The following is a 118,405-nucleotide window of genomic DNA, read 5'->3' as shown; positions in this document are numbered from 1 at the left end:
GGGAGGCAGGATTCTGTAATGTCTGGCATTGGCCATACTGAGCCTCTCTGGGCCACAAATGCATCTGCAGGTTTTGTGCCCTTGCCCTGCTGGGGGTCAGGTTTGTTATTTATATGGTACCACATGTGTGTCACCCCACCAGCGCCCTAGCACCGCATACCTGGCAGCAGGGGGACTATACCCAGCCAATCACGATCCTCAGCTTTGGTCTAGAGGCTTCCTGCAAACAAGCTGAGACAACATTATAATACATTTACAAAGTCACTTGCAGGCAGCCAGCCCCTATCCAACTCCACCCCATTGTTGTTATAGTCTAGCAGTGCCTCCACACAGCCTGGATCAGGGCCCCAGCATACAGACAGATGGAGGCACTGGAGAGCTGCCCGTTTTGATACAGGTTTCAGAGTAACAGCCGTGTTAGTCTGTATTCGCAAAAAGAAAAGGAGTACTTGTGGCACCTTAGAGACTAACCAATTTATTTGAGCATGAGCTTTCGTGAGCTACAGCTCACTTCATCGGATGCATACCGTGGAAACTGCAGCAGACTTTATATATACACAGAGAATATGAAACAATACCTCCTCCCACCCCACTGTCCTGCTGGTAATAGCTTATCTAAAGTAATCGTCAGGTTAGGCCATTTCCAGCACAAATCCAGGTTTTCTCACCCTCCACCCCCCCCCACAAATTCACTCTCCTGCTGGTGATAGCCCATCCAAAGTGACAACTCTTTACACAATGTGCATGATAATGAAGTTAGGCCATTTCCTGCACAAATCCAGGTTCTCTCAAGGAATGTTATTTCCATTTGACAGATGGGAAACAGAGGGCTTTAAGATTAAGCCAGTGGCCCAAGGAGTCTTGGGTAGAGCAGGAATTTGAACCAAGGTCTCTATAAGCCCTAGTCTAATGGCTTAGCCACCAGGCCATCCACTCCATCCTCTCTTACTTAGTCTCATCCTCATTTGCTGAATCCTGGCTGCACTCCAGCCCGGACGATCTTCAGGGCAGGGATTTTATCTCTGTTCCAGGGAAGAGCCGTTTCAGTCCTCGGATGTGTGAACAAGGGACTCACAAGATGGAGCAGAGAGGTTATGTCACCTTCGTATGTGGCCCTGGTGTGAGCGCTGCCGGGATCCTGGGCCCAGTTCTGGTGCCCACAGTTCAAGAAGGATGGTGATAAATTGAAGAGGGTCCCACAAAGAGCCACAGGAATGATTACAGGATTAGAAAACCTGCCTTAGAGTGAGAGACTCCAGGAGCTCCATCTCTTTAGCTGAACAAAGAGCAAGGGAAAGGGTGACTTGATCACAGTCTACGAGTATCTACCCAAGGAACAAACATTTAATAACGAGCTCTTCCATCTAGCAGAGGAAGGTCTAACACGATCCAACGACTAGAAGTTGAAGCTAGAGAAATTCAAACTGAAAATAAAGTGTAAATTTTTAACCAAGAGGGTAATTAACCGCTGAAGCACCTTACATCGGATCATGGTGGATCCTCCATCGCTGTCCATTTTTAAATTGAGATTGGATGTTTTTCTAACAGCTCTGCTCTAGGAATTATTGTGGGCAGGTCTCTGGCCTGTGTTCTACAAGAGGTGAGACTGGACGATCACAGTGGTCCATTCTGGCCTTGGAATCTATGACCCTGCCCATCTTTGGGCATCGCACAGAGAGTAAATGAGAGGGGAATTTGCTCTCTGCAGCCCATTCAAGCCTTGTCCTTTCCCAAAGCCACTAACCAGGGCCAATTAGTGACACCTGCCATGGTGGCTTTAGTTGTGTGACCTCCTGTCCCGGCAGAAGCTGGACTAAGACATTTATCTCCCAAAAGCTATCAGATGATCATGACTTTAGGTCCCTGGCTCCAATAGAAGTGGAGGTGAAAAACTATATCCCATTATCACTCTCCTGAGTCATCCAACCCCCCACATCTAAGAACTTAAACCATCAACATGATGATGGCAAATCCCAGGGGACACGGCCTCCTGGGAAACAGAAGACCTCCTGGATAGATTTCTAGCAAGGTGCTGAAGGTAGTCTGGTTCCATTTTCAGTTTATAGCCGTCATTGGCAATCTTGTTGCTCCCCAAAGCTTTTGATGCCCATGTGGTTGCCACCATGTAGCAGCATTCCTTGGTAGCCATGCTTTGGAACTCGTTGGTCTTCCATTCTAACAATACCAAGAAACCCATCAAATCCAAACCAGCGCTGATCACAGCAGGAGCTGGGTTTGGCTTGGAATATCCTCATTTCTGATCTTGTCCTGCCACTTGATATGGAGCAGCTGATGAAGACAAGACTCAAAAACATCAATCCAGGAGTGTTCTTCAGCCTCGCTTGGCACCCAGGCCTCACTTCCGTACAAAAGAGTTGGTATAATCATGGTTCTGTAGAGCCACATCTCCGTGGCAGGCTTGATGTGACAACATCCCCACGGAGGCCACGGACGGTCCCGACACACAGCATCAGCTGCAACTATGCGCACATCCTCATCTTTCGGCATCCTCCAGGTTTGTCTGTGACTCTGCCCAAGGATTTGACAGTGGCCACCTGCTCAGTGTCCCAGCGGACAGGTGAATACTGATCTGGTTGTAATCTGGAGCTGGAGGCTGCTGGATGGGATGGCCAGGGACATAGTTTTATCTGGATTATAGCCAAATCCATGCACATGGCCTCTTGCCTGACCAGATCGCCCGTCAGCTGCTGCGGCTCCCCAAACTGAGCCAACAAGACAACGTCACCGCCGTATTTGAGATATGGAAGCAGAACAGCTCAAAGCCACTGACAACTGCCTCCTCAAGTGCATCCATCAACCAGCCCATGCCAGGGTTGAACGGTGAAGGTGTCAGGACACGGCCTCGACAAGCTCTGGGGGAGACAGGAAACCAGGCTGTGCACCTGCCATGGACTGGAACGCAGCTTTCTGTTCCATTACAGAGCTCTTCCGTCAGCGGCATGACCTTGCAAGAGCTTAGGGAAGGAGACTGAAATGCAGCCTCTGTGTTGCCGTTGGGAGCCTGTAGTGCACTGAGTGATCCCTGGACGCCACACGCTCCCAGGAGTAAATAAAGGTTCCAGGTAAATAATGTATTAGGGAGAGAAGTTAACACAGCTAGGCTGAGGCCATCACCACCAGGCCGGCCCCCACATGCAGGGGTGGGTATAAAGATGCCTTGGAATGCTGACTATGTAGGGAAACATTGTCGTCCTTTTACAACACTCGGCTCAAAACCAGAGAGCAGCGGTTTGTGCACCATGGACATTAACAAAACCAGCGTCAATGCACTCAACGGGAGAAGGAGGCTTTGGCCTGAGACCATGGGCATAAAAAGTTTCATGTCTTTATTTCTGGGAGGCTGAGTTATCTGAGACTGACCCTACACCAGTTATTGCCATCGCCAAAAGGGACCAGCCCCACCTGCTGCCCCCAGGAACACAGAGATACCATTCGTAACTTGGATACAGCCCTGGGGGAGACGCTGTAGAGCCTTTGATAAAAGTGCTGTGGAGTGGAGCAAAATCCCAAGCTCGATTTTGTGCATGGCAATCGAATGGAAACCCTGTCCGGGGTCAGATGAAATAGGGACTGTGCTTGCCAGAGCTACTGCTCAGGATGAGACCCTACAAACCGTGATCCAGGCTATTCACACAGGGTGGCCAGCACAGCATATTCCTAAACTCCATCATCACTCACTCTCAGTACTAGATGGGATTTGTTTAAAGGCACCAGGACGGGGAGTCCTAAGGTGCTGCAGAAAAACCTCACATTTTCCATGGTTCCAGCCCAGGCCACCCAAAGAGTTCAGTCTCCTCCCAGCCCAGTAGAGACCAAGGTCACAGTCCAAACCAAGCACGAAATAAAGGAGTCTTTGCAGGGCTTCACTCTCAACCCCTCTGGCCTTAGCTCACCCCACCTACCAGAGAACCCTCTGGTGCGGCGAGGAGAAGGCCATTGGTAGCACCCAGCGACGAACAAATGGGCCCCTGTGAGGGCCTACCTTCCCACCAGGGAGGCCTAAGCAGGCAGCAGCCCGGCTCAGCTGTAGCCACCCTTCTAGCCTGCCTGTGAACTGCGACTCCGCAGTGCTTCCCAGCCAGCTCCCTGCGGAGCTGGGGGTCCCTTTTAGCCCCTCCCTTCCAGCCCGGCACCCACTGCAAGCGCCATGGGCGGAGCTGACTGGGCTCCCGGCAGCAGCCATGGCCAGGTAGGGTTTGCAAACCTTCCCAAAGGTCCATGAAGGTCATTCAGGGATGGACAAATCGAAGAGACGTTTTCCACTGGCCTCTCCTGAACAGCAATGGTGAGGGTGGGTTAGGGTTTGTTGCATATGCCGGAAATAGAGACCCAGCCAAGTGCAAGAGCCCAGGTTGGTGGCCCAGGGAAAACTTGGAACAATGTGGACATGGATTTGTTCACGTTCTCTAGGGGGAAAAGACCCATGTATCCATTTTAGACTATTGGTCTCACTTCCCTGAGCTAGCCTGGCTAGGAGATACTACAGCTAACCAGGTGATTGTGCATACACCAGCTATGTTTGCAAGACATGGCATCCCTGCTACGGTGATGCTGGACAAAGGGCCATGGATTAGGGCCAGGAGTTTGCAGTGATGTCTGGGTTCAGACATGTAACCGCCAGACCCCATTAGCCCCAACCCAATACGTTGATGGAAAATGCCCAGTGGGACATAGGGACCTAAATGCCTTTGAGGCTCTGTGCCTTTAAGGGTTGAGCTTCCCAGACAGAGAGTCCGGGTGGGGTCTGTGGAGCTCTGTGGTTATGCACAGCCAGCTGGAGTCAGACATGGAATAAAGAGACCATTTGCAAGCTCCTTAAGCAGGACGTGTGAACACCACAAAGGAAGTGAATAAGATCAGAGGCTGAATCCTGGGCTGGTTACCTCACAGAAACCCTGTTGTCATGGGGACTGGAGTTCCCAGAACAAAGTCCTTCCCCCCAAGTGCCCCTCCCTGTTCTGGGGCAGAAGACCCAGTGACGATTCTTCCTTTACAGGGTGAATCTAGCCTGTAGGAAAGCTTGCCCATTTGGGGCAGAGGGAAGCAGCATCTCTTCACTTGCTGGGTCTGAGCTTCTCCCAATAACTTCCCACTCCTCTCCTCCTCCTCGTAGGCATGTCAGCTAGGACCTGTAGTCCAATCAGCTGCTCAGTGTTTCCCCACCTGACTTCACGCCCCCCTGCAGCCCCGACAGTGATCATGGCATCCCAGCTTCCTGGCATGCACTGCCACCCCCATCTCCCTGTTTGCCCCCTCCTGAGCTCTGAGCAAGTGCTTGCCTAGTAGAGACTGGGATGTACCAGAAGCTGTTAAGCTGTAAGCAATTTGCACTGTATGTTTGTACAGCCCCTAGCACAATGGGGACCAACGGGATAGAGGCCTTTAGGCACTACTGCAATAGACGTGTTAAAGAAGAGGAAGATAGCCAGGTAGGTAGGTAGGTAGCAGCTGGGCTGTGGTGACCAGCCCTGTATACATAATAACTGTTCCCAGGAAATAAGGTAACATGCTTCCAAAGTACACGTTGCCCCTGTCCCAGCAGATCGGCTCACAAAGAAGAAAACCTGCCACCGCTGGAGAGTGGCTCATGCAGTTACTTCCTGAGCACCAGGAGTACAGGCCTGTGCTTTGGTGGGCACGCTCTCAGGGTTAAGCCCTGCGGATGAATCAGGCAGTCAAGGTGATCACAGCTTAGGTGTTGAATTAAACGTTTCCGGAGGGCTGTGTCCATTTCTCCTGGTTGAGAGTCAGAGGCCCTGAGATCCCAGATGTGCCAGACCCTTTTTCATTTCTAATTTCCATTGTTTGTGAAACTCCCCTAGCAGCTGCAAAATTGTGCTGGACCCCCGCTAACGATTCTCACTGGTCTTACGTCACCCCCAATATTTCTTCATCTTTCCCAGGCTCTTTGCCAAGCTAGAAATCAGCACAGCTGGGTCGTTCTTCTCCTTGCTTCTGCCTCCCCGAGCCTGATCCCGGAGGGCTGGCTGCAGGGTGGGAAATGCTTTCCAGTGACACCTTATTCACATGGTCATGGCAGACCCATTCTTGTGTGAAGCGAGATCCAGCTTCGCTTGGAAACCTTTGCCCAGCCCAGCTTAATCTGCAGTTACCAGCCATCCGCCACTTGAGGCCACTGCAGGGCTCTGGTTACTGGAGGAGAAATGTGAAGGTCAGAACAGTCTGAGGGTGTTCATCAGACTCTACACACACAGACTCACTTGCATGCAGCTCCCTGGGGGGGCGAGGGGGGGCATGCAGGTAGGCGGCGTGGCGCGTGAGGGAGATATTGTGGTCTGGGTTCCGGGGGAAACTCTGGCTTTTGCAGAAATGCACCAAAGCAACATTTACATCCGAGCAGAGCTGACATGGAGGATCAGTGTCTGAAAGAGAGAGCAAACTGCACAGGGTCGAGCTGCTCCCAATGTGGGATTTGAACCTGTGCGCCTGGTATTTCTAGGCAAGCCCGGCCTGATACTTTAACAGGGAGGTGCAATAACCCAGCTGGAGCCTGAAAGCTGCCCTTTGCCGCCACCCTCATCTCTAAGGGCAGCCCAGGGAGACGGCCAGCCCAGCGAGTGCCAGTCCATCGGAGGAGCAGCCCGTCAGTGCTGGCAACATGTCTCCTTGTGTGTCCAGTGCTCTCAGGCCGTGTGTTAAATAGCAAACAGCGTGAACGGGCCTTCCGGCCACGGACGCTCTGGGCTGCCCCATGCTGCCATCTCCTTCCAGCACAGCTCTCACGCCTCCTTTCAGAGAAAAGGGCGCCCTGGGACACCTGTGCTCCACCGAACGTAGCAATCTGCCTGAAAGTCACCTTGGTTTTATGGTTGCTCAGAGCCTCAGATAGCTTGTGGCAGGGGAGCTTTGTAACTGGGCAAATATCAATTACGGGCAATGATAAGGACCTATGATTTATTATCAAGTTGGAGAATGGGTCTGAAATCAACAAGATGAAATTCAGCAAAGACAAGTGCAAAGTACTGCACTCAGGAAGGAAAAATCAAATGCACAACTACAAAACGGGGACTGACTAGCGAGGTGGCTGCGCTGCAGAAAAGGATCTGGGGGTTTTAGTGGATCCCAAATTGAATACGAGTCAGCGATGTGATGCCATTACAAAAAAAGCGAATACCAGCGGGGTTGTATTAACAGGGTATCGTAGGTAAGAGACAAGAGGTCATTGTGTCGCTCTGCTTGGCACTGGGGAGGCCTCAGCTGAAGTACTGCGTCCAGTTCTGGGCACCGCACTGTAGGAAAGTTGTGGACAAATGGGAGAGAGTCCTCAGGAGGAAGGACAGGACAGGTCGTGCTGGTGGGGGACGAGCACTATATGTGAAAGACAGCATAGAATAAAATGAAGTAAAAATCTTAAATGAAATAACTGTACCATAGAATCTCTATGGATAGTAATTCCATGCTCAGCTAATCAGAATATAGCAGTAGGGATATATTACTGACCACCTGACCAGGATGGTGCTAGTGACTGTGAAATGCTCAGGGAGATTAGAGAGGCTATGAAAATTAAAAACTCCATAACAATGGGAGATTTCAACTATCCCCATACTGACTGGGTATGTGTCACCTCAGGACGGGATGCAGAGATAAAGTTTCTTGACACCTTAAATGACTGCTTCTTGGAGCAGCTGGTCCTGGAACCCACAAGAGAAGAGGCCATTCTTGATTTAGTCCTCAGTGGAGCACAGGATCAGGTCCAAGAAATGACGATAGCTGGACCGCTTGGTAATAGTGACCATAATATAATTAAATGTAGCATCGCTGTGGTGGGGAAAACACCACAGCAGCTCAACACGGTAGCATTTAATTTCAGAAGAGGGAACTACACAAAAATGAGGAGGTTAGTGAAACAGACATTAAAAGGTGATGGGGCCCAAAGTGAAATCCCTGCAAGCTGCATGGACACTTTTTTAACACACCATAATAGAGGCTCAACTTAAATGTATCCCCCAAATGAAAAAACACAGTAAGAGAACCAAAAGAGAGCCACCATGGCCAAACAACAAAGGAAAAGAAACAGTGAGAGGCAAAAAGGCATCCTTTAAAAAGTTGGAAGTCAAATCCGAGTGAGGAAAATAGAGAGGAGCATAAACTCTGGCAAGTCAAGTATAAAAACAGAATGAGGCCGGCCAAAAAAGAATGTGAAGAGCAACTAGCAAAAGACAAAAAACTGACAGCAGGTTTTTTTTAAAGACATCAGAAGCAGGAAGCTGCCAAATAGCCAGTGGGGCCACTGGACGATCGAGGTGCCAAAGGAGCACTCAAGGACGATAAGGCCGTTGCAGAGAAACTAAATGAATTCTTTGCATTGGTCTTCTCTGGCTCACTGCCCGCCCCCCACAAAATGGACCCAGCTGAGGGGTCCTGTTCTCTGCACCTACAAGCTCTGTGTTAGACCATGTTCCTGTCGTCTAATAAACCTTTTGTTTTCCTGGCTGGCTGAGAGTCACGTCTGACTGCGGAGTTGCGGGGCAGGACCCTCTGGCTTCCCCAGGAGCCTGCCTGGGCAGACTCGCTGGGGGAAGTGCACAGAGGGGGCAGAGGATGCTGAATGCTCCGAGGTCAGACCCAGGAAGGTGGAAGCCGGGTGAGCTGTGTGTCCTGCAGACAGGCTGCTCCCAGAGAGGAGACTTCCCCAGAGTCCTGCCTGGCTTCATGGGGAACAGTTCCAGAGCATCGCCCGGGGACCCTGTGACAGGGTCAATAAGCATGTAGACAAGGGTGATCCAGTGGATATAGTGTATTTGGACGTTCAGACAGCCTTTGACAAGGTCTCTGACTACATACTCTTAAGCAAAGTAAGCTGTCATGGCATAAGAGGGGAAGTCCTCTAATGCAGTGGTTCTCAACCAGGGGTTCGGGGCCCCTTGGGGGGGCCCTGAGCAGGTTCCAGGGGCTCCGCCAAGCCAATGTTAGACTTCTTGTGGCCCAGGGCAGAAAGCCCAAGTCCCACTGCATGGGGCTGAAAGCTGGGGTCCTGAGCACCGCCATCTGTGGCTGAAGCAAAAGCCTGAACAACTTAGCTTCGCGGTGTCCTCTGTGGGGTGGGGCCCTGGGCAATTGCCCTGTTTGCTACCCCTTAACGCAGGCCCTGGCTTTTATATGCAGGAAACCAGTTGTTGTGGCATAGGGGGGTTGTGGAGTTTTGAAAGCATGTTTTGGGGGCCTCAGAAAGAAAAAGCTTGAGAACCCCTGCTCTACTGGACTGGTTAAAAGCTAGGAAACAAAGGGTAGGAATAAATGGTCAGTTTTCAGAATGGAGAGAGGTAAATAGTGGTGTCCCCCAGGGGCTGTACTGGGACCAGTCCTATTCAACATATTCATAAATGATCTGGAAAAAGGGGTAAACAGTGAGGTGGCAAAATTTGCAGATGATACAAAACTACTCAAGATAGTTAAGTCCAAAGTAGACTGCGAAGAGCTACAGAAGGATCTCTCAAAACTGGGTGACTGGGCAACAAAATGGCAGATGAAATTCAATGTTGATAAATGCAAAGTAATGCACATTGGAAAACATCATCCCAACTATACGTATACAATGATGGGGTCTAAATTGGCTGTTATCACTCAAGAAAGATCTTGGCATCACTGTGGATAGTTCTCTGAAATCATCCACTCAATGGGCAGCAGCAGTCAAAAAAGTGAACAGAATGTTGGGAACCGTTAGGAAAGGGACAGGACAGAAAATATCCTATTGCCTTGATATAAATCCATGGTACGCCCACACCTTGAATATTGTGCGAAGATGTGGTCGCCCCCATCTCAAAAAAGATATACTGGAACTGGAAAAGGTTCAGAAAAGGTCAACAAAAATTTTAGTCTCTAAGGTGCCACAAGTCCTCCTTTTCTTTTTTTAAAAATGATGAGGGGTCTGGAACAGCTTCTGTATGAGGAGAGATTAATAAGCCTGGGACTTGTTCAGCTTGGAAAAGAGACGAATAAGGGGGGATAAGATAGAGGTCTATAAAATCATGACTGGTGTGGAGAAAGTAAATAAGGAAGTGTTATTTGCCCCTTCACATAACACACAAACCAGGGGTCACCCAGTGAAATTAATATGTAGCGGGTTGAAAATAAAGATAAGGAACAGCGGCAAAGAGTCCCGTGGCACCTTATAGACTAACAGACGTATTGGACCGTAAGCTTTTGTGGGTGAAAACCCACTTCGTCGGATGCATGTAGTGGAAATTTCCAGAGCCAGGTATAATTATGCAAGCAAGAATCAGGCTAGGGATAATGAGGTTAGTTCAATCAGGGAGGATGAGGCCCTTCCTCCATGATTGAACTAACCTCGTTATCCCTAGCCTGATTCTTGCTTGCATTGAACTAACCTCGTTATCCCTAGCCTGATTATTGCTTGCATATTTATACCTGCCTCTGGAAATTTCCACTACACGCATCCAACGAAGTGGGTATTCACCCACGAAAGCTTACGCTCCAATACATCTGTTAGTCTATAAGGTGTCACGGGACTCTTTGCCACTTTTACAGATCCAGACTAACACGGCTACCCCTCTAATACTGGAAAGATAAGGAAGTATTTCTTCACACAGTACACAGTCAACCTGTGGAACTGTCTGTTAGGGGATGTTGTGAAGGCCAAGACTATAACAGGGTTCAAAAAATAACTAGATAAGTTCATGGAGGACAGGTCCATCAGTGGTTATTGGCCAAGATGGTCAAGGACACAAGCCCATGCTCTGGGTGTCTCTAAATCTTTGACTGTCGGAAGCTGGGACTTGACAACAGGGGATGGCTCACTTGATAAATTGTCCTGTTCTCTTCACTCCCTCAAAGGCATCTGGCCCCGGCCACTGTCAGAAGACAGGATACCAGGCTAGGTGGACAATTGGTCTGACCCAGTTTGGCCATTCTTATGTTCTTAATTTTTAGTTCCGTGATCAGTTCCTCCTTATCTTTAGTACAAGCTCTCATGTAGAATTCCCCCATGTTGGTTACAACACTTTTTAAGTTAGAAAATTATCACCTGTAACACTTAGAAATTCCAAGGATGTTTTCGTACTGGCAGCGTGAGACCTCCAGCATGTGTCACTCAAATTGAAGTTCCCCATGAGCACACAGATCAGCTGGTAAGGAAGTGGTCATCCTGTTCCCTAATGTGATTGGGTGGTCTGTAGGAGACACCAATTAGTACCCCCTCTTGTGCTTTATCTGTTAGGACACTGATCCATATGCATTCAAGATCATTTTCTTTCAAGTTATCAGTGACTCAGAAACAGGTAATCCTATTTTTGACATTGAGTGCCACTCCCCCTCCCCTTTGGCCCACTCAGTCCTTCCTAAATAGGTCATAACCATCAACTTTAACACTCCAGTCATGGGACTCAGCCCAGCAGGTGTCAGCAATACCGACTTGGTCACATTTACACTCATCAATGAGCAATTCCAATTTCTCTTGCTCATTACCTGGGCTCCTAGCATTGGTGTAGAGCCAATTCAAGAATTTCCTCTCCTCGTGTCCTTTGGCTCCTTGGTTCATTCTGTTCTCCACATCGTGATTTTGTGTTGAGTGCTCCTATCTTCCCTATTTTTACCATCCCCTTTTGCTGTTAGTTTAACCCCTTCCTGATCACTCCAGCCAGCCTGTTCCTGAGGCGATTGGTCCCCATTCTGCTGAGGTGAAGGCCATCCACCTATAATGTCCCCTCTCCCCATAGAAGGTGGATCAATGCATCACAAAACCAAAGCCCTCCACCCTACAGCACTTATCTGGCCAGTGATTCACGGCCAGAATCTTCTGCCTTCAGTCTTCCTTTGCTCGAGGGATAGGAAGGGTCTCAGAGAAGACGGCTTGGACATTCTTCTTCTTCTGCATGCCTCTGCGTGTCTTAAGGTCATCTACTCTCTGCGAGATATCCTGTGACGCAGTGTTCCTCATGCTGATTTGACGACCACCCATGGAGCCTTGCCTGTCAACTTCAGAAGCTTATCTAATCTTAGTGACATCTTGTATCCTGGCCCCGGGAAACCAGCACACCATCCTATTGTCCACCTGTCCCTTGCAGAATGTTCTTTCGGTTTTTTTGAGCATTGAATCTCCAACAAGGATCGTCTGCCTTCCTTGGACGGTTGCAGAACTTTTTGTGGATAAACTCTGTTTTCGTATAGGTTGGGAAGAGCTGCCATCTGCAGTTGTCCCGTACACCTCTCCGTTTCCTTGGACCTGCTGGATTCTGAGAAGTATATTCCATAGTTCCCATACTGAGGACCTGGTATTGATTGGAAACGTCTAGTGTGAAATTCCTCCTGCTTCTCTTTTCTCTGGGGGCCACAGTCTATCTAGCCTTGTCTGTCTCCACCTGTGTTGAATGCTGCCGTGACCTCCTGCCTCTGGTGGTTACGAACTGCCAGGCCTCCTCTCTGATTCTCTCTCTTATCAATTTCTTTGTGGCCAGCTCCATTCTTCCTCGAACCTGGGGTACTGGTGTTTCCCGAACCTGCGGGTCTAGGAACTCCTCAGCTTCTCTGGTTCTTAGTACAGTATAAGCTTGCCTCTTCAGTCCAAGAATCTTTTCTTCCAGCACAGCTACCAACATGCACTTCATGCACAGAAAATCCCTTCTGGTCTGAGGTAGGAAAGAGAACATGGCATATGTGTTGCAGGTCACCACCGCTGTTCCATTGCTGGCCATCTTGATATCACACTGAGCCCCTCACACTTTCTCCAAAGCTCCCCTGTTTGCAGCTCTCAAGTTCACCTAGCAAGTACTCTATACCAACTCTCCCTTGCTTAGTTCAGCTCAGCTCCGCCCCTCACCCCCATGAAGTGATTAACTACGGTGCTGATCAAAGCTCCCGGGCTCGCTCAGGGGCCTAGGGCCCAGTCACGCAGCCCATACACAGAGAATAACAAACAGTCAAACACACAACCCACAGACATGCACCAGTCCATGAAATCCCGCTATCTCCAAGCTACTCCCTCCAAAACTCTCCAGTTAGGTTTAGAAAACCTGACCTGCAAGGAAAGGTTAAAAAACCTGGGTACGTTTAGTTTTGAAAAATGGGAGGCTGAGGGGGGACCTGATAACAGTCTTCAGATCTGTTAAGGGCTGGGGGTGGGGACCGGCTGTGCTCCGGGGCCACTGAGGTCCGGACAGGAAGCAACAGGCTCAACTTGCAGCAAGGGAGTGTTAGGTCAGAGATTAGGAACAGGCTGGGGAGTTAAGCTCTGGAACTGGCAGCCCAGGGAGGCTGTGGGGTCCCCGTCCCTGGAGGGCTGGAAGAACAGGCTGGACAAACCAGGGCTGGTCTCGGGTTCCTCGGCCCTGCCCCAGCGTGGGACGATGAAGTCCATGGCCTCTCCAGGCCCCTCCAGCCCTGCATTTCTATCACTGTATCCACTGTTTCTCTCACTGCCCCTTTGCAGCAGAGCCTCCCAGCTATCCCAGGGACTGCCCGGCGACCCACCGCCGTGACCCCTTGGTATGGGGTGACCAGGTGTCCGGTTTTGGACATCGCTGCGGCATGTGCCCTGCGGTGAACAGTGGTCTGTCTGTCATCCCATCGCCGGCTCCAGGAGTTGGAGGTGTGTGTATCCCCGTCTCCGAGTGCTGGGAATGGGGCTGCACCCCCATCCCCCCTCACTGCATCCCTCCCTGTTCCCACCCCCTGTCACTGCTTCCCTCCCCGTTCCCACCCCCCTGTACTCCCATCCCCCCTCACTGCATCCCTCCCTGTTCCCATCCCCTGTCACTGCTTCCCTCCCCGTTCCCACCCCCCTGTACCCCATCCCCCCCTCACTGCATCCCTCCCTGTTCCCATCCCCTGCACTCCCATCCCCCATCACTGCATCCCTCCCCGTTCCCACCCCCTGTACCCTCATCCACCCTCACTGCATCCCACCCCATCTCAACGCCCCTGCACTCCCATCCCCCTCACTGCATCCCTCCCCATCTCAACATCCTCACACGCCCATCCACTGTCACTGCATCCCTCCCCGTTCCCACCCCCCCGCACCCCTATTCCCCGTCACTACCTCCCCTCCCCTTTCCCACCCCCCCGCACTCCCATCCCCTGTCAGTGCATCCCTCCCCATTCCCACCCCTCCACCCCCCCATCACTGGATCCCCCCCATCCCATCTCACCCTGCCCCCCACACCTACCCATCCCAGCCCTGTACCTCTTACAGCACTCTCCCACCCATCCTCTCCACCTCCCAGAGCCGCTACCCCCATGTCCCTCACCCCCCACAGCCGTGCACCCCATTCACCTCCGTACACTGCTGCTCTCCCATTACGTCCCTATACATCCCTGTGCCCCCCACATCCTCAGGCACCTGTAGCCTTCTGCAGTGAGGGAGATAGGGTGCAGGGGGGTTGGGACATGGAGGGATGCAGTGAGGGGGATGGGGTGCGGGTGGGTTGGGACGGGGAGGGATGCAGTGTCTGGGGGGGTGGAGGTGTGGGGAGGGAGGGATGCAGTAGGGGGATGGGGTGCGGGGGGTTGGGATGGGGAGGGATGCAATGCCCGGGGGGGTGGAGGTGCGGGGGGGGAGGGATGCAGTGAGGAGGATGGGGGTGGTTGGGACGGGGAGGGATGCAGTGACGGGGATGGGGGTGGTTGGGACGGGGAGGGATGCAGTGAGGAGGATGGGGGTGGTTGGGACAGGGAGGGATGCAGTGACGGGGGATGGAGATGCGGAGGGAGGGATGCAGTGAGGGGGATGGGGTGCGGGGGGGTTGGGACGGGGAGGGATGCAGTAACAGGGGGATGGAGGTGCGGGGGGGGGAGGGATGCAGTGAGGGGGATGGGGTGGTTGGGATGGGGAGGGATGCAGTGTCCGGGGGGGTGGAGGTGCGGGGGGGGGAGGGATGCAGTGAGGGGGATAGGGTGCGGGGGGGTTGGGACGGGGAGGGATGCAGTGCCCGGAGGGGTGGAGGTGCGGGGGGGGGGAGGGATGCAGTGAAGGAGATGGGGGGGGTTGGGACGGGGAGGGATGCAGTGTCCGGGGGGGTGGAGGTGCGGGGGGGAGGGATGCAGTGAGGGGGATGGGGTGGTTGGGACGGGGAGGGATGCAGTGTCCGGGGGGGTGGAGGTGCGGGGGGGGGAGGGATGCAGTGAGGGGGATGGGGGTGGGGGGGGGCGATGGGATGCAGCGAGGGGGGCTGGGCGATAGAACTACATCTCCCAGCTTGCCCCGCCCGGGGAGCCTCGCTGGGGCGCGGCCGGGACTACATATCCCGTGGTGCCGCGGGGCGGGTACGGCGGCCGGCAGGCGGAGCCGGGCGGGGCAGGCTGGCGGGGCGCGGCCGGGACTACATATCCCGTGGTGCCGCGGGGCGGGTACGGCGGCCGGTAGGCGGAGCACGCTGGCGGGGCGCGGCGAGCAGCGGGACGCGGCTCCCGGCGCGGCGGGGCCCGCAGAGCCAGGCATGGGCGAGCGCGGCGCGGGCGGCTCCCGCCGCAGGCGGTCCGGGCCCCGGCGGCCCAGCGCGGGCAGCCCGGCCGAGGGGGAGCCCGAGCGGGAGGCGGAGCCGCCCCGGGGGGGGCCGGAGCCGGCAGCGGAGCCCCCCGCGGAGAGCGACCCCGACAACTGCGGGGACTTCAGGTAAGGGGGGGCCGAGAGCCCGGGCCCCTCCCCCCGCGGGGGGTCACGGGGCCCCTCCCCATGGGGCTCCTGTAGCTCGCCTCCCGCGGGGGGGCTGGGCACTAGGGAGGGGTCGATGGGCCCCCATTGTCTGGTGTCCCCCCCCCCGGTAGCCCGAGCCCCCACGGGGCCCCTCCCCACGGGCCATGGCCTCCGCGACTCCTCTTTGCGTGGGTCCAGGCCCCCCCCGCCCCCCGGTGTGCCTTTGGGCCCCTGTGCCTGGGGTCCCCCCCACATGGTGACCCCTTCCAGCTGGGGTGACGTCTGTCCTCCCTTCCAGCAATAGGACAGACCTCGTGCGGCCCCCACATGCCAGGTCCTGCCCCCCCCCCCGGTCCCTAGCGGCCCCCCGCGCCGGGAGCGCGCTGGTGGTCCTGTGTGGCCTCGTACCCCGAAGTCTGGCTCCCAGCTGCCCAACGCTGGCTCCCGGAGGGGTGTGTGGGACCGGGCGTTCACTCTTGAGCCGAACGATGCCCAAGGCTGGCGGCGCCCTGTCGCCGCTGCCGCTGTGTGTCTGACTCACGCGGTTGTGCCCCCGGAGCAGATAACTGTGCCTGCAGATAAGCCCCGAGCATGGTTCAAGGCCCTTAATTAAAAGTCCCTCTGCACAGAGTAGGTTCGTCCCCGTGCTCTGACTGGGTCAGGGGGTTGGTGTCTGACTGTGCAGTGCGTCTCCCCTCTTTGGCTTCCGCTTTGTTTTATGCCCGGATTTCTAATCTCGGTCTTGCCTTGGCTGCTCCTCTTAGTGTCGTGTCCTGTGTGCGTCCTCTGTACTCCGCTCCCTTCCCAGCCTGCTCCAGCGGGGGAGCACCGAGGCTCCTGCCTGGAAAGTGTGGTGAGAGGCGGGGAAGGGGGTCGGCCTTATAAGGGGTGAAGGATCAGCGTTGTGAGGGAGGCTGGCCCTGACTCGATCAGACCCCTTGGGGCCTCGCCCCAGCTGGACATGTTGCCATTCATCACTTTGTTTACCTTTTTCTGCCAGTTTCAGGCCACATGGCAACACTTGTATCCAGGCTAGCCTGCCTGAACTTCCCTGACATCCTATCCAATGCTGCCCTAAAGCCGGGCTGCTAGCACAGGGCTACTACCTTGCTCTTGCTCACTGCTGGGTTTGATAGCATGTGGGAGGTAATGCCACTTGTCAGGCAGGAGGTCTTTGCTGTAAGGGGTTCCCAGGCCGCCAAGCATGGCCCACATCTTAGTACGGGGCTGGTCTCTTGGGACCACACCCGGAGACCTACGCTCCCATACTGTGATGCTGGCATTTTTAGAGCCTCTTCTGTGTATTTATAACCTCCTCTCGTGCGAATTGGCACTTGTAACCAGGGAGGAGAAATCAGCATTGACTGGCCAGCTTTCCACGGCTCGTCATCAGGGAACCTCTCCAGGGGCTGCACCAACTGAGTGAGATTGTGTCACTGGGTTGCTTGTGATGGTGGGGGACAGGGCTCCGCAACCCTGGGGCTCACTTCCAGTGCATGTCTTCCAATGAAGTATGCATCCGATGAAGTGAGCTGTAGCTCAGGAAAGCTTATGCTCAAATAAATTGGTTAGTCTCTAAGGTGCCACAAGTCCTCCTTTTCTTTTTGCGAATACAGACTAACACAGCTGTTACTCTGAAACCTGTGTATGTCTTATATTCCTAAAGCTCCTGCTTCAGGGCTTCAGCCAGCCATCAGCAGTGGTCAGGAAGGGATTCCCTCGCCGCACCCCCCTGTGTGATGAAGCAGGACTGTTCTTAATGTTTCCTCTGAATATTGTGGGGGTGCCTCAGTTTCCCCTATGCAGTTCTTAAGTATCTAGGGGGTGGGGTAAGGTGTATGATCGTTGCAGAGCCCTAGAGGGCAGGTGTGTGCAGGGATCTGGACACAGAGAATGGCTGACACCCTGTTTCCTGGCAACTGATGGCCTGGGCCCTTCCCCCCTGCAAGGTGAGAGCTGAAGGGTTGGAGAACAAAGGAATCTGGTGACCTCCTGGCCCGGGAAAGGGACAAAGCCCAGAGGAGGAGGGGTGGGAGAGAGTTTCAGTTTGGGGCTGGTTGGGGATGTGTAGGGAAGTGCAGACCTGGTTGTCTGGCTCACTGCCCCCCAAAATGGACCCATCTGAGGGGTCCTGTTCTCTGCACCTGCAAGCTCTGTGTTAGACCATGTTCCTGTTGTCTAATAAACCTCTGATTTACTGGCTGGCTGAGAGTCACATCTGACTGCAGAGTTGGGGGGCAGGATCCTCTGGCTTCCCCAGGACCCCGCCTGAGCAGACTCACTGTGGGAAGCGCACGGAGGGACAGAGGTCAGACCCAGGAAGGTGGAAGCTGTGTGTCCTGCAGACAGTCTGCTCACAGAAAGGAGACTTTCCCAGAGTCCTGCCTGGCTTCGTAGGGAGCAGTTCCAGAGCGTCGCCCGGGGACTCCGTGACACTCCCGCCCTGGTGTATTCTGAGAGTGTATCTGCTTTCTCTGAAGCCTCAGGGAGGGCCATGGCAGGAGATGGGACATTGGGCAGGGTGAGCCAGTGCTCTGAGCTAAAAGAAAAGGAGGACTTGTGGCACCTTAGAGACTAACCAATTTATTTGAGCATGAGCTTTCGTGAGCTACAGCTCACTTCATCGGATGCATCTGAGCTGGCACCAAGTGTCCTCTCTTAGGTTCTTGCCTGGCTGGTTCTTGCTCACATGCCAGGGTCTCCTTGATCTATACGTGGGCATGGGAAGGGGAGTGTCTCTTCTCTGCTCTCCCGCCATGGCCCCCCTGGTCAGACTGGCAGGGAACTCGGGGTGGGGGGTTGCCTTGCCAGAATTAGCTGGGTGTCTCTCACTGAATCCATTCCCTGCCACTGGGGAGCCTCGGGCACCAGTGCCCCTTGGTCCCTGCTGTTCTCTGCCTGTGACACACACCAGTCTAGTCTGCTGTGGGTCTCCTCACCATAGCTGGGTTTAGGGTGCGGGTGGCCTGTGATGTGCAGGTCAGACTAGGTGATCTGGTGGTCCTGTCTGGCCTGACACTCAGCCTCTCAACCCTCCTGACAGTGCTGGGTGCCCATGGTGCTGGTCTCTGGATGTTAAGTGACTTTGTTCTCTTCTCTTGCTGGGTGTGAATTCACTAGTGGTGGGTGGGGGGAGGAGTTCCCAAACTGCTGGCACGAGCCTGTTTAAATGAACGGTTTCTTCCCAGGTCCCCAGACAGCATGGATGATGCCAGTTTTCGCTCTACAAAACGGCATCCTCCACTCAGTGTGACCTCCTAACACAGTGCGTGTGCGGTCATGCGGTGTGGAGCAAACGGGTGTCCTCTGCCCACCAGGGATTGCTGTGGCCCCCTCTGCTGATGGCAGGACCCCCCTTGCCAAATGCTGTAGAGACCCCAGAGCGATGGGCGCTGTAGCTGTGCCTGACGGACCATGACAGTAAGGGCAAGGCTCCCGGCGTGGTCTCAGTTCTGACAACTGGCATGCCTGCCCTCTCCTCTCCGCCTCTCGCTCATTCCTGGCTTTGCTGGGTGATGCAGCAGAACCCTGGGAGGTGTCAACAAGACTTGATTTGTCCCTTGAATTTCTCAAGGATTCCCCGAGCTGGTCTGTCAACGGTGATTTCAGAAGTTCTCTCCGAACTGTACAGATCCAATCTGTGCTGGAAACTGGGGCATCTCTCCTCCACCTTGTGGCCTGGGACAGTGGTACCAATAGGTGGCCTTCCTAGGGTGGGGACCCAACATGTCAGCTACTGTCCATTTACCCTCCATGCTGGTCTTAGTCCTGTCTCCCACCCCGCATGGGAGGAATCATCTACTCCCGCCCACTTTCTGGGAGAGGGGAGTTTGGCTCCTATGCCTTTCTCAGCCAGCAGAGAGGTAGAGGGAGTGAATCTTGCCCTAAAGCAGAAATGCCAGCAGTGATCCAAGGCCCTGTCTCTTCCCAGTTAGTGTCAGGGAGGGAATGTGGGGAGGTGCAGTCTCAGACCCCACGGGCGTTAGAGATTTTACAGAGGGAGCATGAGCCTGTATAGCTGATGTAGGTGAGTTGCCTGCTGGAGGCTGACAATAGAACCCAGCTGTGAGGCTTGCTGCCAAATCTGGAGCGCAGAGAACAAAAGCGCATGACTGTATCTGCTGCTTCATCTTGGGCCCAAGCAGGCCGACTTGTGTGCAGGAGCTGAGCTGAAGGTCTAGGATCGGTCTCGCCGGGAGACCGCCGTGGCATTTCTGTAGCTAATTGCTGGCAGTAGTACCAAGAGGCCGCAGCCCAGATCAGGGCCTCGCTGTCTTAGGCCCTGTGTGAAGGCAGCGCCAGCCAGCCTCTGCTCTGAGCTCAGGCTGGTCTTAGGCCTGGAGAGAACAAGCGAGTCCCTCCTGGAGGGAGGACAAATGACTGCATAGTTACTAGCCATGTGTACAGCTTGCTGCTAGCCTTCTGGAGGATTCCAAAACACGTCTCCCCTGGCCCCCATCACTGCAGTGTCTGAACCTCTCAACCGTTCCTGTCTCTCCTCCTGCCCCCTGTATGTCAGGGTTGGGCGGTTACCCCGGTGTGCAGCTGGAGAGCTGAGGCTTTGAGTAGGGGACTTGCCAAAGATCACCCACGGCCTGTGGTGGAGAGGGAAATTGAACCTGTAGCCCTAGGCTTGTGCCTGCACCACTGGGCCATCCCTTGTCGCTCACTTTAACAGCTGGAAGCCCATATGGTTGAGGTGTTGTGGAATCCATGGATTAGACAGACAGCTGCCAGGAATGGTCTGGTTATTATGTAGTCCTGCCTTGAGTGCAGGGAATGGGACCAGCTGACCTCTCGAGGGCCCTGCCAGCCCTACACTTCTGTGATTCTATGTGGCTTGCTTCATCTGCTGCTGAAATGCAGCCTTCTCTGGGGTGTTGCACGATGGTGTTTAACAGCACAGTGGAACACGCAGTAAAGAATCCTGCGTCCAAATGACACTGCAAGGGTGAGGGGTGGGGGGAGTAACCAGGGTTGGCGTTCCCCTGGGAATTCAGGGAAACACTCCTCCCTACGGATTGCCGTGGGGTCTCTCGAGACTGGTCAGATTGGCCGTTTTCTCATCTGAAAGACGGCAGCGCTAGCCGAGCAGTTCAGAGCACACCCGCTGTGATGCTGGCTGGCAGTCACCCACCTGCACCCCGGCGGCTCTCTATGTTCAATCCGGCACGGACGCAGCCGGCTGCCGCTCAGCACAGGAGCGGATGGAATCGCAGCGCAAGGGGGGACGCTTGCGGGCCACGGCTCATTTAAATGCTAAGGTGTCACAGGGCTTGCAGCAGTGCAAGTGTTAATTGTTGTAAGCCACAGCCTTGGCTGTCTCACCTGCTCCGCAAACACGTGGTCTATAACCTGTTCTCTCCTCATGGCTGGCCGGCCACTTCCTGCTCTGATCAGGTTTGGAGAGCAGCCAGCTTTTAGAGCAGTCTCCGTTGCCGCATCTGGGGGCAAGGTTGAGCGTAATCTAACAGGGCACATATATCCCCCTTGCTGGCGGTGCTGCTCCTGGCCACCTGTGGAGGAAGGTTGCAGGGAGAAGTGTCATTTCCTCCATCACCAGAGCTGAGAACTGACAATTCAGTGTCCCCTGGCTTTGCTGAGGGGGAGCAGTGGCCGGGACTCTGCCCTGAGGACTTTGCCCTCACCCCTGTGCTGTGCAGAGGAGGACCCCAGAGGGGGTGGGAAGCAGCCAAGACTCCAAGTGTCGCAGCCTGGCACTAAATGGTGCTGAGGTTGGTGGTAGAAGGGGAGCTAAATGTCTGCAACAAAGCCCAAGTGACTGAAATATGCCGTGCTGGGGTCTTCTGTCAGCCCCTTGTGCCACAAGCCTGGCTAGAGAGGCAGCCAGTGAGAAGAGCGCAGGGGGCCCTTTGCTTCCGGGGGGATAAGGCCATTTCTTCAGCTGTTCAGTGTCTCTGCCTGTCTGGGACTAGAAATATGGGCATAGGGCAGGAAGGTGGGTGTCTGGGGGGCAGTGAGGCCTAACCTCAGGCTGGCCACTGGAGAAGTAGGCCTAGGCAGGAACAGAGCTAAACGTGTGGGGGTTGGCTAGTGCTGGTGGGCTCAGCTGACAATGCTGCGCAAGGCGAGGCGAATCCAGCATGCTCCATGAGGCCTGGGCGGTGAAAGGCTGATGGGTGGTCAGACTTCACTCCTCTTGGCAGGGCAGGCACTGCCTAAGGGCAACAGGGAACGGGTGTCGGGTACGAAGGAGCCATTCCTGCAGAGCCGCCTTCACAGGAGCCCTGGGGCATCTGCTCTGTGACGCCAGAAGCACCCGACTGCGGCAAGATGCCTGTAGTCCAGCCGGGAGAGACACTTACCTGTGTCATGATCAAAAGAGCATCTGTTGGTTGGGTCAGCGGGTGCAGAGCCTGTACGAGGATTATAGGGAAACTTCCACCCTGGAGAGCGAGTCCCAGCCAGGAAGGACCTAACAGGAGAGGAGTCCAAAACCCTACTGGAAGCTGCGGTGCTGAGGATGGCCACTGACTTTCTAGCCTAGTGTGGGATCCTTAATCGTCTTACCGGGACAGTCCAAAAGAGTCCCAGCCCTGGACTCGGAGGCCTCTCGCTGTAGTTCAGGATTCCTAATCCCATCCCCACCTGATTGTATCTTTCTGGCTCTGAATACTCCTTCGATGGCTCCCTGGGGACATACCCCACGTGCCGCACAGAACACGGGCACAGGTGATTAAAGGTGGCGTGTCTGTGTCCTAGGATGCCTGGGCTCCACTTCAACCCTGGAGACGCACTGACTCAGAGCAAGTTCTGTACCTCTGGCTTTGGCTCTTAAGGAGCAGACACCAGCTCTAGAAATGTCAATTCAGTCTGACTGAATTGTGTCTAAAATAGCAACCTGAGTGCGCACAAGGGGGTTGGTTTGGCCATCTAATAGAAGTATCGTTCTGTACAGTCAGCCAGACACTCCTCTCCCTGGTTGGGTGACTACCCAGACTAGAGGTAAATCTCTTCCTTCCTCCCTGCACTCACTGCAGCCTTTACTGCCCCGGCTCTTGCTCACATGGGTTAGCCTGCCACTGCAGGAGAAAGTTGAGTGTCTAAATTTGGTTCAAACCACATCTAATTTCAATGGAAAAACCTTGTAGGGCTCTAAACTGGCTACCGCTCCTCGCTGCTGTGTCCTAGACCCGCAGTGGTGGCTCTGTGTGGCTGTTATGGAAAGGCAAGTCCTCATCTGGCCTCTACCAGTGCAGAGAGGGGCCTGCTGTCTGCCTTCCCACAGTCCCTGGCTGCGTGCATCTTTCACCGAGCCCTGGATGGTGAGAGAGCAGGCAGCAGCATAGCGTTCAAACGCAGAAGAGTTCCTGAGTGTTGGACCAGGAAAAGGGGTGAGCTGGATCGAACCACACAAATCGGAGTCTGAACTCCCAGCAGCCGGCAGACTCTCACTTGTCCGTCTCCCTCGCTCCTAGTAAGAGGCTCAGCAGGGCCCTTAGCAGTGGAGAAACTCGGTGGGATATCCCTGCCTTAATCCTGGGGATAATCCCAGCTCAAGTACTTTTAGGTAAGGTGATACAGAAGTCAGTTCCCTGCCAATCTGGCTTGGGCAGAGACCTGATGCCAAGTTCTGGCCCCAGCTGATCTTAAAACCCTTGCCCCTGGCCAGGTAGCTGCCATGAGCTGGATTTCCAGCAGACTGGGGTGCCCTGGGCAGGCGCAATCACTGGCCCCAGTCGGATTCCTTGTGCAAGCACAAGAGCCTCTAGCTGCTGCTTCTCGTCTGACCTCTGACTCTCGCTATGCAGGACACTTTGGAAGTCCTGGCTCTGCCGACCAGTCCCATGGCCTATGCTGTGCAGGCCCAGAGTGCCAGCCCCATGGCAGGCACGCCCCTGCCCTGAGGAAAGGGGGCCATTCCCCCACCACAGGCTACAGCTCGGCTAGTGGTTACCCACGTTAAATACTGCACCCCTGTGAAAGCCCTGTCCACACGACTCAAACAAGCCTTGCAACCTCCTGGGGCTGGGAGGCCTTGAATCAGCACGATACCACCTTGGGCATCTTCCAGCTACGTGGACCTGTTTGACGTGCAGCCTGGAGGAGGGGTCTGGCTGCTTCCCTGGAGCCGTGACCGCGGCACGTTGGGACTGGGTACCACCGTACTCCCGTAGGGCCTGTGCTGCGTGTGGCCGTGTATCCTGGTCCCTGCAGCAGCTCCCTTGGGTGGTGCAGACCTGCCCCGGTTTGCCGCCTGGCGCCCGCACTAGCAACAGTGCGTGGGGTTCACTAACACTGTTGGTGAAACTCCTCTCCAGGGCTGGGCTTGCACGTAGAGTGGGGCTCCCAGGGGAGGGAATAGCGAGCTCTGTCTCACCGCCTTGCTGCCCAAGCAGGGCTCCGACAGCTGGCCTGTCCCCAGGACAGGGGATAGGGACAAGCATCCCCGAGCCATCACTGATGTGGATGGGGCTCTCCGTGGTCCGGAGCAGGCTGACAGCCAGTGAGCGGGAAGGGTCTTGCTCCTGCTTCCTATTGGCTAGTGGCACGCTCCCCTCCCCGCTCCAGCCCAGTGAATGGCTCCTGAGGCTGGCCAAGAGGCTTAACCCAGTAGCTTAAGAGGTTGTGATTAATGTTAAAGTAACAGACTCCTTGCTTAATCTCTGGGCGTCGGTGACATTGTACAGGTTACGCAAGGGACCGATTGTGTATGGGGTGGGAGAGAGGTGCTTGGCCATGGGTCGCTGCCCCATTGCAGGGGACTGGCCACCCTGAACCTGCGGGAAACGGCACCCCGCTGTGCTGCTTGCTCAGATCTCTGGCGACTCCTGCAGCGACCGGCACGAGTGCGGCTCTGTGGAGTAGCTGAGCACTTTCCAGCAGTGTACTTAGTGGGGTGACTGATCTGCTGTGTGTGCTCCCGTCTGCTGGGGAGCAGTGCGTGCCGTGCGTGGTCTTGCACAGGTAGAGATTTTGATGTCTCTGCTGCTGTGTATGTCAGCAGAGGTTGGCCCGAGCAGCACCCAGCGCAGAAGGTGGGGAGTTTGGGGTGGAGTTCGTTCTGCTCTCCGGAGATGGCGGCTGTCTGGCTGCCCCAGCGTGGTCCAGATTCCAACCTGTTGGGTTAGCGTGTGGCCTCCAATGTGCAGGTCGCACAAGATACCTGGTGGGTGCTTCAGGCCTCAATCTGACCCGGAAAAGTCTAAACCTCTTGTGACCGTTCCTTTAGCTTTCTGGTCCTCCGCTCCTGGAGCTGCCCATGAAGCTCCCCATGGGTGTGACTAGCTCTGTGGTCCCTGGGGCAGGTTCCAGTGGCCTGCAGGGCTATGTGGTGGCCAGCTCTCGTTACCAGCTGGGCCATGCCAGGAGAGGGCAATAGCTCCCTCACTCTGCACACGAGCGGTAGCTGTCGTGGTCACGGGTTGGCCTGGGGGATTGGGAATGGGAGGGTGATGTCCCAGTAGGACGTAGCTTGCCCGCGTTGGAAGCTGGAGTGCTGTGACACACGCTGAAGGATGCCTGCAGCTGCTGGGGGCTGGAGCCAGCAGTGGGAAGGGGCTCCCTTGGGAAAGGTGGGGTCCTCGCCTGTCACTGGGGCTTGGATAATCTGCTAGGGTCTCTGACTTCTCCCTCCAGGTGTCACAAGGCGCAGGAGTCTCTGCTCAGCTCGTCCAGTGGGTACAGCAACTACCGAGGCATCCTGAACTGGTGTGTGGTCATGCTGGTGAGTGTGAGCCGTATCTGGGCCGTTCGCACTGCGGGGGGTGGGGGACAGCTTCTCCCCACTGTGCCATGGTGTTACTCCTCCAGAGTGCTGAAGGCTGGTGGCTTGGCTTGGCACCTGGGGGCCAGCCTGGCTCTCTGGCACCTGCTCCTCTGGGTGCTAATGCCCAAACATACTGGCTGGCTGTGGCTCCCCTGTCTTGTGCAAGAGCCTGCTTTCACAGAGCAGAGCAGCTGGCCACAAGCCAGCTAGTCGCTGCACCTGTAACAGCCTAGCCCAGCCCTCGGCGCAGGGCAATTCTCGACCAAATTGCACCCAAGTGGGTATCAGCAGCAGTGCAGTGATGGAGCCTGTCTGCACGCAGGGGACTGCTGAGGAGCCGTGCAGCAGCTGAAGGTAATCTCCTGCAGCCCAGACCCACTCCGGCAGGTTTCCGAGCTCGTTCGGGGAGTTGTGTGACTGTCAGGAACAGGTGACAGCTCGCAGCAGGTCCGGCTGAGGCTCTTCAAGTTACTGGCTGTTCCTGGCTGGCCTCATGGGAGATCACAAGCTCTTGCGACTAGAGCGAGGGACTAAATCAGGCCCCACTAGGCTCTAGTCTCCGTTCCACCACTGATTTGCTGGGCGCTGGGAAAGCCCCATCCCCTCTGCCTCCACTTGGTGATCTGGACAATGGGGGTTAATACCCACCCATGCTGAAAGGGTTTGACACACAGCTGCCAGTGCAATCCTGCCTCGGGTCTGTGCGTGGGCCACATCTGAACACTATCTGGAATCTCGCGTTGCTTTGAACGTTCTCTCCCCCGGTCCGTGTAGGGGCTCTACGGCCCCGAACGCCAGCTGCGTGGCATCCCGCACAAGTACAATGCTTAAGTCTGCAACACAGTTCAGCTCGCATGGTCTCCCCTGGGGGTCACATCCCTGGCCGTGCACACGTCGAGTGTTGGGACTGAAGGTGCCCCTGTGACAGAAGCCAAGGGCTGGAGCTGTGCTGAGGCAGCATATGACTATCGGCTCAGCCCCGGGGCTTGGGGATGGGGTGGGAGGACCTGGAGGGGGCCCAGTCAAGGGCTAACCTAGCCAATGAAATGGAGCATCCAGAGGAGCGCTGGACAGGGCTGCTGTCTCCTAGCCCATAGGGGAAAGCTAGCTCCAAGGACCTCTCACCACTACAGTTCAGCTCTGTGAGTGCAGCGTGGGGGCCAGGAGCCAGCAATGTTGGCAAGGAGCCACAGCTTAATCCTTAGACTCTTGCATAACCTGGGTCAGTGGATCCTTGTGCAAGAAGGGCCAAAGGCCAGCAGAGCCGGTGAACACCAGGCTTAGGCCTGTGGGATCCCGGCTTGGCACACTAGCAGGGGCACGGCTGGCCTGGGCAGAGCGGCACAGCTGAGGCAAACAGCATGGCGGGGGAAGTGAGGGCCAGCGCCCCTTCCCCCAGGCTGCAGCTCTGCAGCCAGGACAGGTGCACCAGGGCCCTGGTTAATCCGGAGTCTGGGTTTAATTTGATTTGCCGGGGAAAGGGAGCAGAAGAGACGTGGCTGTCTATTGTCGTAGAATTCACACTTGCTCGTGGCATGGGGCAAACTCCCCGTTGCTGTGTACGGTGGCAGAGCTGTCAGGCCCCAGGGGCAGCCCCGTCCCTGGGAAGGGGACCCTGCCTTGTATGTCCTGCTGGCCCAGTGAACTAGTGAGTACTCCGCATCTGACTCCACCCCGACCTGCTGCCACCCTCCCTGCCCCAGCATCTCCTCCTCCTCCTCCTCCCTGGCGGAACGGCCCTGGGCTCCATAATGGGCTACAACTGTCTACACCTGCTTCAGCACCCGACTGCCCTTCTCCCCCGGCAGCCAATGGCCTCTGACACCTGCATTGGGGCCTCTGGTTTCTCTAGTGGCCTCTGACTCAACCTGGGCCCAGCTGGGATCCAAGGACCATGACTGCACCCAGTGGCCTAGCAGGACTTTGATCCCCGCCACCATGCGCCTGAACCAGCCTGGCAGCTGCATAGACGGGATCTCCTGCTAGCCCCTGAGGAGCTGCTAGAAGAAACACTTGCTGGCTGAAGGCCTCTGAGCCTTTCCGAAGGGGACTGGGGAGTGCGGAGAAGCCGGGATCTGCAGTGATGTTGTGGCCCCTTATCTTGCTCATGACTCACGTCCTGTGTGAGCAGTAGCCCTTGCATCACAGGGCGAGAAGTCAGTACAAGCGTGCCCGTCTAGATTGGGACACCGTGGAACAGGAGGCGGGGAGGAGGGAAGAGGCTCTTGCCAGATCTGGAAATGACCGTGCAGCAGTTACAGAAACGCCTTCCTGACCGCGCAGGGCCAGCAGTGGAGGCTGTTAACCCTCAGTTCCTCAGGCACATGAAGTCTCCTGGCTGTGGGGGACAGAACATGTTCTGTAGCTTCCCACCCCAGACCCGACCAGCCAAGCAGGGCCGGGGCAGACCCCAGAGACCCATGTCCCTGTGCTGGACGAAGCTGACTGGCTTTCTGGCCAGCCCCTTCTACACAAACCCCTGCCTATGCTGGGATTCTCCCCAGCCCCAGTCTGGGGGCTGCACCTAGACCTGACTGACCCCTGCGAGGCTGGGTACAATCACCCAGCCCTGGGGCCTGGAACGTGCCGGGGCAGCCGTATTGATCCCACGACAGGAGTGTGGCCTGTGAGACCCCTGACAGCCCGCTGTTGTGGGGAGGGGAGGTGGAACAGCCTGTGGGGTCTCTCCTGGTGAAGGGGGGTGAGGCTCGAGCTCTTGCAGGGTTTGCCTGTCTCCTTCTTGCCTCACAGGCGCCCTGTGGCAGGAAACTTGGTGCCTAGCCAGTACGTGCTCGCCCACAGCAGGGTGCTTTGTGCCAGGGCTGCTTGTTCCCAGTGGCTCCCCAAGCAGCTGCGGTAACCAGCCCTCAAGCTACTGGCACGGTGCCCGTCCCTGTTGCTTCACTGCCTGGTGACCTTTGGCTGTGTGAGTGCCGAGCTGAAACTTGAGCAGCAGCAGGGTGGGGCTGGAAGGGCGTTGGAGCGGCTGCATTCGTAACCCGACTTGGAGCTGCCAGGTGACTGGCTCCAGCAGGGTAATCCCTGTGCAGCAAGGCACCTTCGTGCGGTTAGGAAACAAGGGAGAGCTCAGAGCCGAGCGACTGAGCCAAGGAAGCCTCTCCAGGCAATGAGCTGCAGTGCAGGCTCCCGGGGCCGGCTGCCAGAAGGGGCTGGGGGGTGGCTCTGAGGTCGGCTGTAGGAAGTGGCTGTCCTCTCCCAAGTCAGAACAAACAGGGAGCAAGTGTGGGAAGGGTCTGAACTCCCAGTTGTGCAGGGGGGGACTCGGTGCCTTTGGGGAGGAACCCGGCCGCATATGACAGTGCCCAGCCACCCTGCCCGAGTGTAGGAAATGCAGAAACATGCGCTTGCTCAAAACTTCCTGAACTCCCGGGGTAGGTACCGTCCTGGAGCAGGCTCTGGCTGAAGTGCCGTGTCTTGGGCACTGGCAAACCGGCCAAGCTGCTGCTCAATATTGGGCAGCCAGGTTCCACAGGGCTCAAATGCCCCAACCTGACTCTGGGGCCACATCTCCCCTTGGGGCTCTGATCTCGCTCAGCTGCCTGCCTGGGAGCCAGCAAACGCTGGGCCTGTCTCCCAAGCCGCTGGAGGGGGCAGGTCCCTGCCCCCCAGAGAACCGTGGATGGCCTGGTTTGCACCCCATGGACCCAGCAAAGGTGCCAGTCACTTCAGTCTGTGACTTGCAGTGTGGGCTCTGCTGCTCTCCATCGAGGGGGCAGGGCAGGATTTGACTCGTATTCTGGCGGGCTCTGCTGGGCACAGCATAGCTGCACCCCAAGCTTGCAGTGAGACCCGCTGAGGCCTGTTGGCTACTTAAACTTGTTGCCCTGTAAGTGGGGATTGTGGAGCTCCCTTGGGCCTGACCCCATGCCCTGCGGAGCAGCCTCTGAGGCTCCACTGAAGGATTCGGGCCTGTTACCAAGGAGCTAGCACCCAGCACTCTACAGCACCGGCGAGGCCTGATTGGCACCAGGGACAGACCCGTGGCCAGACAGCTGAGGTCCTGCCTGGCATCGACTGAGCTTGCAGGGGCAAAGGCCTGTCTCTTCTGGGGGGCAGGATGGGAGAAGAAGGGAGCCCAGCGCAGTCGAGAGCAGCAGGCTGCTCTGGGATGCTTCTCGGGGGTGAATCTCTCTGAAGGGCAGTAACAGGGTCTAACCCCCCACGCCCCTCCCCAGCCTGCCACTGGGAGTCTGGATCCGAGCCTACTGGAGGCCCTGTCTGCTGAGCCGAGCCCTGTGTGGAATCCTCCCCCTTTCCTTCCGGAGCCGTGCGCAGGCTCCGAGTTCCAGTCACTCCCTGAGTAACCCTGGCTCCTTCTCTTCCAGGTCTTGAGCAACGCCCGGCTCTTCCTAGAAAACCTCATCAAGTAAGTGCTGACCCCTCCTGCTCCGCACCAGGGCCAGGCTGCGGGGGGTGCTCTGGCTGGGCAGGGGCTGGCTGCAGACACGCTCCCACAGCAGAGCGTGATGGGACCCGATCACCGATGGGACGAGCAGCAGGGGCTGCTGAGTCAGCTGCTCACAAGTTCTGTCACGAGCTAAAGGTGACCCACAAATCAGTCCCCCTGCCCTGGGTCCTGCCAAACCCCTTCTCCCTGCCCGCCTGAGCCGCACACCAGACGGACCAGTCATGCCATATGGGGCGCGCCACCCCGGACCGGCTCTGGACGCTGTGTGGGAATGAAGCTGGAGCACAGGCTCGGAGCGGGGCCTTGCTCTGGGGTGGCCCGGAGCAGCAGATGGTGCTTGACGGGGTCCTGCCTACTCTAAGGGTGCAGACTCCAGAGCTCCTGGCGAGCTGCTGCAGAGCCGCCCTGAGTGTGTCGTGGCTGGTCCCCCTACACGCTCCACAGGGCTTGGGAGCGAGGTGGAAGGTCCGAGGGGAGTTGGGAGCTCCCTGTACCAAGGCCTAGAGGAGAGGGTCCGTGCTCAGGGTGCATTCCGCACTCGGCAGCGATCTCTGGGTGCTCGAGCGCCCAGACAGCGCTGTGTCCTGTCCAAGCTTTCAGGGCAGGGCCTCGACCAGTGACCCTGCTCAACGGGACCCTTCTCCTGGCCCTGGCTAAGCTCTGCCTCAGGCCAAGGGCCCTGACTCCTGTGCCCGGGAAACGTCTCGGTAAGCACCAAGGCCAGGCAAGGGATTGGCAAGTGTCTACATGCCTCCAGGAGCATGTGCTGGCTTGCCAGCCCTCCTCCGCCCTGGCACCCGGCAGAGGCAAGCGCATGGCTCTACGCTGGCACCTGTTGGTATTGGTGCCCGAGGGGCGACCTGCTCCCTGCAGGCGTGGGGCTGCACAACTAACCCAGCCTGCTGGGTGCTGAGCTTGAGGAGATTTGACCTTCAGCCCCCAGGGCCTGGACCCTGTAGTGCTGGTCATGGGCAGTGAGGTCTGGCCGCGTTCCCCCAGATACCTGGCATGGGCCCAGGGAGTGTCCCCTCCTGCCAATGCCCGTCCGTCTGCTGCCCCAGGGCTTGGGAGCCGGCCCCTGCAGTAGCCGGGGCCACCATGCACATGCTAAGGGCAGGGGTGCCACCACGTGGTACTAACGTGTACTGCAACTTCTGAAAGCCGCTCCCCATTCTCACCTCTCAGAGGGCCAGGCCCCTTGCCCCCTCCCCGGAGTGGGAGCTCTGACAATACATCATGGCGCTTTCCTTACATCTGCAGCTTGGGACGGTCCCAAGCGCCACTCGGGCCTGTAAGTTCTCATCCTGGGTCACTAACAGCCAGCTGCTGCGTGGGCTGGGCCAGTCCCTCGGGCTGAGTGCGGGCTTGGAGTCCCGCTTTGGAACTGGGCCGGGCCTGGCTAGCTAAGGCCACAGCCGCTGGGTGTTGCTGGGCCTGGCAAAGTGCTCCGTGTTCCCATGCCCATCAGGACTGTATGGGAGACCACTGCAGACTAGCTCCGAGATGGGTTCTGGTGGCCTGACACCCAAGAGGAGTCCTGGGAGAAAAGCCAGCCCCTCTGAGCAGGGGGGAGAGCCCCTTTCCCATGCCCAGACTTCTCACTAATCTCTTCCCGAAGGCTCAATGCTTTCCAAAGGCTCCTGAGTGCTAACGAGTAGCTGTGTTAATGGCTGGAGGCCTCCACCTGGAGGGAACAGGTGGCTGCTGAGGGAACGAGCCCTGGGACAGAGGTCCTGGTGGAGGATGTTCTGGGGATGCCGGCAGTGCGTTGCTCCCGCCCGTTGTATGCCAGGCGTGGGGCAGGGCTGAATGGTCCATGTCTGGCTGGTGGGAGGAGTGGAACCGCTCTCCGTACAGGGACCTGCTGCTGACAGATCCCTGGCATAACCGGACGCAGCTCTTCCACATGGGCTCGATCACAGCGGGGACTGAAGCCACCCGGGCACCAGAGCCCCGAGCAGCACGTCAGACCAGTGCTTCCCTCTTGCTCACCTGAGACATGTTTCTCTTACAGATACGGTATATTGGTGGATCCAATCCAAGTGGTCTCCCTGTTCCTGAAGGACCCCTACAGCTGGCCCTCCTTGTGCCTTGTCATTGGTGAGTCTGCAAGAATCCCTGCCCAGTGAGCTGAGATGGGCCCCATGGGAGCTGGCTGCCTCCTCCCTGAGCAGTCTGGAGATGGGACAGGCCCGCGGGACCCCCAGCCCATCCCCAACAGGCCAGGGCAGGATTGGGCCCTTCCGAGGGCTCTGTCCAGCCCCTCAGCATCACCAGTGTTGGGGCTCTTGCTCCCCAGGGGGGTCGCAGCCTGACAAACCCATGAGGAAGGCCCTCCTCCTAGCTGAGCCTGCTCGAGCCCCAGGCCTGCCCTTCATTCACCAGCTGCTGCTCCCACGGAGCAATCGGTGCCCAGATCCTGTCCCCTCCTCTCCTGCCCAGAGCACTAGCGGAGCGGGGGGGGTCCAAAGGATTTGTCCACCTTCCATTGCAAGTGTTCACGCGAGGGCTGGGCCCTCTGCGGTTAACCCACCTGACCTTGCAGACAGTCTCCTCCACCTGCCTCTTGGTGCTGAGCTTGGACAAATGCTGCCAGAAAGCCCCGTCGCTGGGAATGAGATCCTTGGCTCGTGTGGGGCAGCCTGGTGTCTGGGCAAGACGCACCTTTAACCACATCCATCTCGGACCCGCTCCTGGCAGCTGCATTGGCCTTCTCTTCGTTCCCAGTCCGTCGCTAGCTGTCAATCACCTGTCTCGAGCTGGCAGGGCTGGGCTGGGCTGGGCTGGTTGCCGGTGTGCTCTCTGGGGTCCTTCGGGGACACGTGCTGTCACGAGGGAAGGTCCTGAGCCAGAAGGAGCTAATGTTGCCTAGGATGGGTGCAAGAGGTCTCCCTAGAACGGCCTGCAGTAGCGATGCAGGGGGCCAGCTCCTAGCCTCTGCCCTCTCCTTGCTCAACCCCCTTCCTTCTCCGCCCCGAGAGCAGAGCTGAGCGCTCTGACAAGCCACGACCCCTGTTCTAGGGGCGGTGGGACTCCAGGGATGCTGTGAACCCCTCTCTCATGGCATCTCCCAGTGCCTTCCTGCTCCCCCGAGCCTCCTGTCCAGTCTCTACTGCCCTCGTGCCGGGGTCACCCTTCCTGACCCTGTGCACTGGCTTCCTATCTGCTGCCCTGCGCTGATCCTTCAGCCTGCTCTCCGAGGCTCCGCAAGGAGCAAGGCAGCCGAGCTGGATGCAGCGTATCGCCAGCTCTTCACAGCCGAGCTGGGAACTCGAGGCAGTCTCCTCCTGCCCCTGGGCCCGGCTGCTGGCAGCAGGCCCTTGCCTGGCAGTGATCAGAGGTCTCCAGTGCCCTGGGCGACGGGACTGGGTGCGCTAACTGTCTCTTTGCTTACAGTGGCCAATGTGTTTGTGCTGGCTGCTCTGCACACGGAGAGACGCCTGGCAGCGGTGAGCCCCTTCCTCCTGGGCTCTCTTGGCCACGCACGGGTCACACTTATCCTCTGTGGCTGCGGCTGCTGGGCTGCTCTCAAGCCTGTGGCCGGGGAAACGGGAGTCTCCAAGCAAATGCATGGGTGGAAGGGGACTTGAGGATAAGAGCAGGATGATCAAGACTGGTCCTCTGACACCAGGCTGCAGGCGTGGCACTGACAGGCCAGACTAGGGGGGCTCAAACTGGACCCAGTGAGCCCCCTAGGGAATCCCCTGGAGTGCTTGGGAGGGAGGGAGGCTCTGGACTGGCCTTTGCACCAGATGAAGGGGGTGCCCTGCTTTGTCCTCAGTCCTGAAACCAGTAAGTGTCTGTGGAGCACTGACTGGAGCCATGCTCTGCCCTGGCTCCATCTCCTATGGGCATCCAGTGGCAGCCTTATGCTTGTTACTTGTGGGGGTGGGAGAGCAGCCTGGGGAGAAGTGAGTGGGGGTTAAGCTAAACCTGACAGGTGGAACAAGCCCTCAGGCTGCAGCCCCAAAGCCCCCACTCCCTGGCCCGAATCTCACTTGGCTGGCCTGGTCTCCAGCAGCTGCTGTGTCAGCATCTCCCAGCACAGCTGCCCGCAGGCCCGGGGAGCAGTGCGTGGTCTGCGCTGGGCCCTGCTCGGAATACCTCTCCCCAGGGGATCTTTGGGAGCAGAAATCGAACCAGGGCACCTCTCCTTCTCAAAGCCTGAGCCCGGGGCCGCAGCCGCTAGGGGGTCAGCAGCACTGTGGGGCGCACTAAGCTGCAAGCGCGTTCTGGGCCTGGCCTGTCTGAGGGGCCGTGGGGCACGTCCCAGGGAGGGAGCGGCTGCTGCGATTCCTGTTCCCAGGTGGCCGCCCCGGCACCTAGCTCTGGCGGAAGCCACAATGGGGCCTGCAGCAAAGCAACCGGGCGGAGGATGCATGCTGTCTTTTCCGGCTGTGCCGTGCCCCTGGGGCAAGCAGAGGGGAGAGCTGGTCCGTCATGGGGGGGGGGGGGGGCACAGGAGGGGTAGGACAGAGGGCGTGGGGTTGTTGTACTGGCCTCATGGGTCTCCTGGCTCCCCGCAGGGCTCCCTCTCGGAGAAAGTCGGCACGGCCCTCCATGCATTCAACCTCCTGACCATCCTGTGTTTCCCAGCGCTGGTGGTTCTGATGGTCTCCTCCATCACGCCAGGTAGGTGGTGGCCCCTCCTGGGCCCTGGCGGTCAGCGCTGGCTGCCTTCGGACATGGGCTCACACTGCAGGGACCCCTGGGATACTGGGGTCTCTGGGCTCGCCAGGCAGGAGCAGGGTCAGCAGCAGCCTGCTCTGACCTCGACTCTGGTGGACTCTGGGGCTGGGGGCCCCTAGGGACAGGCTGACCCGGGTCTCTCATCTCCACTGTGTTAGACGCTCACTAACCAGGGTGGGGCTGGGCTGGGCAGGGCCGGAGAGTTGCCTGGGGAACGCCGTCCCCGCAGCAATGCCTCCCGGGTCGCTCACGCTCCTGGCCTTGTCTCTCCCCAGTCGGTGCAGTGTTCGCTCTGTCCATCTACACCATCCTCTTCCTCAAGCTTTTCTCCTTCCGGGATGTGAACAAGTGGTGCCGAGCCCGGGGCCGGGCAAAGGCTGGGCGCGTGTGCTCAGGTGAGCTCCGGTAGCGGGAGGCACAGGTGGTGGGCCGGTGGCTGACGCTGTGAGCTATGCTACCCCACGTGACATGCTGCTGTGGCCTCTGCTTTGCCGGGAGGGTTATATTGCACGCTAGTGAAGACCCCCTCTCGGGCTTCACCGCCAGGTCTCTCTGTCTTGATGCACGAGCGCGGGGCTTGCCCGTTCCAGGAAGGGGAACAGACCTGGCCACAAATGGCTCTGCAGAGATTGGCCCGGCGGCTGGCTTTGCCTGAGTGCGACTGCCATCTCAGCATGGGGGTCTCTGCTCCCTCCCATGTGACTGCCCTCCTCAGGGTGTGGGGCTGGTGAGTCTCAACCGCAGCCCTGCTGCCAGCTGCCTGGCCTTCAGGCTAATGGCTCTTCTCTCATCTTCCAGCTTCTGGGCCGAAGAAAGCCAATGGGGAGGTGGTGCAGAGCGGGGTGTACTATCCAGCTAACCTGACCTATAAAGGTAACTGGCCCTGAGCTCCTGGCCTGCAGCGTGGGGACAGTAGGCTGGGAGGTGTTTCTTGCCTAACACACCTGGACTTCTCAATTCTCTCCCAGAGCAAGGGCTTTTTCAGTAAGACCCTGCTGAAATCCCAGGGCGTGCCAGCTGGCCATGGGCACTGATGGCTGTGTGGAACTGGGCCCAGATCTCCGTCTCGGGAGCACAGGAGGCCAATTCAGGCTGGGGAGAACAGGGCTAACGAGTCACCTCCCATCTCTGCCACAGTGGGACAGTGACCCAGTTGACCGGCTGCTCGCCCCTATCCGCAGCCAGCCTTCCCTCACCTGCTGGGAGAGCCCTGCTGAGGGTTTAGTGCCTGGGCGTCCCTGAAGGCAGTGGCCCTGCTCCGTAGGGCTGTCCCAGGAGCTTGCTGACCCCCTGGACCCACCTCACCCGTGGTCGCTCTGGGCAGGCGGTGTCCATGCTGCTTGTTGAGAACCTCAGTGACTCTCTGCAGGGGCGCTGGGCCTGTCCCCGGGGTGACGCTGCTGGTCTGTTTCAGACATGTACTACTTCCTGTTTGCTCCCACGCTCTGCTACGAGTTGAACTTCCCTCGCTCGCCCCGGATACGCAAGCGCTTCCTGCTCCGCCGGCTCTTCGAGATGGTGAGGCAGCCTCGGGCCCAGCTCCGGCCTGGATGGGGGCGCTGCGTCCTGCTCGGAGCGCTGGGCCAGTGACGGTCCCCCTGGCTCAGCAGGCGCAGATCGTGGGGGGCCCAGCCCCGGCTCTCCTTCGGAGAGCAGGACAGAGCTGGCCGATCGGAGGGCTGGCAGCGGCTGACTGCTCCTACAGCACTGACTCCGCTCCGGAGAGTGGGCTGAGGCGGGTTCAAGGCTGATGTCTCAGCAGAGGTCTCTTGACCAGGCCCTGGGGGTGGGCGGGGAATGCCTGTGGCTGTAAACACCCCGTTGTCCTAGCTGGTAGACAGCAGCATGCCCGCTGGGGGGCGGACGGCCTTCGTGCTTTGGGGAAGGACACACCCCTCTAGCTCAGCGGATTCAACAAACCCGGCGTTGCTCCAGGACGCCCATCTCCCAGAGCAGGTTCCTGGCGTGGCCTGTGTGCTGCCATGCTGGGACACAGGCGGCAGGGGCTGGCTCAGACCAGTGTGGCCTGGTGCCCGGCATGCCAGTTCAGTGGGGTGGGCACTGAGGGGCCCATATGCCTCATGGGCCTGTCTGCCAGATCCCTCCAGCATCTGACCGGCCAGGCATCCTGCATGGGCCTGTGCTGTGCAGGGGAGGGGGCCTGGCTGATCTCACCACTGCTGCCTCTTTTTGTCTCTAGCTCTTCTTTATCCAGCTGCTGGTGGGGCTGATACAGCAGGTACGTGGCTGGAAACGGAGGTGAGGTGGTAGCCAGGAGCCCGCAGCCGCCCGCCATTGCCAGGCGGGCGTAGCCTGTGGCTGACGCAGCACGCGGTGCCGAGGGGCTGGTGCAGAGCGGGCTGGAGGCTGCGCTCTCCTGGCTGAATCGAAGCACGCAGACGCTGCACCATGTGACCGTCACAGGGAACGGACTCATTAAGAATTGAGCAGATGCTGGTGTCTGGTGGGGTGGGGTGGACCCCTTAGGAAAGAAGGGCAGACACAAGCTCCCTGATGAGCATCTGTGGCCAGTTTCAGAGTAACGAAGTCGGATATAGGCCCCGGTGGCATGTGGGACTTCAGGTGAGCGTGCCATGGGGCAGGCTGGGATCGGCCAAGCAGCGGGGCTGAACAGGGGCAGGGACAGGGACAGGCGCTGTCTGGTGGGTGACTTACCAAGCAGGTAGTGACCACAGCTGACCGTGCGGGATGTCCCGGATCTTGGGGTGAGGGGCAGGCTTGAGGGCTTGGTGCTCTGGGCGGGAGCAGCCTGACTGTCTAGAGCTAAACTTCTGCTTTCAGTGGATGGTCCCCACGATCCAGAACTCGATGAAACCTTTCCGGGTGAGTGACCTGCCTCCCTTTCACTGTCCAGTCCGGGCTACTGACTCCCTCCCCGCAGCTCCTCGACTCCTGCAAGATCCCTGTTGTGCATCTCTCCTCTCCTGCGGGGCCGTGGGAATGACCCCTCAGTGGGCAGGAGGCGGCTGTCTCCCCCTCTGGGGTTCCTGGCCACAGCCGGGCTCACGTGGGGCCCCACAAGGGGCGGCACCTCAGAGCTCTGTGGAGAAGCTTCATGCTGTACCGCCGGCTGTACGGTGGCCTCAGCTGGCCAGGCTTGAAGGCCCCTCTCCCGGCTGGTGGCCAGTGCACTGGCCGACCTGTGGCATGCCCCACGGAGGGTGCATGCTTCCTTTGCTGTGTGTGCACCGAGGCTTGCGACAGGTCAGCAGGGACCCCATCCCTTCCCACCAGTCTGGTGCCTAAACAGGCCTCGCCCCTGACAGAACCAGGCTGTGGGCGCCTGTATCTGGGAGGGAGCAGGTGGAGTCCTGAAACCAGCCTCTTCTCCGCCCCCTGCCCACTTGTCCTGGCCAGCTGGGACTGATGCGGAGCTCTCCTTTCAGGATATGGACTACTCGCGAATCATAGAGCGCCTCCTGAAGCTGGCTGTGAGTACTGCCGCTAGAATTCGCCTCATACCTCCGGGGCTGGGGACATGGGAGCCTTCCTGAAACCGGCTCCCAGCATGGTCTGGCTCAGCAGAACCTGCTCTTCTGTCCCCTGGCCTCTCATGGGCAGTGGCTGGCAGCAATGCCAAGGGGCGGCTGGCTCAGCTCTCTAGCAGGGAATTCCCTGGAATGCCTCTGGTATGAGCTGATTCTTGGTGTCCGCCAAGGGCATGTGCTTGGTCTGTTCAGTCTGTTCCTTTCTCTGGGCAGGTCCCCAATCATTTGATCTGGCTCATCTTCTTTTACTGGTTCTTCCATTCCTCCCTGAACGTCCTGGCTGAAGTGATGCGGTTTGGCGACCGGGAGTTCTACAGGGACTGGTGGTGAGCAGTGACCCATTCGGGGGGCTCATGATGGGGGAGCTGTTGCTTTGCTCCAGACAGCTGGCCCAAGGCCCGTATCCCCTGCAAGGGGGGTGGGAAATCTCCTTGGACTCAACTTGCTATTGTGGCCAGCTGCAGGGAGCTGGTGGCAGAAGACTCTAGCTGCTGTCTCATCCCTGATGGGAGGCGGGACTGTTTAAAGCATGTAGCTATGTAGAGAAGCCGTGTGGTTACACTGTGTAGGCCCTGTCCAGCTACCCACCCCCTTGAGTCCCCTGAGCCTGGGAAGATGCTAACATAACACTTCCAGTGCCTTCCTGCTGGGCTGGGAGCCCTCAAGCAGCATGTGCGGGTGCTGCAGGGAAGGGGAGCTCCTGGGCTGGAAGAGGTACCATCCCATCTCAATGGTCTGTGCTGAATACCTCAAAGAAAGTCAGGGGGGAACCACCTCCAGCTGCCTCCTCCTGCCACTGTGCCATTGACCAGTTCCCCCTGAAGCATAAGGGTTCTGTGGTCATAGCCTGGCTCCCCGGGGGATGGTGGTTGCGTGTCGCTGTCCTCTGAGATCCTGCCAGAGGCCACAGCCCAGTCATGGGGGGTCACTCAGGGACAGTCTGACCCCAGCAGACCATGTCGTCCCTGCCCGGGGACCCCCTGCCCGCACTAAGAAAAGGAGGACTTGTGGCACCTTAGAGACTAACCAATTTATCTGAGCAGCCAGACCTGCCTGGGAAGCCAGGCACATGGGAGCTGCTGGACAAACCCTGTGGGTATTAGTCTGAGCGGCAGCTGACAATCAGGGTTGTACTTGGGGTCCCTCTGCCCCTTCCCCTCGTCTGGCTGAACATGACTGGTCAGGCAGCAGGGGGTGCCCTTCCCTCAGCCTGGTCCAGCCGGGTCTCCCGGGACAGGGCTGCTGTTAAATGCACTTCCCGAACCTGTCCGCAGCCATAAACAGACACGCCTGCAAGGTCTGCAGCTGGGCTCTTGACCAAAGCCCGCCTCAGGGCTAGCTGGGGGCAGAGGGGAGTGGGGGGGCCTGTGAAAACTCACCTGCCCCAGCTGCTGGGCCTCTCGCTGGGAAGTCCTACATGGCCCCACGGTGCTGACGTAGTGACAGTCCCCGCCCTGACAGCATATGACTGGCTGTCGGGAGCAGCGGGGCTGTGCTGTTCCCAGGTCTCCGGCGTGCCCACGGCTGGCAGGTTGTTGATGCCGGTTCTCTCCCCCAGGAACTCCGAGTCAGTGACGTACTTCTGGCAGAACTGGAACATACCGGTCCACAAGTGGTGTCTCAGGTACGGCTCCCCATGGGCTCAGCGCGGGCCTCCCAGCCCACTCTGTTGGGGGCGCAGCGTGGCCGCCCCCAGCTGCACGTGCTGATCTGGCTGCCCTGTCGCGGCCCACCCAGGGTGGAGGTGAGGCCCTGTGAGCTAATCGCTCAGTGGATAAAAGCCGACTAGAGAACACCCTGAGCTGGGCCCGGCAGCAGCAGGCTCCTGCTGGGGCAGTCGGCAGGGCTGATCAGCGTGTGAGGACGCTCCTGGAAAGGGGCAGCTCCGAGAACCTAGTTCCTTGTTCTCACAGGGCGGGGAGATGCTCCCAAAACTCAATCATCAGCTGCTGCTGCCTAGTTAAATAGCCAGTGCTGCTAACCTGGGCTTTCCCGACTGCTCTGCTCCCAGCCCTGCAGGGCCCACACGGTAACTCCTGATCTTGTGTTCTAGGCACTTCTACAAACCAATGATCAAGAGGGGGGTCAGCAAGTGGACCGCCCAGACTGCAGTGTTCCTGGCATCGGCTTTCTTCCATGAGGTTGGCACCCTGGCTTGCTCCCTACGTGGGAGGGAGGGGACTCTTCATGTCGGCTGTCGGTTTCAAGAGTTGCATAAAAGGAACACTCATGGCCTGACCGGGGGGAGGGTAAAACTCAAACAGCAGCCTTCCCACCAGCCCGCCCTCAGCGGGACAACCAGCCACAGGGCGAGCCCTCTGTGCGACCGCATCTCAGTCTGCGTGTTGTCCGTGGGAGGAGAGAGAGGGCTGCGGACAAGGCAAACTCCACTCAGTGCTGTCCCCAGGGGGACTGCTTCCAGGGGTCTCATTCTGGGCAGCTGATTCTAGGCTGGAGCAGTGCTCTGGCTTTGCCATCTCCTGGGCTGAGTTGGGTACCCATCCTGGGGAAGGGAGGACACAGGGCGGGTGGACTGTGGGTAGCAGGCTCAACCATCCCTCCCCACCCCTAGCTGTGGGGGTGGATCCTGGAGGGTGAGCAGCAGCAGTTCCTCACCTTGTGGGGCTTGGGGCCATGCATGGCGCTGATGCAGAATCTTCTCTCCTCCAGTATTTGGTGAGCGTGCCCCTGAAGATGTTCCGGCTGTGGGCATTCATGGGGATGATGGCTCAGGTAAGACCTGGGAGGTAGGGAGGTCACCTGCCTCCTTGGGTTTCTGATCCTTCAAGGGAATCTCCATTCTGGCATGCTGGAAAACAGCTCATGCCCAGGGGCCTTCTCCACTGCACCAAACCGCATGGAACCGTAGGGAGACACCTGCCTAGTGTAAATCTGTTGGCTCGAGGCAGTTGACAATGTCCATGTGTCTTCTGTAGCTGCCTCATTCAGTGGCTCCTTCCCAGTGCTCTGGCACCCACCACCACCTTTGGACCCCTGGGCCATATAATGGGGCCTGTCTGTTTTGTTTTTTTAAAACCTCCCCTCACATGGTATTTGTGCTCTGTTCTGCCCACTTACTTGGGTTGTGACAGCCTGTCTTTGAGGCTTGGAGTCCAAGCTCTGACTGCTCCTCCCCCCAGATCCCGCTGGCCTGGCTTGTGGGAAGGTTCCTCAGAGGCAACTATGGGAATGCAGCTGTATGGATCTCCTTGATCATCGGGCAGCCGATAGCCGTCCTGATGTACGTTCACGACTACTACGTGCTCAACTATGAAGGCAGCCAGTAATGCATGTGGACTCCCTGTTCCTCCCTCTCCTTCCGGTGGTTGGCAAGGAGCCGACCAGGGGTCAGAACTCCCCACTTCCTGCTGCTCTCCGGAAGCCTCTGCGACCGACTGTAACACCAGCACGTGTGCGGAGATGTCACTGTCTAAGGAAGCTGCCTTGTCTTTTTATATGGGTGTGTAATCAATGGGGATGACTATTTTTGTGAATTGAATGTTGGATCAATGCAATATCCTCCAGTGAGAAGCACCAGAGAGGAGGAAGGGCCCTCCAGGTGCCACTGGCCCCTTCTCTCTCATCACTGGTGTTAACGCTCAGGATCAGATTGTTGAGAGGGCATTTCCCAGGCTCCTTTAACAGGGTGTTCAGGGCAGAGTTTAGGGCCTGCCCAAGGCAGCACCAACATCTTCTGAGGCCCTCTGGAGAGCTTGGCAAGCTGAGCCTTCAGAACGTGCTTCTGCGCCGACCGCCTCTAGACTGTTCCCTCAGTCTTGGCAATAGGAGATGGGTACCTGCCGCCTTGTCCCTTGGGGCTGGCCAGCAGCAAGGCCTGGGCCTCCATGTAGGGTGTCAGAGCTTTAATGTGGTGGCTCCTTTGCTCTGACCGGTGCAGAGAGGCAGCCAGCCAGCTGGGAGCTGCCGTGGTTAGGGCACTTTAAAAGGACTTTCACTGAAGTCTCAAAGTTTGTTCCCATTCCATCCAATGTCCAGATGCTCTGGCCGCCTCCTCTTTAAAAGGCAGCTCTTGCAGAAGGGTCTCCCCCTCACACTGATCCTTGCAGCCCTCCTGGGAATCCTTCATGGTACAGCCTCTCCCTTGGGCTGGCCCCTGGCTGCAGGACCAGCAGATGGCACTGGGCTCTTCAGGCATGCATCAGTACTTCCTGCTTCAGCCAAGGGGAACCAGGAGCTGCCTGCTCTTCTGTGAAGCTCCCTGTGTAGGGGAGTCATGACAGTTGCCTCTGGTTTCTGTACTGTGCACGGGTTCCACTTGGGCTCCTCCTTGGAGGCTGCCGTAGTCCGTCCTCAAGCACTCCAAGTGCTAGGTGAAGCCTCCCAGGTGGCTGCATGGCCCTCCATGGCTGTGCTGTTTGGGGGTGTGACTCTGCGATGGCAGATGCAATCTGGATTTGTGTTGAATGTCCCCTTCAGGGGGTCATGACCTGTCCATGCAGGGGCCATAGTACTGTGTGGCCTACCCCTGTCTCCAAAAAACTTGCCTGCCCTAGCAACTTCTGACACTCTGTCTGTATCTGCCAAACCGTGAATAAAGCATCTTTTCCAAAACGGTCCCATGGGCTTTTTGCTGGGGTGGGAGGAAGGGAGGCAGCTTAGCTCAAGTGACCAGGCCTGGTGCCTGCCATGGAGATGGGCTTTTCTCAGGGAAGGCCCCAGCTGCTTCCCTCCCCCTGTAGTAGCAGCTGTCTCCTCTCCACGGAGCTGGGACCAGCGCAGGCCCATGGCTGCTCTCGCTAGTTCAATCTGCCTCCATGTCACAACTAAGTGCGGATACAGTGGAGTCGCTGATGCCCCACGGCAGGGTAGCAAGAGGGAGCTGTTTGGTGCAGCTCTGTACCAAGGCCACATTTTCATTCAGTGTAGTAAATACAAACATAATTTAACCCCTGGATCTGATCAGCCAGAGCCCCCTGGTCCCCGTCCAGGGGTGCGTTGCAGACACAGCTCACATAATGTCTCTAGCTCCATCTGCCTGAAGGAAGGGAGAAGATCCCATAGCTAAGGCAGCCTCTTCAACCACAGGCCTCCGGCTTGTGCTGCTGCCATGGCTAAAGATCCCTGCCAGCCCGGACTTCCTCCATGGCAATGACCAGCAGGAGAAACAGGGGTGCTGCATCTGGCTTCTGAGTAAATGCTTCTCCTCCATTCCAGGTCACAGGCCCTGGCTCTCATGGGGGACTTAAATCACCCTGACATCCCTTGGGAGAGCAATACAGCGGTGCACAGGCAATCCAGGTAGCTTTCGGAGAGTGTTGGGGACAACTTCCTGGTGCAAATGCTGGAGGAACCACCTAGGGCCCGTGCTCCTCTTGACCTGCTGCTCACAAATAGGGAAGAATTGGGAGGGGAAGTAGAAGCAGGTGGCAACCTGGGAGGCAGTGACCATGAGATGGTCGAGTTCAGGATCCTCACAAAAGGAAGAAAGGAGAGCACCAGAGTACAGACCCTGGAGTTCAGAGAAGCAGACTTTGACTCCCTCGGGGAACTGATGGGCAGGATCCCTGGGGAGGCTAGTATGAGTGGTGTGCAGAAAGAACAGCAAATATGGCAGGCGACCAGCTTGGCCCAATAGAGAAATCTTGTGTGAGCTTAGATACAAAAAGGAAGCTTACAAGAAGTGGAAACTTGGACAGAGGGCTAAGGCCAAGTATAAAAACATTGCTTGAGCATGCAGGGATGAAATCAGGAAGGCCAAAGCACAGTTGAAGTTTCAGCTAGCAAGGGATGGGAAGGGTAACAAGAAGGGTTTCTACAGGTATGTTAGCAACAAGAGGAAGGTCAGGGAAAGTGTGGGCCCCTTACTGAATGAGGGAGGCAACCTAGTGACAGGATGTGGAGAAAGCTAATGTACTCAATGCTTTTTTTGCCTCTGTCTTCACGATAAAGGTCAGCTCCCAGACTGCTGCACTGGGCAGCACAGCATGGGGAGGAGGTGACCAGCCCTCTGTGGAGAAAGAACAGTTTGACTATTTAGAAAAGCTGGATGAGCACAAGTCCCTGGGGCCAGATGCAAAGAGGATGGAGCTCGGCTGTTCTCAGTGGTGGCAGATGACAGAACGAGGAGTAATGGTCTCAAGTTGCAGCGGGGGAGGTCTAGGTTGGATATCAGGGAAACACTATTTCACTAGGAGGGTGGTGAAGCTCTGGAATGGGTTACCTAGGGAGGTGGTGGAATCTCCTTCCTTAGAAGTTTTTAAGGTCAGGCTTGACAAAGCCCTGCCTGGGATAATTTAGTTGGGGTGGGTCCTGCTTTGAGCAGGGGGTGGGACTAGATGACGACCTGAGGTCTCTTCCTAATCTGCTGTGATTCTATCTCCTGTGGCTTTTAATCTCCACTGTGGAAAGGCAAGGCGGGGTGCCCTATTGAAGGGGAATAATACTACCCTCTTACCACTTGGTCACAAGGAAAGTAAGTGTCTGCCAAACTGCTAGCATGGAAGATGTGAAAGCCCCTCCAACCCCAGCTTCAAGGTCCACCAGGGTCCATCTTGGCCCTGTAGTAACTGAATGGGGGTAGCAGTTTACTACTCGTATGCACCTTACTTAGTCATGGAGCTAGGGCCAAACTCTCCTCTAATTACCTAACAAATTACTGATTTCATAGACAAACAATGCCATGAGTAGCTGCTTCCACTTGTACTCAAACCCTCTCCTGGAGGGTTAACCCTAACCCCTGCCCATGACTGGAGCATGGGAGGTTGCACCCTGTATAAGGGGCACAAGGCTGGTGCAGATAAGGAGAGGGTGCTAGATGAGAACCTGGCCCTAGGCTACATAGGCCAAGTAAGACAGAGGGGGTGAGCTGCCAGCAGAACTGGGGAGGAGCCCTTATCAGTGACTGACAAGCAGGAATCTGCAGAGCAATTAAGCTTTTCACTGCAAGAGCCTCCAAGCGATGCTGGGGGTGGGTGGGAGCAGAAGGGAAGAGCACAAGGAGCCCTGAGCATTTCAGGGCAGGGGCAGCTGTCCTGGGCCCAGGCTTGAGCAGTGGTTTTCAAACTTTATTTCTGGCGACCCAGTTGAAGAAAATTGTTGATGCCTGTGACCTAAGGGAGCTGGGGATGAGGGGTTTGGGGTGTGGGAGGGGCTCAGGGATGGGGTGTGGAGATGAGGCTGGAAATGAGGGTGTGGGAGGGGGCTCAGTTTTGGAGGACTGGGGCAAGGGTTGGGGTGTGGGAGGGGGCCAGGGGGGCTCAGTTTGGAAGGACTCAGGGCTGGGGGTGCAGGTTCTGGGGTGGGGCTGCAGAGGAGAGATTTGTGGTGCAGGAAGGGGCTCCAGGTTTAGGGGGGCTCAGGGCTGGGGCATGGGCTAACCTCAGTCAGCATCACAGTGGGGGTGCTAAGGCAGGTCCAGCTGCAGGTCCCACTCCTCAGTGGAGGCATGCAAGCAGCTCCCCTTGGCTCTCCCCTGTAGGCACTGCCCCCCAGCCCCCATTGGTCAGCTCCCAGCTGGTGCTTGGGGCAGGGGCAAAGTGGAGCCCCGTGGCCCCCATGCCTAGGAGCCGGACCTGCTGCTGGCCACTTCTGGGGCACAGCGCGGTGTCAGAACAGGTCGGGACTCACCTGCCTTACTTACCCGGGCAGGACCACGGATGGGACTTTTAACGGCCGGGTCGGCAGGGCTGACCAGTGTGACCCAGTGACCCGTACTGGGCCACGACCCGCAGTTTGAAAACCACGGCTCGAGGGAAGTGGGGGTGCTGCTCTTCCAGAGCTAGTCCCCCCGTAGCCACTGGCCCTGCCCAGCGACCCAGCACGTAGCGAGCCTTTGTGGTGTGCAACAGCCTGGCGTGCGCTGGGTGCGGGACTTGCTCGTGTAAGGTACAATAGCCCCACGCTGGCAGCAGGCGGGGGGGGGTGGAATGGGGGGGTCTCACCTTCCCTGGAGCCAAGGGGGCAGAATACTAGGGCCACAGCTGCACCAGCCAGAGGATGGGTGCTGACCCCGCCTGGGCCGGGGCACACAGACCAGCTGCTCTCAGGGGGCATTAGTGCCTTCGAAACCATTGTACACGTGCCTGAGGGACCCAGTCAGCACCTGCCAGCCCCTTCGTTATAGTGCAGCAAGAGTTCTCCCCCGCCCAGCTGCCTCCAAGGCCCCCATCCCTCGGGCGCAGCAGGAGCCAGGAGTCATCTTTGGCACATGCTGGGCCGTGTCAGGAGAGGGGCTATGGGGAGACGGACAGCGCAGGGGGCTGGGGGGAGACGGGGGCTCAGTAGGGCTAGTGGGGCAGACAGACTGGGGCAGGGGCTGAATGGGGGTGGAGGCGCCAGGGTGCAGAACTACATGGGGACAGAGGGTGACTGAGTGGAAGCACAGAGCTATGGGGACAGAGGGACAGGGTACAGGGACACAAGGTTGGCTGCATGGGGGCAGGGAGGGGGTACAGAGCCACATGGCAATGGGAGAAGTGGGTGGCTGAGTGGGACATGTGGACACGGGGTGCAAAGACACATGGGGATAGGGGCAGATGTGCCTGACTGAACGGGAGAGGCTAGGGGTCATCCCAGGGCCTGCATGGGAGAAGCTCCCTAACAGTCCCTCTCTGCTGCCCCCCAAAAAAACCCATTCCAGACTTTTCCCACCCACACCCAACAACCCCCCCAGGCTCCTTCCCAGCAATTACTTCCCTCTTCCTCTGCCCCTCTGTTACCCCGACTCCCCCCGTCTTTGCACAGTTTCTGGGGGCACGGGAGATACGGTTCTGTGTTTAAATGCATCGTTACTCAAAGTTGTGTGTTAATACACCTAGTAAGGAATCTATTTGTCAAAAAACATTTCCTGAATCTTTGTTGTCGCCTGTATCGTTACAGCCACGCTTGCTGACAGGTATTTTGAAATGAATGACCAGCAATGACGGGACGGGTGTTAGTTTGACAAATAAAATATGCAGAATTTGAAAATAGCGTGTGCAGAATTTTTTATTTTTTGGCACAGAATTCCCCCGGGAGTAACTAATGGAGGGGGCAGCGGAGGCAGAAACCAACGACATACACCCAGCGGACTGGGCTGGGGCCCCCTCCTCTCTCCTCACACAGGCAGCACTAGGGGGAATTCCTGAAAGAACAACAGGAGTAAAAGAACCACAGGGCCATTAATACCACCCCAGAGGGGAGGACAGACCACGGCCTCGGCCCTGTGGGACGTTTCAAACCCCAGTGGTCCTGTTGGATTCTGACAAGTGGGCAGACGCAAGCCGAAATAGGGGCTGCAACCCGGCCCACTCAAGGTAGGCATGTGCCAGGGTCTCCCTCAGGCCAGAAAACAGACAGGCATCGGGGACGGGCGAACCGCGCCAGGTACATGCCCATGCTCACTGCTCTGTGAAGGAGCCGCCAACTAATATCCCTGGTGGGCCGTGGCATCAAGGTGGAATATAGGCCGGCCCACCGGGGTTCCTCACCCTCAACAGACCCCACCACTTAGTGTCAGGGCAGGACACGAGGATGAGGAAATGGAGAGTATGGAGCATGAGCGTGTACAGATGTGCCCTTGGCACGGTTCGGAAGCAAACCGGCTGCAGGTCACACAGCCGGCACGGGGTTTCAAATCCTTGTGGTAAGCAGGTTCCACCCTGTGTGGGACACCAGCGTTAAAAGACTCTTTGCCCTGCCAGGGGGACACACACAGGCCATGGGTCCAGCATTTACCCTTCCTACTGCTGACCGTTAAGATAGCATCAGCTAATTCTTGCCCCTCTACCGCTGGGGCACCTGCTCTCCTTCTGTCTTGGGGGTTCAGCAAAGAGCTACAGGGATGGTTCGAGGGCTGGAAAAGCTGCTTTAGAGAGACAACTGAGAAGCTGAATCCTATCGCAGAGAGGATTAAGAGGTGACTTGAGCATGGTCTATAGTGGGTAGAAGACTTCTTATAGCTGAGGGTTCTTTAATCTGGCAAAGTCAGAACAAGAACCCACGGGTAGAAAATGAAGTTAGACAACTTCAGACTAGGAATAAGGTGCAAAATTTCCAAAGGGAAAGTAAGTATCTATTGGAACAACTGACCTGAGGACACAGAGAATCCACCATTGCTTGGCGTTTTAATCGAGACTGGACATGTCTAAAGAAAATGCTCTTCCTCCACCAAACGCTGGGGCTTGAGGCAGGAATTACGGGGTGAAATTCTATAGCCTGTCTATGCAGATCAGACTAGATAACACAATACACTCAAACTCTATTACTGCCCCTGAAGCTCCATAGGAGGACTTGAGACTATGCCTGCTTGTTTGGGAGGGCAACCCGGACCACCTGCCTCAGCTAAAAAAATTTAGCAAAAAGTTGGCAGCCTTCCCCCGAACAAATTAAGTCCAAGGCATCCACAGTCCTTCCTAGAAGTGCCAGGAAACTGTGGCAGCCATCGACTGGAGAAGACAGCAAGTGGCAACAGCCTCAGCAGGTCTCACTGCTCTGCACCGTCACCCCAAAAATCTTCCCTGGACAGAGGTCACAGGGGGCAGATCCCTCCCTGCCCTGGGAGGCATGAACGTAGTGGGCTCTGTGAGCCGACTAAGGTGTTCTGGGTGGATCTACCCGCGCTGAGGAGATTACAAAGTGCCCGGCTGCTGAGAGGGGTCCTGGACCAGAGGCTTTTTGCACCTCAGGCTCACGATCACTAGTGGCAGAGAGGTCACCTCTGAAAACTCTCAATGCTGAGACCTCCGCTGCTCACCAGTGTCTCCAGCCCCAAACTCTGGAACAGCTCGCAGGGGAAGGTTCCCTGAGAAGACACGGGGTTGAAAAAGGCTTCACTTTATAGCAACAGCTCCCCTCTAGCTGTTCAACCAATGAGTTTGCCGGAGCACGTGTTTCAGATTCCAAAGCCAAAAAGCAGCAAGGCCCTATCAGTGCTGCAGCACGGCATCGGGACACCAGCTGGAAGTGACTGCTGCCTGGTCCCTGGACCGGTGCTTCCTCCTGGCCTTGGATTCTGAGGAGGGACACAGCCATCGGGACACAGCTGGCCAGGGCTCAGGCTGTAAAACTGCTCTGCAGATGTTTGGGCTGGGGCTGGAGCCCGAGCTCTGGGACCCCGCAAGGGAAGAGGGACAAATGGGACGATGCCCAGTGCGAACACTACGCGCTCAGCTCCCTTGGCACAGCCTAGAAAGCAGATAAATACTAACCAATCGGTACGTTCCGATGGAGGTGAGTGAGCGAGGGGACACGCCAGGGGATTCCAGCTCACTGCCTATGACAACAGAGGGAATGAAGGATAGTTGGGGGTCAGATGTCTAACAATGTGGGGGCAGGTGTGTGCCCAGTCCTCATGGGCCCTACCAGCTGGAAGGTTCCCAAGAGTGGGAGCCACACGGGCACAAGATCAGCCACAAGTTACAGGGCTGGATGCAGGAACCACCAGGGTGTTGCTCAGGCCTGTTCTATGCAGGAGGCCAGACTAGGTGATCAGAACAGTCCCTCTTCTGGCCTTAAAATCCGAGTTCTCCCAGAAGAAGCATGACTATGCTCAACCCTTCCTAGTGGTCACTGCCCAAGACACACTCCCTGCCCAGGATACACCAAGCCACACAGAGGTTTTTGCTCAAGTCCCTGGCCCCAGACCAAGCCACTGGCCATGCTGTCCTGTTAGGGACATAGAAAATAAATTTTATTATCCATTTTAAATTTCTACATTGTAGTTGCATCACTAACCATGATCCTCATGAGAAGAATGCAGCTAACTCTTTACCCCGAAAGACAACAAGATCAGCCTTTGGCCATAGCCAGAGTTTGATATCGTTACCGCACAGAGGGAAAAAGGAACCTATGGTTTTGCTCTTTTTTCATACTCAACAGAAATACGAATAAAATTCCAGAGAGCCCCCCTGGTTCCTGCCCTCTGGAAAGCTGCGGCTCGCAGGTGGCAGAGCGGGTCAGCGCTTGGAGGAATAGGGCAGGAGCGTACGAGGCAAGCGCAGCCTTGGTGGGGCTCGAAGCCAGAGGCTGAGAACTGAGTTCAGGGCTGCACTCCAGCTGCAGCAGGAACTGGCGACCCCAGAGCGTTTGGAGAGGAGATGATGGGCGATGCGGCCAAGCTGCCAATGGGCTGGGATGCAGACATTGAGGTAAGACCTGTGCCAGGGAGAGGGCAGAGAGTCAGGCCAGCAAAGACAGCAAAGGAACAATGGCAGGGAGGGAACAGGCCAGAGGCTGCTCCTCATGGCCCTCCCTACCCCACTCTAGAGCAAAGGCAAGGTCCCCCAGAATGCCAATCCAGCTCCCTGGAGAGGCAGTCAGGTGGGTGGTGTAGGAAAGGCAGTCCTTCCCATCTTCCCTGACCGGAGTCACTCCTCCTCAGAACCTTTCATTCGAGTACCACAGGGCTCCAGAACACAGGACCCTACCTGCCAACATACTGGAGGAGCTGACAGGTGTGTTACTGGCTGACAGTCCAGCTGAGGGGCCCATCCTGGCTGGATCTTTCGCTATGGGATCTGCAAGGGAAAGGGTGAATGAGACGAGCATCCACGCTCACAAGAGACTCCAAACCCATGGAGAGAGCTGGGTGCTTTCGGAGGGTCTCCCTCACTGTCCTGGATAGCCTGGCCACACAGCAGGCCAATGGGGGATGCTGGCAGGTGGCCACAAACAGGAGAGAAGCCACACCCAGGATACAAAGGTGAAGCTACACCCAAGGTGCGGGAGGCAAGTGGGAAATCTGGGATGCTCCACTCCCGTAAGAGCAGCCCTTCCATGAGACGGGGACCACACACTCACTTTGTCGGGTGCCCCCAGGAACGCTGGATATCAGCAGCCACGAAAGAGAACAGGACAGACTCATTCCTACAGCAGTAGCGTGCCTGGGGCTCGAGACAGGAGGTGACTCACTCCCTGCCCTGGGGAGTTTATCGTTTCCATCGGACACTGACAACACAGCAGTGTCAGCAAAGGGGAGGGAATCCAGCTCTTGACACAGGGAGCAGCATGTCTAAGGCAATTTGCTTCACCCGATACTGATGGATAATGGCTGTTTTATGGGTGTGGTGCCTGGGTAGAAACGGGCAACGCTTGAGCAGGGGGTGGGGAGAAAGGAGAGTGAAGATGGCTGAGCAGGAAGAGAGAAGGGCAGAGGACCAAGAACTGAACCATGGGGGCTGCCAGAGGGGCCAAGAGACGCTGCTCAGCAGTCGAGCAGGACCAGGGCGGAGTGGGCTGCCGAGCAGGTGGCATCAAGGAGGCTGCTGCCCGCACACGGGAAGGCGCTGGCCATGCTGTGGCCAGAGTGACTCTTGCCCAGGAGACCGGGGAGGCCCCGGCAGTGCACAGCTCGAGGGTGGGGCAAGGACTGAGATCCGAGGGCTGGGAGAGGGAAGGGAGGCAGCCAGGACAGGACGGCGGGAGGAGAGAAGGCAGTGCTGGCATTTCTCCTACGCACAGAAGTACGGGTGCTCCATGGCCTCCCGGGCAGTGAGCCGCGTCTGGTGGTCGTAGCGCAGGAGCTTGTCCAGGAAGTCGAGTGCCTCTGTGCTCACGAGGTGCTGGTTCTCACTGTGCACGAAGCGCTCCCACCGCTTGCGGGAATGTCTGCAAGGGAGACAGACAGCCTGGAACCCTGCTGCTGCACCCTAGCCCGTGCCCCTGGAGCTCCCCCCACACTAACGCACGCCCCAGCCATCCCAGCAGGGCTGCAACGCACCCCAGGCTCTCTGCAGCCCCATTCACAGGGCCCTACCAAATTCACAGTCATGAAAAACATGTCACAGACCGTGAAATCTGCTCTTGTGTGTGCTTTTACCCTATTCTATAAAGATTTCACGGGGGAGACCAGCGTTGGGGGTCCTGACCCAAAAGGGAGTTACGAGGGGGGGCCCAAGGTTATTTTAGGGGGGGTTGGGGTATTGCCACCCTGCCTTCAGCGCTGGGGGGCTGAAGGGCGGCGGCTGCTGGCCGGGCACCCAGCTCTGAAGGCAGCGCCCTGCCAGCAGCCGCACCAGACCAGGCCACCCTCCCTTCTGCGCTGCTGCTGATGGCGGCTCTGCCTTCAGAGCTGGGCTCCCGGCAGCAGCCGCTGCAGTGCAGAAGGGTAGCAGTACGGCAACCCCCCTCCTCCCGCCCCACAATAACCTTGCAACACCCCCCCCCCAACTCCTTTTTGGGTCAGGACCCCTGCAATTACAACACCCTGGAATTTCAGATTTAAACAGCTGAAATCATAACATTTATGATTTTAAAAATTCTATGACCATGAAATTGACCAAAATGGACCGGGATTTTGTAGGGCCCGACCCATACGGCTTGCACCCTCCCCAGCATGGTGACACCCCCGTGAACTGTGCAATACTCTGCTTTCCCCACAGCTGAGACACCACCTTCAGCGCAGCACCCAGTCAGAAACCCTAACTCCCCGAGATGGAGGAACAGCCAGCCTTACTGCTCTGCTTAATCCCAAAGAGCACACACTCGGTCATCAACTCCTGCTTCTGTTCTCCCTCCGGGTGGCTCTACACAGTCAGCCACCAGGGGGCAGGAAACTGTTCTGGAGGTGCAGGGATGTGGTTATCTCAGCTTCATTTCTGCAGGGAGCTGAGGTCTCATCTGAGGGGCTAGAGAGAAGCCAGAACTCGGGCCACACAAATCCCTTAACTCCCCTGAACACAGATGCTGCCCTGAGTCAGAATTTGGCCAGGCACAAGGGCTACCCCATCATTTCTGTGTCCTGAGAGCTTTAGTGTCTCAGTTTTATTACTAAACGAGTTCTTCTGTGAACCCTGCTGCAACAGCCACCTGGAATCATGGGAATGGAGCTTCCAAACTGCAAGGTATTAGATACACCGATTATAGCCTCTCCCGCCCCGCATGTATCTGACCTGCAGTCTCTCTGAGAGACGTCTCTAAGTCGCGTGGATAGGGAGATTCCCTGTATTTGTCCTAGACAATGTTTCAGCTTTGTCTAACGTAATGAAAGTTTACCAATGAAATGCAAACCCCAGGGCCTCACTTTTACGTCTCCCAAGAAAACAGCCGGCACCCCAGCACCACACTGGGGGATGGTACACACTCAGAGGGAAGAGTCCCCCCGCTGAGTCACCCTTACCCCTTCCTGCACCCCCCTATATTTGTGGGGGAAGCCAGCCTCAGTTTATCTTTTTGGATCTTGACACAGGGTGGGACATCACCACTAAGGCTGCAAGTCTGTCACAGATTCAGTGACTTTCCAGGACTTCCGTGACTTCTGCAGCAGCCAGTGCGACTGACTCCAGGGCTGCCCGGGCAGTCCCTGGGCCAGCTGCACTGACTGCTGCTGGGGCAATCTCAGGCCACCGTGCCACCCCCCACTCCTGAGCACCAGCGGCATGCCACCAGCTGCGGTCCCAGGCCGTGCACCCCCCCCCACCCCCCCCACCCCCACCATCGAGCACCAGCGGTGGCCCCGGGCTGCTCACTGCCCCGGAACACCTCTCCCCAAGATTCAGTCAGGGGCATATAGTACAAGTCATGGACAGGTCGTGGGCCGTGAATTTTTGTTTACTGCCCGTGACCCGTCCATGACTTTTACTAAAAATACCTGTGACTAAATCTTCACTTTAATCATCATCACTCCCTGCAGCAATAGCTAAAGGCCACAGATTAAGAGGCCAGAGTAAAGCTCGCCTTGCCTCGCCTCACCTGCTGGAGAAAAGGCCCCTGGGGTCAAGCATGGCCAGTACAGTGAGACTGCGAGTTACCTGCACTGGGGCACAGCTGGGTCGGGAAATCCTTAGGGAGATTCAGGGAGGGAAGGAGAGCAGGAGACAGGAATTCCAGCTACCATGGCACTGCAGCCAGCCCCCGCGGCCCTGGCACCCACCTGCCTAGGATGTCATTAAAACGGGGATCCAGCTCTATGTTGTACTTGTCAATGTAGTCGTACAGATCCTCCGTTCCCAGCACTTTCGCGATCCGCACAAGCTGTGGGAGGGGAGAGAAAGAAGAACCACTAAATCCAACGGCCCGTATGCAAATCCAACCCGCGCAGCCAGGGTCACCGGGCCACATCTGGGCGGTACATGATTTTGCATACCAAGCCCAGCACCTGCGACCCAGCGGCAGAGCACAGAGACAGAAAGCGAGGCCTATCTGCAGTCCAGACCTCCCATCCCTGCAGGCTGGCCTTGCACCACTTGACTGCCTGACCCTGGGAACCTCCGTGCTAAGCACTGCAGGGCCAACACAGAGCCAATGCACACGGTGGGGGAGGCTCTGCCTTGGAAACAGAGCACGTCTGTAGGGATCACCCCACCCTTCCCAACATTCCTCTGGGGGCTGCCCACTAACGGCAGATTTAAGGCACCCCAGTGAGGTGCCATACACCAGGCTCCTGCTTTCAGAGGTTAAGAGGGTGGGTTACAAGGCCTTCGGTCAGCATTCAACAGAGACGGACCATTACCATCACTAATGCCAGCACACCCATGTTTACTGCTGCTCCCCCTCACTCAGAGGAGAGGGGAGCCCAGCGTAGGCTTCCTGAGGGCCCACGAAGGAACCTGGACCTGCGGGGTATCTGCAGAGAGCAGTGAGGGGTCTCTGCTCAGCTGCTGCTGACAGCAGAGGTGACCGGCCAGCTGAGACAAGTGAAGGGATACAAGGTACGGGGTGCAGGGGAGGTCCCAGGGCCTGACTGACAGCAAGGTTTGAAAGGGCACTATGATTTCAGCTATGTCTACACTACAGAGCTGATGCCAGAACAGCCCCCTAGCCTGGACACCGACAGGAAGAGACTTCCAGCTGGCGTAGGAACCCCACCCCCCGGAGCAGCGCTAGCTATGCCGACAGCCGCTCTCATCTGTCGCCAGGGCTGCCCTTGTCGGCACAGCTGGTGGGTTGGCAGCACAGCTCTGGTGCCAGGGCAGGGGTTATATCACAGCCGTGCCAGGATACACCAAGGCCAGGAGTACGCCACACACTTACCTGGGGGTAGCTACATCACTGAGGGGTGTGAAAAATCCACCCCCCGAGCGACGCGGTTACACCGACCTAGCCCCCCGTACGCAGCGCTGCGGGCGGCAGAGGGTCTCCCATCAACACAGCTCCCGAGGTGGAGCCGAGCTGGTGGAGAGCTGCCTCCCAGACACGCTACCGCGGGCAGCTCCATCAGTGCAAGTTTGCCGTTTAGACTTGACACTGGGGTTTGTCAGCCAAGACTGCCCGGCCCTTCGCTCAACCGGACAGCGCCTCTCCGCCTGTTCAGCGGGAGCAGTAACTTCTGAATGCCTTCTCCAGGCCATTTCAGGGAGCGCTCTCGGCTTCAACGGGCAGAGCTCGAGTGGCGTGGGGGAAGATGGGGGGAACACAGAGCCTCTGCCACCTGTTTAACAGAGCCACAGTCTCGAGCACCTTGGCAGTTGTCTATCGCTCAAAGAGCCAGGCGATGGCTGCTGTTAACACCCCCACCTCAGCCTCGCCCATCCTTCCGACAAAGTCGTTCAGTGTGTCAACACGTTCATCTCCCAAGAGAAACTACAGTGGTGGGAGAAGTGGGTACACACACGGCCCCTGGCATGCTGGAGGGGAGGGGCTGGGCTGGAGGGAGTCGCTGAAATACACAGGGTATGGGAGGGTGGTACACAGGGAGCTTATGGGGGGGATGGAGGGATTCAACAAGCCCCTGCTACGTGCAAGGAGCTCAGCCCACCGAAGCAACAAAGGGTGTAACCAGGGCTTAATTTTTGCCAGGGCTGAGCCCTGGCACCACTGGGCTTGTGGCTTCATATATGAAAATAAAACAATTGCTTGAGCCCTGGCCCCCCCTTCATTACAAACGAAGCACTGGGAGCATCCCCTAGTTATCCTCGGGCGACTTGCACACATGAGGCTGCACGCACTGGTTGGATACTGTAAGGCTGCTTGGGCAGGTGGTTATTGCCCTGGTTCTCTGGAGGGCCGGTCTGCTGTCCTCGGATTGCTCCGGAGAACTGGTGGCTGGTCTGTATGGCAGCGGGTCTGCTCTAGGGTTGCTTGCAAGTGCAAAGCTGCTGGAGCAGATATTTTAGAGAACAGAGCACTGAAGCATTTCTTTAGGCCCCTCTCTCATCCACAGAGTCCGACCTGGTTTGTACAAAAAGACAGCTAGAGGGGAAAGGAGGGACTGTGCGGGCTCCTGCGCCCTGACACCCTCAGCTCACCTGGTCATAGTTATCATGGCCGTGGAAGAAGGGCTCCTTCCGGAAGATCATACTGGCCAACATGCAGCCCAAACTCCACATGTCCAAGCTGTAGTCATACATCTGGAAAAGCCAAGGGGAGAGAGGTGGGAGGCAGCAGCAGCTCCAGGCACTCCCAGCCAGCTACCCCTGGCTCCGGAGAGCGATCATGCCCCGCCCTGCAGCACCACAAACCCCAAGGAGATCAGCCTCTGGCAGAGGACAGGGGCTGTCAGCTTGGCTGACAGCTCCAGTTCCAAGATGCCATTAGCCCAGGGAGCTCAGTCTCTTCTTCACAGGCCTGGGTTTCACCTGCATTTCATGTTCTCTCTTCTACCACCTTCCTTTCTCCTCCCAGAGGAGCCCACCCGGCGGTGTTGCACTCGTTTATATTCATTGCTTCACTTGCCTTCCCCACTCACTCACCCGCTCAGCATGGCCTCATCCTGGCCAGGTCCCCTCCCCTCCATTCATGGTAGCCCTTTCACCCCTTGGACAGATTCCAGTTTGGTGCCACAGTCTCTCTTCTCTCTGAGAATCAGCCCCAATCTCTTAACCTGCAACACCCCTTCCTAGGGGAAAGCTGCCCAGCCAGCGCTCAGCCCTGCATGGTGTGTCCGGGGGGACAGAACAGCTGCACTGGACCTTCTGCAGCCCCACCTTCTGCAAGTGTGTGTGTCCACTCCCCACAAGGAGACTCAGAGGAACAGAAGCCCTGTGCTGCACAAAGGGTGCATAATCACTGCAAGGACTGACACGGCCAGCAGCCGGCACTGTTCACCTGCTGGGCTTCTTAACGTACCTGGTAGTCTACCAAGAGCTCCGGTCCCTTGAAATACCTCGAGGCCACGCGAACATTGTACTCCTGCCCAGGATGATAGAACTCAGCCAGCCCCCAGTCTATCAGTCGCAGCTGTAGTGGGAAAGAGACAACACCATTACCGGGCCAGGCCTTGAGCGTCCTGTACACCCAGCACTCTGCCCTTCCCCAGCAGGATCCCAAGGCCAGGGAGACTCTGGAACTGCAGCAGAAAACCAGAAACTTTGCTTTTTCATCTGCTGTGATAATTGGGCCTACAAAAGTACCCGACTTGTGAGTGTACCTGTCAAACCTGTGAGAAAGTTTATGAAGAGTCACAGTAACCTAGAACCACAAATGCTGATGGGAAAAGGCGCAAATGGAGACAAAAACTGAATTAGCACAAACAAAAAAGGGCCCCTGGATATAACTCAAGGACTGTGTTAAGATCATGCCTGGTAACCAGGAGAAGGGTGGGACCCGAAATCAGTGAACAAAATTGGAATGTCAGAAATTAGGCCTAATTGGTGAATAAAATAAGGAGGGGAAGGGAGGGGAAGGGTGGGGTGGGGTTTTCCACCCATTTCGCCCTTTTGGGGTCCTCAAAAGGAGACTTTTTGGGGAAAAGCTGCCCTCTGTGACGCTGACTGCAAGACGAGAGGAGGGGAAAACGAAGCTTCACCATCATGGCTGCTGCCCCCACAGGCTACTGGGACCCCACTCGCCTTCATCCTAACCCAGAGAGATGTCCTGACCAGGCCAGGCCAGAGGGAAACTGATGACATCACCACCTCCACAGACTCTGACTAAATCCTGAACACTTCGTCTCCCCCTCTACCCCGACATGTCCTTTTCCTTCCCTGCCTTATTTCTTCTCTTTCCTAGCCCTCTCCTTTTGCCTTCTGTCTAATAAGAGTCTAACCTAGTCAGACAAGACTGAATATTTTGTGACCAGAAGGGCAGCTAAATGCAATGCCCTGAACAGCCCAATGCTGCTACAAAGTTTGTCAAGTCTCGGAGCAGCTGATCAAACTGTATGCCGTGCTTGTGTTTTCCAGCCACGAGGTTGCAAGTTAGAGTCAACATCAGAGACAGAAGCTGCATTTGCTATCTTTGCTGCTCTTTTCATTCCCCTTGCGTGTGTGTTTGTCTTCACTGATCTTTCACAAAACGGGATTGGACTTTAACAGCAGCAGCTCCAGCCCATCTCTACCGACTTCTTTCTTCCCTAAAAGAACAGTCATTACGATCTTAACACCAGCTAAGAGGCTGTCAGACCAGGGGCATTTTCCTTCTAAAAAATCTCTGTCCAGCTAAAGGGAAAGGGAACAAGGGATATTATTAAAATGAAAGCTTTACCTAACACCTGACATTTCAAATGCTTCAAATGGTTTTCCTTTTTTTCCGTATCCTTCATGAAAGGTTAAAAAGCACATCAGTGGGGTATTTGCCACGGGACTAAGCGGGCAGCTCTCTGCATACCAAACCCCAAACCTTGTTTAACACTGTTTAGTGTTGGACAGTTTCAGGGTCATGTTACACCTTTGACTCTTTGGGCCTATTTATTCCATCTGAATTAACACAACACATCTGAGTATCTCAAAGCACTTTCTAAATGTGAACAAATTCCTAACAAGCTTCACAAACAGCCCCTTGAAATAAGTCAATATCAGCCCCAGTGGGGAAATAACTTGCCCAAAGCCCTGCAGTAAGTCAGAGGCAGAGCTGGGAAGGTGCTATGGATAAACTGAAGGGAAGCTGACCAGTAACAAAGTGACCCGGAGCAGGTGGCCTCACCTCCCCAGCAGAAGGAAGTGGAAAAGCACGGTCCCTGAGAGGTCGGGTAGAGAGAGAACATTCTTTCCCTGCTAATGATCACAGGAGTTTGCTGGCAATAGGTGGGTTTGCCCTTGACACACACCACTCGAGAATGACCAGCACGGCTCTCTGAGCAACTTCCCTTTGAAGTCCAGGGTTTTTTCCAAGGTCCCAGATGGCAGCTCACTACAAAGGCTCTGGAAGCAATCTAAAGTTACATTTACAAGCCCAAGTTATTCACAAACAGGTGGCAAATAAAACAAAGTTTACTAGATACAGGTGTCGTTTTTATGGGCACCTGTATCCCCAGACAAACAGGGGTGTTGAGGCACAGCTGCACATTCATCACCCCAGGCTGGAGCCTGCTGGGGACTAGCTACATCAAGGGCTGGTCAGTCTCCACCCAGGCAAGACACCACTCAAACCCACTCGCTGCCTGCATACCACCAGCCCCGTTTTCCCACTGCTGCCATGTCCCTCACTATAGGAAGTGGGAGCCTGATGTAAAACACGGCGAGAGACTGGAACATAGCACCGGGACAGGGCTGTGAGCACATTAGCTCCAAGGGGGTGGTGTCTCAGAGCAGCACAAACTCAACCGCCTCCTCCAAGGGAAGCAACGGTATGAAAACCACAGCTGAGCAAACTGCCGCTAAGTTTATGATCAGGATAGGCAAGGTGTGTAAATGAGCCTGAGGGAGCACAAAGGAGAAGCATGAGCAAATATGCACACGAGTGTGCAAGAGGAGGACTGTTTGCTCTGCTATTTTCAGGAGGTTTCTTTACTGGGACTTGGAAGCCGAGTTTGGAAGACAAAGCTAATGGTCTCTGCTCACTGCTGCATCAGATACCGTGGGTGGGCCTAGAAAGGTCAGATCAGCAGCCGCTTCTTTCCTCATCACACTACATCAAACACACACAACTGAGCTATCCGGTGCTGCTCAGCAGCGTCTCGCTCACCCACCCTAGCGCAGAGGCTGGGAAAGAAAGGTACAGTTCAACTGCGGGATTTTTGTGGGCCAGCAGTCAAGCCAGCCTGTGGCAGGCCCCATCTTACCTTTCTGTGCTCATGGTCTATCATGACATTGTGTGGTTTGACATCTCGATGCATGACCCCCATACTGTGACAGTAATCCAGTGCCTGGGAACATAACAACAGAGGAGCTGTCACGTCACTGACTAGCAAATCCCCCTGCATACCTAGACACAGTAAGTGCACAGAGATACCAAGTTTAAGGTTTGGCAGCACGGGAGAGATTCACGGGCTGTGCTGGGAATTAGCCATGCAACCTCAGGAACTTCATGGGCTGAACACCCAGGCAGCAGGAAGAGCCAACACCGTTTCACTGACATGAACCCCGAGATCTGAGCTCCACACGGTCTCCAGGCTCTGTTCAGGAGTAAGCCCTTTTACTGCCCCAGATAAGCCCATAGGATTGATCACCCAACCAATACACTCCCATCTCTTGCTTCCAAAACACAACCATCCTCTCTGCATTCCTGCAGGAGGAAAACAACAGTCCTTTGTTATCAAAGTCACTCAGAGGTGGGCTCTGCCAGGATGCTCTATGAAACATCCCAGTCGCATTAAAGACTATAAAGTGGTCTGCACTTTGGCTGCCCCTGCTGCACTGTTGCCAGTTCCACCCCAGCCCTGATCTCGGGTTCCCAAGCTGACCCTTTGTGACGATGTGACCCAGCAGGGAGGGGGGAGTGTTGACCTGGGAATGTGCCCTGGGGAAGGGAGACCTGAGAGCCTGTCACCTGAGCCAGGAGGGGGAGGGGGAGGTAACACCTCTGCCCAGGAATGTGAACAGAGGCTGCAGGAGAGAGCCTGTTGGGGGGGGGTTAGTTTCAGTTTGGGGCTGGGTGGAGAAACACAGGGAACCCCAGGGCTGGGGTCTAAGCTCCCTGCTCCCCCAGAAGGACTTGACTGAGGGGTCCTGGGTGTACCCACAAGCTCTGTTTTGGACTGTGTTCCTGTTGTCCAATAAACCTTCTGTTTTACTGGCTGGCTGAGAGTCTCAGTGAATCCCAGGAAGAGGGGTGCAGGGCCTGGACTCCCCCACACTCCGTGACAACTGGTAGCAGCGGTGGGATGTACTGCACCCCGTGAACGGCACTTCCTGCAGTAAGTGACTGGGGAACAGTAAAACGAAGGGGGAATGACGGGGACCGGGCATGCTGAAGAGTCAGAGAGAGATGGTTTCAGGGGGCGGTTAACCCCTGGGAGTGTGTGACCAGAGAGAAGGACTTTTGCAGTAACAGGGTCCCCCGGGGGATTGCAGCGAGCGGTCCCAGGGGCGGAGGAGTCTGCAGCTCGACCCTGGCAAAGAGGTGGTGACCTCAAGAAGGACTGGCACACGAGGGGTTCTCCTTGGAAACTGTGGAAAGCTGCCCGGCCTGCGAGTGGCCAGCAGGGAGATGTACGCTAAACGCCTTAAGAGCGACCTGGTGGAGCAGTGCAGGCAGAGGGGGCTGCGCATCGGGAGGTCCACCAAGGAACAGCTGATTGCCCACCCCAAGCAGATGCGCTCCTGACCATTTTCAGCCGAGTGGGGTTCCCCAAGGAAGTCTTGACAGACCAAGGCTCCAACTTCATGTTGGCCCTGCTCCGGTGCTTGTGGGAGAAATGTGGGGTCCGGCACGACTGGGCCTCAGCTTATCACCCCCAGACCAATGGGCTGGTGGAGAGGTTCAATGGGACGCTAAAGATGATGCTGAAAACCTTTATGAACCAGCACCCGCAGGATTGGGACAAGTACTTACCTCACCTGCTGTTCGCGTACAGGGAGGTGCCCCAGGAGTCTACCGGATTTTCGCCTTTCGAACTGTTATATGGAAGGAGGGTGAGGGGCCCCCTGGACCTGATGAGAGACGAGTGGGAGGGGAAGGCCACTCCTGATGGAGAGTCAGTGGTGGAGTATGTCCTGACCTTCCGAGAGAGACTGGCTGAACTCATGGGCCTGGCCAGGGAGAATCTGGCCAGAGCCCAGAGGAAGCAGAAGGTCTGGTATGACCGCACGGCGCGGGCCCGGGCCTACGCCACCGGGGATCCGGTGATGGTTCTCATCCCCGTGAGAAAGAACAAACTACAGGCTGCCTGGGAGGGCCCTTTCAAGGTTGTCAAGCAGCTCAATGAGGTAAACTATGTGGTGGAGCTGTCGAACCGGGCGCACCACCGCCGGGTGTACCATGTGAATATGATGAAGCCATATTATGCCAGGGGGAATGTGGTGTTGGCCGTGTGTGGACAGTGGGAGGAGCAGGGAGATGACCCTTTAGTAGATCTATTCCCTGGGACCAGAGCTGGTTCTCCCCTGGAAACAATTCCCCTCTCGGATCAGCTAACCCCTGCCCAGCAAGCTGAGGTCAGGGGGGTGCTGCATCCTTACTGACAGCTGTTTTCCAACCAGCCTGGACGCACTAATCTGACTGTCCACCGGGTGCAGACAGGGTCGCACCCGCCGATAAGATGCTCCCCCTTCCGAGTCACAGGGAAGACTGCTCAGGACCTGGAAAGAGAGGTCCGGGGCATGCTGGCTTTGGGGGTGATCCAGCCATCGGCCAGCCCTTGGGCCTCGCCGGTGGTGCTGTTCCCCAAAAAGGATGGGTCTGTCCGGTTCTGTGTGGACTATTGGAAGCTCAATGCCATCACTGTATCTGATGCCTACCCCATGCCCAGGCCGGATGAGCTCCTAGACAAGCTGGGGGAAGCTTGGTACCTTACCACCATGGACCTTACAAAGGGCTACTGGCAAGTGCCGCTGGATGCAGATGCCCGGCTGAAATCGGCCTTTATCACCCCTCTGGGGCTCTAGGAGTTCCTGACCCTGCCTTGCGGCCTCAAGGGAGCGCCGGCCACCTTCCAGCGCCTAGTGGACCAGCTACTGAGGGGGATGGAGAGTTTTGCCGTGGCGTATATTGATGACATCTGTGTCTTTAGCCAGACCTGGGAGGACCACGTGTCCCAGGTTAGACAAGTGCTGGACCGACTCCAGGGGGCTGGGCTGACTGTAAAAGCGGAGAAGGGCAAGGTGGGGATGGCTGAAGTATCTTACCTGGGCCATTGGGTGGGGAGCGGCCGCCTAAAGCCGGAACCAGCCAAGGTGGAGGTGATCAGAGACTGGCCCGCTCCCCACACCAAAAAGCAGGTCCAAGCCTTTATTGGGATGGCAGGATACTACCGAAGATTTGTGCCTCACTTTAGCGCCATAGCCACCCCCATCACTGAGCTATGCAAGAAGGGGAAGCCAGACAAGGTGGTCTGGACCGAGCAGTGCCAGGAGACTTTCCGGGCGTTGAAGGAGGCTCTGGTCAGTGGTCCAGTTCTGGCAAACCCAGACTTTGACAAGCCCTTTGTGGTGTTCACCGACGCCTCCGACACGGGACTGGGGGCTGTGTTAATGCAGGAGGATGAAAAGGGGGAGAGACGCCCCATCGTGTACCTGAGCAAGAAGTTGCTACCCCGGGAGCAACACTACGCGGCCATCGAGAAGGAGTGCCTGGCCATGGTGTGGGCCCTCAAGAAACTAGAGCCCTATCTCTTCGGGCGACACTTCACCGTCTACACCGACCACTCTCCCCTGACCTGGCTGCACCAGATGAAAGGAGCCAACGCCAAGCTCCTGAGGTGGAGCCTGCTCCTGCAGGATTACGACATGGACGTGGTCCACGTGAAGGGAAGTGCCAACCTGATAGCGGATGCGCTGTCCCGGAGAGGGGGCCCCGAACTTCCCCAGGTCACTGGTCAGAGTGACCCCGCTCAGTTCAGTCTCGAAGGGGGGAGAGATGTGACGATGTAACGCAGCAGGGAGGGGGGAGTGTTGACCTGGGAATGTGCCCTGGGGAAGGGAGACCTGAGAGCCTGTCACCTGAGCCAGGAGGGGACGGGGAGGTAACACCTCTGCCCAGGAATGTGAAGACAGGCTGCAGAAGGGAGCCTGCTGGGGGGGTTTAGTTTCAGTTTGGGGCTGGGTGGAGGAACACAGGGAACCCCAGGGCTGGGGTCTAAGCTCCCTGCTCCCCCAGAAGGACTTGACTGAGGGGTCCAGGGTATACCCACAAGCTCTGTTTTGGACTGTGTTCCGGTGGTCCAATAAACCTTCTGTTTTACTGGCTGGCTGAGAGTCTCAGTGAATCCCTGGAAGAGGGGTGCAGGGCCTGGACTCCCCCACACTCCGGGACACCCTTGGCCCAGGGGTTAGTGCTCTGCAGCACCGTGCAAAACTCCCAGGTTCAATTCTCAGTCCCAGACTCTCACTGGCCCAGCCCAGTGCCGAGGGTGAGACGTAGGTTTCATTTCTCTCTTGCTTCTCAAGCCCACGCATTCAGATATCCCTTCACAGGGGCCTCCTGTGACCAAGGAGCTGCGCAACGGGATTCCAGCCAGTCTGTGGCTGGAAGGGTGATGGCGGCAATGCGGGACCAGGTGACACCTAGATAAAGCGCTGACACCCCCCTTCACGCTGGCCAGTCAGCTTAGAAAACCCCATGCAAGCCCCATGCTGGCTGCTTGCATCTAACACCAACCCTGATACTGGGCCTGAAGCGGGGAAGGAGGATGGATCGCTTCTCAGGGTCACAGGACCTCAACGAGTCAGTGACTTTGGGACCTCCACATCCTGAGACATAGTCCCACTCACCAACAAACTCTACAGCCTGCTTTATCTGCCCGGGCTGAGATTTACCCGTGAGCGCCTTGTGTTGCTGCTCAAGAAGCCATCATGTGTGGCTAGCAGGCACCAGCTAAGTGGCTGCTGTTCCCTGCCTTTGCATTCTGACTACAGAGAGGAGACGTAGCACCTCACCCCAGATCACTTCCGATATAGAGCACCCCCCATCACCTTAGGAAGTTAGGGTGCGTCCCCAGGAAGACAGGCGAGGTCCCTGCCCTGCTGCAGGAGTTCCTCTGTCCCGGGGCACTCACCTTTAGGATTTCATACATGTAGAATCGAATGTCGAAGTCAGATAGTGTCTGATACAATTGCTGCAAGCAAGGAATGGGAGAGCAGTTACTGAAACGCCCCCACGCTTGTGCACAGCATCTTGTCGTCTCCTGTAAGAGCTCTGGGGCAGTGACATGCACGTCTATTGGCATGACAGCACCACTGCACACCACGTAGCAAGTCAGGGGCTCGCTAGCCCCCTGCACAACCGCAGGAATTGCACACACAGAGGAGAACTTTCGTGCCCAGACCTCAGGCCCTGAAACTCCAGGCCTGGCCAACCAACTGGGAATGCTCCTGGATGGGGCCCAGGGAGAGAAGCAATCTCAAAGGACTGGGTCAGGACTCAGGCCATTCTGGGCTCTTAAGATGGTAACCCTCACCCTGGTAGGTCTCTAGTGCACAGCCCACAGGGCCTGCCTCGTGCCCCAACTGTTACAACCAGGAACGATCAATACCAGGGATCTCAAACTCAAATCAACACAAGGGCCACATGAGGACTAGTACATTGGCCTGAGGGCCTCATCACTGAAACCTTTTCATACAACGATACAAAAGTATAGTCAAAAATGAAAACAATGAAGAGTAATATAGTGTGCTATTAAAAGTCAATGTATTAACTTTTTAAAAACTGTAATGCAAAGAGGGGTTTTAATAAAATATAAACACCTGTAACTATTCCTTATGCGGTCAGTAACATTGATGATGATCCACACTAACAGTCTATCAACATCGCTGTAATGGCAGGAACTTTTAAAAGTAACTATCCATACAAAATACACTGCCACTTTTAACAAACATTCTTCCCAACTACTCACAGCAAAGAATCATACATGCTGAACTTCATACCTCAGACTGCTTGTCTAGTCCATGAGGCCCCGCCCCTGCCCCGCTTCTTCCAACTCCTTCCCCAAAGTCCCCGCCCCAACTCCGTCCCCTCCCTGCCCCTATTCCAACCCCTTCCCCAAATCCCGGCCCCAGCCCCGCCTCTTCTCTGCCTCCTCCCCAAGTGTGCTGCGTCCCCGCTCCTCCCCACCTCCTGAAAAGTCCTAAACAATGCCAAACAGCTGTTTGGCTGCAGGAAATGCTGGGAAGTAGGCAGAGGAGCGGGGACGCGGTGCACTCGGGGGGTTGGATTCGGGGGGAGCTTGGCTGCCAGTGGAGTCGGCCCATATGGTGGGCCGCAGGAAATAACTCTGCAGGCCGCATGCAGCCCACATGTTTGAGACCCCTCATCAATACCAACAGAAGAGGAACTGAACCCACAAACTGGTCAACCTCACATTCCATGGATGCCTTCATCCGCACTCCACTACTCCCAGATCGTGAAATGGAGGTAGAGCAGATGGCCCAAGATGCTCCTGTCCTAGGCCTAGGAACAGGGAAAACTTGGTCCTACTAGATCCTGGCACTGAGGATGGAGTGAGAACATCAGTTCTCAAACTGTCCTGCACCGTGACCCCCTTCTGACAACAAAAATTACTACACGACCCCAGGAGGGGGGACCAAAGCCCGTGGGGGATGGGGGGCAAAGCTGAAGCCCAAGGGCTTCTGCCTTGGGCGGGGAGCATGTAACCTTAGCCCTGGGCAGTGGGGCTCAAGCTTCGGCTTCAGCCCTGGGCAGTGGGGCTTGGGCCCTGGATCCCAGCAAGTCTAACGTCAGCCTTGGCAACCCCATTAAAATGGGGTCGTGACCCACTTTGGCGTCCTGACTCACAGTTTGAGAACCCCTGAGGTAGAAGAACCAGGATGGAAAAAGAATGCACGACAGTGCTGAAACAACCCACAGAGGGCAGATGGCACCTGTCTGAGACAGGTCAGAGATGAGCCCCTTGGCACACAGGAAAGAGAGGGGGTCTGACTGTAACGTCAAGGAGACACTGGGGTTAAAGGACACTTCCCACTGAAAATAACACCAATGGGGACAGAGAGGGGCCTAACCACTACGTCACTTTCACAACACATACTAATAATAGAATCATAGACTATTATGACTGGAAGAGACCTCAGGTGGTCATCTAGTCCCACCCTCTGGTCAGACACACTTGTTTTTCCATTGTGAACCCGTTGGAGGCCTTGTCCCCGGGTCCAAATAAAATAATGCTCATTTAGCCAACTGCATTAGGTGCCTGTCAGCTTCCTCAAAGCATCACATACAGGCCCCTGCCAAAGACAGGACACAGGGCAGAGGTAGGCCACCCCTCTGAACAGTGTAACAGAGCTGGAGGGATACCAGCAAGATCAATCCAGTGCAGCAATTCCTATCCCATGCATCAAGCTCCTGGGTTCCTCCCCCAGATTTTAAGCCCCTTCAGTCAACAGCAAGAGCACATCCCTGAGGGGGTCGGTGATGACTCCAGGTCACAGAGTCAGCATTTCTCAACCCACCTGCACTGAAGGGTGACAGTAACCATTTCTGTGGCCTTGTTGGGCTCGGAAGCAGAGGCCCGCTCGAGGCCTTCCCCTCCCCTGCATGAGGCAATGAGGGGCTGGGCACAGAAGTTAGGTACTGGGCAGGAATCCGAGAATGACCTGATATTACAGGGAACATCTGCAAGTGGCTGGAGGTCACTTACCTTGAAGTCTGTGTTGTTGACATGTTCAAAGACCAGGGCAGGCGTGCGAGACTGTGAGGCAGCACCAGCCATTCCAAGGCAGAGAAAGAAAAGAAAGTGGTTTAGTCCTGCACACAGACAACAGAGCCAGCCAGGGGTTTAGCAAGGCAGATACAAGAAGCAGGTCTCTTGCCCTGTTTAGGGCCCAGAGCCCTTCACTAGCCACAGTGTGCTCCCATCTCAGTAGTGCTCTCCCTCTCAAAGGGTCCTGAGGAGCTTCACACGCAGCGTTACACTGCACACAGCTACACTAGAGAACTGGACTGGAAAGCCACCTGCGCCAGGATCATCTCCAGTTGTGTGTCTAGTGCCCAGCGTTAAGGTATTCCACACACCATAACACAAAAAAGCACATGCACACATAGATATTAATCACTTCACCAGCCAATGAAATGCAGCCACCTCTGGGGTGAGATGCAGCAAGTACTTAACAGCAATACTACAAAGCAGTTCAAGGCAGGCATGAAGGAAAACGCTGCATCCAACTGAGGTCTGATTTATCCCAGCGGTGCCCACCAGCACTGCTGCAGTCAGTGTACAGCTCTGCTCCAAGACGCCACCTGGTGGCTCCCAGCTTTGCCCTCTTTTGGCAGCTTCCAGATCCTGCATGCTCAGCTTTCACATGAAAAAACAATTGTTTGGTTGCCAGAAGCACACATTTCCCTTCGACTCTCCAACGCCAGCCAGACTCCTCCTGTTTCCCACATCACCACTGGGACTAAGGCGCCTGCAGCAGGAACCGAGCTGGCAAGTCTGCTCTTGACGCACAGGGCAGAATGGAACCCTTCTGACTCCCAGAGTTGCCCTGTCTCGGTGGGGACGGGAGGAGTAAATGCTCCTTTGGCCAGTACCAGAGGCAGGTGTGACAGACAAAGGAGGCTGCCATGGGGCATAAGAAGTGAACAGTTATTCTATTGTCACTTTTCTGATCGTAACCTCACTTTAAGCCCAGCCAGTGCTTCCAACATGAACCCCTCTTTGCAAGGGGTCAGCAAGAGCATGCCATGCTACAAAGATCACATCTGTTCCCTTATTGTAACGTGCTACATTAAAGGTGTCAGTCCAGGAGCGAGTGTCCAGTTCAAGACAACCAGCCCGTCTATAAAACAATCCAGAGCCAGAGCCTGAATAGTCCTGTTTCTCCACCATTCCCCGCGGAGCCGTCAGCTCAGCCCATGCCAAGCGTGGGAAGTGCCACCTAAAGCACAGACAGAAGCACTGGGGTGCAGTATCCTGTAGCCTCACTTGCCCATTAACAAACTCGAAGGGCTCCTAAGGGGGCACCTTCAAAATCAGCTTGTTATTGACCTGCAGGTTAGTGGGCAAGGCAGAGTCGCCCACCAGTGACCCACAAAATGGGACAGGAGAGCAGATGCTCCAAAGGGGAAACATCTCAGCTAATATAAGGTGACCTGGGGATACTCACTCCCCCCCCGACACAAAACCTCCTTTACCTGGGTGCTAGAGGGCTGCACACAGGCCCCGCCTGTTACCCCCAAGGCTCCTGAAACAGCCAGAGGGATCACTGCAGCAGTGGCAGAGTCTTCCCCCACCACCCATGACTAGAGGGCTGAACATATGGCCCTGACAGCTCTCCCTGCCCATAACTCCCTGTATGGGAGGCATGCTGCTGCCACAAGGCCAAGAAACATGTTCCAGCTCAGCCACAAGTCACTGGGCTTGATGCAGGAATCACTGGGTGAAACCATGGCCGGCATTAGTCACCGCAGACTAGGCCACTAGGACTCCTTCTCATCTTCAACCCCTTCCCTTCCAGCCCACGCTCCTTACCACGGGGTCTTTGACTATATCTAGCAGACTGATAATATTGGGGCCTCCTCGGAGATTCTCCAGGATCTTAATCTCACGCTTGATTTTCTTCTTTTTTACTGGCTACAAAAGAGAAAATAAGAGGGTTACCACCAGACAGACCTCACTGGACCTGTTTGCCACAATGACTTGGGTAGACAGCAGGGAAAACCTACATGGAGGATATGGGCTGAAGACAGTAGACCCCATCCAGTCTCTGAAGTGCTGTTCAGTCTGCACTCCTCCCCACGGAGAAGGGAGCTGCCGTAACACATTGTGGGTGGTGTGGAGCCATTGAAACAATGAGCTGCAATCAGGTTTCATCGTCCTGGGAGTGAGGACACAGTTACTGTTTCTCCTCTGGGCGGTGGGTAGCTGCACTGGTCTCAGCTTGTGGATTTAGTGCTGGATTGTCAGGGCTGCTGTGACGTACTGAGATGGCAACTGAGGAGCCTCAATGCTCACCCGCCACAGCATTCATGAACTCCACACACAGCACCACTGAGATGCAGCCATCTCGGGGGAGGGGAGCAGACGTTTCGGCCAAGTATATCATAAGAACATAAGAACGGCCATACTGGGTCAGACCAAAGGTGCCAGGGCCAGGGGCCCCAGAGGGAATGGACAGAACAGGGAATCCTCCAGTGATCCCTCCCCTGTCGCTCATTCCCAGCTTCTGGCAAACAGAGGCCAGGGACACCATCCCTCCCCATCCTGGCTAACAGCCACTGACGGCCCTGCCCTCCCTGAGCTCACCTCGTTCTTCTTTGAACCCTGCTCTAGTCATGGCCAACCTCGGCTGCTACTTTAGTTTTAGATCACAGCAACAACAAGGCCTGGTGCATCTGGTAGTGAGTGAGTGAGTGAGAGTGAGTGTGTGTGTCCCGTAGCACCTCCAAGTGGGGCAGAGACTGGCACATGTTAATAGACACCCCGCCCAACCTCAGAAGCTATGTCAGTGAGTGCCAGGTAAGTGGATGGTGGAGAAGAGAGGCAAAGAGGGCACATGTGGGGTTTAAATATGAGGAGGAGCACAGAATTTCCCTTCAGTCACGGGGGAATGTGCGCTGATCTTCCTGCCTCTCCCATGGACTCTTCATCACATCAGCTCTCTGAGCTGCGGGTAGGGAGAGGAGGACAGGACAGACAAAGAAAAGTTCTCCCTTCCTGTCTCATAACTACAGCCTTCCTCAGCAAAGGATCCATCACCCAAAGATCAGTAGCACAGGCCTCAAATGCACAGGGAAAGGGTGAACAAGAAGCACCAGGGGTGGGAACAGGATGGGGTTCAAGGCCCCCTGCCCAACATACCCACCTTAAGGATTTTCACCACAACTTTTTCATTGTTCGTGATGTTGATGGCTTCAAAGACTTCACTGTATTTGCCACGGCCAAGTTTCCGCACAAGCTGGTAGTCATCTTGGTTGCTGTACAAAAAGAGAAGATGAAGGAGGAGAACCCAGGTCAGAACCAAACACTGGGTCATTTTCAGAGAGCAGTTCTCCCAAAGATTCTTGTGAGGGCAAGAGAACTGGGAGCTGTTCTATAGCATATAGGGCTTCACAAATGTACGCACAAATCCTAGACCTGGTGAAAAGCAGCTGCCATTGCAAAGGAATACTGCTCTCTTGTGTACCTCAAAAGGACTCAAAGGGCTTTATGATTAGATACTAACAGAGAACACTTCACTCACCACTGAAATACAACCTTCTCTGGGATGGGACACAACAGCTTGTGACGAAGTGGGACTGTTCTTAATGTTTCCTCTGAATACTGTAGGGGTGCCTCAGTTTCCCCTATGCATTTCTTAAGTCTCTAGGGGGTGGGATAAGGGGGTGTAATTGTTGCAGAGCAAAGGGCCAGTGTACATAAATGGCCGACACTCTGTCTCCTGGCAACTGATGGCCTGGACTCTTCCCTGCTGCAAGGTGATAGCTAAAGGTGTTGGAGAACAAAGGAATCCGGTGACCTCCTGGCCTGGGAAAGGGACAAAGCCCAGAGGAGGAAGGGCTGGAGAGTGAGTCAGTTTGGAGTGGCTGGGGAATTGCAGGGAAGCCCAGACAGGCATCTGGCCTCCCTGCTGCTGCCCCACCGCCCCAAGATGGACCTGACTGTGGGGTCCTGTTCTCTGCACCTACAAGCTCTGTGTTAGACCATGTTCCTGTCGTCTAATAAACCTTCTGTTTTACTGGCTGGCTGAGAGTCATGTCTGACTGCGGAGTTGGGGTGCAGGACCCACTGGCTTCCCCAGGAGCCCCATCTGTGCAGATTCGCTGCAGGAAGCGCACAGTGTGAGAAGGGGATGCTGAATGCTCTGAGGTCAAGCCCAGGAAGGTCGAAGCTGTATAAGCTTCTTGCCCTGGAGACAGTCTGCTCACAGAGAGGAGGCTTCCCCAGAGTCCTGACTGGCTTCATAGGGAGCAGTTCCAGAGCATCGCCTGGTGACTCCATGACACAGCTGCTTAACAGAGTGTAAGTTCACAAGTGTGTGCGCAGATTATTGCTGGAAGAATGCAGCTACCCAGAACCCTGAGGGTAAACACTTCCATGCTGAAGAAGATGGTTTTGGCAATTCAAAAACGTGGCACTCTTCCCTTTGAGAAGCAGATGGAGTCAGGGCTCCTTGAGTCTATTGCCAGCTCCGCCCCCCAGCTACTGAGTAGCCCTGAGCAATACGTCCCCTCTTTGTGCCTCAGTTTTGCCATCTACAAATGGACAGTTGTGGGCTGTGAGGATTAATTCATTCCAAACTCCAACATCGACTGATGGAAGGCACTAAAGGAGGGCAAAGATTTACATGGTACTTGCAATGCAATGCTGCCCTCCTCTGTGCAGGGACCTGTCCATTTCTATTGATCTATAAAGGGTCATGCACGTGTGGAGCACTGTAAAAATAATCTTAACAAGGGGGAATCAGGAAATAATAGGATAAATACCACCCAGAGAACCTGCATTTAAGCTAAATCATCAGGGCTTCATGAAATTCACCTGAGAGGACTAAAGGAACTAGCAAAGCATTGGCAATTATTTCTGGTAAGTCAGGGAGGAAACGTATAAAGCCTCCAAAGATCTGATAAGAGTAAACAAGATGGGGAAAGAAAAGGAACAACAGGCAGAGAGTTTGACTTCATACATTGCAAATTACCAGAGTCAATAAAAGGAACTGATCTCTCAACAGAGTAAAACACGGGGAGACAAGTGGACAGCATGGACACACAAACCAACCATGTCAGGCTCAGCAAATGAAGGAAACATAGTGGGTTGTGTGTGAGAGACAGCAGGGATCAGTTCTTGTTCAATGGGAAACAAGCACAGGGAAGGTCCAGGTCAGTACTAGGAAAAGGTTCATTCTAGGAACAGTCTGAGTGGCAGAACAAGCTGCCAAGGAAGGACGTAGAATTATTGTCACTGGAGAGACGCGAGGTTTTGGATTACGCTCCCCGGGGGCTGGCTGGCTCAGGAGCTTAGGAATTGGACAAGGAACCTTTCCTCTCCAGGTCACTGGTCCCAGTCCAGGCTGTTCAGCGGCCGGCATATGAAACGGGGCGGGGAGTGCGGTATATCTCAGTCCCGTTCCCAGTGGACAGAACAAACCCAACACTGCAGTTAGCACTGACTGTTGCCAGTCCCAGCACAGCAGAGCAGGCCTGGTACTAGCTCACATGAAGTTTAAGTTAAAAGCTAAAGCTTATTTTACAGATTTACCTATAGTCATTAGCACTCAAAGAGCAGCCCACTTCCCCAGCGGTGAGAATTCCCATATTCCAAACCAGCCACTCACAAGAGTGGCTAAGACTCTCCAGACGAGGGTCATTTTTCAAGCTTACCACCAGCTCCACTGATGCTAGGAGCACTGGGAACCCTGCTATAGGGGCATTGCTGGCTACCAAGAGCATTTTCAGTGCTGTGTCATTTAGATCTGCTCTGAGTGGAGTGACAGGACTTGGTGCTTGTAACGGGGTGGCCACCCACTCCTGCCTGGAAGGGCTCAAAAGAGCCCTGGGAGAGGGCCGGGGCTGGGAGCCTTAGGCTGGGCTGATTGGGAGGCAGGCTCAGCTGTGCCCACGCCCCAAACAGACTCCACTGACCCTATAAAGGGGCTGCTGGGCTGAAGCTCAGGAGACTCCCTAGCTTCTGAGGGGGAGGGACCTGGCTGCAGGGACCTAAGCAGAGTACCTAGACTGGAGCAGGGCTGGGGAAGGGCCTGAGGAGCTGGGGAGCTCCAGCCAGGAAAGCCCCAGGCTGCAGCCTAGCATTAGGCCCACAGGTACTGGGGTTGCAGGGGACAGCCCAAGGTCAGACCGAGGCAGCAGGTCCAAACCCAACCTTGCCTGTGATGAGTGGCTTACGCTGCAGTCTGCCCCAGGGCGCGGGGGCTAGCTGGTAACTGGCAGGAGCCTACGACTGAGGCGAGGTAGAGATAGGGGGTAGGGGTTCCCCGGGGAGGGGAGACCCTGCAAGTGAGGGGTTACTGCCAGGGGGCAGCACCCTGGTGTACAAGGAGCACCGAGTCTGGGAGGGACACGGGGGCCCGGCATAAGCGGGACACCGGCCTGCAGAGGGCACTTCAAAGCTGGAAGTAGAGCTAATTCCCAGGACACCAGCAGGTGGAGCCCCCGGGGTGAGTCCCGCACGCTTACAGTGCTGAAAATGAGAGAAGCCACCGGATGCCTATCTATACATAAAGCTAACAGACAGTCCAGCTCCACAGGTGTTAGCAATGATGAGAAAGTATCCAAAGCGCAGACAGAGCTGAAGAGACCAGCTCAGAGCAATAGGGGCTTCAAAATTTGTTACTATAACTTGATTTTAATCTTCTTTTAAATTATAAAAACCTACCAAAGCCAGAATCCTCAGTAACTCCCCCTATTGACTATGCTCTGCAAATCCTAATCACAGCATTAGGCACTTGGGCCAGTGTTTGCAAATGCACGGTGCTTAAAGCTGGACACCAAAATGAAAATGGCTGAATTTTCAGAGGTGCTGGGGACTTCGAATGGCAGGTGCTCAGCACCTCTGAAAGTTAAGCCACTTATTGCTAGTGTTCTATCCACTAGGCAGTGTGACCTAGTAGAGTGTACACTGGACCAGGACTCTGGAGACCTGGGTTCTTCACCCTGCTTTGCCACTGGCTTGCTACTTTGGCAAGCCAAAGCCTTTCTCTGTGCCTCAGTTTCCCCATCTGTAAATTGGGGATAATAATAACGATACACGATTCCTCCTTTCTAAAGTGCTTTGAGATCTAGTGATGAAAAGTGCTAGGTAAGAGCTAGGTATCATTATTATTAAGGTACTTAAATATATATTTCAGAAGCCTAACTTTAGGCCCCATTTGAAAATATGGGCCATTGATATTATGGTGTTAAGCAACCTAGAAATACCACAAGCCAGTTCGCAAGTAATCTGGTAAATAAGTTTTGAGCCCATGGCTCAAGAAGTCCCTGGGGTTTCCCTTGACACCAGTCATACCCCCATTCCACGACGTGTGACTCGTAGTCCCAGTACTCGCGGGGTCTCTGAGTGTTCACATCCGCATAGACCCTTGCTCGACTCGGCACTGGGCCCGACATGCTTCCACAGACAGAGGGTCAGCACCTCAATCACCCTAAAAAATATAAATACAAACCAATTGGAATGAGAATCAAACTCACCAGCATAAGGAAAGAGGAGGATAAGCATGCATGAACAGGAAGGGGTCTATGGAAAAAGGACACCACACAGAACTGGCAGTGGCTTGTATTTCCAGGCCAGAGGCTAGACACGTACCCAGCTGCCAGTGGCACTGTGCTCTACTTCTGCTCCAGCACCGGGAAGAACCGGCCTCTCACCCCTCTGAAACATCACCCGCTCAGGTCAGCAGCACTGCAGCATGTGTGCAAGAGAACGAAGGAAGCCCACACTCCCACTGCTGGCCAGATTCTGGCCTCCTCCTGGTAACACGACCTCGGGTGTGCAGAACTGACAGCCCTTTTAGCCTCTGACAGCACACACGCTCCCTCCCCCCCGTCCCAAGCACACTCACTATCCACCCAGGGGGCCAATTAAGTGAACAGCACAAACCTCCCTCCACGGGTCTCCAGTTTCAAGAGCTCCACAGCAATTAAGAACAAGCGCCACCAAATCCTCACTGAACCAGTTAGCTGCCGTCTGGAAAGCTGCTTCCCCAAAGGAGAAAGCTTTTTCTAGGCTCTTCCTTTTTCTAGCTGTCAGTACCGAACCAGGATATAGACCACAAGCAGAGGCAACGCTCAGATCTGTCTCAAGACTGGAGGGTTTACGTCAGGGCAGCTCCCAAACCACCTAACCCAGAGCACTACTGGCAAAGGCCACATCTTCTGAGCCTAAAGTACAGCAGGTCACAGCTATCCACCCTGTCTGTCAGGAGGACAGCCTGCAGAGACGAACCCCACATAATGCTCCATTACAGCCACAGCAACCCAAATGACGTACTGGCTGACAAATTCTCATATCTCCTCACTCTGATTAGTTTGAGTGATCTTCCATCAAGGAGCCTACCTTCCTGTTCAGGCATCATATGGTAACTGGTCCCTTCTCTGGACAGGAAGAAAAGCAAGAATGGCCTCAGGGCAGGTAACCACACTCTTTCCTCAGGGTCAGGGCGAGCAGTTCCTTGACTCTCCCCAGGCCTGCTGAGCCAGGTCACATCTGGTTTAAATGCATCCTCCGTACACTGCACCTGTGTGCTGAACATCCAGCACGACCAGGAATAATTAAGGTGTCCACTGGCTCAAGACCCAGAAACAAGGGGCTTCAGTGAAACACAGTAACCATCATGACCCTGAAAGGGGCAGAACCATAGCTCTGGGCAATTAGTAGGGACGACAGGTAATATTCTTTCAGAACTCACAAATGGACTCAGAGAGTCACCAGAATCTAACAGAGTGGGGTACCCAAACTTTGCCATACTAGGGACTCCACTGGCAAGTTGCCAGGAGCTCACAGCCCCTACTGAAATTGCATAAAATGGAAACATCTATAAACAGGGATACAGTGACCAAGGAAACTACAGTTCCCAGCACCCAAAAGATGAAGACTGAACTCTACATGATGAGAACTGCAGTCTCTGATCCTGCCAAGCAAAGTGGATAAAAATCAATGATTTTTTTTTATCTGACTTTTTAATTTAAATTGGATTTTTTTGATAAAATGCTTTTTGAGGAAAAAACCTATCTAAAGATAGTTTTAATTAAGATACATTATAGTTCAAAGATATTTCATCATGGAATAAGGATTATAAATTCTAATTGTATAGTATGAGACAATATATTCATGTAATGTTTAAGAAAAGTTTTGTAAATGAGTTCCAATAGTTCATGGATTAGGGACCCAATCTTATGCAGTTCCAGGGGCTTCTATATAGATTATTTAGCGTAAATCTTTCTATCTACCCAATGGGACACAGTGCTCAGTCAAGAAGATACCATCAGAAATGCTTAGTTTTGCAGTTCTCAAACTGTGGATTTGTGTCTCCAGAGATAACATGCTTGTTAACAGCAAAAATGTTTGAAAATAAATAAATAAAATATAGAGGTAGGATGGATTTGATTTAAATCAAATTTATTTAAATCAGGATTTAAATCACTAGTTTAGGAAGACTATTTAATCATGGATTTCTACATAAAAGTGCATTCTTGTTGATTATACCCTTAATACATATCCTTCACAACTCAGAGATAGATGTAGGTTTCATTTTTAGAAGGTACACACTTTTAAAATGATTTATTTTGAAAACTTTTCAGATTAGTTTTACAGCTATATCAGAAAATGAATGATTGTTCGATTATTTCATTTACCGAAGGTAATTGAGGCAGACAGTTATGAAGTCATTGGGAGGTGAACTATCTCCAATTCAACAGGTTAATCATTAATATTTGGCAGATTTTCTTGCCGTGCAGTATTACGAGGAGAACATCACCAGACAGACATTTAAATTATTTTATTTAACTAAAACTACAATGTTATGTATTCTGGATTTTTTTCTTCACCAGCAAAAACATAATATTTTAACAAAACAAGCATATGAATTTTTGAATTTAGTTAAACATTCAAGTTTTTTAAAATCAGGTTTGTTTTTCTTAAAACTGTTTTTAACTAAAATAGTTCAATGAAATATTTTTAAAAAAAAATTAACTCGACTATGTCAGCCAGGTTAACATGAGAAACTTAAAATATTGGCTTCGGCAGCTGACTCAGTCGTCTTCACCTTCATTTTCCTGTTTGTTCATAATCTGGAAAAGAAAACCAAGCCTTCCTGCTTCTTCAGGTCCTAAACGACTTCTCAATTTGGAATGAGTTAGTCCAAAGGAAGAAACTGGCAGAAGAAGCTACCGCTGATAAAAGTGAGATGATCACTTCAACAGTCTCTGAATCCAAGTGCTTAAGTCACGTCCACCAGTTCTCTGCTGTGACTTTCTTTAAAACATCATCAGCAAACATATTTATTGAATGGTTCACCATTAGCTCTGAAGTTTATTATAGTGGCATTATGGAGGGATGATTGCTGGATGTCCATGTCATCGCCATCTCCTCTTCTTCTCTCTTCTAAATAATTTCTTATCATCTTGGATACATTTGCAGCATTGTCTGTGACCAAGCTGCGTAGTAGACATTTGAATTTTTTTTCACAGTTTGTTATAGCTTTTACTGCTACTTCTTGTAAGTATTCTGCTGTGTGAGCATTTCCTGATGGATCAATTGTTTCTGTAAGGAAGACATTCCCTTCTTCTGTTTTCACACAAGTACATACAACAGGATCATTGTGGACATTGCTCCACCCATCAAGACTCAGGTTAACAATTTCACCGTCTAGGTCTTTTGCACACTGCTCAGTTTCTTTCATACACTTTATCCAGCAATTTGCCTGCGACATCTGCTCTGTTGTGTAGACTGTATCCTGGTCTTAATGACTTAACCATGTTAATGAAGTATGGGTTCTCAATGATACGGAAAGGAGACTTTGTTACATAAACAAATTGGGCAATTTTTTCATTAATTACCTCTTTTTGTAATCTGCTGGTTCTTATCACTAACTTTACCTATGGTTGTTTCTGGACGATGGAGGTTTTTTTTCTCTTTGCTACAGGTGCTATACTGTAGCTGTGAGACATGCATGATGTTACTGAAACACTGTCGTTGGCAGAGAACTCTGAAACTATAGAAAATGATGGTGATCTTGAAGGTGGAGAGTCTTCAGAATCCTGTATGTTGAGGATGGATTCTCCTAAACAAAATAAGTCAATGCAGTTATTTAATTATTACCATACTGTTCATTTAGTGTTACTCATTGCATTCGGACAGGTTTCAGAGTAACAGCCGTGTTAGTCTGTATTCGCAAAAAGAAAAGGAGGACTTGTGGCACCTTAGAGACTAACCAATTTATTTGAGCAGAAGCTTTCGTGAGCTACAGCTCACTTCATCGGATGCATGACTTCATCGGATGCATGCATGCATCCGATGAAGTGAGCTGTAGCTCACGAAAGCTTATGCTCAAATAAATTGGTTAGTCTCTAAGGTGTCACAAGTACTCCTTTTCTCATTGCATTCGCTGACACTCAGCACTACTGTAAATGTGAAATTGTAAAAGGAAGATCTGCCTATTTCAGCTCTTCATTTTTTATCACAACTGCATCTAAGTGACAGTACCATAGAGTAACAACTGTATTTTTTGCTCAAATATGAGAATTCAAGAATAATCCAGAAGAAAGACAGGCAGTCCTAAAGAAAGAAGTATGAAATAAAAAAGTTTACCAACCTGAAGATCCTGCATGTTCCGACATGTTCCTTTCATCATCTTCAATGCAGCTGCCTCCTGAGAAGAAACATTTCTCCTGAAACTTCTCCTGATGTTTCATTCGGGCAACCAGGCCTTGCATTTCTTTGTTGCACTGTTTGCATTTTGCACGCATGCCTGTCTTATCCACAGGTAGAGGAACTTCATTCAAATATTCCCAAACTGGGTCTCTTTTACAGCCTGATGCCATTATAGGTTTTCCCTTCTAGTGAGAGAATGGTATGGTAGATATCAAATCAATGAAGGCTACTCTCAGAAAGACCTCGAGACTTCTGGAATATGCTGCTCAAAACAGTTTCAATTTTGTTTCTACTGCCTGTCCCTCCCTTCTCATATTTATCTCAGGACTTTTTCTCCTTCTCCAGATCTATTCCGCCCCCAACAATCTTCTATTCATTGTACTTTTTGAAACTTTGCACTTTTAGAGAGATGTAAGGGATTGACTCTGTGTACACAAATTTGCAGAGGGACAATAGGGTTGAGGCCTGTTATTTCTCACCTCTATATATTATTTATTTATTTAAAACATTTTTGCTGTTAACAAGCATGTTATCTCTGGAGACACAAATCCACAGTTTGAGAACTGCTAAACTAAGCATCTCTGATGGTATCTTCTCGACTAAGCATTGAATCCCATTGGGTAGATAGAAAGATTACCCTAAATAATCTATACAGAAGCCCCTGGAACTGCATAAGATTGGGTCCCTAATCCATGAACTACTGGAACTCATTTATAAAACTTTTCTTAAACATTACATGAATATATTGTCTCATACTACACAATTAGAATTTATAATCCCTATTCCATGATGAGATGTCTTTGAACTATAATGTATCTTAATTAAAACTATCTTTAGATAGGTTTTTTTCTCTCAAAAAGCATTTTATCAAAAAAATCTGATATAAATAAAAAAAATCTGATTTAAAATTTTTTTTAAACTGTTGATTTTTATCCACCCTGATAAAAAATATTCAGAACACCAACATTAGAAGACAAAATGCCATAGCCCACATATGTTTGTTATTTTAGTTTAAAAATCCACCACACATTTGAGCCTCGAAGTTGAAATTGGGAGCGAATTTCATTGTCGGGGAGCTTGGTTAGCAACCAGCTGCTGCCAGAATTTTTAAGTTAAACTTGGATAAACCAAAAGGCCTGTCAAACCTGATCTCAATGGAGGGGTTGGAAACCCAGGATATGTGACATTAGAAGTTCCCCTGGAGAGGGCCATGTCTGTTGGGGCCTTTAAAAGTAAGTAATAAAATAGCTAAAATTAATAAGAGGAGATTTCTTTTCAAGCTGTTAGTTTAAAAAAAAATTAATAACTGGGATGGGGTGTTGGGATTTCTTGTTTATTTCACTAGACTCGCGTGTGAAGCCTAAAGCACTTGACAACATGCTGCAGGAATTGAGCCTACTTGGCTAGAGGTTGGAGCATACAGAAACACAGGCATTGTTATATTGTATCAGACCAGGGAAACATCTTGTTCAGTATCCTGTCTCTCCCAGTGGCCGGTACCAGATGCTTCAGAGGAAGGTGGACAGTTATGGAATAACCTGCCCCTTGGGGTAGTTTTGTCCGAACCCCAGGTAGTAAGTGGTTGGCTTATTCCTTGAAGGAGGATTTATGTCCCTCCTCTATTTTTTTCCTCCCTGTCTGTTGTAACTGTAGTTGTTCTCCATAGTAACATCTAAGCTCGTGGTTTTCAGCTTTTCCCATATCTTGAGTCCATTACAATAGAAACCAATATTGGAACCCCCTTCCAGTCTAGCCAAGAGTGGTCACAACCCCAGGTTTAATCCTGCTAGGCTCTTGGCCTCAGAGATATTTTGTGACCGTGAGTTCTACAGGTTTATCATGTGTATTCCCTTTTATCAATTTGCTGCCTTTCAGTTTCATTGACTATGGGCCTGTTTTTGTATTATTTGAGAGAGTAAATAGGAGTACCCAATTTACCTTTTCTACACTATTTGTTATTTTATACACCTTTGTCATTTCCTCTCTAAAGTCAACAGTCTCAGTCTCCCCTGTCCATCCTGGCCTCCCACTGATTCTGCTATGTCCTTTCTGAGATGTGATGAACAGAACTGAACACAGTATCCTAGCGGAGGAGGCCTCACTGGTTTATTGAATGGCAGGATGATCTCAGTATTTCCCATCTGATTCTTTGTAGAGCCTAACATTTTGTATACTCTCCCCCCAGAAATATCTTTTTCGTGAGTAGTTACGGATGCGAACTAATAAGATTTTTCCATGTCTTATTTTGAATCTCCTTAATTGGCTCTTTGTAAAGATGAAAGGCAATATGATCTAGTGCAGGGGTGGGCAAACTTTTTGGCTCGAGGGCCACATCTGGGTATGGAAATTGTATGGCAGGCCATGAATGCTCACGAAATTGGGGGTTGGGGTGCAGGGGGGGTGAGGGCTCCGGCTGGTGGTGCAGGCTCTGGGGTGGGGCTGGGGATAAGGGGTTGTGGGTGCAGGAGGGTGCTTCAGGCTGGGACTGAGGGGTTCGGAGGGCAGGAGGGGGATCAGAGCTGGGCCAGGGGCATGGGAGGGGGTCAGGGGTGCAGGCTCTGGGGGGCGCTTATCTCAAGCAGTTCCCAGAAGCAGCGGCATGTCCCCCCTCACAGAGGCATGGCCAGGTGGCTCTGTGTGCTGCCCCGTCTACAGGCGCCACCCCCTGCAGCTCCCATTGGCCAATGGGAGCTGCGGGGGCGGTGCTTGGGGTGGGGGCAGGATGCAGAGCCCCATGGCTGCCCCTATGCGTAGGAGCTGGAGGAGGGACATGCTGCTGCTTCCGAGATCCGCGCGGACTCCCGACCCCGCTCCCCAGTGGGATCTCGAGGGCTGGATTAAAACGTCTGGAGGGCCAGATTTGGCCCCTGGGCCGTAGTTTGCCCACCCCTGGTCTAGTGGTCTGAGCATATCATGGAGACCAAGAAACTCTGATTCTAGTAATCCCAGCTCTGCTCCTGTCTCACTCTGTGATCCTGGACAAGTTACTTTACCTTTGTGTGCCTCGGTTTCCCAAATGGGGTAATACCTAATAACTACTTCATGTGCGGCTTGTGAGGTTTACTTAGTGTTTGCCCAGGGTACTGCAAATGGAAAAGCATTATGTAAATGCTGTGTGTTTGTGCTTTCTGTCACCTTTGGGTGGACAGACGCCTTTGAGATGTGCCATGGAATTTCTTGTAGTTGATTTGACGATTGGATTTCCTAGAGGAATAGAGCCCAGGATTTTGTGTGTTAAAGAATATATTTTTCTAAAACATAATCTGTGCTGGCTGTGAAGTTTCTGCTAGTTTCCTGTTGGGCTGGGAGATCAGGACAGTTGTTAGAAGCCTACCAACACAGCAGCTGAGTTCAAAATAAGGAAACATAAATGTCAAGGGCTGACAGATACATGTTCAATCAGAGGTGGGACAGGCCATCCTGCCTTGTCCTCCTTCAATGAGTATGTATATGGTTTCTGTAGCCTATGAGTGTTCTGCAGTGCTAAGCACTTGGACAATAGTGTCTCTTTGAGCCCTTCTCCAGCTGTGTATGTACAAGCTCCTAGTAGGAATGGCTCCATGGAACATACGTGGCCTAATATGACTTACAGCGTGACTCGTTATTGTCATTGTCTTCGTATTCAGTACAGAAGCTTGGCACCAGGGTGGACTTGGTTTAATCATGGATTTCTACATAAAAGTGCATTCTTATTGTTTGTTATAACCTTAATACATATTCTTCACAACTTGGAGATAGATGTACATTTCATTTTTAGAAGGTACACACATTTTTAAAGTGATTTATTTTGAAAACTTTTCAGATGAGTTTTACAGCTATATCAGAAAAAGATTGTTTGGTTATTTCATTTACCGAAGGTAATTGAGGCAGACAGTTATGAAGTCATTGGGAGGTGAACTATCTCCAATTCAACAGGTTAATCATTAATATTTGGCAGATTTTCTTGCCGTGCAGTATTACGAGGAGAACATCACCAGACAGACATTTAAATTATTTTATTTAACTAAAACTACAATGTTATGTATTCTGGATTTTTTTCTTCACCAGCAAAAACATAATATTTTAACAAAACAAGCATATGAATTTTTGAATTTAGTTAAACATTCAAGTTTTTTAAAATCAGATTTGTTTTTGTTAAAATTGTTTTTAACTAAAATAGTTCAATGAAATATTTTTTTAAAAAATTAACTCGACTATGTCAGCCAGGTCAACATGAGAAACTTAAAACATTGGCTTCGGCAGCTGACTCAGTCGTCTTCACCTTCATTTTCCTGTCTGTTCATAATCTGGAAAAGAAAACCAAGCTTTCCTGCTTCTTCAGGCCCAAACAACTTCTCGATTTGGAATGAATTAGTCCAAAGGAAGAAAATATTCTTTCTACACCGGCAGAAGAAGCTACTGCTGGTAAAAGTGAGATGATCACTTCAACAGTCTCTGAATCCAAGTGCTTAAATGACGTCCACCAGTTCCCTGCTGTGACTTTCTTTAAAACATCATCAGCAAACATATATTTCTTGAATGGTTCACCCTTAGCTTTGAAGTTTATTATAATTGGCATTATGGAGGGATGATTGCTGGATGTCCATGTCATCGCCAACTCCTCTTCTTTAGCAGTTAAGATTTGACCCTGGTACCCAGTATTGAGACTATTTGCAAGAAAATGAGCTGGAGATGGTGCTTGTCCCATCTGTTTTTTTAATGCTTGTAATTTAACTCTGTCATTGCATATTTCTCTATTTTAAGATCTTGCTCGGTTCCTTCCAGATTTCAACAGCGTCAGCCATAAAACAGCGATTTCCCTGCATTTTGTTCAAGGCCCCGGAAACAGGCTTCAGGGTGCTCAGCACGTGTTCAACGTTTCTCTTAAGCCCAATGTTGAGAACTTTGGCTGTGTATAATGATGCAGCCTCTGGCGGGACACTATTGAGAGTATCAATTCAGGACAGATTGCTTAGAGCAGGGCAGTCACAGCCCAAGGCTGGGGTTTCTTCACTATTCAGACACACGAAACCAGCCAAACAGAGAGAACTTCGGTCTCACCCCACATACAAGTCATACAAGCAGTTGCCTGAGACACTCCAGTTTTCCAGTACCAGTGTCACTCCCTGTAGGGACGAATGGTTATGAAAACCAATACCTCAGTAAAAGAAAAAAGGTTCTCCCGATCCCCAAGGACCAAGGCCCAGACCCAAATCAATATACGAGTCAGATCTTACCCACAAATCACGCTGTTCCCAATCCTTTAGAATCTAAAATCTAAAGGTTTATTCATAAAAAGAAAGAAATATAGATGAGAACTAAAATTGGTGAAATGGAATCAATGACAGACAGTAATGGCAAAGTTCTTGGTTCAGGCTTGTAACCGTGATGGAATAAACTGCAGGTTCAAATCAAGACTCTGGAGTACATCCACCGCTGAGATGGGTCATTCAGTCCTTTGTTCAGAGCTTCAGTGTAGCAAAGTCCTCCAGAGGTAAGAAGCGGGATTGAAGACAAAATGGAGGGGTTTCCTGGGCCTTTTATATCCTCTGCCATGTGGAAGAAAACCCCTTTGTTCTGCCTTTGGAAAATCACAGCAGCAAGGTGGAGTTTGGAGTCACATGGGCAAGTCACATGTCCATGCAAGACTCAGTTCTTTACAGGTAGAGCAACCATTGCTCACATGCTACCTTGAACGTTCCCAGGAAGACTCCTCATATGTGGATTGGAATCTCCCAAAGTCCATTGCCAGTTAAGTGTTTCTTGACTGGGCACTTAATCTGAAGACTCCCCTCAATAAACTGGCCAAATGCTTCACTGGTGCTACTTAGAATCAAACACATTGAGATACAAGTACATAGCCAATATTCATAACTTCAAATACAAAAATGATACACACATATATAAGAACATAAAATGGCCAAACTGGGTCAGACCAAAGGTCCATGGAGCCCAGTATCCTGTCTACCGACAGTGGCCTATGCCAGGTGCCCCAGAGGGAGTGAACCTAACAGGTAATGATCAAGTGATCTCTTTCCTGCCATCTATCTCCACCCTCTGACAAACACAGACTAGGGACACCATTCCTTGCCCATCCTGGCTAATAGCCATTAATGGACTTAACCTCCATGAATTTATGCAGTTCTTTTTTAAACCCTATTATAGTCCTAACCTTCAAAACCTCCTCAGGCAAGGAGTTCCACAGGTTGACTGTGCACTGAGTGAAGAAGAACTTCCTTGTATTTGTTTTAAAGCTGCTGCCCACTAATTTCATTTGGTGGCCCCTAGTTCTTCTATTATGGGAGCAAGTAAATAACTTTTCCCTATTCACTTTCTCCACACCACTCATGATTTTATAGACCTCTATCATATCCCCCCTTCGCCTCCTCTGTTCCAAGCTGAAAAGTCCTAGCCTCTTTAATCTCTCCTCATATGAGACCCGTTCCAAAGCCCTCATCATTTTAGATGCCCTTCTCTGAACCTTTTCTAATGCCAGTATATCTTGTTTGAGATGAGGGGACCACATCTGTACGCAGTATTCAAGATGTGGGCATACCATGGATTTATATAAGGGCAATAATATATTCTTCATCTTATTCTCTATCCCTTTTTTAATGATTCCTAACATCCCGTTTGCTTTTTTGACTGTGACTGCACACTGCGTGGATGTCTTCAGAGAACTATCCACGATGACTCCAAGATCTTTCTCCTGATTAGTTGTAGCTAAATTAGCCCTCATCATATTGTATGTATGGTTGGGGTTATTTTTTCCACTGTGCATTACTTTACATTTATCCACTTTAAATTTCATTTGCCATTTTGTTGCCTAATCACTTAGTTTTGTGAGATCTTTTTGAAGTTCTTCACAGTCTGCTTTGGTCTTCACTTTCTTGAGCAGTTTAGTATCATCTGCAAACTTTGCCACCTCACTGTTTATCCCTTTCTCCAGATCACTTATGAATAAACTGAATAGGATTGGTCCTCGGACTGACCCTTGGGGAACACCACTAGTTACCCCTCTCCATTCTGAAATGTTACCATTTATCCCTACCCTTTGTTCCCTGTCTTTTAACCAGTTCTCAGTCTATGAAAGGATCTTCTCTCTTATCCCATGACAACTTAATTTACATAAGAGCCTTTGGTGAGGGACCTTCTCAAAGACAAACACCTACAAGATCTCTGTCAAGCTTTCTTACAACTACAATACCCACCTGCGGAAGTAAAGAAACAGATTGATAGAGCCAGAAGAGTTCCCAGAAGTTACCTACTACAGGACAGGCCTAACAAAGAAAATAACAGAACGCCACTAGCCGTCACCTTCAGCCCCCAACTAAAACCCCTCCAACGCATTATTAAGGATCTACAACCTATCCTAAAGGATGACCCAACACTCTCACAAATCTTGGGAGACAGGCCAGTCCTTGCCTACAGACATCCCCGCAACCTGAAGCAAATACTCACCAACAACCACATACCACACAACAGAACCACTAACCCAGGAACTTATCCTTGCAACAAAGCCCGTTGCCAATTGTGCCCACATATCTATTCAGGGGACACCATCACAGGGCCTAATAACATCAGCCACACTATCAGAGGCTCGTTCACCTGCACATCCACCAATGTGATTTATGTCATCATGTGCCAGCAATGCCCCTCTGCCATGTACATTGGTCAAACTGGACAGTCTCTACGTAAAAGAATAAATGGACACAAATCAGATGTCAAGAATTATAACATTCATAAACCAGTCGGAGAACACTTCAATCTCTCTGGTCACGCAATCACAGACATGAAGGTTGCTATCTTAAAACAAAAGAACTTCAAATCCAGACTCCAGCGAGAAACTGCTGAATTGGAATTCATTTGCAAATTGGATACTATTAATTTAGGCTTAAATAGAGACTGGGAGTGGCTAAGTCATTATGCAAGGTAGCCTATTTCCTCTTGTTCTTTCCTACCACCCCCCCCCCCCCAGATGTTCTGGTTTAACTTGGAGAGTGGTCAGTTTGGATGAGCTATTACCAGCAGGAGAGTGAGTTTGTGTGTGTATGGGGGTGGGTTTTTGGAGGGGGGTGAGGGAGTGAGAGAACCTGGATTTGTGCAGGAAATGGCCTAACTTCATTATCATGCACATTGTGTAAAGAGTTGTCACTTTGGATGGGCTATCACCAGCAGGAGAGTGAATTTGTGTGGGGGGGTGGAGGGTGAGAAAACCTGGATTTGTGCTGGAAATGGCCTAACCTGAAGATTACTTTAGATAAGCTATTACCAGCAGGACAGTGGGGTGGGAGGAGGTATTGTTTCATATTCTCTGTGTATATATAAAGTCTGCTGCAGTTTCCACGGTATGCATCTGATGAAGTGAGCTGTAGCTCACGAAAGCTCATGCTCAAATAAATTGGTTAGTCTCTAAGGTGCCACAAGTACTCCTTTTCTTTTTGCGAATACAGACTAACACGGCTGTTACTCTGAAATATGTCCACTGGATCCCTCTTGTCCACATGTTTGTTGACCCCATCAAAGAACGCTAATAGATTAGTAAGACATGATTTCCCTTTGCAGAAACCATGCTGACTTTTGCGCAACAATTTATGTTCTTCTATGTGTCTGACAATTTTATTCTTTACTGTTGTTTCAACTAATTTGCCTGGTACCGACGTTAGACTTACCAGTCTGTCATTGCTGGGATCACCTCTAGAGCCCTTCTTAAATATTGGCATTACATTAACTATCTTCCAGTCATTGGGTACAGTAGCTGATTTAAAGGACAGGTTACAAACCACAGTTAATAGTTTCACAATTTCACATCTGAGTTCTTTCAGAACTCGTGGGTGAATGCCATCTGGTCCCGGTGACTTGTTACTGTTAAGTTTCTCAATTAATTCCAAAACATCGTCTAGTGACACTTCAATCTGTGATAATTCCTCAGATTTGTCACCTACAAAAGACGGCTCAGGTTTGGGAATCTCCCTAACATCCTCAGCCATGAAGAATCATAGAATCAAGACTGAAGCAAAGAATTCATTTAGTTTTCTGCGATGACTTTATCGTCTTTAAGTGCTCCTTTTGTATCTCGATCTTCTAGGGGCCCCACTGGTTGTTTAGCAGGCTTCTGATGTACTTAAAAAACATTTTGTTGTTACCTTTTGAGTTTTTGGCTAGCTGTTCTTCAAACTCCTTTTTGGCTTTTCTTATTACATTTTTACATTTAATTTGGCAATGTTTATGCTCCTTTCTATTTACCTCACTAGGATTTGACTTCCACTGTTTAAAAGATGCCTTTTTATCTCTCACTGCTTCTTTTACATGGTTGTTAAGCCACGGTGGCTCTTTTTTAGTTCTTTTACTCTGTTTTTTAATTTGGGGTATTCATTTAAGTTGAGCCTCTATTATGGTGTCTTTGAAAAGTGTCCATGCAGCTTGCAGGGATTTCACTCTAGTCACTGTACCTTTTAATTTCTGTTTAACTAACCTCCGCATTTTTGCATAGCTCCCCTTTCTGAAATTAAATGCCACAGTGTCGGGCTGTTGAGGTGTTCTTCCCACCATAGGAATGTTAAATGTTATTATATTATGGACACTATTTCCAAGCAGTCCTGTTATAGTTACCTCTTGGACCAGATCCTGCGCTCCACTTGGGACTATATCGAGAGTTGCCTCTCCCCTTGTGGGTTCCTGTACCAGCTGCTCCAAGAAGCAGTCATTTAAAGTATCGAGACATTTTTGTCTCTGCATTTCATCCTGAGGTCACATGTACCCAGTCCATATGGGGATAATTGAAATTCCCCACTATTATTGAGTTCTTTATTTTGATAGCCTCTCTCATCTCCCTTAGCGTTTCATTGTCACTATCACTGTCCTGGTCAGGTGGTCGACAATAGATCCCTACTGTTATATTCTTAGTAGAGCATGGAATAACTATCCGTAGAGATTCTATGGAACATGTGGATTCATTTAAGATTTTTATTTCTGGTGGGACCCAACTGCGAGTGCCAGTTCAGGTCAAATTGCTTCAAGCAGGGCAGTTACAGCCCAAGGCTGGGGTTTCTGTGCACACCAAGGCAAACCAAACCAGCCAGACAGAGGACTTTGGTTTTACCCTATTGGCTAACCACAAGTCACACAAGCAATTCCCTTAGACACTCCAGTTTCCCAGTATCACCACCAGTGCCACTCATTATGGGGACAAATGGTTGTGAAAACCAATACCTCAGTAAAAGAAAGCCCCGGACCCAGGTCAATATACAAATCAGATCTTACCCACAAGTCATGCTGTTACCAATCCTTTAGAATCTAAAATCTAAAGGTTTATTCATAAAAGGAACAAGATATAGATGAGAGCTAGAATGGGTTAAATGGAATCAATGACATCCAGTAATGGCCAAGTTCTTGGTTCAGGCTTGCAGCAGTGATAGAATAAACTGCAGGTTCAAATCAAGTCTCTGGAGAACATCCCCAGCTGGGGTGGGTCCTTCAGTCCTTGGTTCAAAGCTTCAGTGTAGCAAAGTCCTCCAGAGATAAGAAGCAGGATTGAAGACCAGATGGAGGAGCTGCAGCAGCTTTTTATATTCTCTTGCCATGTGGTCTGTCTTTCTTTGTCCCAAAGACAAGCTGTCCATCCCATGGCCTGGAAAAACCTCAGAGTTCTGACCATAGGCAGGTCCCTGCATACCTTCCTGAGTCCCAAGGGGTGTCTGCCTTCTCTCAATGGGTCAGTTGTATTGCTGATGGTCCTTAATGGGCCATCCAGCAGGCTAGGCAGAGCTGACCCCAACTTGTCTGGGGAGTCACCCAGAAGCATAGCATAAGTTTGAAATACAGACAGTATAGAGCCAATATTCATAACTTCAACTATAAAAATGATACACATAGACAGATAGCATAATCATAATCAGCAAACCATAACCTTATCTTAGACACCTCATTTGACCCCCTTTATATAAGATTTGGTGCCACTACAGGACCTTCAAGTCAATAATGTCACAAAAGGCTACTGTTGTAGAAATTGTAAAATACTTCCATAACAACCACTTTGCAGCAGCTGCTCTGAAAAGAGTGGGAGGAACCAAGCTCACTCTCCCACAAGACGTGAGATGGAACTCAGTTGTGGACTGTTCTGAGCACTGTAACAAGAACTGGCCTAATCAGATGACAGTTTGTGAAAAAAATCATGAAAAAATAGATGGCCCTGTCATAGCCAAAGTTCTCAACATTGGGCTTAAGAGAAACATTGAATACATGCTGAGCACCCTGAAGCCTGTTTCCGGGGCCTTGAACAAAATGCAGGGAAATCGCTGTTTTATGGCTGACGCTGATGAAATCTGGAAGGAACCGAGCAAGATCTTAAAATAGAGAAATATGCAATGACAGAGTTAAATTACAAGCATTAAAAAAACAAATGGGACAAGCACCATCTCCAGGTCATTTTCTTCCAAATATTCTCAATACTCGGTACCAGAGTCAAATCTTAACTGCTGAAGAAAAGGCGTTGGCGACGACATGGACATCCAGCAATCACCCCTCCATAATGCCACTATAATAAACTTCAGAGCTAATGGTGAACCATTCAATAAATATATGTTTGCTGATGATGTTTTAAAGAAAGTCACAGCAGTGAACTGGTGGACCTCACTTAAGCACTTGGATTCAGAGACTGTTGAAGTGATCATCTCACTTTTACCAGCAGTAGCTTCTTCTGCCAGTGTAAAAAGAATATTTTTCTTCCTTTGGACTAATTCATTCCAAATTGAAAAGTCATTTGGGACCTGAAGAAGCAGGAAAGCTTGGTTTTCTTTTCCAGATTATGAACAGACAGGAAAATGAAGGTGACTGAGTTAGCTGCCGAAGCCAATATTTTAAGTTTCTTATGTTGACCTGGCTGACATAGTCGGTTTAATTTTTGCGTTTTTTTTAAATATTTCATTTAACTATTTTACTTAAAAACAATTTTAACAAAAACGTGAATGTTTAACTAAATTCAAAAATTCATATGCTTGTTTTGTTAAAATATTATATCTTTGCTGTTGAAGAAAAAAAATCCAGAATACATAACACTGTTGTTTTAGTTAAATAAAACAATTTAAATGTCTGTCTGGTGATGTTCTTCTCCTAATACAGCATGGTAAGAAAATCCTCCAAATATTAATGATTAACCTGTTGAATTGGAGATAGTTCACCTTCCAGTGACTTCATAAATATCTGCCTCAGTTACCTTTGGTAAATGAAATAACCAAACAATCATTCATTTTCTGATATAGCTGTAAAACTAATCTGAAAAGTTTTCAAAATAAATCATTTTAAAAAAGTATAGTGTGTACCTTCTAAAAGTGAAACCGACATCTATCTCTGAGTTGTTAAGAATATGGTTATAACAACCAACAAGAAGGCACTTTTACGTAGAAATCCATGATTAAATTGAGTCTTCCTGACTAGTGACTCAAATCATGATTTAAATCAAATCCACCCTGTTTTTTTCTAGTATCCTCCAATACTCCTTCCTCACTGCAGAAATGTCCAGAGTTTTATCTGAAAAGTGCCAATGTGGAGGGATCCCAGACCCTCTGCTGGCCACCAATTCAACCACCATCTGCTGGAGTCTGGCCAAAATACCAGCCTCTTCAACCACCCTGGACCTTCCTCTCTGAAAGGGGCCCGCACCCGCAGCGCACTGACAGCAGAAACCCCTTTTCCTCTCATCTGGATGGCCCAATCAGCAACAGTCCCTGGAAACATGACACTCTGCTTCCCTTCCCATAAGATCTGCACCAGTGTCACAAGCAGGAATTTATGATGCATATTTGTTTCCAAGGTAAGCAATATCAGACCCAGAAGGCTCAACCTTGATGGAGGAAAATCCCTTACTCTAGGGGCAGCCAAAATCTGGCCAAGGGCAGCCCTCCTGTTTAACCAAGATGTGGCCTGTGGAGAGTAGAGGTCCTACAAGCAATCCTCCATCTGGATTCTAATGTCCTGGCCTTGTTCTATACTCTCCAGGAGCTACACTTCCATATGAAAGATAAAGGCAGCTGCAATCTGCTCCATTTTATAGAAATTCAGTGCAGCCCTTGACTCCTCTAGTAGTTAACAAATGCACCTCAGCCGCCCAAAGTTTGGACACCACCCCTCTGTCTTATTCACATGCATTCAACAGCATCCAGCCTGAGCTGCCCTCTGCAATAAATCACCTCCCTCTGGACTGCTACCCAGAGATCAGGAGGGAGAGAACTCTCACTGCCTCCTTCAATTCCAACTCCACTTGTGCAGACAGACATTAGCACAAGCACTTGCTTTTCATGCACGAGGGAGTGTTTCAGCACTAAACCACGTCTGGCTGAACAAGGCCTCAGGACTACACTGGTAGGCAGAACCGCTCCCCCCCCACATCCCCACCGTCCTACCCCCACAATACCCACCCGCCTCCAACTGGCTACTCCAAACCCTGGGGAGGAAGCACTTCAATGCCCAATCTGACCCACTGCCATTCTGTGCAGAGATCAACATACCACTGGCCTCAGCATCTGACAAGCGAGAGGCACAGCACAAAACTGGGCAGGTCGGAGTATTTCCATACACGTTCAGTCCTGCACTCCTACAGCATTATACTGCCCCAGCCTCCACACTTAACACACGAGTGTGTCCAGAGGGTGCGGAGGGTGGGAGCAAAAAGCTGCAGTGATGTCTCTAGTCCCCTCACTTTCCATGTGCAAAGTGGCCACACCAGCCTCCTTCAAGCCGGCCCCTGAGCGAATCCTTGCTGATCTCCACCACAGGACTGGATCTGCACCTGAACCCCGGTTCTCTAGATCTTTTGTGCAGTTATCCTGCAAACTCTTCAGGGCCAGGACCACACCTCCTGAGTTTTGTAAAGCGCAACGTGCCTTTAATGGCACTATGTAAATATGCAACAACCACAACTCTTGTGTGCAGATAAATAGGGTGATAACGCACAAACCATCCTCAGAGACACAGAAGGAGAGCGGGAGAGATTCCTGTCCCAATCCTCAGCACCAGACAGCGAACCACAGTGATTCTAGCAGTGTGGTATCATAGAATCATCATAGAATATCAGGGTTGGAAGGGACCTCAGGAGGTCATCCAGTCCAACCCCCTGCTCAAAGCAGGACCGATCCCCAATTAAATCATCCCAGCCAGGGCTTTGTCAAGCCTGACCTTAAAAATATCTAAGGAAGGAGATTCCACCACCTCCCTAGGGAACCCATTCCAGTGTTTCACCACCCTCCTAGTGAAAAAGCTTTTCCTAATATCCAACCTAAACCTCCCCCACTGCAACTTGAGACCATTACTCCTTGTTCTGTCATCTGCTACCACTGAGAACAGTCTAGATCCCTCCTCTTTGGAACCCCATTTCAGGTAGTTGAAAGCAGCTATCAAATCCCCCCTCATTCTTCTCTTCCGCAGACTAAACAATCCCAGTTCCCTCAGCCTCTCCTCACAAGTCATGTGTTCCAGACCCCTAATCATTTTTGTTGCCCTTTGCTGGACTCTCTCCAATTTATCCACATCCTTCTTGTAGTGTGGGGCCCAAAACTGGACACAGTACTCCAGATGAGGCCTTACCAGTGTCGAATAGAGGGGAATGATCATGTCCCTCGATCTGCTGGCAATGCCCCTACATATACATCCCAAAATACCATTGACCTTCTTGGCAACAAGGGCACACTGTTGACTCCTATCCAGCTTCTTGTCCACTGTAACCCCTAGGTCCTTTTCTGCAGAACTGCTGCCAAGCCATTCGGTCCCTAGTCTGCAGTGGTGCATTGGATTCTTCCATCCTAAGTGCAGGACCCTGCACTTGTCCTTGTTGAACCTCATCCGATTTCTTTTGGCCCAGTCCTCTAATTTGTCTAGGTCCCTCTGTATCCTATCCCTACCCTCCAGCGAATCTACCTCTCCTCCCAGTTTAGTGTCATCTGCAAACTTGCTGAGGGTGCAATCCACACCATCCTCCAGATCATTTATGAAGATATTGAACAAATCCGGCCCGAGCACCGACCCTTGGGGCACTCCACTTGATACCGGCTGCCAACTAGACATGGAGCCATTGATCACTACCCGTTGAGCCCGACAATCTAGCCAGCTTTCTACCCACCTTACAGTCCATTCATCCAGCCCATACCTCTTTAACTTGCTGGCAAGAATACTGTGGGAGACAGTGTCAAAAGCTTTGCTAAAGTCAAGGAACAACACATCCACTGCTTTCCTTCATCCAAAGAGCCAGTTATCTCGTCATAGAAGGCAATTAGATTAGTCAGGCATGACTTGCCCTTGGTGAATCCATGCTGACTGTTCCTGATCACTTTCCTCTCCTCTAAGTGCTTCAGAATTGGTCGAGTGGGTGCAGTCAGAAACCAAGATGACTGCAATGGGCCTCAGTGCCCTACCCTGAGCCATCACCCAAGGAGGCAGGAAGCTGCTTATTAACTGCTCCACGTGTGGCTTCAAAGCCTGGACTCTGAACAGAAAGAACGCAGTTTGCTTAGTTCAAAGAAGCGTAGCTAAGAAGCAGGAATGAAAAGCCTGCGCTCAGCACTCGCTTATCTCTGCTTTCCCATTCAGCAAGCACAGCACCAGGCTGGAGCAGCAGAGCTCTGCCAGCCAGACCCACCCAAGCCCTGGTTAGGCTCCATCCAGAAGCAGGGGGTGGGGAAGGATTTCCTAAGAGATGAGGGAGGAGCATTTTCCAACAAATGCCTGTAGCCTGAGGGCACTCTTCCCAGAGCCCAGCTCTCTGCAACCACCTCCGAATTAACTGCATGGTGGGACCCAGGAGGGCTTCCCCCCCAACTTCTGTGTAGCAAAAAGACCTACAGGGGCAAACTCAATTCAGCTGCCCTTCTCTGAGGAATGAGACTGCAGCACCAGAATGCTGCCCCGCCCAGGGAGCCCTATTGCAACTGAGAATTGCACTAAATTTGAGAGATCTCAAACAAGTGACACCTGCCCTCACCTTTGATGTAGTCCATGAACATCATTGCTCCCAGCCTGCAATGTAGCCCAGCTACCCAGATCGAGACACTGAACGCTGGGACCTGCAGGCATGAGGAGGGCAGTGGTCTGCCCTATTTCCCTCATGTTCGGTGTGTCTGCTGGGTGGGCTTGTTACTGCAACCAAGAGTCAAACTCTGGGGGGTCCAGAGGCAGTGGCTCTCTCCAGTGACCCCAAAAGCAAGCCTGCACTCAGCCGGAAGTGACTCAGCACAGTTCCGAATCACTGCAGCCTTGTAGGCATCCATTCTTTAAAGGGTCATCTACACAGCTGTGTCAGCCCTGGAGCCCCAAACCCTGTTGGGAATTATTTCCTTTCTGGCACAGGATTGGCCTAAGTATCTCCCCAGGCAGGAAGAAGAAGGTGTCCCCAGCCCCCTCTAAGAAATTCTGTTACAATTCCTCCCCACACTGTGGGACCCAGGACTGACACTGGGGAAGCACGTGTGCTTCTCATTCCCATGTCTCAATCTTAGATAAACCCCTGAGGTAAGAGATGGATGAGATCTGTCTATCTTAGGGTTCTTCACTGTCACCCGTCATGGAAGGATTCCAGCACTTCCATGTGAAACCAACAGCAATAGTGAAGTCCCCAGTAGACTCCATGGAGTATCTGGCACTTCTCTCTCACTGAGGTCAGAGCTCTGCTTGGGGTAATACTTTTGTTTTGCCTGGTTGATTTGTTTGTAACAAGTTTTGTTTGGGTAGGTGGGACTGTCGATGTTCTGAGTCATTCTGATGGTGGAACGGCTTTTGCAAAGAGAAGGCTTTGCAGTGTTTCACAGAGACAGTCTGACTCTGGCTCCCCTAATCTGCTCTGGAAGTTCATTGCATAGCCAGTGTCCCTTGACTGAACACTTTGTCCCCGGCACTCGCGTGCTTCACCCTAGGCTTTGTGACCAGCATGGTCCTAGAGGAGCAGCTGTCGCAGTGGTTCATAGATGAAAATTCTGTCTTTAATGTAGCTGAGGCTTGATCCATTAATTCCTTTGAAGATTAGGAAACTGAGATCAGAAGATGACTGGGAGCCAGAGGAAGGATTTGAGCACGAGCCTGATGTGCTCATGGCATCTCAGACAATGGAAGAGGCAGGCAGCCTCATTCTGTACCAGCCAGAGCTCATGCACTATCTTTACATTCAGCTTCAGATGCAGTGAATCACAGTGATCCAGCCTGGAAGTGATAAATGTACAAATCACCGCGGGCAGGCCCTGGCCTGGAGGAAGGGACAAAGTTTCCTAGCAAGATGGAGGAGAAGGAAGACATTTTACACACACAACCTGGTTATCCAAACATAGTGAGGAGCCAAACAGGATCCCAGGGCTTCCCGCCACCTTGAGGAATGGGGGCAGCCCATCTTCGATTATTTCTGAATTGTATTGCAGTAGTGCCTAGGAGCCTTAGTCAGGGACCAGAACCCTACTATGCCAGGTACATAATGTACAGCCAGAACAAAAAGATGGCCCTGCCCCAGAGATCTTACCGTATAAGACAGGGTAAGGTCACCAGCCCGAAAGCACTTCAACTTTACATCCACATTTAACCAAGCAACAATCTGCACAGGTTCATGAGGTGCGTTTTGCCTGAAATATGGAATCTGCATCCCAGAGCCATGGCCCTAGGAGTGATCCTGCCTCCCCTATAGATGCTGACTCCTCTGGCTTCCTGACTCTCCCATGTCCATGGCGCGGGTGAAAATGAGGAGGAGATGGTGCCTGTGTAGCAAGAGCTACATATGCAACCATTTGAGATGATACCAAAAGGGAGGCTCACATGTAAATCAACAGCACACATTTGTTCTTCAAAACTCTGACGGGAGGTGCAAGTACTAAAATTCCACACGAGAGCTTAAGGAGCAAGATAAGATTCAACCCACGTGAAAGGAAAGGTAGTTCTTTTAAGTCTGATTCACGGCAAAATAGGACGTCAGATTGACAACTTTCAGAGTAACAACTGTGATGCACTCACTGAAATGACCCAACCGCAGCCAAGTGAGGAGACATGGTTAAGGCTGAGGTGTGAATATTAACTCTCAGCTCCTGACTTTTGTGCAATTAAAATCTCATAATGTGGCAGTAACGGAGTTTTTTTGGCTGTACAATCCCCATTTGTAACTGAATTATTTAGGGTAGCATGGAGGCAAAATGGATGGGAATGAAGGGAAATATAAGCAAAATATCAGGACAACTCTCCTGACAACTCATGAGAATAACATGAGGGGGAAAGGAGTCCAGGAGAGCTGGCTGTATTTTAAAGAATCCTTACTGAGGTTACAGGGACAAACCATCCCGATGTGTAGAAAGAATAGTAAATATGGCAGGCGACCAGCTTGGCTTAACAGTGAAATCCTTGCTGATCTGAAACACAAAAGAGCAGCTTACAAGAAGTGGAAGTTGGACAAATGACCAGGGAAGAGTATAAAAATATTGCTTGGGCATGCAGGAGTGAAATCAGGAAGGCCAAATCACATCTGAAGTTGCAGCTAGCAAGAGATGTTGAGAGTAACAAGAAGGGTTTCTTCAGGTATGTTAGCAACAAGAAGAAAGTTAAGGAAAGTGTGGGCCCCTTACTGAATGAGGGAGGCAACCTAGTGACAGAGGATGTGGAAAAAGCTAATGTACTCAATGCTTTTTTTGCCTCTGTCTTCACGAACAAGGTCAGCTCCCAGACTGCTGCACTGGGCAGCACAGCATGGGGAAGAGGTGACCAGCCCTCTGTGAAGAAAGAAGTGGTTCGGGACTATTTAGAAAAACTGGACAAGCACAAGTCCATGTGGTCGGATGTGCTGCATCCGAGAGTGCTAAAGCAGTTGGCGGATGTGATTGCAGAGCCATTGGCCATTATCTTTGAAAACTCATGGCGATCGGGGGAGGTCCCGGACGACTGGAAAAAGGAAAATGTAGTGCCCATCTTTAAAAAAGGGAAGAAGGAGGATCCGGGGAACTACAGAGCAGTCAGCCTCACCTCAGTCCCTGGAAAAATCATGGAGCATGTCCTCAAGGAATCAACTCTGAAGCACTTAGAGGTGAGGAAAGTGATCAGGAACAGACAGCACGGATTCACCAAGGGAAAGTCATGCCTGACTAATCTAATTGCCTTCTGTGACAAGATAACTGGCTCTGTGGATGAGGGGAAAGCAGTTATCTTGCTCCTTGACCTTAGCAAAGCCTTTGACACGGTCTCCCACAGTATTCTTGCCAGCAAGTTAAAGAGGTATGGGCTGGATGAATGGACTATAAGGTGGATAGAAAGCTGGCTAGATTGTCGGGCTCAATGGGTAGTGATCAATGGCTCCATGTCTAGTTTGTAGCTGGTATCAAGCAGAGTGCCCTACAGACTTCTCCCTTTCTGATTTCTACGAGTACAATGAATTCTGCTGGGACCATCTGCTCCAACCAGAAAAACAAAGGGAAACAAAGGTGTCTTTCTACTCGTTGGTATGCCAGGAGCGTCGTACTAGGGGAACTTGGGTTGGACGTTGCTGGACAGCATGTACAATTCCAATTTAAGGCTCATGAACTGAAGGCACTTGGTCCATAAACTTTACAAGAATGTTCTCTTGTGTGAAAACAGAGCAGACCAGCTTCCTGTGTAAGCCAGAGGCTGTCCTCAGAGGAAGGGCTGACAAGGCAAGGGGAAGGTTATAATTCTTAGTTATCATTAAGATGCATGGTCAAAAAGACCTCACCAACTTCTACAGTGCAGCCACAGTTTCCCTCACATTCATTAATCTTAGGTACTTATATGGCCCCGATTATCATAGTATCTAAGCGCCTCACACACATGAACATATTTATTCTCACACACACCCTGTTAGACAGGGCAGGGCTAACTCTCACATTTTACAAATAGGAAACTGAGGCACAGAAAAACTAAGTGACTTGCCCAAGATCACAGAGGAAGTCCGGACACTGAACCCAGGTCTCCAGAGTCGCAGGTTAGCTTCCCTCACATTTCAAATTAACCTCAGGTCCATGGGGACCAGCAAGTACTACCCCTTATATAAGGGTGTAACTGGATCTCCCATGTCACGTAAGAAGATTCCATGTTCTCGCACTCTGTCTTCCCTGTTGTATAGAGTTAAACTACAAGAGGGGGTGGGGGATGGCCTACCTCTTGGTCTTTTGCCAGGAGACTGAGCCCACCAGATGACCGGATTGGAAGCACCATTAAGTGCAAGAGGGGCCTGGCAAGACTCAGATGCTGAGCAAAACTGCAGCAGCTTAACTCATTGAGAAAATGAGCCGTACACCATTGGGGCATGAGCCACTCCCATTCAAACTATAAGGGGAAGGAGAAATTTAAGAGACCCTCACTGAGATGGTGGGACTGAAATCCTAATGCTGGCCTTCCGTGAGCTTAGCAAATGGACAGTGTGGTGGTATAAGATAGCCAAGAAAGCTGGAGTTGTATTTCACTGAGGATACATGCTCTGTCAGACCCAGAGTAGTCTATCCTCCACCAGGAACTCATGCCGGATTGCTCCCTATAGTGTAATTAATCAGTGTCTTTCCCCAAATCAATGTTTCCAATCCCAAGACCTCTGCAGGTTCTCCCATGCTGCTAATCAGAGGGAACAGGTTTCAAAGAGCAAGGAGTAGAAAGGCTGAAGTGCACAGGGGTAGAGGTAAGAGGAGTCCTTTAGGAGTCCTTTTCCCTGAACTTTGAGAACCCCATCTCTCAGGACTACTGCTACAAAAGAGCCTGTTGGGATGGGGTGGGGCGGGGGGTGGGTCCTCATGTTTATTTTCTCTCCTTCAAGCAGCAGGTCAAGCTTAGCAGGATGTGGAATGCCCTGGGAAAAGGGGCTGCAACATACACAGACTGATACCTGCATCTGATGAGCATATATGTAGTTGTAAACTTCATCCTCTCTGCCTTGAAGGTCAACAAAGGGTGATGATCTTCTGGTGACCTAGCATCAATCGTCAAACAAGTTCTCTAACGGTGACACCGGATTCCTTCTGGGCCCCAACACCAGGGCAACAGAAGACTCAAGCATTGTTCATAATTTCTAGATTGTTGGGCAACACTAACCAGTACAAGTGCTGTGAACCTTACACATTTTTTCGCCCTGGCCAGCTGCCTCTCAGCTGGCCAGTCCTCCACAGTTCACAGCTGAGAGATGCCAAATCAAAGGGTTAGAATTTAGATCATTACTGGAACTACTCTGGACTGTGAATCACCGTATAAAACCAGAATGCTTCCAGTCAGCTCCAGAACCTCACCCCTCTCAAACAATACAGCTACCAACCTACTTCTCAGAGAGTCACTTGTATCCAAAACAGCCCCTCAGAACACCAAGACCCAAACAATAGACACAGGCCTGACAACAACACTTTTCTTCTCTGAACTCAGCCCATTTACACAACTGAAACCTTGAAACCACTATAAAAGAACCCAAACCATGAGCTGCCACTGTAACCCATGCCCTTGGCTAGTGAAAGAGACTCAAGACTATCTGAGATTCTTAACAATGAAGTTTTCTTTCACTTTTGGAGAAGTAGCTCTGGATAGTTTTAAGTCACCAAGAAAAATATTCTCTGAAGCCCTGTTTTTTTTTCTTATTTCAGCTCCACCAACAAGGAATCATACTTAGATTTCAAATAATTGCAGTTTAAACATTTTAGTATTCCTCCCTTTGAAAACTGCCTCTTGGGTGAGCTAATGTCAAAACCTTGCTACAGTTCACACGTTGTGGTATAATGTGATTTCACTGAGCGCACAGACAAAAACATCAGACAGTGAAACATATACAATATCTCCCTTTTGAAATATTTGTAAGTATTTTAATCTCAACAAGTCCTTAATTGATTCAAGATGTTCAGAAAACAGTCGTGGTGGCAATGAGACTTCACTGTAAGTCTTTGAAAGCTTGAGGAATTCTATGGTTCTTGTGGGGGAGATTACAAGGGGGATCAAAATCAGCCTTATAAAGGGGCAGTGGTGGCAATCAAGGGCCCTGATTCTGCACTGCGATGCCCACAGACAGAGCTCTGGTGGGCACAGAACCCAACGATACAGCACCTCCTACACCATGCTGAGGCATTGAGAGCCAGTAGCTGTAGGGGAAAGTACCGCAACACGGGAGTTTGGACTGGTAGCTCAAGTCAGGATTCCTAAAGGCATTCCTAGCTCTGCCACCAACTCCAACTGTGACCTCGGATGCCTCAGTTTCCTCATCTGTAAAACGGGGATAATGATAGTTACCCACCTCACAGAGATGTTTTAACAAGTCACAAGGGAATGTTTGCAAAGGAGTTTGAGACCCTGCACAGAAATGAATATAGATTGTGATTTACAGTTGTAACTGGTGCAGAGCCAAAAAGCCTCCCTCAGGGATCAGGGCTTACAGTGCTAGGCGTGGTGCTCAGACAGAGCAACGAAGACAGGTATCAACCTGGAGTAATGTTGCAGTACAATCCTCTTCGGGGGGCTGCACAGAAAGTAAAATGACTTGTGCCCTTTATGATCCTCAAAGAAGAAACGAAAGTCAATGCTGCATATTTTTTCCGCTTGTTATTTTCCATTGGAAATTCATGTCTCATCTGCCCCTTTCCCCTTAGAGCAGAGGTTCTCAAACTGTGCTCCGTGGATCACCAGTGGGCCACAAGCTCCATTCAGGTGGTTCACGGATAGTTCCATCTAAGGTGCACGCCTGGGCAGCTGCACACGAGAGAATGGCGGGCCACCCACCTAATTAGTGGAGCTGCGAAGGCCTGGCTCCACTAATTAGGTGCCTGCACCCCGGAGAAGACGCACATGTAAGGTGAGATGGTGGCCTTGGGGGGATTGGTGGGGCGGGCAGGGGCAGTGGGGTGAGAAGAGGGGTTGGGGGCCAAAGAGACGACTTTCCCCTGCTCCAGGGTTGCGGCTACCAGGGAGAAAAAGCCCTCCTTCCCAGCCCCAGCTCAGGGGCTGCTGCGGCAGGGGAGAGAGGGCACATCTGTTGCATTAGAAAGGTAGGGCTACGGATATTAAAGTAGTTGTGTGCTTGTATCTCTAGAACAAAAAAAGTTAATTATTATTAAGGTTTTTTAATATAGCACTTTCATCCAAAGCGCTTTACAATAGTTAGCTCATGGTACAAACAACATTTGGAAAGATCATTAAGTGGTCCGCTGAGCAATTTTCAAATGGTCCGCAAAAGAAAAAGTTTGAGAACCACTGCCCTAGAAGATTCTGTGAAGGTCTAGGAAACTGATAAAATTACACCAGCGAGGCCATCCAGTTAAACCTGAATGGGGAAGTGATTTTTGTTCAGTGCTGCCTCAAGCTCTGCCCCTTTGTCCATCTACGTTAACACCGATTAATAAGCTCCTCTCTCAACGCTTGGCTTTGTTAAAGATTCAACAGCCCCAAAAGTCCGCCAGAAGAACTAGGTATCAAAACACTTGGACATTCCAGATATTTCTAAAGTTAAAAAAATACAAACCCTAGAAAAACATTTTTAAAAACCCTTTCAGGCATTCTCTACACATTATGAAAGCCCAGTTGAGTGGCCACCTTTAATTGAGATTTCAACCAAGGACACTCCACTTGCCACAATAAATATTAAAAATAAATAAGAACATAAGAACAACCAGACTGGGTCAGACCAAAGGTCCATCTAGTCAGGTATCCTGTCTTCCGACAGTGGCCAATGCCAGGTGTCCCAGAAAGAATGGACAGAACAGGGAATCATCAAGTGATCCATTCCGTCGCCCATTCCCAGCTTCTGACAAACAGAGCCTAGGGACACAATCCCTGCCCATCCTAGCTAATAGCCATTAATGGACCTATCCCCCGTGAATGTATCTAGCTCTTTTTTGAATGCTGTTACCGTTTTGGCCTTCACAACATCCTCTGGCAAGGAGTTCCACGGGTTGTGTGAAGAAATACTTCCTTTTTTTCTTTTAAACCTGCTGCCTATTAATTTCATTGGGTGACCCCTAGTTCTTGTGTTATGAGAAGAAGTAAATAACACTTCCTTATTTACTTTCTCTACACCACTTATGATTTTATAGACCTCTAGCATATCCCCCCCTTATTTGCCTCTTTTCCAAGCTGAAAAGTCCCAGTCTTATTAATCTCCCCTCGTATGGAAGCTGTTCCAGACCCCTAATCATTTCTGTTGCCATTTTCTGAACCTTTTCCAATTCCAGTATATCTTTTTTGAGACGGGGCAACCACATCAGCACGCAGTATTCAAGGTATGGGTGTACCATGGATTTATATAGAGGCAATAGGATATTTTCTGTCTTCTTACCTATCCCTTTCTTAATGAGTCCCAACAGTTCATTTTTTGACTGCCGCTGCCCATTGAATGGATGTTTTCAGAGAACTATCCACAATGACTCCAAGATCTCTTTCTTGAGTGGTAACAGCTAATTTAGACCCCATCATTGTATATGTATAGTTGGGATGATGCTTTCCAATGTGCATTACTTTGCATTTATCAACATTGAATTTCATCTGCCATTTGGTTGCCCAATCACCCAGTTTTGTGAGATCCCTTTGCAGCTCTTCGCAGGCTGCCTGGGACTTAAGTATCTTGAGTAGTTTTGTATCATCTGCAAATTTTTTCACCTCACTGTTTACCCTAAATTCAGGTATAATAATCAAATTGATATTTTATAGCCCTGGAATTCAGAATCTCCCACCTATGTCAAGTCCTGTTACACACAGATTCAGAGATTCAGAGATGTTAGCAACAAGAAGAAAGTTAAGGAAAGTGTGGGCCCCTTACTGAATGAGAGAGGCAACCTAGTGACAGAGGATGTGGAAAAAGCTAATGTACTCAATGCTTTTTTTGCCTCTGTCTTCACTAACAAGGTCAGCTCCCAGACTGCTGCACTGGGCAGCACAGCATGGGGAGGAGGTGACCAGCCCTCTGTGAAGAAAGAAGTGGTTCGGGACTATTTAGAAAAGCTGGACGTGCTCAAGTCCATGGGGCCGGATGCGCTGCATCCGAGAGTGCTAAAGGAATTGGCGGCTGTGATTGCAGAGCGATTGGCCATTATCTTTGAAAACTCATGGCGATCCAAGGAAGTCCCGGACGACTGGAAAAAGGCTAATGTAGTGCCCACCTTTAAAAAAGGAAAGGAGGAGGATCCGGGGAACTACAGAGCAGTCAGCCTCACCTCAGTCCCTGGAAAAATCATGGAGCATGTCCTCAAGGAATCAACTCTGAAGCACTTAGAGGAGAGGAAAGTGATCAGGAACAGTCAGCATGGATTCACCAAGGGAAAGTCATGCCTGACTAACCTGATTGCCTTCTATGATGAGATAACTGGCTCTGTGGATGAGGGGAAAGCAGTGGACATGTTGTTCCTTGACTTTAGCAAAGCTTCTGACACTGTCTCCCACAGTATTCTTGCCAGCAAGTTAAAGAAGTATGGGCTGGATGAATGGACTGTAAGGTGGATAGAAAGCTGGCTAGATTGTCGGGCTCAACGGGTAGTGATCAATGGCTCCATGTCTAGTTGGCAGCCGGTATCAAGTGGAGTGCCCCAAGGGTCGGTCCTCGGGCCGGATTTGTTCAATATCTTCATAAATGATCTGGAGGATGGTGTGGATTGCACCCTCAGCAAGTTTGCAGATGACACTAAACTGGGAGGAGAGGTAGATACACTGGAGGGTAGGGATAGGATACAGAGGGACCTAGACAAATTAGAGGACTGGGCCAAAAGAAATCGGATGAGGTACAACAAGTACAAGTGCAGAATCCTGCACTTAGGACGGAAGAACCCAATGCACAGCTACAGACTAGGGACCGAATGGCTTGGCGGCAGTTCTGCAGAAAAGAACCTAGGGGTTACAGTGGACGAGAAGTTGGATAGGAGTCAACAGTGTGCCCTTGTTGCCAAGAAGGCCAATGGCATTTTGGGATGTATATGTAGGGGCATTGCCAGCAGATCGAGGGACGTGATCGTTCCTCTCTATTCGACATTGGTGAGGCCTCATCTGGAGTACTGTGTCCAGTTTTGGGCCCCATGCTACAAGAAGGATGTGGAAAAATTGGAAAACGTCCAGCAGAGGGCAACAAAAATGATTAGGGGACTGGAACGCATGACTTATGAGGAGAGGCTGAGGGAACTGGGATTGTTTAGTCTGCGGAAGAGAATAATGAGGGGGGATTTGATAGCTGCTTTCAGCTACCTGAAAGGGGGTTCCAAAGAGGATGGAGCTCGGCTGTTCTCAGTGGTAGCAGATGACAGAACGAGGAGTAATGGTCTCAAGTTGCAGTGGGGGAGGTTTAGGTTGGATATTAGGAAAAACTTTTTCACTAGGAGGGTGGTGAAGCACTGGAATGGGTTCCCTAGGGAGGTGGTGGAATCTCCTTCCATAGATATTTTTAAGGTCAGGCTTGACAAAGCTCTGGTTGGGATGATTTAGTTGGGGCTTGGTCCTGCTTTGAGCACGGGATTGGACTAGATGACCTCCTGAGGTCCCTTCCAACCCTGATATTCTATGATTCCAAGGCCAGAGGAACCATTGTGATCATGTAGTCTGACCTCCTGTATATCACAGACCATAGAACTTCCCCCAAAAAATTCCAATAGCAGATCTTTTAGAAAAACCATCCAATCTTGATTTAAAAATGGCTAGTGACAGAGAATCCACCATGACTCTTGGTAAGTTGGTCCAATGATTAATTACCCTGTCAAAAATTTACACCTTATTTCCAGTCTGAATTTGTCTAGCTTCAACTTCCAGCCATTGGATGTTAGACCTTTCTCTGCTAGACTGAAGAGCCCATTGTTAAATATTTGTTTCCCAGGTAGGTGCTTACAGAGTGTAATCAAGCCATCCTTTAACCTTCTCTTTGTTAAGCTAAATAGATTGAGCATGTTGAGTTTATCACTGTAAGGCAAGTTTTCTAATCTTTTAATCATTCTCGGGGCTCTTCTCTGACCCCCTCCAGTTTATCATAATCCTTCTTAAACTGTGGGCACCAGACCTGGACTCAGGATTCCTGCAGCGGTCACACCAGGGCCAAATACAGAGGTAAAATAACCTCTCTGCTCACACTCAAAATTCCCGTTGATGCATCATCTAGCATGACTCGCCATAGGCGTCCTTCTTAAGTGAAAGCTTTGCAACTATGGCCCTGATTAAGTAGCAGCCGTTGCCATTCAGCAGCAAGAAGCCCAACTGGTTCCATGGGAACAGCCTTTTGATATGAGGCATAATTAATTATAAAAGGGAAAACAAACTTGTGGCGCAAGCCTGTGACACAGACAAGTGAAGACGAGAGAAGTTCAGCAGGATCTGCTCCTTCACATACCCTCTCTCTATTTCCTCAGGAAAGCTATGCCTTCCTCTTTGGCTTCTTATCCATCACACATTCACTATGGTATTCGGGCTGCATCGACACTGACCCACGTCTCGTCTTCAGTGAGGGGGCTGGGGACTGACTAAGTTTCCCAGCTACAGTGACTGAGGCAGAGAGAGACTGAAACACCTGTCCAAAGTCACAGCCTGACTGCAGGGCACAGCCCAAAGGGGGACAGGCCGCTGCAGTGCAGTGACAACAGCATGTTGGTCACAGTGCACTCGCACTTCTTGTGTGAGCAGAAGAACAAGGTGAAGCTGCCTAAGTATTCCACTTCTTGGCTGCTCCCCTCACACCTGGAGAGAAGCAGCCATGTTAGGGAGAAGGAGGTGGGAGCAACTCAGGAACAGCGCATAAGCAAATCGTGTAGGGGTCCCAGGACAGGGATAGCAGGGGGACTGCAGGTAAGGAGTGAGAAACTTGGCACACCTGGGGGAGCATCCCAGGACTGGCAAAACACTTCCATACATATTACAACCTGTAACAGTATCAACTCTCCACCCCAGGTCAGACAGGTCACAGTCTTAGACTCACTTTCCCTTTGAAAGGACGCTGGTAGAACATGGCCCAGGTCATTGACATTGATTTCATATTCTCCAGGAACAGAAAGTTATTACCTTGAACCTTGGTTAATCTATAGCCCAGATACTGCCTTGAGCTGTCCTGGGAGAGGCAGAGAAAGGCGTGAGCTGCATTCCAGACAGGTGGGGAGGCCAGCTGGGCCGGGCAGAGCTCGCTGCAGCAATCCGCTCAAGAGGAAAGGGAAAGTGCTTCCACGTCGCAGCTATCCGTGGTTTCCATCCATCGGCACAGAGAAAAGTGATGCGCTGCAGGGCCTCCCAAGAGCCAGGGGCTCACAGCATTGCCCTGTTCCTAAAAAACAGCAGCAACAGGCATTTCCATAGCACCCTCCACCAGCAATCCCCAAGGGCGGGGCAAACACATACACAGGAATCAGAGCAGCCCTGACATGCAGCTACCTCGCCAGCGGGACACGGCAGCTGTTTAGCAGCACATAGCAACAGTGCCCAGCAATTTACAACAGATAGTAAAGGAGAATTCCATAACCAGTTGAAATCAGAGGGGAAATTTTAGGGAGGCAAAATTAAATTACTTAAATTGAATTTTGCAGGTGATACTGAGGTGAATAAGCTGGGTTTTTGAGGAAAGTACCATCATACCTTTAATATCCACAAATGGTCAAGCCCTTGATTTGACACCTTATCCACAAGCTAGCACTTCCATCAGCCTCCTAAATCTTCACTAGGCGTTGGGGTCAATCCTGACTTGGAATAGAGCATCCTCTGCTGAGTCACACAGCCCCTCCCTGCAGCATAACATCCCGTAGTACCACAATGGGGTATGAACGTTATTCCTGACTAGAGGAAGAAAGAGAACCCCTTTTGAGAGAACCTTCTCCATTACCAACACCACCTCTGGCACCACCTAGATGTTTCTCGGAGATCTCCATTCCAAGCACTGATCAGGCCGGACTCTCCTTTGCTTGCAGGAGCAAATGTGTTGGAGTGGTTTCAAGCGCATGCACAGAAAGCAGATTTCACTGAAAGCAAGTCTGCTTAAGACAAACATTAATAGAGTAGGGGAAGCGACAGGTGACGTTACAGCTAGAAAGCCTGTAGGCTTTAGATGTCCAAAGTCACACACCCATAAGTGCCTTGCACACTTACAGGACTAGAGAAATAATCCAGCAATAGACCCATCTAATACAACACAATCCACGATAAACTAGAGAGGGAAAACTCTGAGCCCCAGAACAGAAATCCACTGAGCCAGTATTCTTTCACTACACTGGAATTAAGCTTTGTTTATTCTGTCCATAGAATCACAGAAATGTCAGGCTGGAAAAGATCTTGAGAGGTCATTACATCCACGTCCTGCACTGAGGCAGGACCAAGTAAACCTAGACCATCCCTGACAGGTGTTTGTCCAGCCTGTTCTTAAATGATTGGGATTCCTCAATTTCCCTTGGAAGCCTATTCCAGAACTTAGCTGCCCTTCTAGTTAGAAAGTTTTTCCTAATATCTAATCTAAATCTCCCTTGCTGCAGATTAAAACCATTACTTCTTATCTTTCCTTCAGTGGCCATGGAAAACAACTGATCACCATCCTCTTTACAGAAACCCTTAACATATTTGAAGACTCATCAGGTCCCGCTGAGTCTTCCTCTCTCAAGACTAAACATGCCCAGTTTTTAACCTTTCCTCACAGGTCAGGTTTTCTAAACCTTTGATCATTGTTGTTGCTCTTCTCTGCACTCTCCACTTTATTCACATCTGGTGCCCAGAACTGGATACAGTACTTCAGTGGAGGCCTTCCTCAGTACCGAGTAGAGCAGGACAATTACTCCCCACATCTTACCTATGACACTCCTGTCATTAAGCCCCAGAACGGTATTAGCCTTTTTTGCAATTGCATCCCATTGACGACTCATATTCGTTTTGTGATCCAGTAGAACTGCCAGATGCTTTTCAGCAGTACTACTGCCTAGACAGTCAGTCCCTGTTTTGTAGTTGTGCATTTGATTTTTCCTTCCTGAGTGCAGTACTTTGCACTTGTCTTTGCTGAATTTCATCTTGTTGATTTCAGACCATCTCCACTTTGTCAAGGTCATTTTGAATACTAATCTTGTCCTCCAAAGTGTTTGCAACCCCTCCCATTTTGGTGTCATCCACAAATGTCCATGTCTACTTTTAACGACAGGGGGTAGCCAAACGTCACACATTCTCAAGCTGCAATAGCCACTCGCCAGAGGCCCAGGAGTCCAACAGGCCTGCAGTAAAACAAAGAAGCCCGTGGAGCCTGAAAGCCCGAGCACACAGCGAGGCCTGGAACACTCGTATCAACATGGAGCACAGCATGCTGGGAGCTATAGCATCCAAGGGCTGCTGCTTGGGGCCTCACTTAGCACATGAGTGACGCTTTTGGATTCTGATTAAAACCCCGGCTACCAAGCGGGCTTGCCTGGGACTGACAGCTGGGAATGAGGCCGTATGATGGTAGGAGTCACGGGTAGAGCTGGGAAATGTGTCCTCCACGAAAAACTAGGCCAGTCCTTTGAGATCATGAAAGCCCCTTCCAGCAAGGCCAGAGAGGAGATCCCCCCGCTATCCCAGCAGCACCAACAGAAGAGAGGCATGGGTAGAGAGGATGTTCTCGAACACTGACCACCTTCCACAACAGCAGCAGGAAGGAAGGGCAAACAAGATCTTCCCTCTGGTGTCCGGGGGGTGGTGTGGAGTGTGGCAGGGAACACAGGGAGACGGGAATCTGCCCCAACACTATCTCACCTCTCCACTCTCATCAACCGCCTTCCCCACAACCACCAGGGGGATACGCCCAGTTCAAACCACCCCCTTCCCACACCAGCACCAGGAGGACTGGGGCAGGGGACACCCCCCCACACCAACCCTTGCCCTGAGGGTGGGAAGTGGGGGTATACAGAGGGGAGCTCCCCTCACGCTGCCCCTCTTCCTCACAGCACCAGTGGGTAATACAGCCTGGGAAAACTTTCTCCACACTAGATCAGCACCCCATAGCACCAGGGAGGATCGGGGGGGGGAGGGTTCCCCACACTCTGGTTACCACCCCTATGGCACTGGGGTGACAGCGGAAACTTCCCCTCACACTGCACCCTCCCTCCACAGCACTGGAGAAATGGGGGAAACCTGCCTATGATGCTGTTGGAGGAGGGGCAGCATTGAGTGTGATCTGGGGGGAACCTCCCCTCCCCCCACAGCCCCAGGGGCAGATCCGGGGGAACCTCCCCTCCCGCCCCCCACAGCCCCGGGGGCAGATCTGGGGGGGGAACCTCCCCCCTTGCCCCCACACACCCCGGGGGCAGATCGGGGGGGGGAACCTCCTCTCCCGCCCCCCACAGCCCCAGGGGCAGATCCGGGGGGGGGACCGCCCCCCACAGCCCCAGGGGCAGATCCGGGGGGGGGACCGCCCCCCACAGCCCCAGGGGCAGATCCGGGGGGGGGACCGCCCCCCACAGCCCCAGGGGCAGATCCGGGGGGCGGGACCGCCCCCCACAGCCCCAGGGGCAGATCTGGGGGGGAACCTCCCCCCCCACACCCCGGGGGCAGATCCGGGGGGGGGAACCTCCCCCCTGCCCCCCCACACCCCGGGGGCAGATCCGGGGGGGAACCTCCCCTCCCGCCCCCACAGCCCGGGGGCAGATCGGCGGGGGGAACCTCCCCCCTTCCCCCCCACACCCCGGGGGCAGATCCGGGGGGGGAACCTCCCCTCCCACCCCCCACAGCCCCAGGGGCAGATCTGGGGGGGGAACCTCCCCCCCACACCCCGGGGGCAGATCCGGGGGGGGGAACCTCCCCTCCCGCCCCCCACAGCCCCAGGGGCAGATCCGGGGGGGGACCTCCCCTCCTGCCCCCCACTCCCCGGGGGCAGATCCGGGGGGGACCCCCGGTGGGTTCCCCGCGCTCCGGGCGGAGGCCACAGCCGGCTCCTCACCTGGCCGGGCGGCGGGGGGCGGCGCGGGGGGGGTCTCTCCCCGCTCCTGTCGCGGGGGGGGGGCTGCCCGACCCCGGCCCGCTGGGGGTGACAATATGGCGGCCGGCGCTCCCGGGCAGCGGCGCCGTCGGAGCGGGACGGGAGCAGCAGCTGCCGGGCCGGGCCGGGCCGCCAGAGGGCGCTAGGGCCTCGCTCGCGGCCACTTCCGCATCCCGCCGGCCCGCACCATAGAGAGCGGGGGAGAGACGGCGCCGGGCCGCGGCCGCCTGGTACGTCATGGGACCATAGAGCGTTGGGCCGCGGGCCCCGCGCCCGCCGCTGTCAGGGGCTCCCCCCCACTGCTCCCTAGTGCTGGGCGGGGGCATTGGGTCAGCCCCCAATGAGGGGGGTGCCCCCTCCTGAACCCCCTTCCTCCCACTGCTCCCTAGTGCTGGGCTGGGGCATGGGGTCAGCCCCCAATGAGGGGGGTGCCCCCTCCTGAACCCCCTTCCTCCCACTGCTCCCTAGTGCTGGGCGGGGGCACTGGGTCAGCCCCCAATGAGGGGGGTTCCCCCTACTGAACCCCCATCCCCCCACTGCTCCCTAGTGCTGGGCGGGGGCATTGGGTCAGCCCCCAATGAGGGGGGTGCCCCCTCCTGAACCCCCTTCCTCCCACTGCTCCCTAGTGCTGGGCTGGGGCATGGGGTCAGCCCCCAATGAGGGGGGTGCCCCCTACTGAACCCCCTTCCCCCCACTGCTCCCTTCTGCTGGGCTGGGGCATTGGGTCAGCGCTCAATGAGGGGGTGCCCCTACTGAACCCCATCCCCCCACTGCTCCCTAGTGCTGGGCTGGGGCATGGGGTCAGCCCTGACTGGGGGGGCTGCCCCCTACTGAACCCCTTTCTCCTTCAAAATCTCCTCAGGCAAGGAGTTCCACAGGTTGAACTGTGTGCTGTGTGAAGAACTTCCTTTTATTTGTTTTAAACTTGCTGCCCATTAATTTCATTTGGTGGCCCTTAGTTCTTGTGTTATGGGAAAGTAAATAGCTTTTCCGTATTCGCTTTCTCCGCACCACTCATGATTTTATAGACCTCTAACATATCCCCCCTTAGTCTCCTCTTTTCCAAGCTGAAAAGTCCTAGCCTCTTTAATCTCTCTTCATATGGGACCTGTTCCAAACCCCTCATCATTTTAGTTGCCCTTCTTTGAACCTTTTCTAATGCCAGTATATCTTGTTTGAGATGAGGGGACCACATCTGTATTCAGTATTCAAGATGTGGGCGTACCATGGATTTATATAAGGGCAATAAGATATTCTCCATCTTATTCTCTATCCCTTTTTTAATGATTTCTAACATCCCATTTGCTTTTTTGACTGCTGCTGCACAGTGCGTGGATGTCTTCAGAGAACTATCCACGATGACTCCAAGATCTTTCTCTTGATTAGTTGTAGCTAAATTAGCCTTCATCATATTGTATGTGTAGTTGGGGTTATTTTTTCCAGTGTGCATTAATTTACATTTATCCACTTTAAATTTCATTTGCCATTTTGTTGCCCAATCACTTAGTTTTGTGAGATCTTTTTGAAGTTCTCCACAGTCTGCTTTGGTCTTAACTATCTTGAGCAGTTTAGTATCATCTGCAAATTTTGCCACCTCACTGTTTACCCCTTTCTCCAGATCATTCCCTCCTCTTGTTTGTTATGCTCACTTTTTCTGTCTTGTTTCAAGTCAGGCTGTAAGCTGTTTTGAGCAGACTCCATCTGTGACTTCCTGTGGGTGTGCAGTGCACCCAGTCCTAGATGGCCCTATGCTAACTGTGATAACGTGTTTTACACAGTATAAATAATAATCCTTTATAATCCAACCTGGAATTGGTTTAGAATTATGATAACCCCTTAAATTAGATCACAACTAGAAGAACAACAAGCGCTCCATAAATTCAGTGTGAAACTATGTAAATCTGGGGATTAAAACATATTTTGATATCCTCTTCTCTTGAGTTCAGCGGGCTTCTCCCTTCACTTGGTCATAATCCAGCAGGAATTCCATAGAGGCTCAGATTCCTTCTGCACCTATGAGGGTGGGAGAAAATGAAAATGAGGGAAGTAAATCTTCACAGGTTTGGCAAGAAATGCACAAGTTTAGATGCACCCTTTACAAAATGGCAGACTGGGATGGACAACACAAATAGACTGGGACACAAACCATAAATCAGATTTGACACACCTGATGGTGTTTCAGGGAACTGGGGGAGGAGGGAGCAGACCAAGTGAGCCAGGGGTTTGAGCTGGGATATGCAGGCCGGTGAAGTGGGAGGGGGCAGGAGACTGAAGCTATGCAGGAGGTCTGGGGTCAGGTAGAGCAGGGTTGTGAGGGAGGCCTGGGATGTGGGAGAGCACAACAGCTCTGCGCTACGGTCTCAGGACTCAACAGGCTTGGCTGGCCCTGCTGCCTTGATTCCCCACCGGACTGAAGCAGCAGGACGATGGGGAGCTCTTGAAGTGCCCATGCTGGCTCCTCCAGTGCTGCTGCCATGATAGCAATGACGCAGGGAAGCGGAGTGTCTGGGCGCTGGTGCCTGGAGGGCTCCTCACTGCACTACTTCCCCCATGTGACAGACCAATGCCTCCCTGCAGACGTACTGGCCACCCACCCCATGATATCCCCACATAGCCAAACAACCACTCTCCCCTGCTAATCTCCCTGTACTCTTCCATGGCTGTTCTCCCTTCTGGATCCCCCTAGAGCCATTTCCCCCACCCCCAGGCACCCTATAACCTCACACACACCTCCCAAGCTTTCCCCACTGTGCTGTCCCCCTGGGAGCAGGGTGATGACTGGAGTGTGGGGGAATATGGGAAATCTGCGGAGGTGGGGGCAGAGGCTAGGGAATGCAGGTCAGATGTGGGAGTTTAGTGCTTCTGTTGCTGCCTCAGCTCCCCCTTGCACCAAGACAGCAGCAGTGTGAGTAAAGGGGTTCACATTTTCAAAGGGGTTCACAAATTGATGGACCTCAGTTTTTGGGAGCCCAGCTTGAGATACCATGGACCTAGTTTTCAGAGGTGCTGAGCACCCACCAAATAAGTGAACATTTTTGAAAATGCAGGTCTAAGGGACGGTCCTCCTGCAGCCAAGAGTCTCCTGGTGCCAAAGAAGTTTACACTTTGAACCAGAGATGGAGGGGTTTTCCCCCTGCAGATCGAAAGGGTCTCCAGTACAAGGAAGGATTCCCACACAGGGAGAAGACCTCTAGACTTGAGGCAAGAGTCTTTTCTGGCACTGAACTGCATCCAACAGCAAAACACATCCTAGGATGGGAAATGTACGCTGAATAGCAGGAAATGCGGCCAGGGATATGAACTCAGCTTTGGAGCAGGCTCCCAAGGGGCCAGGCAAGAGCCCCATCAGGTGAGACATTTAAAACTAGAACGGAAATAGTGGTAGAAAATGTACAATCGGGGGCAGTACAGTTGTACCCTGTCTCTGCGGATGGGCTGGGACCTAGTAGGACCTTTTCATCCCTAACTTCCATTAGCCAATGGGAAGCCCCTTTGGGCAGTGGCAGTGAGAGAGGAGAGTAGCTGCAAAATTGATGGGGTGGAAGGCCCCTTAATCCCAGTGTTGCAGGGAGGCAGAGGTGTCTATGCTCCAGTCCTGATGGAGTGGAGAGGGCAGGTGCTGAAAAAATAGAAATATCCAACGCAAATATTGGGGAAACAGACTTCAGGGAGAGAGGCGCCGGGCAATGCCCCGGGGAGCGCGGACCTGAGCCAAGGCCAAGGAGAGAGGGTCTGGAGCAGGGACCAAACCCAAAGGCCGTTCTCCTCCTGCACCCTGCATGTGCCAGAGACCAGGACTCCACCCCATTAAACTGGTTTCTTTTACGAAGCCCTGAGATGTAACTGCAGCCCAGCGCTGAATCCTCACAAAACAGCGAACAGCCTCTTCGGATAAACAGGCCAGCAGCATCTTGAGACTTGGGCTGGACTTGTCCCAGCCAGTGGATTTTCCCCGGCATGGCTCTGTCTGCCTGGCGCGTACTAAGAGCTGCTGCCTTTCTCCGTGCTCCGCGCAACGCTGCGCGCACTCTGCCCACTCGCACCGAGGCTGGAATCCCATACAACTTCCAGTTTCTGAGGAACAAAATTCAAACTCCGCAGTTCCGCCTCTTGGGTGAGATTCCACACGGCGCCCTCACCATGAGGGCAACAGGCAATGGGCAATGCACACGGGGCAGGAAAATCCAAACTCTTCGTGCACGTTGCTGGGTTCTACATTCAGCCGAAGCTGCTCAGGAAAGAGTTCTGAGCAGTAGGGATGACGGCTCAGTGCAAATACCCGGCCAACGTGCAGCTGCGGCTGTGACCAAAGCAACGCTGGCCCCCTTCCTGCCCAAGCAGCCCCCTGTCTCCAGTTTTGGGCCCCACACTACAAGAAGGATGTGGAAAAATTGGAAAGAGTCCAGCGGAGGGCAACAAAAATGATTAGGGGGCTGGAACACATGACTTATGAGGAGAGGCTGAGGGAACTGGGATTGTTTAGTCTGCGGAAGAGAAGAGTGTGGGGGGATTTGATAACTGCTTTCAACTCCCTGAAAGGGGGTTCCAAAGAGGATGGATCTAGACTGTTCTCACTGGTAGCAGATGACAGAAGGAGGAGTAATGGTCTCAAGTTGCAGTGGGGGCGGTTTAGGTTGGATATTAGGAAAAACTTTTTCACTAGGAAGGTGGTGAAACTCTGGAATGGGTTACCTAGGGACGTGGTGGAATCTCCTTCCTTAGCTATTTTTTAAGGTCAGGCTTGACAAAGCCCTGGCTGGGATGATTTAGTTGGGGCTTGGTCCTGCTTTGAGCAGGGGGTTGGACTAGATGACCTCCAGAGGTCCCTTCCAACCCTAATCTTCTATGATTCTATGAATATCCAGGACTTTGCCAGGCTGCTTCTGTTAGGAGGAGAAATTGATTCTACAAGTCCTGAGGTGGGGGAGGTGCCTGCGCCCCAGTCCCGGAGGTGGGGGGGATTGCAATGGGGGAGGGGCCTGCACCCCAGTCCCGGAGGTGGGGGGGATTGCAATGGGGGAGGGGCCTGCGCCCCAGTCCCGGAGGTGGGGGGGATTGCAATGGGGGAGGGGCCTGCTCCCCAGTCCTGGAAGTGGGGGGGATTGCAGTGGGGGGGGTGCCTGCGCCCCAGTCCCGGAGGTGGGGGGGATTGCAATGGGGGAGGGGCCTGCGCCCCAGTCCCGGAGGTGGGGGGGGATTGCAGTGGGGGAGGTGCCTGCACTCCAGTCCCGGAGGTGGGGGGGATTGCAATGGGGGAGGGGCCTGCACCCCAGTCCTGGAAGTGGGGGGGATTGCAATGGGGGAGGGGCCTGCACCCCAGTCCCGGAGGTGGGGGGGATTGCAATGGGGGAGGGGCCTGCGCCCCAGTCCCGGAGGTGGGGGGATTGCAATGGGGGAGGGGCCTGCACCCCAGTCCCGGAGGTGGGGGGATTGCAATGAGGGGGTGCCTGCGCCCCAGTCCTGGAGGTGGGGGGGATTGCAATGGGGGAGGGGCCTGCACCCCAGTCCCGGAAGTGGGGGGGATTGCAATGGGGGAGGGGCCTGCACCCCAGTCCTGGAAGTGGGGGGGATTGCAGTGGGGGAGGTGCCTGCGCCCCAGTCCCGGAGGTGGGGGGGATTGCAATGGGGGAGGTGCCTGCACCCCAGTCCCGGAGGTGGGGGGGATTGCAATGGGGGAGGTGCCTGCACCCCAGTCCCGGAGGTGGGGGGGATTGCAATGGGGGAGGGGCCTGCACCCCAGTCCCGGAGGTGGGGGGATTGCAATGGGGGGGTGCCTGCGCCCCAGTCCCGGAGGTGGGGGGGATTGCAGTGGGGGAGGTGCCTGCGCCCCGGTTCTGGAGGTGGGGGGGATTGCAATGGGGGAGGGGCCTGCGCCCCGGTTCTGGAGGTGGGGGGGATTGCAATGGGGGAGGGGCCTGCACCCCAGTCCCGGAGGTGGGGGGGATTGCAGTGGGGGAGGTGCCTGCGCCCCGGTTCTGGAGGTGGGGGGATTGCAGTGGGGGAGGGGCCTGCACCCCGGTTCTGGAGGTGGGGGGGATTGCAGTGGGGGAGGGGCCTGCACCCCAGTCCCGGAGGTGGGGGGGATTGCAATGGGGGAGGGGCCTGCGCCTCAGTCCCGGAGGTGGGGGGGATTGCAATGGGGGAGGGGCCTGCGCCCCGGTTCTGGAGGTGGTGGGGATTGAAGTGGGCCTGTGTTATGCAGGAGGTCAGACCAGATGACCACAGCCATGATTTTTAGCCAACAAGCTCTGCCTTCCAGGTCTCACCCTGCACTGTTACACCTTTGAGGGCACTGCCCTGACTTCTGGCCACATGCCGTCGATATTCCCAAGCATTTACTCAACACAGCCTGAAATGAAGGTGTGACAACGCACCCCATATTCTTCACAGAGATATTACGATACGAGTCTGGGATAATTATGATGTATTTTATGCAGGATAGGTCATGTCAGAGACCGTTGGAAAGATTATGATTTACCAAATATGAGTATCCTATTTGTGTGCATGTATCGTTTCTGTATCTGAAGTTAGGAATATTGACTATGAATCTGTATCACAAAATGTGTTTACACCTGGGGAACGCCCACTAGGCAAAAGGCTCTCAGTCTAGATGGCTGGCTGGGAAGGACCCATTCAAATTAATGAACCGTTTGGGAGAACAATAGGCCTTGGAAGATTATTGTCCATGGGGGGTGGGGTAGCCTTCCTGAGGATGCTACTAACGGCCTCTGACTCATGGCTGCTATGACTACAGGGACATGTGATCAGGTCACCTGGTGCTGGTCTCCATCTTGGGATACCAGTGTTTTTCCACTGGCTGGTGTGGGCACCAAGCTTTGAAATAAAGGGTTCCCGCCATATGCAAAAGCTACATAAGGCAGGGGAGTGACATCATCATGGTTCTTCACTGACTCCCCACCCAAAGAGACTCCTGGAAACAGCTGAGGAACAAAGACTGAGCTGGGGGGAAGCTGGACCCAGGCCAGAGGGATTTTAAGCCTGTGACTGGAACACCTGGGGATTCCAAGCTGTGAGTCCGCGTGGCTTGCCCCTTAAGAACGTGCAGCCTGCCGGTATCATTTAGGGTGAGGATCTGCTATTCATAGCCAATCTCTTTAGTATATTAAGCTTAGACTGCATTTTTTTATTTGCTAGGTCATCTGCTTTGATCTGTTTGCTCTCCCTAATAATCACTTAAAATCTATCTTTTGTAGTTAATTTGTTTTTGCTTTGTCAAAAACCTGTGTGTGGGGGAGTCATAACTCGGGGCAGAAAGCTGTTGTATATTCCTCTCCACATTGAGGGAGGGGGCGAATTTCATGAGCTTACACTGTACAGTTCCCTGTTCGGTATAATTTTGGGTTTACACTCCAAAGGGGTGTGTGTGCCTGAGGAGCTGGGAAGTTCCTTAGCTGAAGCCTTCCCATGCAGGGCTGATCACAGTGTCTTTATGTAGCTGCAGCTGGGTGTGTCCCTGCCTGTATGGGTGCTGGAGAGGGCTTGAGAGCTTGTCACAGCAGTACAGTGTAAAAGGAGCCCAGGCTGGTGGGTCAGGGGGCTCAGTGGTACGCAGTTCCAGGGGGCACCCCAGAGAGAACCCGTCACAGAAGGATTTTATTTTAATTT

The 118,405-nt window shown here is 52.9% G+C and overlaps 2 protein-coding genes and 1 long non-coding RNA gene across 5 annotated transcripts; 2 read left to right on the top strand and 1 right to left on the bottom strand.

Annotated features, from left to right (window-relative positions):
- Positions 1-15,431: 15,431 nt before the first annotated feature.
- Positions 15,432-42,557, top strand: DGAT1 (diacylglycerol O-acyltransferase 1). Its single transcript, XM_077809640.1, has 17 exons — positions 15,432-15,607; positions 25,229-25,316; positions 29,705-29,745; positions 31,802-31,887; positions 33,184-33,236; positions 34,314-34,419; positions 34,752-34,871; positions 35,275-35,349; positions 35,891-35,994; positions 36,677-36,715; positions 37,279-37,320; positions 37,884-37,928; positions 38,199-38,311; positions 39,544-39,609; positions 40,039-40,126; positions 40,656-40,718; positions 41,126-42,557. The coding sequence occupies exons 1-17, from the start codon at positions 15,432-15,434 to the stop codon at positions 41,270-41,272; spliced, it is 1,452 nt and encodes a 483-aa protein (XP_077665766.1). The 3' UTR covers positions 41,273-42,557.
- A 7,035-nt stretch (positions 42,558-49,592) lies between these two features.
- On the bottom strand, positions 49,593-110,886 carry LOC144260832 (casein kinase II subunit alpha-like). Of its 3 annotated transcripts, XM_077809637.1 has the most exons (14): positions 110,741-110,885; positions 106,867-107,122; positions 74,584-74,719; positions 70,430-70,541; positions 69,097-69,198; positions 67,267-67,317; positions 64,672-64,731; positions 59,800-59,883; positions 56,928-57,038; positions 56,108-56,209; positions 53,794-53,894; positions 51,382-51,530; positions 50,351-50,440; positions 49,593-50,078 (listed from the first exon to the last, which is right to left on the bottom strand). In XM_077809637.1, the coding sequence occupies exons 3-14, from the start codon at positions 74,682-74,684 to the stop codon at positions 49,963-49,965; spliced, it is 1,179 nt and encodes a 392-aa protein (XP_077665763.1). In that variant the 5' UTR covers positions 74,685-74,719; positions 106,867-107,122; positions 110,741-110,885; the 3' UTR covers positions 49,593-49,962. The 3 variants fall into 3 exon arrangements, with proteins under 3 accessions (XP_077665763.1, XP_077665764.1, XP_077665765.1); XM_077809638.1 differs by lacking the exon at positions 64,672-64,731 and having other exon boundaries at positions 110,741-110,886; XM_077809639.1 differs by lacking the exons at positions 74,584-74,719; positions 106,867-107,122; positions 110,741-110,885 and adding an exon at positions 69,291-69,442.
- Positions 110,887-110,959: 73 nt separating this feature from the next.
- Positions 110,960-117,992, top strand: LOC144260241 (uncharacterized). The gene is made up of 3 exons (XR_013345003.1): positions 110,960-111,009; positions 113,827-114,128; positions 117,039-117,992. It is a non-coding gene; the product is annotated as an uncharacterized LOC144260241 (long non-coding RNA).
- Positions 117,993-118,405: the final 413 nt, after the last annotated feature.

Source organism: Eretmochelys imbricata, chromosome 2 (genome assembly GCF_965152235.1).
Source record: "Eretmochelys imbricata isolate rEreImb1 chromosome 2, rEreImb1.hap1, whole genome shotgun sequence".
Classification (NCBI taxonomy): domain Eukaryota; kingdom Metazoa; phylum Chordata; order Testudines; family Cheloniidae; genus Eretmochelys; species Eretmochelys imbricata.
This window is presented reverse-complemented; position numbering and strand designations above follow the sequence as displayed.

Excerpts from the sequence above, each read along its gene's own strand:
- DGAT1 (XM_077809640.1), top strand. The coding sequence starts at position 15,432 with ATGGGCGAGCGCGGCGCGGGCGGCTCCCGCCGCAGGCGGTCCGGGCCC. Across the intron at positions 40,127-40,655 it reads CATCGGCTTTCTTCCATGAG|TATTTGGTGAGCGTGCCCCT; the intron begins GTTGGCACCCTG and ends TCTCTCCTCCAG. Across the intron at positions 40,719-41,125 it reads TCATGGGGATGATGGCTCAG|ATCCCGCTGGCCTGGCTTGT; the intron begins GTAAGACCTGGG and ends TCCTCCCCCCAG.
- LOC144260832 (XM_077809637.1), bottom strand. The coding sequence starts at position 74,684 with ATGTCGGGCCCAGTGCCGAGTCGAGCAAGGGTCTATGCGGATGTGAAC. Across the intron at positions 64,732-67,266 it reads TCAACAACACAGACTTCAAG|CAATTGTATCAGACACTATC; the intron begins GTAAGTGACCTC and ends CCTTGCTTGCAG. Across the intron at positions 53,895-56,107 it reads GCCATGATAACTATGACCAG|CTTGTGCGGATCGCGAAAGT; the intron begins GTGAGCTGAGGG and ends CCCCTCCCACAG.